The sequence below is a fragment of the Rissa tridactyla genome, chromosome 5, assembly GCF_028500815.1.
Source record: "Rissa tridactyla isolate bRisTri1 chromosome 5, bRisTri1.patW.cur.20221130, whole genome shotgun sequence".
NCBI classification, from domain to species: Eukaryota; Metazoa; Chordata; class Aves; order Charadriiformes; family Laridae; genus Rissa; species Rissa tridactyla.
This window is the reverse complement of record NC_071470.1, coordinates 78,418,114-78,562,292: the sequence shown is the minus strand read 5'-3', so window position 1 is coordinate 78,562,292 and position 144,179 is coordinate 78,418,114. Positions and strand designations below refer to the sequence as shown.

The window sequence follows — 144,179 nt, the reverse complement described above, 5'->3', positions numbered from 1 at the left end:
CCTGTATCCTGCTTTACAGCCTTTATTAGGAGAACAAACTTCTGTACTGCGCTCTTTCCTTCTCTCTCTGCCATATTTCCTTATTTACTCTGTATTTACTCTGCTGAATTACTGGAGTATTCCTCAAGTGATTTCTAAGAAAGATTTTTATTATTATTTTTTTCCCCCTCAACAGATGTAACGTGGCATCATAGTCTTTATTCAGTGGTTTCCACAGAGCCACCTTTGCTTCTGAAATAGAGTTGCGAGGCAGGGCCGGAAAGCACTTTGCACCGTTGAAATGGATTTCAGTAAACTGTCTTCTGTATTATTGATGACTGCTAGTTTGGGAGGTGCTGGCGATGACCCGAGATAGTAATTGCCACCATATTCTTACAATTAGTCACTTCTTCAAATGCAAGTGTGATGAGTAATTGGTTGGGTGAATGCAGATGGTAGCTATAGATATAGAGGCATGAAGTTGCAGGTCTTCTGGTGCTGCTCGTCTGCATAAATCCTTACAGAACCTTAAAGACAAGGCAATTGCAACTCGCGGAGGACCTCTAGAGAGCAGAAGTAGTATGGTGTCATTCGTCTAGAGAGAGGAAGTGAGTCATATCTTATTGTCCTGTGTTTGTGCAGTACATGGAGCAGTTAGTTAGAATGCACAGTAATATCATGATAAGAAATCCATAGGTGTTGAAGGGGTTTTTTGTATTTACACAAGAGCCGAGCCTCCTTGTCTAAACCTGACTCTTGCAGTTCATGCATTCACGCAAGTTTTCAAATTGTTTTCAAATTATTAAGGCGTCTGAGCGCAAAAATAACCTTTTTCCTTAACTTTGTATTGTGCTTGTCCAGGAGTTTGGATGCTAGATGATCTGCACTGGTGCTTGAAATTCACCTTTGTGTATGGCTAAAATTTGCGATCTCATAAGTAAATGCCTGAGGATTTCAGTGAAATTCCAACTTACATTAACCATTATCATCTAAGTGTAGCTGGCATTAAATAAGCTATCAGTCTGCATTGTTGTTGCAACCTCGGCATTTAGGAAGGATGCATCTTTGCAGAACACCTACTACTGCAAATCTACTGCATTCCATACGTGACCAAGAATGTTTATGTTTAAGTTCCGTCTTGTTCTTTAACATGCCTGCTTTGACTCCTTCAGTGTTTATTTTTTTAGTATGGTAAAGTGAATGATGTGCTGAACCTTTCAATTTGTATGTTCTGATAAAGTCCATGAAATAAAAATATAAAGCAATCAAAATGCTATACAAATGAACTTTGCAAACAGTTGCAGTTTACACTTGACTGTCTGAACTTCTTCTCAGCCTTAGGTAACACCAGTAGTCTTGCAATAAGTAGTCTGAATAATTAACTAAGAAATAGCATAACAGAGCTCTGAAACACTTGACTGTGTACAACTAACTCCAGATGTGCAAGCGTGTTGGTGTTTTGTTTTTTTTTCTTTTCCTCTTCTTGCAAATTAAAAAGTAGAAGCAAAACATTTGGAAAAAGGTGAGCGAGAACAAACGTACGGGCACTGGTTATATACGATGAGTGATTATGATGCAGTTTTCCCTTGAAAAATAAGCAGACTAGTCTTCACGCATTTTCTTTATGGTCATTTAGGTTTAGCGTGTGAAATTAGAACTTTCCTGGAACATTGAAGTCCGTAAATCGTGTGATTAGAAGGGAAGTGTTTCGTTCTGTTGTCAGCTCTAAATAGAAGCCTGTTGTCAGCAGCAAGCCTTTGGCCTGTCATGCGAGGTCTTACAGGGTGGTCTGAGCCTGTGGTTCACTGACCACCTACCTGACTCATCAAGAGAAATCACGTAGAATCATAGAAGGTTAGAGTTGGAAGGGACCTTAAAGCTCATCCAGTTCCAAGCCCCTGCCCTGGGCAGGACACCTCCCACTAGACCAGGTTGCTCCAAGCCCCGTCTGACCTGGCCTTGAACCCCTCCAGGGATGGGGCAGCTGCAGCTTCTCGGGGCAACCTGGGCCAGGGGCTCACCACTCTCACAGTCAAGAGTTTCTTCCTGAGATCTCATCTAAATTCACATACTTTCAGCTTAAAGCCGTTCCCCCTTGTCCTGTGGCTCCCCTCCCTGCTCGAGAGTCCCTCCCCAGCTTTCCTGGAGCCCCCTTTAGGTACTGGAAAGGGCTATAAAGCCTCCCCGGAGCCTTCTCTTCTCTAGGCTGCTTGATTCCTCAGCAGGGAGAAAACAATGCCTCTTAAAACTTTAAAGAGGTTTATTCACCCGAGTGCTGCTTGTTCAAGGAAGCCCCGTTGTGTCATTGCAGCTGCTGGTGGCACCGTACCGATGCTCTGCAAGGTGAGCTCCTCCACCAGGTGCACCTTGCCAGGCTGCCCAGCGCTGCCAGCTTGCACCCTCTGGTGGGAAGAGTCCATATTCGGCATCTTCTCGCTTTTTGATACTGTTTTGTCCCTTTTATTCCTCTTCTATCGTTCTTAATGAGGAGTCAAAACTACACTTTCCGTTGAACTGACTCTGGATAAGGAGAATGTTTAACAGAGTTCCTCACTAATAGTGTTCTGTTTAATCAAGATATGTGCAATATCTGTGTCCATATGGTCCTCTATGGGGTTTGGGGTAACTTTATTCAGGAAGATGAGCGCTTGCTTGTTGTGGATTAATAAAAATTGTTTGTGCTAATAGTTTCACTTACAGGTAAACAGATTAAATACTAAAATGCTTAAACTTATAAGGACTTTAAGGGCTCGTAAGGACTTGGAAGGGTTTTAATGTTGTAAGGTAACTTGTCTTGATTTTCTCAAATAGGTTAACTTTTCTTGAATCACCCATTACTGAGACGTCCAAGAACCATCATTTATTTGCTTTCCTATACAGTTATGGCCGTCAAATCCTGAATAAAATTCACCAAAAGTCCTTGTTATGAAAAATCTATTGTTTTCCCTAATAACGCCTGCCTGAAATGTCAGATAAGCTTCTGTGTACTGAGGACAAGGGTCTAAAGTTTCTATTAAAAGTTCCTTGGATATACTGAAATTAGTGCTACCGGACAGATACAGATTTGGAGATGAAAGATAAATTTTCCCCAAGTAGTCAAGGATTTCGGGGTTTATTCACGTTCTGCTGTAGTGAATAAAGACTAAATTAGTCCATATGGATTTTCTGCGACAGGAGTTAGGTATCTTTCAGCACGTCTTCTAGATGATGAGGAGGCAGCGTGAGTATTTCAGTATGATATTGCAGTTGGGCAGATCTGTGAAAAGTGGACAGTAGTTGAGAGGATGTGTGAATGAGGGGATAGTGATCTCTTCTGGCCTTGAACTCCACGGAAGGCTATGAAAGAAGAACAGGACCACAAAGCTGTATTTTAATTTCTTTGTCACAACTGTAAATCCAGAATTAGTCTGCTTACTTGACTGAAGTCCAATTAATCCAAATATTGAGAGTGCGCATGATTAAAAAGGCCTGCTGGAAACAAGTTAAGAAATTAAGAAATTAAAGGAAAACTATGCTTTTTTTTTCCCACTCGTTCCAAGAGTATAAGAGTATAAGTTGATTAGAAAAAGTTGGCTTTCCTGTAAAAAGTAAATCCGTTGGAAAACATTTTCATAAAGAACTGTTGATTTTACTGACGCTTTCTAGGATGTTTTGAGAAGAACCTCCATGTCTTTTTACAGCTATTTAAAAGATTACTCGAATCGCATATTGGAAAGGCTGCGGGCATTTTCCTATCTATGTTAACATTTTGAAAATGTATTTGCAGCTATACGTAATCCGTGCACAGAGAAAAGCAGCAAAGAAGAAATTCTGCAAAGGAATACTTCTCCTGTTTTGAGAATTATTTCTAAATTGAATGTTTTATATTCAGCCTATCCTATTATTTATGTACTTCGATAGCTTTTCCACCTGAAGGTGTCAGTATTTTACAGCTGTTGAACTAAACCCTAGTGAAATAGATGATATGTAAATGATTACAGCCCTGAAAATTATCCTTGTCAAAATAAATGCCTAATACTCTTTCATTTTAATATGCTCTTGAGAGAAATCTGCTGTTTAAGTGATTCTTCTTTGATTGCACTTAAAATATATTCTTTTTCTAGTTCTCTTATTTAATTTGCTGTAGAAGAACATTTGTGTGTTAAGCTTTAAAAAGCAGAAATGAGGATTATTTAGCACCAGCTAAAAATCTTTGATAATCTGAAATTATATAAAAGCTGAAGAACTTAAAGGGAGAGAAGCAAATCTGGAAGGCTGCTATCAAATATTTTATGAAAGTTCTCGGGTTCTAGAAGACAATCAGCTACCAAGCAGTGTGCCCCTTTGCTAAAACATCTCATGGTAAAATTGAGCAGGCATATTGATGTAGAAACCAGAGAGCAAAGACAAACTGGGTTTCCTTCATTTAATCCCTATTTCAAAGGAAGTTTATTTTCATCCAGTAATCTAAATCTTCTTATTTTTGATGCAGGGTACAAATAATGTAATTTCGGTTTTCTTGGACCAGCCGGTCTTTTGAGAGATGGAGCAATCGGTACGATTTGGCATGGTATGTAGACATCTTGGCTACTCAGATTCACAGGCAAGACAAAGGCAGAATAACCGTGGTCAAGCCCTCAGTCGGTCCCGCTAAACTAAAGGGAGAGGGTTCAGTTCTTCGGTTTGGTGTGCAGGCTCTCTGTTTTGCAAAAAGTGCGGTTTCCGAAGAGGTTGTGTCAATACATGGAGCAGCCAGTTGTTACCGAGTATGTCACCTGGTTTTCGTGTCCGCTTAGCTGCAGCGCGCTCATGAGGAGATCAAACGACAAAGTGCGCGTTATCGCTTTCCTTTTCATCAGAGTGAGAACTGAAGATTACAGTTGAAGTTACTGGTAGGAGTTGGCCCGAGAGGTCAGATTCCCCCCCTCTCCTTCAAAATTCAACAGTGGCCTTTTATCATCACAAAGATAAGAAAAGAAACTAGCAGAGATTCCCCCCCTGCCCCCAACTGACCCTGGCTTTTCAGTTTTTCCGAGTGTACCGGCAGCGTCCAGTAGGTGACACTCCAGCAACATGGATATAATCAAATCATAATGAAGTTGGTTTATGTTACCGTATTATAGAATTGCAGTGCTTTTACAATTGAAAAGGAATATTTTAATTGATAAAATATAGTTTTATATTTCACTTGCTATTCGCCAAACTACAGATTGTTCGTGCAAAAGTATTTTCTATTGAATATATCAATTTCTGTCATGATAAACGCTATAAAAAAAAATACTCTTCTTGCTGCTCACTTTACTAGCTGAGGGTTTAAAGGAAATACTAAACTTTGTGGAAGACCTTCAGCATATTTCTATTAGAAAATAATTATATTTGTTTACCAAAATAAGCTCTCATAGCAATTTTTAAGATGACAGAGGTTCATCAAATAGTTGAATCAATCATGCAAAAAAATCCTAAATGAGAAATGTAAGGTAGAAGAACCAACAGGGATCTTTCTGAGTTATGAAGTCAACATCATGTGCAACATAGTTGTTCACAGAAAGCGCTCTTGTCCCTTCTCAGCTTCGCTTTGGAAACCAACACCACCTGCAGCCTGTTTAGAGTTGCCTTTCTTTTAGTTTCCCATTTCAGGAAAAAGGCATGGCTTTGCTGCTGGAAGCGCTTGCAGAACCAGACCTAATGTATCGCTGACCCCAGAATGGCTCTATCGAGCACAAGAAATAAATTAAGGGTTGCAGCTTTATAACAGGAATAAAAATTGCAGGACTGAAAGTGAACGAAAATAAAAATGTCAAATAGAAGCTGGTTCCAAAATGTATCTGTGATAGGAAAAGATAGCATCCCATTCCTCATGGGAGGAATATGCAGAGGTTTTGGTCCCTATGATTGAAATAGCGTTTCCTAATTAATATCAGATATGTTGCGCTTGCTTCCAAAGACGTAGTTGCTTTAAATCTTGTACGTGCCACAGCTAACGGATCATCTGTGTCAGGAGTAAGACCTATTTGTTTTTCTACTTGATGTTTTACTACTAAATCTCATAAATGCATGTGATAGGACTATGAGAGTAAGGAGACTTTAGCCGCTGTTTTGATAAGCAGAAGAAATGCATTTCATAAATCTTCCCTGTTCTGCTCTCAGAGACCAGACTCCACTGCTGTTTTAACATTTGGGCGATTACTCTAGACCTACACCAATAAACTAGTGAACGAGGTGTTCTAGAATGTGCGTGTGCTGGTTTTGGAGTTGATGAAATAAAAAAAAATAAATGAGTTTGCTAACGTATATGTGCCTTGATGGTAAACTCTGTTTCAAGCACATTAAAAGAAATGTGACTTCATTTTTTCCCCATTCAGTTCAAAGGCTGAATATACTTGTTATTCAGCATCTTTTATTCTTCTTCAATGCACTTTAAGTAACTATAATGAGACACAGGGAGTAAGATTCATCCTTCAAGTGAGGAAAATTCGGAATAAATGCCAAGGAAGTTGAAGTGTCATGTAAAGCCCATGAGTTGGCTAAACCTGTTATCGCATTATTCTCTTCTCTTTGGTGAGTGTACATATCCCTGATTACCTACTTTTGCGTGCTTCGTGTGTGTTATTTTTCCAGACGATGGTTTGGGAGTAGAACACGTGTTTAGGAAAGGGCCGGGGGGGGGAAGACCTCGGTGGCAATTAAAATACCCGGCAGCTGCTTCCTGGTTTTAGATAGTGGTTTTGATTATTTTACCTCTTTGCGATAATTAGTTCCACATGGCCTTCTGCATATAGAGTTGACTGGAAAACCTGAATGCCTGGTACTGAACTGCTACAGTTTGAAAGAGAAGAAAATCCCAGATTATGATGAAAAGCCAAAAAGGATAGCGTTTCTGTAGCACTCAAATCCCTCGCAGTATTTTGCTTCACTTAATGAAACGCTTGGGAATCTCAGCAGTTCATCGGGCCGTACAGATTCAGTATCCAGGGATAGGTAGTGCTGTGGGATGAATTGTTTCTTAAACTAAGCTTGCAAAACAGAAGGTCAAAGGTTAATGTCCTCTTATGTAGAAGATATCAGCAGCTTTAATGAATATCACTGGGGGTGGTTGATTTTTTTGGGTTTTTTTCTTTTAAGCTTTATTATCCAGGCAGGAAAGCTTAGCTTTTATGTGCCGATGTAAGAAGAGAGGGGGGGGAAAAAAAATCAAACAAAACTAATGCTCATGATGTGCTTTGTAAGAGAAGAGGTTTACCTCGCTGTAGTTGCCTGAACTTCCCTCTCTTGGTGCACCAAACCCAGTTTGCACAAACTGTCTGGCAGCTTTCGCCCCAGTTCTCAGTCCATAATCAACAGCAAAATTGTACTCTCCGCAAGCCCTTGAGCTTCCTACGCGTTTCCCTCTGCTGTGTTTGCCACCTGGCAATATGTTTTTGCCCACTGTAGTTGCACTGTGTTTTAGGGGGAAAAAAAAAAATAAAATTCTGACATTAATTTTGTGGAGTGTAGTTTCACCCCCTCGCTTTGTTAGATTACTGTAAGTGACAGCCAAAATAACAGTGGGAAGCAAGAGATTTAGAAAGATAGCTCACTTCTGAATTCACTTCACATGAGGGAGGAATGTTCTGTCTTATTCCTAAAAGAAAGAGAGCCTTTATAGGCTATCTGTGGCTTCTCATCCTGAAAAACTGACAGCTTTAAAGTCTAGGCAAATATCAGAGGGGCTCACCACAGAAATAAATGTGTCTTTGTCTTTATCTCAGGTATGGAAAGCTCAAAATTGTAATCAGAGAAGACTCTGTGAATGTTATTTAAAGCTATAATTTATCTAGCACCCAAAAACGTGCCAGGTCTTTCTCAGAGTAAGGAAGAGGTCTGTGGCCATGTAGATTAGATATGATTATTCGTGTATGTGTGCCAGAATCTTACGTAAGCATAATGGTATCTCTAAAGAAAAAAAACCACATTATTTTATTTTTCTTTTGTATCAGGATTCAGTGTTTGGGATGCAGAGAGATCCGCTGGCACAATGAAAACTCATAACTGTCGCTGCATTATATGACACTACCAACATATTTCGCTGCTGTGGAATGGCCTTGATTTACCAGCCCCTTTGATCCTAACACACAGGATCTGCTTCTGAAAATTATTATTTTTCACACGAAGAATTTGTTTTCTCTCTGCTCCCCAGCTGGCCTGGATGCCGTTCCGTCCCCTTTGTTTTTCTGGCTTGGGAGTTGCTTTGTAAATGCCAGCGGCCCATACTGGAGCCTTTGATCTTCCCCCTGCTACCTCCATGCCTACCAAAGAAGCGTGAAGTCTGTAGGCAGCATCGCTTGTATGGTCAAACGCGTCTGGCAAAAGTCAGAGCGCGGCGAGGAAAGCTCATCAAGAATTTCTGTCTTGTCAAAGCCGAGGGATGAGGTTAGTCTCAGTTAGTCAGCAAAGACTCCGTGAAAATGCATCTTCCCGGAACATCCCCAAGCCTTAACGAGAGAAAGGATTCATTCTCAAACAAGTCAGGATGCTGTCAAGTTCAAGAAAAGTCAAATTGATCTCTTACTCTTTACTTCTCAGTTCCTGCTTTCAGCCTCTCCTTCGCCGCTGGTCACGGGTTCTATAACGCCTCATATGAAGTTTTACATTCTTACTTAAAAGTTACAAATACTGATTTTTTTCCATAAGGAGCAAACCTGTGTAAAATAGGTTCTGCTTAACCACAGGCTTAGGTGGCAAAGGCAAGTAGTTAACTGGGGAAGCTTTCTTTGTACAAGAGAGGACAGGAGATGGAAGTAGCCCAACTTCTCAATGGAGAGAGAAGATGATGATTTGCCAGAACAAAAATGCAACCAATTAACAGTGTGCGGTCCTGTGAACCTGGTTACATTGCTTTCTCAGTACTCAGCGTCTAGATAAAAAAAAAAGAAAGAAATAATTAAGAAAATGGTTTTTATGATAGAAAATGTTCAAAATTGGCTTGATTTTTAATTTTTTATATTTGATGTAACCCTCTTGGCAAAGCATTCTTCACGCAATAGAAGTCTGTATGGAGTAGGTCATATGTAAAAGTGTATACAGGGATGTACAAGTCATCTCCAAGACACATTTGGTTTATGAACAGCAGTAAATTGAAAACACTGATTGGAACATCTGGACACAATGCTTTTAAATGACTCTGCAGGAAGGCGCAAGCAAGAAATGTATACATTATGTTTTTAGGCCTGTTTGCAGACAGGAGCAAGATTGCCAAGAGTTGAAGACTCGCGAACGTTCTTGCCGCTATTTCCAGAGCTGAGGTAAACCAGCGGAATTGGACACTCTATTGTCAGTCAAAGCTAAGCTGGTCTATTCACCAGTCTGCTGAAATGGTCTGGTGTGTTGTTGGTTTTTTTTCCTTCACGGAGTTTGCTGGCAAACATTATACTTTTTTTTTTTTTAATAGAAACATTCTTCCTCTACAGCAGAGCTGTTTGAAATTCTCTTTCAGATGGTATGTGTTATTTCTTCCTTGTGATGGGTGAAATTGAGGAGGTCTTTTGAAGTACTCGGTATGAAGAGAAGTAACACAATAGAGGCTGAAACATAGAAAGATCTGTTTATTGGACAAAGGATGCGTGCAGCCAGGTATCCAACATGAGGGCTCACCTCTACGGAAGTCACACACGCTTTAATGATAGGAGAAGCAAGCCGGTTGAATTCAAACACTGTTGCATGCCCAGCGATTTGCTATATCTGCCTGAGGCGGAAAAGGTTCTTCACAGTCATAATAAAATAATTTCTTTAATTAGAGAGGCAGATTGACAATAGCATAAAATGTGCACAGTATGAAATAATGGCTGAGAGAAATCGGATGGTTTTAAATACTGTTTTATGAAAGGACTAGAGTTTAAACTATGTGCATGAGATTTTGGAATGGCTTTATTCTTTTTCTGCAAAGGCTTCAGACTCGGTACAAATGAGCTTTTTTGATGACCAGGTGCCACTCGCTAATGTGAAGTGAACGTGATCCAAAGCCGTTCATATACATAAAAGCCATAAAGAAATGCTGTCTCATAATAATGAAAGGCTATAAACTCTTGTCTCTCTTGCCTGCGAGATCTGTTCTAACAGGCACATAGTGACCGCTGAAAGACAAGGTGGTCACAAGGCTGTGGAGGTGAGATGAATCTCCATCCCTGCGTTGGCAGCAATTGGCCTTTTCCTTGACACGATGGCTTGCATGCTTGAAACGTGAGACGCTCACGTTTAACGCTCTGCTGTGCCTAAATTGCGACAGAGCTTTGTGTTCGGATACGCTTGAAGTATTTTAAGGAAGCCTCTTATCAAAGAGTAACACTTTGTACAAATAAGTAGTTACTGGGGGCAGGAAAGGAAGGAAAAACAGGACTCTGCAGTCATATACGAAAGGGCTTGACTTAGGTCCCTGCTTCTGTATGTTGTATTTTATGTAAGGTTGTATAGCTTTGCCGGCTTTTTCTAGTATGGTCTCTTTGCCTCCGGTGTGTGTACGTGTGCGTGTATATCTCTCTCTCTCTCTCCCTCAACTCACCTTCCAATCAAGCAGATCCTCCTGAGAACATTCAAAGTGGTCTGAAACAGGAGGGAGAGGTTTGAAGACTGCTAAAAAAGCAGTGACGCTGAAGAAGTGCCTAATTCCATGGGAGACTTAGAGACCAAATGTCTGTGTGGAGACAGGCGTTACTTGTTATCGCCGAATGAACTGCTTCATCAACTTTGGAGTGTTAGGCCTTGGCTACACCAGGTAGCACTAAGACTGCAAATACAATGTGTGTCTTGTTAACCAAATCCTGCTACCTCTTAATTCTTCTATGTAGTCCTACTCTTAATTTGTACAGATCAGGCATAATAATCTTGGGTTTGCTTGATTTTTTTTTTTAAGATTTTTTTGGTATTTTTTTTCTTCTTTTACGCCTTTGCAGTATATAGGAAAAAATTCCCTTTGAAAAGCTATTTTTCTAGTTCCTGGCCAATACCCAACTCAGTCTTCTGAAAGTCACCTGTGAGTGCTGAAGTTGTGTTTGAAAAACAACCTTTCTGCTTAAGAATCTCCGCAGTTCCTTTTTTCCAAAAAAGTAAGTATCTGTATGAAGAAGGCTATATTTATTAGTGATTGAGGAAAAAGGTGTTTGGCTACTAAAACTGTACGCATGGCTGAAAATGGCAGTAATTTTCAGTCCGGGAAAGACAAGCATTTCTGCGTTTGTGCTTTCTCTGTGTTCAGGGTCACCCGTGGATAATAGTGATGCCCTTTTGGCATCTGACTAGTTACTATGTATGTGTTTGGTCCTGAAGGATGACTTAACTATATGGACCTTTACTAGTGAAGCCAGTTCAGATTTTCTGAACGAAAAAAAAACCCAGGAAGTTCAGAAATTCCAAATTGCAAAGTTAATTGAAATCAACTGAAAACTAAGGTCTTTTAATTGCCGCTAGGACCATAGACCTCGCCTAGTTTTAGGTGGTGTTTTCTTTCCCCAGAGACTCTTTACAACGTCCCTCTTCCACAGCATCGCATTCCTGGCTATTTTGTTGACCCTGTCAAAACCGCATCCTTGACTCAGCTTTAAAAAAATGCCGTTTCTATACGAATGCCCAGGAAAGGGTTGAAGTTCCTCATGTTCTTTGTGTCACCGCCTCTCGGATCTCTACTTTACCCTGAATGTTTATTTAGGACTGGGGATTACTAGTGATTGTGTAGATGGTAAGGAGGAACTGCATATTTCTGTTTAGTTTAAAAAAAAAAAAAAAAAAAAAAAAAAAAACCAATAACTGCAGAGACCCTGCAAATGACTCGGAATCGTGAGCTATGTGGCAACTCAATATAGAAACGCAGGTTATAGGGAGTAATTAGACTTCTATTTTTCCTTTTTATTCAGTCCTGTTAATTGTTATTATCATATCTTGAGCTGTCAGTACTTAATCTCATCTTCTGCCGCCAAGGGATTTTGAATCTGACCCATGTGGAAAGAAGGGTGTGGAAAAAAAGCAACTTTTGACTTTAGTAAAATGTCATTTCCCAAGAATGTGGGTTTCCATTTTTTTTTTTTCCCCAGTTCTTCAGTGTAGACCTGACACTTGGAAACACATGGCTTCTCTTTCATTTTCTCAAGGAAATCTACTCAGAATACATTAGTAAACAGGAAGTTTAAAAGGACAGCTGAGGATGCTTGATCTGAGAAGAAGTGGCCTGAAATTGCTGTGAAAAAACACTGCGTGCCTAATGTTGACATAGATGCCTGTGCTCTATCTCTGAAGAACATGTATGTCTGCCTGAAGATTTCAACCTTAGCAAATTTATTTGCTGTAGTGCTCATAAGTAGGAGAAGCTACCCCAGATACTCCTTTACCTTAAGGATGGCGGAAAAGGAGTGAGAAACCACAAGAGAAAATATTTCAGGGTGAAGTAGGTGGATGCATACTACTGTGGTGTTTTTCTGCTTGCCAGCGGAGAAACAATTCTTGTTATGAACCTTTTACTGGGCGGCTACAATAAAGCGTATGGTCATCGTTTAAGTGATTATTTCCCATTGCTTGCTGATGAGCTTCCATACCCAGTTCAAGGTGTCCTATTCCCATTAGTCTAACGCACAGAGAATACCATTCAATAGAACGTATGCAGGATATTTAATTTGTGGTTTTGAAAGGATTGGTTAAACCTTTCACTTGCTGTTATGCAAATGGTAATTAATTTCAACTTAGTAAGACAGAAAACTGCAACGTGTGGAGAGAGGTGGGTGTTTTGTTTGGATTTGTCTCTACCTCTGTGTATATATGGCAATATCCCTCCACCATATGTAGAGAGAGCAGATATAAATCGGCAAATCTTTTATTTCAAGTTGAATTCCTATGTACAATAGCAGTGAACCAGCTCTATTTTCCACTGTAATGACTTCCGAGGGTTAGAGAAACACAAACTCGAAAATCAGCTGAATTTGAGGTTGTTAGGTGAAGCCCAAAGGTGACATCATTAAGTGATCTGTGAAGGCCGATTCTGCCGGTATATCTTGCCCAGATGGGCATCTTCTGCGCGTTGCGGAACGGGAGATTTACAATATATGTTTCAAAGCTCTTGTTTGTGTCTTTTGAAAAACTTCTGCTTGCTTATGGGTTCTTCAGCTGGTTTGTTCTTGTTTTTTCATGTCTCGTTCTGGTGGCACTGCAAGCCTTCATTTTGCATTCGATCGCTGCAGAGAAGGGAGGGCAGCTGGTATATCTAACTGGGGGGGGAAAAAAACAAGCCCAAAGAAGACTTAAGCATACTAGCTGTCTTTTGAACCTCTTACATATCAGGGGGCTGATAAAAAAAAAAAAAAAAAAAATCTGCTGGAGCTAATAGGACTGACTCTAGTAATCTTACTGGGTTTTGAACTTAGACTTCAGTATCTGCTCTTGTATTAGCCTGTAGAAAAAAAAAAAAGCTGCATTTTTTTAATGTGCTGCCAGCAGATGTCTCACACATTTTCTTACAAAAGCAGGATTAATGATTCAACTCACTTTGATTGCACGGTTCCAAGAAAGTGAAAGTTGATGAAATGTTTTTTGTTATGATACGGACAAATCTCCAGTAGCTTCAGCACCAGCTAGTTTGAGTCCTTTTCTCAGACGGGTTTACATAGTAATCAAAGCAGAACAAAATTTCTGGGGTTCTTTCAGTATTTTCATGCTCAATATGAAACTTAATGTGCCTAAAAAAGTCTTAACTCCTCGCATTAAAAATAATTTATATTTCAGGCTTTCTCATTTTTTATTTATTCTTATGCCCTTCACACTGCTCGCGCGAAGGGACTCTAAAATGGCCTTGGAAATGACGATTTACCACAAACGTAAGGAGTTTGGCAGAGTACTGTTGATGCAAATGCTGTTGGCTGTGTTCTTCTGTAATAACCGCTTGCATTAATTATTCCTTCTGCTATCAAAGGAATGCTCTGAATTACGCTGTATTTGACGCTGTTTGGCATTGTACAGAAACTGCTGCTAAAAGCCTCGGAGATCCTGTTCTGCTGTGCCACATCAGCCATTTTCACAGCCTTCGTGCTTATGCTGTGTGCCTGAAGACTGCAGTCTATTTAGCTTTTTAGCCATGGAGCCAGAGAATGATTAACAAAAATCCACGTACTCCCTGAAACATTCTTATTAGTCTGATTTCAGAGATGTAATGCAGCAGTAACGTGGACCAAAAAAAGTAAAAGTGTTTCACCTGTTCACGTGAGGTCCAAAAGCGATTATACGAAATTGAGAGGTCCTTCCATTTTCTATAGAAACAAGAAACAGAAAAGCTGTGAAGGTGCTTTGGGGCTTTAGTAGTTGCAGGAGAGGGGCAGGGGTTATTCTTCCGCCTTCAGAGCCAGTGAGCTGCTGTAGACCTGGGGAAAAACCCAACCTGCGTATCGTAGCCCAGCTGTCCTTATCCGTGAGAATGCTGGTGCCACGATAATAACGATTACTCTGCATGTATTTGCTTGCCCTTTTGTATATAGGGGGAAAATAACTGGGAGGATGCGTCCCCAACAGTCGGAGGCACAGCTTTTTAGATAGGCGGATAGAGAGATGCCTTTCAAGGCAGTTCACGACTGACTGATCATTTCAGTCGTCTTATTTTGTACATCCCAAATTGAGCCCAATGTTTCTGAAAATGGAAAAGCAAAGGCCTGGATCAGGGTCCAAAAAAAAAAAAAAAAAAAAAGAGGAGGGAAATAAAAGCATGTGCAATGAATAACATAAGAATGCAACTCTGCTGTTTTGCTTATATGTTATGTACCCTTCTGCCTGTCTTCTCGTGCGTTTACTCACACTGGAAATTCTGGATTGTGACCTTGGTAAGAAATACCAATTTGACCTGAAACAGGCATGTAGAAGGTGAAGGGAGTACAGGCCATCATTCTCCACTAAGCACGCTTGCTCTTCTAAAGCAAGAACAACCAAAAAAGATGACAAAAGCCAACCGGAGTAGTAAGGACATTGGTAATGATTCAGACAATGGGTCCTTTGTTCCTCAAGGGCAACAGAGAGCAGCGTAAACCTAAAGATGTAGTTCAGTCATCGCCTCTCAAAGAGCACAACAGAAATCCTGGGTGCTTGTCTTGTCCTTGTCTCATAAGCTTATTTTCTACATGTGCCACCAATATAATACATCTGTTGGGGATTAAGTTTTTAGGACCTGGGACTTTGACATTGAGCTTTAACATCTTAGTCTTCGGTAAATATCTGTTTCTGGATGGAAGTTGTGCTGAGCTGCCTCGAAATGCAAATGTGTGCAAGTGCAGCACCAGCAACAGTTTGGAAAATAATTGTCCTTGGCTTTTGAGGCAGGATGGAAACCTATGAAGACAGAGGAATGATATGCAACTTAGAGCCTTTCCTTCGTTCTACGCCAATATTTTTATTCAACTGGGAACGGTAGCTTTAAAACTCACTCAGGTCTATTTTACAAATCCTACAGAGGTCTCTTTCACCACTTTGGTAATTTTACAGCAGTGTTTAATGAGTAGTATATATATAATAGTTACTTGTGTCTTGTACTTCCCATATTCTTTCAGCACTCGTATCTACATTACGTCGATGAAGTCCTATCAACCAAAGAAATTCCTTTAAAATTTGTGATAAACATAGCCTGAGGTTTACAGGCATAACATCAAATATTTGCCCCTTATTTCCACGGCTGCTTTTTGTCCCCAAAAGTGGAGCTGGGTCTCCAGGCATGTGCTGCTGCTTATGGTGGCGCTTCCAGCTGTGCGTGATGCCTAAACTTTTGTTCTCGTGTAACTTGAATCACTAAAGTTCACTGGGATGCTCACTAACTTTTGAAAAACGTGCTGAAATCTCTGACTTTGAGAGGGATTATTAGAGCAACGAGCAGGACGTAGTGGCAGAATGATCCACAGGCACGGATGTTTCAGTCATGTCTCCAGGACCTCTGTGTGCCTGAGGAAGTGTTTGTCACTTCTTGGCTGACCGGAATATTTTTAGAAGTAATCAGGAAGCCAGATTTAGGGGGGGACAGTATTTGATCCTGTCGATAAATACCCGACCTCCCAGCCCCGGGGGGCTGAGCTGGGGCAGGCGGAGCAAAATCAGGGAGGCTCACAATAAACCTCGGAGACGGATGCAGTCTGTGTTGTAAATCAAAAGAAATTCAACCCTTCTGTCAAACAGGATTGCGCTTCTGCTGATGATACTTTATTATGTTTGGAAAAAGAGATGAGGATCGGATAGGGTCTAATTAAGGGGAAAAGGAAATATAATTTCTAATGCCTTCTTTGCTGTATCTCTGCACGGATGTTTTCCAGGGTGGTTTCCAGGTAACTACTGAAATCATAATATAACTGTTGAATACCGATTACGTCTATTCTTTAATTAGCCGTTGTTGATTTAGCACTGAGGGCTTACACTATGCTATACTATACAAATATGATTATACAATATGCAATGGGAAGAGATGAAGTCATATCCCTCACGAAAGATAAACAAGCTTAAAATCTGTCTTTAAAATGAGTATAGATTTTTGTCTTTACCTTTCATGTCTTTCCAGAGGCAGAACTTTGTTGTAAAAATGCAGTTCTCATTGAAGTACTCTGTATAAGGCCAGTTCAATAATGTGAGCTTCCTCGATATTACACATTCTTGCACTTTCTACTCCAGTTCAGCATCCCTTACTTCCCTTTGTTTGAAAATCCGTCATGGAAATTATTTGACTGAGTGAAGTGGAAAGAAAAGAATCTGAATAAAATAACATTCTTCATAAAAATGCGCTAAAGTTTTACGACAAGATCTTAAGAGGCACAAATACTGTTAGGTTGATAACACCGTTAATTTCGCATAGAATCATAAGCATCTGTCAGGCTTCTGTTTCTTCTGTAGGCTTTCTGTTACCTGAGGATGTTTTAAATTATCAGTTGTAACTTAAAGAAAACCCAACACTTCAATTGTGTTATTAAAAGACACGTTCCCTTCTCAGTCTTCTCAGACTCTTTGTTACTTAGATGACAATCTCCATAGAATTTCTCACTTAAAAAAATCCCATCAAAATATATCAATTAAAAAAAAAAAAGGAATTTTTTAGTAGAGACTTGCTCCAGTAGAAAAGCAGAAAATCATATCTTTGTTCAGTTCAGGAACCACAGATTTTTAAATAAAATTTTTTAAAAATCAAATTTGATACGTTATTGACTCGTGAGACACAAAGTCATGTATTTTTCTTTAAAGCAAATTAAAGAATCCATTTACAACTCAGAAGAAAAAGCTGGGAAAGAAAATGCTGGTGTAAGAAAATAGTTGAAATACCCTTTTGTAGTTCTTAGTGATTTAAGTATTGCGTAAATATTTAAATATTAAATGTTATAGCTATTGAAGCTCAGAAATTTCAGGTGGCATTTTAAGCTGACAAAATTTGCAAAATCAAAAAAGCAGGGAAGTGTGTTGAAGGATTGAATTCAATCGAAGGATTGAATTGAGTGTCTTCTCCGGCTGTTGTTTGATGAAGAATGTTGTCCTCTTTGCGTTCCTGTAGATCCAAAGGGGGGAATCCACCCTACAGCCCCCAAATGGGAGCCTTACGGTAGTTGTGGAATAACTACGAAATTGCTTCATGTTTCTTTCAAGTCATGGTAGCGTTTTATTTAAAAAATTAATCAACAAATTAAATTATTTTCAGTATCTGGAAGAAGCTATTCTGGAAATTCGGGGCTGGATATACTAAACTTGCTTTTTAGAAAAGCAGAATGACGTTACAAGCTGTATTGTGGGAGGGATTATGAAAAAAAGGATGTTTTCTTCATTAGCTGACCTTAAATCTAGACAACTGACATTCAGGAGAGTTTTGAAGCAATTGACTGCAGATCTGTCTGTGCTGTTACCACGTATTTGAATAGGTCTTGGAACACTTAGAATGTTTCAGAGCAATCTTTAGATAAGCAAATGAGCTCGCACAGGTATTTTCAGGCTGCTGGTCCTTTGTAAATAATAGAATTATCGATATTGACTTGCATAAAAGAGAAGATAAATAATAACGAATGGAGGAACCTGGGGAAGTAGTTCTTAGAAAACTAACTTGGTATCTTTACGCGTAACTAAAAGATTGATTTTAGTGATTTGATTTAGTGATTGTCCCTGAAACTGTATTGGAGGTATTTACGTAATTATGGAAGACCAGACTAGAAAATATACTTTGCATGTATATGTAAAAATTCTGACACAAAGCATTTCTTTAACGGAGCAAAAAGAATTTAAAAAGACGAAAAATCCTCAAACAAAAAACACGTTTGGGGAAAAATCAAGGTACTGTACTTAGAGATACTGCATAAAGAAGGATAAAAGAACCGATTTTTTTTTTTTTCCCCCCGTTTTTATCTATTTATAGAATTTATCTTTCAGCTCTAGATGCCGTAAGTCTGTACGGACGTGGTGGGGAGTGGGGAAGCTGTAGATGTGGTTGTCTTGTTCAGTTGCCTTTGGTTGGTAAATCTCCTGATTAAATCATCGCTTTGAGTCTGTCGTTTCAGTCTGCGTAGGAGATGTAACTACTGAAATATTTTCTGCCTATTTCCAATTCTCCTTGATTTCCCTTGTGTGTCATAATTAAAACCGACATTATTTTGAATGCGTTGGTGTGTCTGTAGGGCGCTTTTGAACTGCCTGCTCATGTTTTAAAATCCCTATATTGCTATGAAAATTAGCATGACCGTGTTCTGCTTCATTTCTATAATTAGGCAAACTCCAGATAGTAGCTAACGTTTATTGATTAAATACAGTTTTACTTCTAGTAACTATATTTTGCTCCGGTCTGAAACAGCAATCTTGACATCTGTGCCAAATATTAAGCAAATACTGGGGTTTTTTTGTTTTTTTGATATAACAAGTCACATAACAGCAGTAGATCTTTTCTGACCAGTTATTACCGGTATTCTCTTTCATTTTAAATTGTCTAAGGCAACAAAAATATGAGCCTGTATTTAAAACCATTTGGAAAAGTTAAAGGCAACTGAATTATAAAAACCTAGTTGCGTCGCCTAGAAGTGGGTGAAGTTATGACTGGTAAACAAAAAACACCTAAAATGGTTAAGATTTTAAATGTTGCAGGTTAAACCTTATTTACAGATTAAATACCTTTTTTTTTTTTTTTTTTTCCTTTTTAGTCCCTTTATGATTGTTAGGGGAAAAAGTTATTTCATTGAAAATGAATGAGAAAATTTTATCCCCAGTGATAGTAATGGTAAATTCTGGGGGGCGTTGGGCGAAGCAGAGTGTAGGCTCTTCTTTCCTTGTGATCATAAATTGGATTGACCGAATCACTACTTTGTTTAATCTGCAGGGTTGGCATGTGTGGCGGTTGCCTTAGCTGCCTTCTCCCTGCAGAAATACCTTCGTTTTCTTATTTCCACCATCCCCTCAGCTATAAGGATTGGTGTTTTCAAAGCGACGTTTGGTTTTGATTTTCGTTTCTCCTCTACGAAGGTGTGCAGGACCCCAGAAGCCCCTGTCTTAACTGGAAGCTTTGATTGCCTGAGATTTCTGAAAATGACGTCTTGTCTCCCGGAGAAGAAAAAACTAGAACCTCCTTCCCATAAAAACCTTTTCTGAATGTCTCGTTGATAATTACTAATAGGTATAACATTACTTTATAGGATATTAAAAGATTTCAAAGTTTAATATCCAGACTAACAAAGCTGAAAGTCATTTCTGCTGCATGTGGTGATAATTAGCTTTTCAAAGTGTAACAGTTAGGCGGAGACGCCTTTGCTGACGCTTATCAATAAATGCTAAAATATACGTATTTTTATAATTCCAAGGGTCATTAATTGAAGCCTGAGAAAGAAGAATAAAATTGAATCTTCAGGAAGTTTCAGAACAAAATCGAAGTTCAGGCTTCAGGGACATCCTACTTTTGGGTATGTGGACAGCGTGTGGTTGGAGACAGCCCTCTCAGGTGTTATCTTGCCAATAAATAAAATTAGCAGTTAGGAGGTACCTGCCAAGCAGTCCATACCCCAGGCAGCAGACAATGCTGCCGTTTATCTCTCCCTTGAAGTCCAGAGTCATCCTTTTTTTTATTTTTTTATTAGTCTCACATTTCAAGCTATGACAAGTTTAAAAACTGAAACCAATACGTTCAAAGCTTTTTGTGTAATAACCGAGGCCCACTAAATGGAATTAGCGTGGGGAGCGTTGGCACTTAAGCCAAATAAAAGTATTTGATCCATGTTGATTCACGCGCTTGTCATCAGCTAATACAGAAAACTGCAGCGACTGTAAATCATAGGGCGCTACGTTTAAATTGAATTTCACAACTAACTCCAGAATTGCCCCCCCTATCAAATTGTAAATGAGAGAGAAGAGAAAAGGAAATACAAAAAGCTAATTATGATAATGTATTTATGGTAGCACTAACATGAAATACTGCTGCTTTTCAGAAGTCATTAATGAAAATGGAGACATTTTTGATGGTACCCACATCACTGACACAGCTGTTGTAGCTAATGGAATGTCTTCTACATGCTCACGTAGACAGCGAAGGAAAAAGGCCGCTTAATTCTTGAGGGTTTCCAAAATCACTGGGCCAGCAATGGTCACATTCCCACCACGCGCAGGAGAAGGTTGAGTTTTCAACGTCTCGCTCTTCATGACTGTCTACATTCCAAGCAATCTTTCTCTCTCATAATCCTCAAACATGACATTTTCTGGCTATCGTCCTTTAAATTATAGCCGCAAAGGTATAAAAGCTATGTTTTTCGGGTGTAAAGCCATAAAAGGGAATTTAATGTCCATGTCCTATTGTCCGTTCCTTTACACCAGGCTTGCCGACTACTTTCTCAAGTGGTCTGCGTTATAAAATGCAAAAACTTTGTTTCAACCCCCCAATTAGGGTTGTTTTTCCCTGAAATTGGATACAGTGCAAAAAATTTGGGGGGGGGGGGAGGGCAGGAAAGAAGGGAAGAGTATCCATAGGAAGAAAGTTAGAAACAAAAATGCCTGCTGACCCACCCTGGACAGATAGTATTCTTGGAAGCATCCATTATTTGAAATTATCTGTAGAGTTTTCTAGAATCTTTCAGCAGACTAAATTCACATAAAATATTCTTTTTTTTTTTTTTTTTCTTTAAAAACTGATTTGAAAACTCATATGCTGCCAGCATGCTTGCTGCCTTTTCTCCAGTGAAAGGTTTTGCCAGTTTATGGCTCTTTACACCATTGTTTTGCAAGTGAAAAGTTTGTCAGCATTGTCTCTTAAGATGGTCACAGTATTTTATTTTTTTTTTTAGCCATGGGGTAAAGTGGGACAAATTCAACTGCGCTGGACTTAAAAGCACATAGGCAGCTTTCAGTTAATTGCTGCATCTTCGGTTCTTTGGGTCAGCTTTTTTGCCTAATCTGTTTTTGAGGCTTTTAATGAGGCTTTTTTTCTCCATTCCCTGGAGAATGGCAAGAATTCATATGGGATTTATTGGCATCAGCCAGCTGCTGCCCTCTGATGCTAATGCTGCGATCTGTCCATCGCAGGTAAAGGAATTTAACTAATTGTGTCACGCTTTGGGTGGACGATTTAGGGGCTGTCCATAACTGTAAAAAATCAAATCTCATGACTTCTTAATTGTTTGATTATTGGATTTCTTAGTAAGCGTATGAGATGCCTTCTTGAGAAGAGGCATAGTTCTCTAACCAGACTTGGTTTTATTTTCTGCGGCGAAAGAGGTATTAGTTCACACTAAGCATAGCCAGATGTACGGGTCGCTGCCAAGAGTGTTCCGACATTACATTCAGGAGTTTTCACAAACATCTTGCTAAAAATGTAAGCTATAACCTTGGCTGTATTTTTCCATATCAAACAACATAAAACATCTGGGTGAGAGAAATTCTCTGCTGTTACCGACAGAGCTAAATTTGTGCTGCATGTACTGAACTGAAAATTCAGACTTTAAAGTGGTTTCTGAAAATTCGTGAAGCGCTGCAGGACTCTTTTTGTGCTTAAGATGTAATATTCCACATTTAGTAGCACAGTATGTTTCAGTTAAGAAAAAATTGTCACAAGAACTATATGCATATATATATATACACACACAGTGTTAATGTTTTTTAATAAGGATGTGGTAGAACACTAAACTTGGTGTTTTGTTAGTTCTGTGTTGTTAATTTGATGTTAGTTCTGAGCACTAAGGTCTCTTCACAAATGAGTTTTACAGTCTTTCAACTTTTCTGAGCCACACAGCTCAATGAAAACCTGATCAATGTTTAGTGTCGTGGTCCCATGTACAATTTATGTTGTCAAACGACAGTTTTAAATTTTGAATTATTTGTCTGCTTAATAGAAAACTGACAGGAACTCTACAGAAGGATCTAAGTCACTTGCTTTGAAAGAAAAAAGTCCAGTGTTTCTTAGAGTATTTGGTCACTCCTACACTGGACGTACAATCAGGGCTACACAAAAAAAGAAAATCACAGAAGGTTTTTACATTCAAATTATAAGTAGCACTTTCTAATAAACTGAAAGGGTGTTTTTCACTAAAAACTAATAATATGCAGCTTTCTCAAGGCAAACAAAAACAGTCAGCCATTTACTGAGTCGTAGAAAACAATCCTTAATTGATTATTGTTGCCAAACTGACAATAAAGCCGGACGAATCCATTACACAGAAAGCTTCCTATCAAATTCTCAGTCCACATCCATTCAGAACTTGTAATATTTCAACCCGTGTCCGAAATCCACGTTCTGATCTCACCGACGGAAGTTCTGTTTTATCTCGATCTGAGGAGTAGATACGGAGCTGCAGTAAAGACCGGCTTAGAACTCTCTGGGCACATCCAGCTCCTGAGCAAAGTCCTTTCCCTGAATCGTCTCTTCGATTCCTTTTGCTGGACTGAGATTGGAATTGTTTGAATATCAGTTTCTCTGTCATATGTAAAAGCACGTAGAAGCGTGATGCAGGTGAAGGCTTGTCTTGTTGTAATGTTTAAAAGCTGACAATTAAAAATAAATAATATTTAAAAGAAAAAGGTAGCAGGATGGGAGTGTTCCCCGCTGGATCACACTTTTTAATAGAGTTTATAAGCCCGCACGTAGCTTCTCTGCGTATCTTGTTCTCCGCATACTGCTATTAAGGATAACTATACTTTCCCACTGCTTGTATTCTACAGATGAGCACATTAGTTGTGAGGTACAGAGGAAGGGAAACCAAGGGAAATTTTGAAGTTCTAGACCTAATGTCACTGACACCAGTGGTAATATTGCCGCTGACTTCAGCGGGAATAGCTAAAAGCATCTATTGTATGCCACCTCTCTGCAAGGGAATACTTCTGTGGAGCTCGAAACCAGTTTCGTGTTTAGCCTATAAAAAAAATACTTGGATTTTGCTTATAAGAGCTGGCCTTTAGATTATATGCTCCTTAGTTTCAGGGGCCATGGCACTTGTGTTTTATTCAACAGCAGCGCTTGATGCTGAAGTTTCCGCTAGCACTTCAAAATGTAGAAATGGCATCTGCGTTTTCTGCTAGACTTGAACTTTAATCTTTTGTGTTGTATTTGATTTGTATTGTTATAGACTACTTAACGTTTGTTAATCCTGTTGTTGAAATAAGCAATACGCTAAAAGAATATTTCACTAGGCTATGCGGTGAATTTTCTTATGAAGAAAATGCTGCAAATTCTCTCTTCTTACAAGTTAGTGCAAGTTAGGAGCAGCTTTGAGTATCAAAACTCATTCTGAGTCATTTAATCGCACTTTCTGTACAACTCTTTCTCCTCTATTGTCTCTTCGAGCAGAAAGTCCCAACTCCAAACTTATAAAATTAAACGATTTGTTAGAGGTTCCGCTTCCCCTATGTTTATGAGGTTATAGACAAAAGCTCATGTAAATCTGTAGTTCTGGACAGAGGATGAAGCAGTATGGAAGAAGAAAATGCATTTGTCATAGTGTGGTTTGCTGACGCATGTTTTGAACTGTTTCTCTTGGCTTTCAGCTTAATCTTTGCTCTCACAAATGTCAGTTCCATTAATCTCTCCTTAACAAGTGAACTAAGAGAAGGTTTTGTCGGCCACGGCCTGCCTATTGAAAGCAGTATGATCAGGTCAGTAAGAACTCGTCTACAATTTACAGGAGGCATCTGGCTATACGGAGAGCCAAAAAGTACTGTTTGTTGAGAAACACGCTTAAAAGTATATAAAGGCATGGCATTTTCAGTGGTGTAGATCTTATCTTCTTGTCAAGTATCGCGGAAAATACTCGACACGTTGACCCGTCAGTTTTAACAAGCCATCCAAACCAGTCTGGAGTAAGCCCTGTGTTCCTCCTGTCATTCGTGACTAATTATATACCGTAATTCAGCCCAAGTTACCAAGATTGGAAAGGGCAGTCGGGTTCAGTATTTGTTGCAGAGACATAACGCCACTCGGAAAATACACAAGAGTTACGCTAGCAAACACCATTCCCAAAGCTAGGACATCATCAGTGACGCTGTTGGATAAATAAGGCTTGCTTACCAATCTTTGAAAACATTTCCAAGAGACACCTCTCCAGAATAGGTCAAGTGATTTTTTCCATTTCTTTGTGGACTACTATATGTCCAGCTGGATTTATGGTTATTTTTAAATGCGTGCACTATGTTTCAAATGAGATAAAATTTGTAAGATCTTCTTGTTGTATGTGTAGGGTTGCTTTTTTTTCTTAAAATAATAGTAATAAATAAAAAAAAAAGACAAAGACCTGCAGTCCTTACTAACCTGAGCGTTTACTTTCATTGTTGCTTATACGTAGATATAGAAGCTTCACAGGTTTGGAAGCAAAAAGGAGTTGCCTCTGTAAAATCTAAGTTCAAAATTTTGCTGCCCAGTCTGTTATGCATGAAAGCAGAAACTTGCCTGAAAACAGTTTAAACGAGGTGGATAAAATCTGCCTTGGAAAGCATCACCCTAGATAATTTTCCAGCTTAGCCGTATATGTAATAGCTGCCATCTGAAAAAATTATTATTTATCGATTATAGTAGTATTTGGGAGAAGAACAATTTTCTGGCACATTCTTTGGAAAAAGAAGCCTGTGTCTCTGAAGCAATCGCTTTATTTGATCTTGTTGGTTTTAACACACTCTTCTAGTCTTTTTTTTCCATTTGCCTCAAATCCATCTCTCCAACTCTAGTGGTGTTCTGAACATCCTTTTCTCTTTCACCTGTATTTAAGTCCAGCTGCGCTGCTTGACACATCTAGTTCTAGATAAAATAATCGCGTTGGGTAGTATCTTTTCATAATATCTTTCTGGGGGAAAAAAAAAAACAAACCAAAACCAACAAAAAAACCCCAAAACTGCACGTGAGTGACCTTGCCGTGTGTGAGATTGCGTTGCAGCTGTAATTCCGCACGCATCGCCTGGGAATTGGTGGGTGACAATACCAGCAAACCTTAGCTTTAGCCAGAAACATGACGTTATCACACATTACGGTATCTCTTCTTTTCGGCTGAAGCTGAATCGTACCTAATGGACTGTCTGTAGCGTACAGAAGGCGTTTTCGTGTCTGCGTAACGCTTTTATACTGATCTGCACGTGCATTGTAATGTATTCTGAATAAGATTTAAAACAGAAAACATTAGAAAACTTCACAGATAATCAGAACAACAAAAGAAAAGCAGGACTGAAACGAACAAAAAAGTTCCTGGGACATTTGAAATGATTTTCTAGAAAGTTCATCTCTGTAAAATGCTGTCAGTCTAAATGCAGAAGTTTTTTGTTCCGGTCTGTAAGACGGGATAAATGTAATACTGGTGGAATTGATCTTTTGATACTATCGCAGACATCGCTACTAATTCTCTTTGTCTTGGCGTGCTAAAGTTAGGTCTTTGAGAAATACTAATTTTCAGTTGTAATGCAAGAGTTTACAGCTGTGATGTATATTTTTCAGTAAAGTCTGTCTTTAGCCTCGTCTCCTGCGTGAAGGAAATGCTACTCCCTGCAATTGCTGGTTGCCTGGTTTTGTATCCAAGACGCATTGCAAGGTTCCAGATTGGCACGATGACCAAAGTGAATATTCCGACACTTTTAAATATGAGCAATTTTGAAACCTGTGAGGGCTCAAGGCCAGTGGCATAACTCATTTGTTGATATAAATCGATAAAACTCAATTCAAACTGAATGATTCACGTTCAGTCGCACCAAAAATCATATGATCCAACGTAAATTGTACTTGTGCTAAAAAAAATCTAAATTTTAACTTCCAGATTATAATGACCTTTGAGGGAATTACATCCTTCTTATTCCCAGCTGGCGTTTATTGTATTTCTGATAAATTACTTTGCTCAAACGTGTGTGAGTGGTGATGTGTTTTGCATAGGCTACTATTTCATAAACTGTCAAAGTGACCACAGACCCTGTAGGAGGTGTAAGAGTAAGTAAACCAAGCTGTTGCTTCTGATACTGTCCCAAACTTCATTACGCTTTATGGGGCTTAGCTCCTGAACGCTTGCCACTGGTTTTCAGGTGTAAATATCATGACTCAGGCATTAACTTTATGTTTGCATGTGGCAGTTGTTATATGCAAAAGATGCTGAAATAACGTGAAGGATCTGTTAAACTGGCAGAACAAGGAAATCTATGGCAGGACGTTCATGCCCATGCCTCAAAACTAATTGCAAGATGAAAAGCAGTGTTACAGAATCTCTACGAAGTGCCGTATGGGTACAACTGTTTGATTTGGGGATGGTGGTGCAACAATTCCCTCGCATGTATGTGCTTAATTTAATTAGGACTGCAACATCCTTGGCTTTTCGATATGCACTTTGAGCAAAATGGGCGCAGACTTGGGTTCTCCCCAACACCTTTTAACTAGTAAACTGGACTGGCTAACAAAACACCCATAATTAATGTAATAATGTATTTAATTTGGTTACTGTTGACAGAGCTAGCATTTTGTCGTTATCAGTCCACCTTGCTTGAGGTTGTGGAACATATTTCAATTGATTTGTTTCATTTCAAGGCTTCATCAGAAACTTTTTGGATATGTTATGACTTGCTCAATGTTGATTAGAAAAAAAACATAATTAGCACTTTTGTTTGCTGATTTTTTTTTATATTTATTTTTTTATTGGAAAGAGTGGCTTGTCTCCTTTCCGCTATTAAGAAAACGTTTGAAGACTCTTTGAAATGGAATACGTGGTCTTGTTTTCAATATGGCTAAACATCTGTCTCCAGGTCTTCACTGTTGCTGTACCAAGTGCTTCATGTAGACGATAACGTGTGTGGAAACAGCACCACTGCCTCCAGTGATGCCGCAGGGCCTGCTTGTCTCCAGCACTTACAGTCTTAGCTTCGAACCGGCCAAGAATTTTCTAGCTATCTTTTGATACCAAATGGAAATTTGTTGAAAATAGAACTAAAGGAAAGGGAGTGGAAAGAAAAGGGAAATAGGCTTTTGTAATCAAACGATTTTGAATTTGTCAGAACACAGTGTTTGCCATCTCCAGGATGAAAGACAATGTGGGGTGGGTGTTTTTTCATTTGACTAAGTTCTTGTTTTGAAACGTTAGGTAATTTTAACAAAAACAGTGGTATGCTTTCAATGGTTGAGCTCAAACTGAAAACTTTCAAATTACTCAAAAAGCATGTGAGAGTTTAGCTTGCAGCGGTTTTTGAGACTTTCAACTTTCTATACACACGAAAAGTGGAAAAAACCAGTTTATCTCTTGCTCAGAGAGAATAAAATTCTTTTTCTTCCTACTCTAATGTGGTATCTAAACGCCAGGAATCATCTGCTTGGGGTCTGATCTCTCCATCAGATCTTGTTTATTACAATAAGATAAGCAATGGAGTCGACCTCTCTAACACTTCCAAAAATGTAGGCACGTATTTTTTAGAATGAGTTGCCTCCTGCGTACGTACCCGTTACTACGAGGTAGCGAACAAATAAAAGTGCACGTTGGAAACGAAAGGAGGCAAACAACAAAAGTGTAAGACGTGAAAGCGTTTGATGTTCCGTCCACAAAAAGTGTAACGTTTAAGAAGTAACTGAAAGCTTGCTGTACAAACAAATAATAACTGAGAAACAGCACTTGGGTTGATTTAGAATGTAGGAAAATTAGTCTGGAGGTTTGAATTTTGTTTGTGGCTGAACTGTTGGATTATAGGGAGTTGGATGATTTATTTGCATTTCAGCTTTGTTTCTGTTTCTTCTCTCACTGTTAGCCGTGTATATCCAGCCGCGTATATCACTGAGGAACAATTATTTCTTAATACGTGTTTTCCTGCAGAGCGTCTGGTACACGTGAGCCTTGAGCTCAGTGTGGGATTTCTAGGGACCCGAGAATCACTGAATGGTTTGGGTCGGAAGGGACCTTAAAGATCATCCAGTTCCAACCCCCTGCCCTGGGCGGGGACACCTCCCACTAGACCAGGTGACTCAAAACTGTCATACAATAGTAAGTATTCCCTTGATTTTATGTATCAGTTGCTGTATGTTGACAAATGTGAGCGTGACCCAGCAGCCGTTCTCAACCGTACAGTGATCTGCTCCCAAAGGCAGACAAAAATAACAGGTTTCATTCTGCCTGCGCGTCCGTTACCCGGGTTGTCACTGGCAAACGATTATTAACGCACGCTTTCAAGAGTATTCATTCATTTTGAGTTGATCAAATGGCTGTTTTGACCCTGGCGTGCAAAGACATATTAATAGCAGTATATTTATATGGATTATTGTTTATTAAGAATTCGGGGACCATCGGGTTCAAATTGTGACATGTTGCATGGCTATTTTATTAACGTGCTTAGTCCAGTAATTTTTACAATCCTGACCTCAGTGTGACTGTTCTCTTTTTGCTGTCAGTCAGTAAAATGGAAGTATTATTTAATTCCTAGAGAAGACTGAAGTGAAATTAGTATCTGTGGGGTTCTCCCCGCAAGATGCTGCTGTTGCAAACAGATCACAAAGGCCTGTATTTGCCAAGAAAAATCGTGGGCCGCAAACAACTGCATAGCTAGAATTTTATGGATTTGCTATTTTTTGGGGTATGGAGCAGGCCAGAGGCTCAGTTCTGTGAGGATTCTCAGGAGCTGGCAGTAAGGGTTCATTCTTAACTTTGTTCCCAGCTGCCTTCTCTGCCCATCGGAACGTCTCTCTAAATCCTAAGAGGAAGCTGGGGTGGGAAATCGGAGGTTTTGTTAGAGCTGCACATCTGTATTGCGCTAGCCCGCTGCAGTGCCATGGCTTCCTCCCCACGTCCTGCCAACTCCCGGGGAGAGGAACGTATAACACCACTGTCCTGGGCCTCCTCAAGGGCTGAATGATTTAGGAATTGTAATTAATAAGCCATTCAGTGGTGAGCGTTACAGGTTCAAACTTCACACGCGCACTCAGCTTGCAAAAATGAAGTGAAAAAAAGAGACCTTAACAAGGAGTGTTATACCTGTGAAAGGCAAAGGCTCTGTCTGGACGACATTTGTTCCTACTTTCCAGTCAAGGGAGATTTGCCTCTTGAAGTCTTCCTGAGATTCGGCAAGGCTTCTGATACTTGCCATCTCTTCCTTATCACGCTGTTCCTCTTTCCCTTTTACTCTCCTACCTCCTATTGTTGTATTCTTTCCATAATCCTTTTTCCTAGGCTTAAGTCACTCGTCATCTGCTCAAGGCTCTTCTCTTCTGCTTTGCAGTTCCTTGGGCATCACCGTTACTTCAGTTCATATGTAAGCTTGCCAGGTGAGTTTGGACAAAAACCTGAATAGAAGTAGCCCGGTTTACAGCACGTTTTCCGGTGTCGTCGTAAATCAGACATCCGAATATTTCATGACTAGGTTAGTTCCAGCCCAAGTACTTGATTTGCAGTTGCGGTTGCTTTTCTCAAATAACTGAAGATGTACTCGTGTACCCAGTCTAAAGTCTGGCTTCGTTCCTTTTCTTATTTTTTTTCTTTTCCGCAAGTAAAGCATGCTTCTGCTGGATGAGCTTGCACAAGGCATACCTAGGAAGGATTTAAGCGCAAACACTACCACGACTTAGAAAGAACACAACAAAATTTGAGCACAACTTAAAATGTAAATCTAACTGAAAAGATGCCGTAAAATGTGGAAGTGTGGATCTGTTTATACATATTGCGCGTATTCAAGTAAGTATAGAAACAAGTCTGCTGAGAAAGGCAATCTTTTGGAGTACTTAAAAGTAAATATTTATTTTTCTGCTTCCTGTTTTAAGTGCGTGCTATATGTATGAAATCACAATAGAAATAAGGCTTATTACTGCTTTATTATTCTATAACAATAGAAATAAAGCTTATTAATGCTTGAATAAAAGGAAGATCATGGGAGACAAAACCGAAACAAAAGAGTTTCGTTTGGCTGCGCAGAGCAAACCCATCTATTTTCAGTGTGGATTATATATGCCATATGTGTACTTGAGACTAGACGTAGATTACAGATGAGCTAATATGCATTCGGTAGGCTGCACAGGCATATAGCGTGATGTAATTATTACATGCTATTTATGAGATATTTAAGCAAGAGTATTTTTGGCCTCTATGAATATGGATGAACTTCTAAACATTGACATGTTTACATAGTGTCTGACCAAAAGTGCTGGAAGGGGCAAGCTGTCTGTTATGCCACAGAAAAAAAAAAAAAAAAAAACAAAAAAACAACAAACCAAAAAAAACCCCAAACAAACAAAAACCAACAAAAAACCCAGGACAAACTACTATGATTAAGATTTCCATTTCCGTGTCTCAGGTTTAAATGCTTTCTGAAGTTTCCCCTTTGATTCTCAAATATTCCACCCTGTCTCTTCCTGAAACTGTGACTGTATTTTTATTTTGCCTGGAAAGTCTTGAGTGAAGGCAATTCAGCTGGTCCTGAATCTGATGACACTGAGGGGTTAAAAAAAATAAAAATCTCTATATGAAAGTAAAATATATATGTATATAATTTATATGTATTTATATTTATAGAGAGAGTGACTTCTTTTTAAATGCATTTACAGCCAAAACCACTGGGAGTGGAAACTTGAAATATGGCTTGGAAATTGCTCTCACCAAGAAGAAAGGCTTTTGAGCTCTCTAGAGAAAATGGGTTTTCATTGGACTGAGTTATGAGCATTTCAAATTTAATATTGAGAATGTGCTGGGTTTTGAAGGAGCTTTTCAAATGGGCTCATAAATTGAGCAGATAAGGATGGGTTGTGCTAACAGTTGGTGCAAACAGCTCCTTAAAGGAACTCTTTACTCAGGAAAAGTTTCATTGCTCCAGCAAGTTCTGGTGCTAAGGTTACGTGGAGATGAACAGAGAGCATTTAATCTAGCTGTGGTCAAGCTTTACGGTGACAGCGACCAGCTAACTCATTCTTAAACATGAATTTTCCCCTCTGCTAAAGTTATTTAGAGTATATTTAGTAGAAAATGTTAACTAATGGGTTTTTCAGCTCGATTTACTACTTTAATCCAGCTAAATCCTTAAAACAACCATGGGATGTTGTAGATACGTGGGCAATGCCCTTGATCTGTCTGGTTTCTGTCTCTGTAGGGAAGTTTTAGGCTTTACGGCCTCTGGTCTTTTTTGCTGAAGGTCAGAAGTCTGTTATAGGAGCTAAAAGAGAAGTTTTTGCCTGTTCTGTAGGGGTGGTTGCCCCTGACCGCAGGAGACTGGCTTATGACTATGCAACCAACCCTAGAGAACAGGCAAAAACCTCTTCTCCGAGTCGTGTTGCAGACTTGAGGACTCCTTTCTAGTGCTCTGTCCCTAAAGGCTTTCCTTCACAAACATAGGGGTTGTCTTTCAAAGAGAAAAACGTCTAACTCTTCAGAATTCGAAGGAGGAGAGATTGGAAGCCAAGTACGCCCACAAGGACAGATCAGAAACTGCTACTCCTGAGGGCGTAGGGGGAGAAAAAAAAAAAAAAAAAAGAACCTTCTTCTCTGCTTCCTCTCCCCAGATATCCCCAGATAAATATGAATCAGAGCTTTTTCTACACTGAAACCTTTTTTTGCTTCCCACCACAGAAACCGATCTTTAATTATTTTATAAATGACAAGAAAAATTCATACTGACAGCTGTCACTTCTTTCCTGAACTACAGGCATCACAAATTTCTCTTTTTCTCCGCTACGTGGGCATAGCTGCTTTCATGCTATTTTGTCAATGCTTCAGCTTTAAATCCAGTATAAACATGCATCAGGATACAGGAAATACGACCCAGCTAGAATCAATTTTGCTCTGCGCATTTTTCTTTTCCTTGTTTTTAGACTTTGATTTAAAAACATTAAGTGAAATCCTGGTCCTAATACAATCACGGGTAAAATTCTCTAATGACATCAAGGGAATTAGTTATAGCTACCGTATTAGCCTTGTAAGACAGCATTTTTCAGGAGCCAGTAATGAAACAAGACAAATTAAATTTTCTCCTAAAATTAGAGTAGTACGGTTACTATTTGGTATAAATAATTGAGAAGTGTTGATTATTACCCACTATCGTTTCTTGACTTAAAGAGGGAAAACAGCGCTGTCTTAGAAGCATGAAAGGAAAAAATTCTGACCACAAGAGTAATAAAGGTTTTGATTGGTTTTGTTTTTGCCTTTTTCCCCCCTGAATTCTAAGGGCCCATGTAGGTGGAAAGAGATGATGTGTGGTTTCTAGACAACTAAGTATTCTGTTATTCTAGGAGGTTCACAGGAACAACAAACTCTAACAAGTACCACCTTGAATTTGACAAATCTTTCATGAAAGTAATTATGAGCTGCCAGTTTCTCTAGCAGGCGAATACACCCACCTTCAAGCTCCTTCTGTTCCACATGAACTTCTTCTGTCTGATGAAGGCAGAATACCTTCAATCAAAGTAGATGCTCAGATATTTTTTCCAAAGCAGAATGCAACTCGAAATAAAAACTAATATATTCTGATTTTTAATTCCTAAATAGTTTTATGGTTAAATTAACAAACAGAGAAGTTAGCTTAAACAGTGTAAAGCATCTCTTTAAGCTGCGCTGCGATAAATAGCGTTGAGAAGACAGAGGAGCCAGTAAAGCGTCTGCTGGAGCATTTAGAGGGTGTTCGCTAAATAAAAGTCACTAGAGTACTAGAGTGTTTGAATTATAAAAAGCATTATGGAATAGCAACATTCATGACACCTGTCAACCAAAGTTCAGTTCCTCTAAAGCAATAAAACTCTAGCAGAAAAGAGGGGGACATTATTTAAGTCGGAGACCTCAGCTGTGTTGTAACGCGACTCCAATTAAGACACGCAAAACTACCTCTTCCATGGTAACTATATTTGCGGGGTTTTATATCTTCTTATGTGTTTAAAACTTAAATGGTATGTCTAAACCATTGGGCAGGAGCGCTGCGCTGTTTTTACCCCGGGTTGTGCTTGCTTTATCCCTCACGCTGAGGATGCAGCTAGAGCGTACCACGGCTCTCTTCGGCCCTGGAGGCTCAGATTTCCTTCCTGTGGAGGAACACAGTAAATTGTGTGTTGATTAGCGAGAGGAGGAAACTGCCTGCTGAGCCTCGCTTCTCCACGGCGTTGGGGTGCAGACCAGGTGTGGATCCGCAGCTAGGTGTTGGGGAGGACACCCAAGTCTCACTTTTTTTTTTTTTTTTTAGACAAAGATGCTTCATTTTCATATTTCACAAAACAATCTTGTTCGGTTATTTGTTTGCTTCAAAAACGGCCTTCAATTTAAATACTTGGAAGCAAAATGTTTTAGATGACTCTACTGGCTTATAAAAAATGAACTTTTTAGGCTTTTGCTGAACTGAAGCATAAAGCCCCGTATTCCCTTGTATCTTCCCTTCCTGCAGCCAGACGCTGACCCTCACTTGGACTCGTGGGATTTCAGTCTGATAGTACAGTATCTTCAAATCCCAAAGTTCAAACGCAGAACCCGGTTACTTAAAATACAAAATTATGCAATTTCTTGTGGGGACTAGAATTGGGAAGCTCAGCTACTGCTCCATGCGTTTCTTTGCATTCCTATTTTGTTTATTTTGTGTGATTTGGTCATTTGGTAGTAACTTGTGTAAATACAACTCCTGGCGTAGATCCCTTCAACGGCAGCAAGGAATAGTGTCGCAATTAACACTAAGCTTGTAGTCAGACGTGCTGTTGAGATTTTTCACATCAACTGTGTTACTCTTGTGTTGTTTCAAATACTGCAACAATAAAGTTTAAAGACCGCTGGAATATCCAGGTGCTTTTTAGCAAGCAGAAGAGTTCAAGTGATCTTGCAAATTTTACTAAGCTCAAGCACTTTATTTCAGGTCTAACCTGAGCTCCCTTCTGCTTTTCCAAAGAGAAATGAAGTATACTGAGTTGCACAGGATGCCTGTGCATTGAAAGATCGTTCTTAAGGATACGGTGCCCCTCGTCAGTCCCAAATTCATTTCTCCAGCCCCAGACTCTAAAATTCTCTGGGGATTTTGGTCAGGAGGTGCTTCCCTTTTGTCCTTCTCACAGATCTCCGTTGTATGGCATAGTCGTAGAGGTGAAATCATTCCAGCTGCATTAAATACAGACCAAATATTCAGCTGTTGGCCTGAAACAGATGTAAAAAAGCAGCGCTCCCTCCGTTTTCAGGAGAAAAATCTGTCGTGATGATCAAAATAGATAATCACAGCAGAACTGAGCAGGCTTTGTGAAGGAACACCAGTTGGTAGTATGCCAAGAAATTACTTCGCAATAGCAGCAGGCGTTGGCACACTGATAGCATTGTGCTTCTGCCATTCGCCAGAGTTCGAAAAATGCGGAATTTGAGGTCCTATCAGATAAACGGTTTCAGAGAGCTCCTAGGGAATTCTGTACCAGATAGAGCATTCTTTTCGACCTCTATGAAAAAGAGCGTGCTCTGATAAATGTCACAGGACTATGGAATCTTAAATATAATTTCATTTATCTTATCTATATATTCTTTTTTATATATATGATATATATATGGAATGTTATATATAACTTTATTAATTTCATCCCTTGTACCATTCAAAAGTAATAGCTCTGCGTGTGTTACTGTTAGGAGAACTAGAAATTAGGGAATACTACCCGGGCACCATATTTCTCTTGAATTACTTCCGAGCAGCTTCCTTGATATGCACCTTCCATTCCTTATTTTCTCATGAATAGTTCGATATCAGTCTTGTTGGGTTGTTTGGTTTTTTTTTCTTTTTTGGGGGGGTTTTTACTCCTCCACCCTCCCAGCTATTCTTGTTCTTTAGCACAACGTGTTTATCAAAAATATGAAGCTGTTGCCTTGATACCAGAAACATCTGGTGAATAAACTGCAAACAAGAAATAGTTGTGCTATTAAAACTTCGTCTGCAAATTACGGGGGAAGTGTCATGTTTTGACTGCGGAGTTTTATTTGGAGTGAAATAGCAATGAAACCACAGGCCAAAAACTAGGGTTGCATTTTCCACAGGTATCAGCTGAACAAAAAAAATGATGCTGAATGCTACAAGCAACCTCGAGCGCAGGGTACGGGGAAATAGTGGAGGAATTGCAATGTCCCCTTTTCAATAAAGGTGAGTTCCTGGCCAGTCGTGGTCCCTGACAAAGCGAGTAGTTTCATGGTTGTTACTTAAAAGTTGGAGAACTATAAGAGACTCTGTCTACGTTGTTATCCTGTAGCTACGTTTTTCTCTCAGTCTTCAACAAATTACTAGGGTTCCTTGGGAGACTGATTTTTTCACCCACCAGTTCATAACTAGAAGCGCCAAAGGATTTTCAGGTGAACAAATGAGCTTTCTGAATAAGGCTGCCTTACAAGGAGTTTTTTCCGTTTTCTCCCTTTATCATCTGAAGAATCTGTCATTAGGAACCATTTACCAGCCAAAGTGCTCATAATAACGATGTTCTTCGTGCTTTCTTTTGCACCAGCATAGCAAAAAAACATACTCTTGGAAAAAAAGAAAAGATGAATTGTTTTTTTAAAAAAAAACCTGGAAGAGAGGGACAATGTTGATGGTGCGTCAAACCCTACCCCAGTGGCTCCTGGGCCAGGTGGCTGCTGTGCTCCTCCAGAACTCCCCTCTGTGCAGGTATGAGCAGAAGACGGGTCGTGACTTGTGAAATTGGGTTCCTCTTGCCTGTTCCTCTGTGTCATGAGAACAAAGATACTGAAACAGAAACTGGCGTGCTGAGACTAGAAAACTGGAGTGGAAAATCGTTCGGAACAGACCCGCGTTGCTGGAACGCCAGGTGTGTTTGTGCGCTCTGCAGATGCTTTTAAGCATGAGAGCTTCTGCCAAAGGCCTAAATGAAAAGACAGAAGTATTGACCTCGATTGCGTAATGTTTCAGGTGCTCTGTATTCAGCCACCCAGCTTCTATGAATTAGCAGACACTTGCAAATTTGTTTTATGTACTGCAGAGCAAACAAATTAGGTTTGTCCTTCATCTTCCTTCTGTAATCCCAAACCAAATCTGTGCATAGTTTTTTTTGCCTTTCTCCCCTAACAAAGGCTTTTATTGTGTTTGCTTTCTGATTTTATTACTGCTGTCATTGTTAATGTTGTCAGGTGGTTTTTTTTCCTGGAGCTATCAAAGAAAGAAAACGAGTCAACCATCCTCATCTTTTTATACTACCTGCCTTGGTTGTTTATTTGGCCTTCCATAAATCCAAAATTTACGTGTACTCTATGCTGCTTATGCTAAAGTCGTGTAGGACGCTCGCTGTAAAATCTACGATAGCTCTTATATATGATCTCAGTGACCGTCTTCTTGTAGCTACCCTGTCGCTTCTCATTACCTTCATTGAAACATTCTAGCTGTTGTTCTGGGGGTTTTTGTCATTGTGATACAACACAGCTTGCGTTTGAGGGTCAGTTGGTCTCTGCGTATTTTATAACTGCGTCTGCTGCTTTCAACTAGAAAGGCTCACTCTCAGGCCCTCTCTTTTTAAGGCCTAAAAAGCACTTTCGATACAAATGGCTCTGTGTGTGGAACCACATTTTTGGTCTGTAGCACAGAATGTTCTGGGTGGCAAAAAGAGAAAGGCTGACTGGTAGAATTCTTTCTATCTGACTCTTTCTTTTATTCATGGTCTGCCCTTCTTGTTGTTCTGCAGTTGTTATTTCTGTTACAGTCTAGACTAGCTGTAGTGTATCTCGCTGGAAGTAATCCTTTCTTTAGTCCAATAACAAACTTCACCAATTAGCTTTGAGACTACTCCTCTATGCATTTCTGGGATCTGCAAACACTCTCTTGCAAATAACGTAAAAGAACTTTCCTGCTATATTTTCTCTACTTTTTAGGTCCTTTGGGTATCTGCCCAGCTCTTCAGTGCATACCTTAAAATAAAAATACCCAAACCCACAAGACAGTATAACGCAACACCTTTGGCTCTCTGCACCAGCCATTAGAGGCATAAAGAACTGTGAGGGATGAATGATGCTTCTGGACATGTGTTTCTGTCAAAAAGAGAGTATGGTGTTTCAAGGTGGCTTGAAGTTTCGTGGAAGGCTACGGATAGTCTGCCCATATTGTATTGCCTTGGTCATGCCACCGATTTGGCTACGCTTTGGACACTTTGGCCTTTGTAAGTTCTGCAGCACCTAGAGCTGGTAGAAGAAACAGGTAGAAGGTTTTTCTGCTATAAAGTAGAAACTAGGATTTGAAAACAGCTGTTTGGTTATTTTGAGTAATTAACGATATCTTAATTTAAGGTACAAAGAAGTCTGAGTTTTTGTCATTGTGTTAAAACATTTTCCTAGGAAACACGTAGCGAGCTGCAGATTTTCTTTCTGATCCTTTGCCTTAATTTGTTGTTTTACGGCACCAAAAGTTAATCTGTGCTTATCTGTCCGTCTGAATTGTTGTGTGAGAGTGATTTTTAACAATGTTGGAAGGTCTCTTTCTGCAGCATGAATTTTCCTGAACCCGCCCTGTCTTGACATATTCTTCAGCGTAATAAAAAGACATATGCACTTCAAATCTTCTACTCTTTCTAAGGTTTCTTCAGTATCAGTCTGGTTGAAATCTTCTCCTGCTTCCAAGCTGCCATAGTACACTCTCACATGATTTTATTTTACGTAATTGCACAGAAATTATTTTAGGACATCTCCCGTTAGTGTTCTCTTTCTGCTTCTGGATTTGAGACGTGAATTTAGGCACGTGGTTTAGTGATGGTTTTGTCAGTGTGAGATTGATGGTTGGACTCGATCTGAAACCTTCCAACCTAGACAATTCTATGAATATAGGAATGGTTGACAAGGTTTGGGGATAGTTTTGTGATGTTAAGCTCTTTGTGGAGCACATGTTCACAAAGACCTTATGGATTAACTGTTTAATGAACTCATTATGATAGAAAAAAATCTTCTTCTCTTATGTAGGGTGTTACAACTAACTTCGTTGAATGACCATAGAAGTCAACTCGCGTGGTATCTATTATTCTTATTAACTTCAGAAACTATTCTTCCTTTATTATCTGACTTGCTCATCTGAACACAGCACTTTGTTCCCCAGCAAACATCACAGCCATCATACAAGCAGTCCAGGCCCAGCAGCGGTCTTCTGTCAAATGGCATCACTAATATTTCTTAGTAGTATATAGACTACTTGGAAAGATGCCACCTTCACCCATGGGAAAACACAACTCGAGCTTCATCTCATAAAAATACTCTGGAGGCTAGTTGTTAGGCAGGCTTATACTGTTGGTTTGGGCTTTTTTTCCCTGTATACTATGAAACTTCAAACTACCATGGTTATAATCGTCTTCCTTTTAACCGTCGGGTCTCGCAGGACATGGTGCCTTAGCTAGCGTTGTTAAAAGCGTGGAGTGTGAGCAGAAGATGGAGGGTTTAGACAGAGTTACAGATTTTAAGGGCAGAAGAGATCACTGGTATTCTAAATTGCTGCCTTGCTTAACTCAGCATGGAATTTTCCCCAGTGATTCCTGCCAGAAGTAATGCTTTCTGCTGGGTGAGAAAGCTAGCAGTTATCAGCAGTTTGATTTTTAAATACTTTTATGGTATCATTTTATATCTAGCACCTAACTTCCATTTGGTGTAGGGAAGAGAAAGTGTATTTCTTCAGGTGCAGATAAACGTAGGAAGTAGATGTTCTAAAAGTGGAAAAGCGTTAGATGCAGCTTCACGTATTTAACAGCATAACAGCAGGGAATTGTGCTGCAGGGTGAGCGAGATCTGCGCAAGCCAAGGATACTCACAGAGCCTGCTTCACAGACAAACTGTTAGAAGAATTTATCTTCGTGAAGGAAATAAAATCAAGTTTTAGTTCCGTTATGTTTCACTGATTATTTTTTTGTTGTTGTTGCTAACAGGGTAAAATGAATGGTAAAGTAATCATATAGCTACTATCTAGGGCCGTGTATACTAACAGAACAAACTAAATTCAGGAGTAACTTTAGAATTTGTAATAAATTGTCCTGTGCCTATATCCAAGTGACCGGACTGACCGCTAGATAGAGATGCATGTTTTGGCTGCATCCCAGCTTGGAGTACATCCTGGTGTCTTTCCTAAAGAACGTGACGTAGATTGTAAAAATTAGGCATGTATTAATATCCTCAGACCAATGTTCCATCCCTGTGGGGAAGCATTGTGCCTTCAGTTCTCTTACCTTTTTTTGGCGCTTACACTAATCTCCACTCCCTTGAAGCAAATATGCAAAAAAAAAGAAAAAAAAAGGACTTTGAAATGTAGATACTTAGAAACAGTTTAGTTAGGTACAAATTGCCTGTGGGAGCAACCGAGTAGGTTGTAAAAGTCTTCCATTAAGGGTAAAAAAAAAAGAAATTTTGAAGGAACAAAACATTACCAAAAGAACCGTGGCTTTTTTCTAAACTGTGGTGAATCAAATAATTCCTCCTCCACAAAGTTCGTCAGAATTTTCCTACAAATGAACAGAAATACTTCTATGCAAAATATTAAACCGGCCGTGTCGGCACGCAGTCAGTTATGATAAGTATGCGTTGCGGAGCGTGAATTCACCTAGACCAGTTCCTGGGGCGACTGTTTCTGAGAAGTGCCATTGCAGTTCATGTGGTACATTAGGTGACTCAGACACCGGTATGCGGCTTCTGAAGCACAATATTTAAAAGCCCTGATCTGACACGTTCAAATCAACGAGAAGCTTTCCATATGAAGCATATGAAATTACACCTGATTTATATCCAATGCGTATTTGATATGTTTTCTCGTTTTACCAGAAACCCCTTTCTAGGCGATGACAAGGCAGGAAAGCAGGTTCTGTAGAACATTCATTAAAGATGAAGGCGTCATGCAGAGACTCAACATCAGGCAAACGCGCTCAGACAGAATTCTGAATAAATCAGTGTGCTGAGCAAAGGGGACAGAAAAATTTCACACGCAGAGCTCCTGTACTGAGATATCAGCCGCTAGACATCCTTAATCTCTACACAAACCCTCAAAATTTTGGTTTAATGTGCCATTACTGCTTCCACACGTCGCTAAAACATATGCGTAGTCCAGTTGAGTCGAGTAAAGCTTTTGCCTCTGTTCGTTATCTCTGTGCGTCCTCAATATTGCGAGGATTATGTATAAAAGAAGCTGAGGGATTGAACTGATATTGAATTCTCTCACATGGTGGCACTATTATTAGAAACGGAAGTCAGTATATGCTGCAAGACTGGGCCAAGAAACAAGGCGGTCTTACGGTCTGTCTTGTCTCTACTCCGTTTATAGTTGCAGGACATAGACCGTCAAACACTTAAGGAAGCAGCAACCTAAATTTTGGAAGTTTGCGAAGACAGAGTTTCTCTTAGTGCAAGATTTAGAAATGTTGAAGTCTAGCTGTATTAGAGAAGGGAACAAAATGCTAGCGTTTCAAGCTTCTTCGTGAAGGAAAAATGTTTAGTATTTTAAACATAACAAAGTTTTGTTCTTACAGTGACATACGTTTCAGCTTCTTTTCTGCTTTCTCCTGAAACAAAAAGAAGATGAAATCCATGTGTTTTCGCAAAGTTTTGACTTCAGTAGATCTGCATGTTCAAATGAAACATGCTTCCAATGCTGTTTTTCCAACAAGCTGTATGAATTGAACTCTCTTTTTCAGATGGTTTAACCCAGCCCTACGATGATTACGTATTTTTCCTTTATGTATATCTAAATGTGAAATAACTTGTATATATCACAACATTTCCCTATTATAGACTCAGGGTGTAGGTTTCCTATGAGGAGGTCAAAGGCAGTTTTCGCTTGTGGAGGCCTGGCAAGCTCAGTTTTCTGCAGAGAGGTCAAAACCCCTCTGATGAAGGGCCTCATCCCCAGAGGGAGGTTGGCCATCCATCAGCGTGTAAAACCGAACGGCCACGAAGAAATTGCAGCGGTCTTTGGACCACATGCATAGAAGTATGACATCTGCGTCTACATTTCTTTACAGAATTCCAGGCCAGGTCTGGTCAGTCTTTGTGTGAATTCCACCCCAAGGCACCTAGAAGCAGAGGGGATGATTTGGCTCTCAGCTTTTTCCTTTTTCTGATTCTTGCACAGAGCAATGTGTATCTTTGGCTCTTGTCTCCATTCCCCTTAGACCAGGCATCAGCCAGCTGGAAGCACAAGTAGAAACTATAATAAACTCAACTAGCAGGATTTTTACGTTGTTATTAAACAGCTGTCCAAATACCATGTGAAGAGTTATTTAGAATTCTTTCAGTTTATAATGCAGATTTTCAAGCAGGTTCATAATTTCACATCTTTATTCAAGAGCCGATTTATTTTAAAATTATATTTAATTATTTATTCTTGAGAAGGATTTGGGTTCATCGTTGCATGGCTGTAAATGGGAAATGAATTTGGGTCATTGGGTGGCATGCGATGCTTTATTTGGTAGATATTGGCACAAATGTAAGAAGGATACTTCATATCGCTGCAAAATGTTGATCGTCCTTTATAATGATACAACAGTTTTTCTCTCTAAGGAAAGATACTTATCCAAGGAATATTCACTCAGGGAAATAGTGGAATAGTTTCTGCTAATTATATAGGTTTTCCCCGTTATTTAGTGCTGTGGTTTTAACCTCCAGGATTTCTTCCTGTTATTGTTAGCTAAGATGTCAGGGAGCACACTAGACAAGTAATGTAAGGAAGGGAAGAGAATGTTAAAAACAAAGCAACAACCAGCCCAAACCAACCAGCCAAAAAAATTCTCCCAAGTCAACTGCATGAAGACGAGGAAAAGCCTTACTGAGCAATTAATGGGTTTTGGGCTATCACTTTGCTGCTTCTCCTCTTTCTTTCTTACCTTCATTGAATTTCCCATGGTTCAAGGCTAGAATAGTAGCTCAAGTGCGTAAAAGTGCACTTTGCAAGTTAAAAACTTAAGACTGAAAATCATCCCACCTGCATCAAGTTGTCTATTTTAGAATTTGGAAAACTAAGGGATTTATAAATCGGGTGTGGAGAACCTGTAGATCAAAGGAATATGAGGAAAACAATGTCACGTGGAAGTGGTTTAATTTTAGAATCATAGGATCACAGGATAAATCAGATTGGAAGAGATCTCTGGAGGTCGTGTAGTCCAGTCTCCTGCTCAAAGCAGGGTCACCTGTGTGGTCAGACTAGGCTGCTCAGGACTTCATCCAGTCAGGTCTTGAAAACCTCTAAGGACAGAGACTGCACAGCCACTCTGGGCAGCCTCTTCAGTACTCGACTGTCCTCAGGGTGAAAATGTTTTCCCTTATGTGCAGTCTGAGCCTCTCTGATTTCATTCTATGCCCATTGTCCCTCACCCTTCCACGATGCATTCTGTGAAGAGTCTGGCTTTGTCTTCTTAATGACTCTTCATACAAAGTGGCAGGCTGCTATTAGGTGTCTCTAAACCCATCTCTTCTCCAAGCTGAACAAGTCCCATTCCCTCAACCTTTCCTCACGGGACAAGTGCTTCAGCCCCCAACCATTTTGGTGGCCCTCTGCTGAATTCTCTGCAGCTATCAGGGTTCTCCTCTGATCTTTGTGACGTTCCAAGGATGACAGAGAACAGTCTTGAAAGGACGTTGACCAGGTCTCTGAGCACCCCTGGAGACAGCTCATCTGATCCTGTGGACTTGTACGGGTGAAGACTGTTAGTCTTACTGGTGATGAGTCTTACTGGTGAAGACTGAGGCAGAGGTGGCACTTCAGCCTTATCTGTGTCCACAATCACTAAATCACCTGCCCTCTTCAGCACAGGTAACGTAGCAGTAGAATCTCTCTTTGCTACCCTTCTTGTCCCTTGCAAGTCTAAACTGCAGATGAGCTTTGGCTTTCTTAACAACAATCCTACATGCCCTAGGCAGTGTTTCTGGATTTCCAGTTCATCCTTGGTAGTGAAGAGCACATCCCTTGGTGCATCGTCCCTTGGTGGCCCATGCAGTACCTGTATCAAGAAGTTATTCCTGACACCTTCATTCGCCTCTTGACTGCTTGTGTTCTGCCATTCTTCCCTTCCAGGAGATCTCAGGGAAGCTCCCCCACAAGAACTATGGCCCTGCGATACAGAGACTTCCTCAATTCAACTTTCTCACCCTGATTAGATGGTATGTAACAAAGTCCCACTGCAGTGTCACCCTTACTGGCCTGTCCTGTGGTCGTGACCCACAAGCTCCTAACCAGATATTCCCCATTCCACAGGAGAGCTCCATGTGTTCAAGCCGCTTCTCCACACAGAGGGCCTGCCCATCCCAAGGAGCTTGTAGACCTCCATCACAGCGCTCCTATCGTGCCAATTGCCCCGCCGTGTCTCCATTACCTCAACAAGGTTAGTTTCGCGTCCACGTGCAGAGCTCCGCTGGTTTCCCAAGCTTGCCTGTGTCTGTGTACGTACAGTCTTCAGTCCTTTCTCTGCCTCATTGTGCCTGAGGTCTCTCTCGTTCCTGTCTTAATCTTCCTTTCTTATACATCTTATCTATAATTAATTGCAGTTCTGAAAGTTGCTGCTAATTGACATCAAAATTGGTAGCTTCAGACCTCTTTAGAGTGAGGTGTGAAATATCACAGGCTAGTTCTAGGGAATGAAAGCTTGTATGATTCTGGTTTTGTATTGCTGTGTTATTAAAAAAAAGTTTATGGTTTTGCGTTTGATAAAATACCACGTTTTATTAGAAAAATAAAAACCCTGCCTTTATTACAGCAACTTTTTAGCGAGTGTGAATGCTGTAGTAAAGAAGAGCCTGCCTCCCCACGAATTTTTTCGTGCCTGCACTGTGAATTCATTCCGATGTTTAATTTATTTAAAAATTCCCTAGCTACTGGCCCTCTTGGAAGACACAAAAAAAGAACAAAAGGTCAGACTCTAGTCACAGCTTGGGTGTATGAAGCATAATGTGTCTGCCTTACCTTTTAAAGTTCTCTCTAAAAAACGCTGAGGAAAATGATGGAGTTATGCCAAAAATAGAAGAGAAGAAAATTCATACCAGAACCAGGTTGGTTAATTGTATTTAAAGCAAACTGACAGCTGAGGTTGTTGCTAAATAAGTCGGAGAAAGTCCTAGGCGAATGAATGGTGTTTAGCGTTTTGCATGTATAGTTAGCTTTAAACGGGAAAGTGAATTTAGAAAAGACTAGGGATATGCCAAAACATCACCCACCAGTTATGCCTCTTGGTGAAGAAAGAAAAAAAAAAAAGTGGTTGCTGGAAAACATTCGAAGTTGAATCCTTTTAACAAAAATATGACGCTGGCTCTTAATTCTAATTGGAGTTGTCTGGTACGTGCGCCACATAGTGAGCCGGCGGCAGATGACAGAATTCTGAGCAGAAGGGAGCAGGACGAGGTTTCTGCGCGGCAAAGCTGGGGCTGGGTTCCCCCTCCGCACCTGGGCGGTACGGCAGCTCTGTCAGCTCTCGCAGCAGTTGTTGCCTCAGATGTTTCATAGGATCATAGAATGGTTCAGGTTGGAAGGGACCCGGAAGATCATCCAGTTCCAACCCCCAGGCTTTCTCTCGGAAACGCCGCGTCCTCTGAAGCTAAGGACATCGCTAACCTTTCTCCTGTGTATCAAAGCATTAGCCTCCTTTGCTTCATCCTCCTTTCAGTCGCTAAGAGAGTCATCTGTTCTAAGCTAAAGTTGCGGCATCTGGTTTGGGAAATGTCTAGAAACTTCTTGGCATGCCAAAGCGTTTTAAAAGAACATCTTACCCCTTCTACGGGGCCTCAGCGCGGCTCTGCATTAACGGTGGCTTCTCAGTTTGAACTTCAGCCCTTCCTCTGAATTATTTGACGTGGCCGGTTAGAGAAAATAGAAGAGATAATTGCTGTCTGTGGTGGTGGGGTTTATTTTAATTTTTTGCATTTCGTGCAACCTAGACATAGGTCTTTTTTCTCATTACGATAATTTATAACAGCGCAGTTCAAGAAGGGAGGAGGTCACAAAAACTGAGGAAAAAGCCAAAACGACCGCAAAAGGACATATAACCTGCCAATACGGGACGGGCAAGCGTAGCTGGGGTTACTGCGAGGGTGTCTACACTTTGCAGTGGAAAATACGCACGAAGTACTCACAAAGAGGTTCTTAACGGGAGCTGGCTAAGTTGGTTCCTCTCCAAAAGCTGAACCCAGTACGTATACGAGTATCAGAGCTGGTTTTCTTTCTCAGTACAGCTGAATACTGCCGGACGGGTTTCAGCTTGGCCACTGCTTTGAAAACAAAACAACAAATACCCCCCCATTAAGAATGGGCAGACTGGCACAAACGTTTGGCGTTGTGACGTGTGGGAGCCACTGAAATTAGCTGCACAGCTTGGGGAAAGTAGACCTCTAGAGCAAAATCTTTTTAAACTAAAAAGGAAACAAAATATGTAATTTTAGTAGTAAGAGAGGCCTTTTTTTGCAAGGTCTGCTCTTCCCCACCTTGCTGCTCCGTGTGTATGTGTTTTTGTGAAGTTTTTACGCTTTGGTGTTTGCCAGGAGTAGAAACATTAGCTGGATTCTCTGCTAGTCTAAATAATGTAGTCCTCTGAACTGCAGTCTTTTACACCCACTGAGAATACGGTCCGTTTGTTGAAGGTATATATGGGCATATTAAAGTGACTAATCTTTAAAGAATGTTCTGTTCAACCGTTGCCCACCCTTCCGCTTCTCGGCTGCAGATTTGCACTTCTGAGCCTTGTTTTCAGTTTATTTTGGAGTAATAAATAAACCGAATGAGCAAATCCAGCCTATCTTCCAGCTGCAAAGATTTCCCTTATTGCTTACCCCCTCCCCTTTTTGAGCTACGATTTAATTGTTGGGTTGGTTTGTTTGTTGTTTTTTTTTTTTTTAATTCATATCCCTTTTGCTATCCAGTTCCCAGCTGCAAATTCCCGACGTTATATTCAGCGTTTTCACCATATGTTTAAAATAAAGAGTCGTCCTTTCCCACCCCTTTGGAGAACAGATCGCTGCAACTCAACCAATAAGGACGTGGGGAAGGACTTGCTAAATATCGAAAGGCACGGACGGGAAAAGGCAGCGTTCACAAAGATTCTCCTGTTTCTTCTCTCGAGCAGTGCTTCCTCGTCGCAGCTGAGCATGGTAGGAAGTTATTCCCGTAGGGCTGTCCTTTCAACAGAGTCAAAATTTACATCATGCTAGCCCTTTTCCTTCCCCCGTGTGCACACATAAAGGAGAGGATTTCGTCTGTTGAATCTTGCCGTGTAGACGTTAGCAACTTGTCTGAACAAACACAGAGAGGACATTTCTCGGCATGCAACGCTTTTCCGTGTCAAAAAAAGTGAAAAATCACTGCATTTACTTACACCTTCCCTCTCCTTCTCAGCGTATGGACACTACTCAAAGAACGGGAAACCAAAAATCACATTTTTTGGAGGTACTGAGAAACCTCAGGGGTGGCTGATGTCATTGGGAGATGTGGTTAATGGCTGCCTTTTAAATGAAGACTCCCGTACCTAGGATGGCTGAACTGCTGGCTCTGCTAACGCTTTCATATCTCAGAGCTCCATCGGCTATGGGTTTTGTACTCCTGAGAGCCATCAGATGGAAGGAATCCAGGTCTCATGGATGACAGCAGCCCGCGGCAGCCAAACCTTTCTCTTGCAGAACGGTACAGGCTTGTCCAGGATGGTCAGCCAGACCACAAGCTATCCATGGGCCATGTAACTTCGGCAGTCTCTTTGGTTTATTTACTGCTGTTCCTAGGAATTTAGATTATCCAGTCAGCTCAGTGCTTGGATACTGCATTTTAGACTAGTCCCTTAGCAAAACAGCCCCACAGCGGCCACTGGCACATGCAGCAAACCTATGGTATGCTCCAGAGTGCTGGTTTTCCATGCCAAAATCACAAGATCTTTCCAGCCCACAAGCATCGCGACAGGCGCTTCAGGCTTTCAGGCGGTGTATGGTCGAGCCTAGTTCTAAGGGAACGGAGAGCGAGAGAAGAACAGCCTCTTCATCTTCAAGTGGGTGCTTTACCATTGTCAGGATCGCTGATCTATTGCCTTTGCTGCCATCCTTACGTTCACGTCTCTATTTCTGTATGAGATCCAGTTAAAGTTATTCCGAAGGATGTAGATCACCTCAGAAATGATTCTGCGGCAGCAGAGTGGTTTTTACCACATATGGAAAAATCTCGGTGTCAGCAGGTAGCAGCCCTCTTCAGTATTCCATCCGGCCTTTTCCATGCGGGAGTTCAGAGTTTGTAACATAGAATACACCAGTTAATGAACTCAAATAATATTTAAGGCCCAGAGACAGCTGTCCTAGAAGACTGGACACTGCCCCCCTCCCCACCACATCAGCAGTGGTGGAAACAATAAACTTAATACTTTTGCAGCCCTTGGTTAAATGACAAAATTATTTCTTATCGCACCTTTTAAAAAGATACATCCTGCTTTTTGTTCAGAATATATCTCGTTGTCTACTGACAAATTCCGGACGTAGCAGATCTGGTCCTCTATCAAACACAGATGCCCCAGCTGAATTGCTGTCAAGAGCCACCTGCAGCACTTGCTCTCTTGCCGTTTCTTGGACTCTTGGCAAACTTTGTCTGTCTTTTTTCCAGTTGCACCTGGGGCGATGGAAGAGAATCCCGCAGGTCCGTGCCGGAGTCGGGTAACTCTGGAGAAGAACCAACCATTACCCAGGGCTACAGACTAGCGATGCGTAGCACGAGCTGCTGTCACAGTTGGGATCCGCGGAGATGTTTCATTTAAAAATCGATTTAATAAGTTTAATACATTTAAAAGGCTCTCTTGGAAAGGGCCACACACCTTTGAAACTCACTTCCCCGCGTTGGGCGGCAGCCGGCCGGGTTCCTTAACCTTCCATCAGATTTATATTCCTAGTCTACAGGCTGTGAAGAGCAGAGGTTTTTTGAGATTCTGGGAATACTTTTAGCAGTACAGACGTTTCAAATATAGTTAGGGCAATACTGTAAGTGACTCACTGGCAGTGTCTGCGCAAGGCATATTTCCAAGAGATTGTCAAAGGTATCTAGAGGGGGGTACAGGCTTTATTTGCCGTTATAAAGAAATAAGGGAGTTATCAGCAGGGCACCGGTATATTTTCTTGGTAGCAAGTAATCTCCGCAAAAAGCTAGTCTTCGGACGCTATAAAGTAGAAAAGAGCTATAGCTTACTTATAATACAGTCATATTCTTCTGTGGAGCTAAAGTGAAATAGAAGTAATATTTCCTTGGCTTTGTGAAATGAGGACTTAAAAAAATATTTCAAAGATTAAAAATATTTCAGTCAGTCATTTTATAGCAGGAACAGTTCTTCCAAGTCTTTGTCCTTACATCAATGTGTTATTTGGACCAAGAATAACAGATTGGTATCTCATAAAATACTAATTAACAAGAAAAAGAGGGCAGATGTGGATGGCTGTGAGCAAAAATACCTTTTATATTTTTCTAGCCTTCCTCTGCAGTCTTAAATTATGAAAGAGCAAATTCAGCCTTAGTGTAAAATCAGTGATTTTCACGAGGTTGAATTAGGATTTGAAGTGCGGGGAATGGAAGTGATCGCTTAGTCTTTCTCAGCTAACAGAAACTGATAAATTACATTTGTATCAAAAGTATGGAAATAGTTCTCTGGGTTTTACGTGTGTTTACTTAGCAAATGTAATTACTAAAACTCTTCTTCCAAAGTACTGCCGTTAACTCCTTTGGGCGACTGTAGGCGAAAGTCTATCGTTTGAATCATTTACCCTGGCCCTCTCAGACAATTCCTGGGCTAGTGGGGTGACAGAAAACAGGCTGTCAAATAAGACCCATGCGAAAGCTACGGATTGTACGTTCCAAGACTGCGTTGAATTGTCCGGGTAACTCGTAGCTGTGGGTGGAATTTGACACAAAGGCGGACATGGCGAAGCCCCATAAAACACCCTCTGAGCTGGGCGGAATCAGAGCAGGGTAACCAGGAATAGAATTTGATCCGGTCTGATATTTATCTGGGGAATGGTATGTTATTCTTCATCTCCTCTTAAACAGGAGACGTCAGTTTGGGTCTACAGCTTAGTAAAATAGTGGAAAAATCAGTATTGGATGAGAATTTGGCCCAAAGTCTGCTGAAGAGATCTAAGGGCTACCACAGACAGCTGTGATACGACAGTTGTAACATGTTAGGTAGAAAAGTATAATTGCATCTTTACAGTCATGTATAAAGTCGCCTAAGTCAGTTAATTCCTCTGGAAGAGTTAACCACCCAGACACAGTTTCTGGTAAGAATACAGTTATTTTTAGCCATATAATTAGTAATCTGTTTGGGGGGTGGTTTTTTGTTGGTGGTGTTTCTTGGTTTGGTTTTGTTTTTTTTTTTTTTCCCTAAGCAATACAGCAGCAGAATGTGGTAAAAATAACGGAACATTACCTTCTGGTTTTCCCTACATCCTGAAAAATAATATATAAGTAAATCATTACCAATTGAAGGTTGTCTGAAATACGACACGTTGCCTTTGATTTTCATGTCTTTGGAGAAGAAATGCAGGAACTTTAGAATTTGGTCACTGTCATGCCAAAATCCTGGGCAGCAATTCTATCCCTCATTATTAGGCATGCGATTGCCAAAAATAACATTAAACAAAGAGCTGGTTGTCAGGAATGAGATTTGCTTTTTCTTAGTACTGCTTTTTTTTTTTTTTTTTTCTTCCTTGAAGGTCTAGAAAGGGGAACCAATTTCACTTTTATTGAAATAAGTGACAGTTCCCCGTTCATTTAATCATGCCTGAGATTATACTGTGTCTTGATAAGATCTGATGAAGCTTAATTCTTTTCATCTCCGTGCTCTGGGTGTGTTGTCTCAGCGAGTATAGTCTTGTAAAGGGTAGGGCCTTGCTTCGTAAGTCACCTGGTGATATAAGTGAGGGTATTGCGGAGGAGAGCACAATTCAACGTGCAAAAGAATGTCTTTTAAGGGAAACCATTAATCCTTCTCAAGGTGATGGTTATGTGTTATTAAAGGTCAGTGGGATGATGACCCCTGAATACCACAGAGGTCTTTTTGTGCGCTGTGAAGCGTTCAGTCTTCTTTGTAGACCTGTTCCCTTAACCTAGGGAATGAAAGTATGCTTTGCATTTCAGTGGAAGCAGAATTGAATTTATATCATGAAAAAGCGAGTACACCGTGTAAATTCGGAGTCACCAGAGGGTAGTTTGGTGAGTATGAGGGTACGCGTTAACCTCATGCAATAATTAGTTTGCAAACTTAAGTTTCTACTAAACGCACTCAAGCTTTCTGCCAGTGTCACTTACTCTATTTTTTTTTTTTATTGAAACAATCAGAGAATGATTCACTTTCTCATTTGCTAAAAACCCCGCTAAAGCAATACATTCCAGCATGCACAGTGAGTAAAAAGATTTGGGTTATTTTGAAAGCAGGACAAGAGAGTTTCAAAGCCAAGGAGAAGTCCCAAGAAAATAGCAGCCTTTTGACTCCTGCCAGGGACTCCATCCATCAACAGTGTCAAAATGGATAAAAATAGCGCATCTTTCCATTAAAGTTCTGTATGGGGGAAGATAAACCAAGGGAGTGGTAACCGTGTCACGGTTTAAAGCAGTTCTGGCCACTGGAGGGCTCCTGTATTTTTCTGGCTGGTTGGAGGCTGGACTGTGCTTTTCCCTGTGACAGCTCTCCAATACAGCTGGCAGTAACGGTGACGTTATCTCTTCTTATGTAAAAGAAGCAGCAAAAAAACCCAGAGGACTTCAGTTCGATCATGTTAACCCTTCCTCTAATCAAAACTTAGCTTTTAAAAAGATTCCTGGTCTCTTTTCTTCAACACTGACATCGTTCTACTGAACCCCTGCAGCGGAAAGATGTTCAAAGCACAGAAATACCTGCGTACCCCGGGGAAGCGGATCCAAGATAATGCCAGTGACCCGTTCTAGCTCCAGCCCTTCTCTCTTTACTGAGAACTTCAGCATCACCAGCACCCCTGCTCCCACGTTGCTTGGAGGATGGCTCGGCCTGCCCTGCAGCCAGCATGGGGAACGGCATCTGGTTTATGCAACCTTTGTCATCCTGTTGAAGAGTCAGCCCTGAATGCATTTTTCCATTCGTTACCAACCAAGATTAGAATTTTTTTCCTCGGCTCTAGGATGAATACCTCCATATGAAGGTATTAGCACAGTGACATATAAATTAAATTCAGCGTTTTTGCAAACGGGATATGGAGTAAAATGCTTGGAGCGGAGGGTTTTTCAAGAACTTTTGGCTGTGCTCCCCTTTCCAACTTGGGGCACTTTACATACTGAGTCCTTGTACGCCATACTGGCAGGAGCAGATCTGCGCGGACGCAGCAAAAGAACAGAGCTGTGCGGCAGGGATTCTTGGGGCTGCTTCTCCAGTGCCTCACGCAATGCCTAGGCAGCTGCAACGGTACTGATGTTTCTTTAGAAGTCCTTTGATACCAGGTCTTTTAAGGAAAAGGGTCAAGAGCCAAAGGGTAGTCCCTGAGCAAAGACATGGCAGGTATGCGGATAATGAGTTATTAGTTAAGCGACTGGATATAATTAAAAAGAAAAGCACCCACGGGATTATTATGAGTTTCTTAGAACAGCTTTAGTGATGGAAACTATTGAATATTGAGATAATACGCATTTCCTAAATCTGATTGAGACGCTTTTCTATAATTACAAATTTGCATTACTAGCCCCTAGGAGCTCTAGCTATAGGTCAGCCATCGGTTATGTTCCACAGCGTATAGACTTCAAAGAGAAAGACATTTCCAGAGAATTTTACTGTCCAGTTACGAGATAATTAAATATGAAGTTGAGTATGAAGAACCGGTAAGACAATACTGACTGCTCTGAGAAACAATTTGACACCGATGCATTAGAAACTCCCTTACCACAGGCTATCAAAACAAACCTGCACAGGTTTTCCACTTATTGCTGTCCGCTTTACTTACCTTTTTTTTTTTTCTTTTTAAAGTCCTTAGTGAATCCGATAGTTCTGAGATCTGAGCATTGACTAGATCTTTGTACGTAATTGGGATTTTCGGTTGAAGTCTTTATCTTCTTGTGGATTCTTTTGCTAACATTTTACTTGGGGCTTGTCATGCGAAATTTATCAGCATTTTCCCAAAAGGCTAAGGGAAGTAGGCGATGTGTTCTGCAATTTATGTCCTTTCTTGAACGTAATCGGGAAGATTATTTTAACAGCATCTTCCCCTGCTGAAGCTGTGCCGGTTAGAGGGTGACTGTACGTGTTCTCCATATTCTCTCATCCCTCGGGATGTTATTTTTTTTAATGTTATAAATATCAGGATAATGACTCAATGCTCTGTTAGGCTTTCTTAAATGTTCTAAAGCACAGCGTGGCCAGAAGCTTCTTTGAACTTACCACTTCACTGATTTTTAAAAATATACCAAAGCTGACATTCACTCTTAAATACATGAGAGAAGCTTCATAGATTTAGTTGATGAAAATCAGAAGATCTAAGCTTACACAGAGATCTCAATCTTTCTCCCTGGGGACAGCAAAATGACGGGCTCACAGAACCCCTCCTGATGGAGGAAACAGACAAACATCTTCATGGCTTCTCTCTCTGAGTTCATTTTCCAGAATAGGCACCGATTTCTCACTCCTCGTATGTTTATTTCATCTGGTTTCGACCTTACCCGATTTCTGACTTGAGAGGATCTTTGTGTGGAAACACAAAAGCGCCCGTTCCTGCAAGGAGACGGTTTGAGGGCAGATGTCACACCTGAGATCTGTCCAGTTCCCACTTAGGGCACTGAGTCCTAAAATACACTAAAATACTTCTGCTTTTCTGCTACGGAGCTCTAAAAGCACGCAAATCTTTAACTGACGTTTCCTACATTAACACTGCATTTCAAAACAGGTCTGTGAATGTCTCCATCTTGACAGCAAATTACCGGAGCTTCTGGGTCATCTGCATCTCTTGTCTGAATGGTTCAATCCAGTAGACGCAGGCTGCGTAAGGACGCCACCCTATTTTATATTAGGTTGCCTATTTAACATTAGGTAGGCATTGGAAGGACTGACACCCAAGTCTGTCCCCTACCAAGTGAAATCCTGACCTGTTATTCTGTAGTTTCAAAAATGGAGTTTCAACAGGAACTTACTGATGAGTTCTTAGCCTAGTTGAGGTAGGTGATAAAGGGTTTGTTGTAAAATTCAAGGGATCTTCCCCTCTGAGTAAAAGATCCGACAGCTGTGGAAGGAAAGAACTTGTGCAGAAAACCAGTAGTTCTAGCTCCTCATGAAGAGATGTTCTGCAGCGGGGGCGGTTAAAGGTTTCACCTTGAAAACTGACTCCAAAAAAAGAAGGAACAGGCTGAGATAAAGCGACCCAGGCAAATAAGCACGTGTGGCGTTTCAGTGAAAGGGAACGACACCTGCATAAAAAATGGCAAATGTAAAAGGATTTACATGCTAAAGATATTTTGAGAATCCCAGGGATAGGTTTAGTGAGGGCTGCTGCAGTAATAGCAGAGCCTGGGCGAAGAGCAGTTATGAGTAAGTGTTCCCATAGGCTCATTCTGTAACTCTGAAAAATCACTTACCTCTTCTTGGGGTTGGTTTTTTTTTTTTCTCTCGTCAGCGATCGGTGCGCGGGGAAAACGCAAAAGCATTTTGAGTCTTCATTCATAAGTATTGGTAAAGTGCTTTCCATTCCCTGAACTGCAGATGCTATAATTAAAAAAGATTGAGATTTAGAGGACTTCCTCTTTTTCCACGTGCGCTGTTCCACCGTTAAAAGAACTAAAGATTCAACGTACTTAAGATGTGGCAGAAATTATGCTGTGTACAAATGTTTCGAAATTCGGTCCTTAGGCGATCGAGGTTTTGAGAAACGGTTCTAATCGATGGGTTTTGGTTTGGGCCTGAGACTTGCACGGTGAAAAGAGGGAGCAGGAAGCATCTCGGAACGGAGGGGCAGAGCTGAACGCCAAGAACAGTTGGGAGAGCTGAACGTCGTGTTATTAATCATCTACAGGCTAGAAAGAAATGGTCGTAGCTATGGGGGAATCAGCAGCAGGTGGTGCCTTGCATTTAGAAAAGCGGTGTCACCTGTTAGGCTTGCAGCCACTGGGTTTCGGTAGATTTTTTATTTTTTGGGTTTCCATAAACACCCCCGCGATGTTGAAACTCCGCTTTTTGTTGCTGATGGATATAGTGAAATTTAATCTGAACTCTGCGACTTTACCCATTTGGCAGAGGGGCCGCTTTCACTCTGGAGGAAGTGTCGGGAGGAAATTGTGAAGTATTTATTTGAGTCCGTACTGTAAGAGCATTTCCTGAACCACAGCTGTAGGGTTTGCACCGGTGGGAGGGAAACGGAGTTCTCCTATTGGAAATAAATTAATTGAATGTCTATGAAACAGGAGAATTCCCCCTGTTATATGATGCCCATTCCAGTTCTCCTCTTGCTGTGGGTCATTTATTATTGCTGCCATGCTTTATTGAAAAGGCTATTTGATACAGGGAAAAGTTTAAATAAAAGCAAAAGCAGGTAGGAGAGTGCAATATTACAGTATTTATACCAAATATGAAGTGAAGGGACTATAATAAGCGTAAATAATAAAATAAAAGTATATAATTCCTGAGAGAATGGCTCTAAACAGTAAAAAGTTAAACGTGCAGCTCTTTGGTATAAAGGAAGGTACCATGAAATCGGAGAATCACAGGGCTGGAAACAACTTCAAGAGATAATTTAGTCCGTTCCCCTTTCCCCCCAAGGATGTACCAAATGTACTTGTTGTTCCTGACACAGTCATCTAGCTTTTTCTCGGTTTTCCAGCGGGGGTATTCCAAAACCTCCTGCACCGATCTTGCCATTGCAGGGCTTCTTATAATAGGAAGATTTTTATAAATCTTCCTTGATCCAATTAAAACCTTTTTTTTTTTCCTTGTCTTACCCAACATATATGTGAAGAAAGAGAATCGCCCTCTTCCATTTTACAGCACTTCCGTTTACTATTCCTTGTCAGCCATGTCTTCTAGACCTGTTACGATTCCCGCTGATTTCCTCTGAACTTTTTCCAGTCGTTCCAAGTTTGCACTGAAATGCAGAATCCAAACAGATCATAGTGCTATAGGGGAGGTCTAATCAGTGTTACCTTCAAAGATTTTTTTTTTATATATATATATATATATACCTCATGAATACTATGATACCTGTTTTTTAAATTCAAGCATAACTTGTGTTCTGTTCATAATCCCAGGTCTCTTTCATTTCTCCATCCTGTATTTTTAGGCTAAAAATTTGTCAGTAAGTAGTGTCTCTTGTACTGGTCCCTACTGAATCTCAGAGAAGAGGAGGGTAGGCTATTCCCTTAGGGAATTTTGTCCTCTCGACATGCTTCGGTCACCCCAGTTTGATGTCTTCTTCATAAACATATGCGCTATCCCGTCATACAAGTCATCGTTGGAAGTACTGAGTAGCACCAGAGCCCGTGTTGGTTCCTTTGGAGCTCACTTGATGCAAACCGCCCTTCTGGTAACGAACCATTGATAACAGGTCTATGGAAAATTTTCTAACAGCCTCTCCATCCACCCTCTGTTAGCTCTCTAGTTCAGTCTCTTTTTATTTTTTCACAACAATAACATTTCAAAAAAAACGTTGCAAGCTTTTGCAAATTTTTCTCTTTCCGCAGGACTTGTTACTTTGCTCTACAAGTAAATTGAATTGGCTTAGCATGATTTCCCCCTAACAAATTCATGCTGGCTTTTATTCATCTCTTTCTTTTGGCCGCAGTTCCCTGTTATCCATTCTGAGATTTGGGGTTCTTTTTCCCTAATAAAGTACGCCATTTATTTTTATTTGAAAGTTCTGTTTGTTTCTCCTCTTATTTATGCCTGTCTTAAATAGCACTGCTTTCTATTTGCATCGGTGTAGAGGAAAAAGAAAATGTAGACCTCTGTATGTACTCTGACAAAAGTGTTGGGTGGCCTTCCAAAGCTGTTAAACGTAAAGAGCTACAGCATTAAGAATAGAGTCTGACGTGATGTAGACTTTAAGGCTTTTTTAAAGGAGAAAAACACATCTTCTGTCCAGTGGGACTCTACAGCATCAGAAATAAGAGAAGACCAGAACCTCAAGTACAAGTTAGAGCCTTGTGGTCCACAGAACTGGCACATCAATGCTGCATAGAAGTTTCCCTCACCTTACCAATTTCTGAAGGACAACCGCCACATCCACATAGAAATCAGAGATGGTAGAGTTGAGATCTAACAACCCTTTAATAGAGTGTTCTTATGTGCTAGCAGAACCAGCTAAATACTTTTTTTCTTTTTTTTTTTGTTCCTCCTTTCTCTATTTTCTCTAAAAAACTTATTTTTATTGCTTTTTTTTATGTGGTCCTTGTGTTGTGTTTCCTTGTGCCTGGCAGAACCATTGTGGCATCATGATTTCCTTGAGCATGACTTTGTTGCTGCAGATCATGCTACCGTTGTCTGATCTGACTTCAGGCTTTAGGACAACGTGTGTTTTTTCGTCGTGGAAATGATACAATGAAATGTGCGTCATCGAATCTCTAAAATCTGTGCAGTTTGGTGTGTTATGCTCATAAAAAGAAGATTTGAAGATGTTCTTCAAATCCACCAGTTGGTTTATAAGGGTAACAGGCATATCACAAGTGCTTTGTTCCCTGAACTAGAAAGGAGAAACAAAAATCCAAATGGCTTTTCAGTCAGACGTTGTGTTGTGCTTGCGACATGAGCTTAGTTTTGCAAATATATAAAGATTTGGAGTTTGCTTATTTTATGGCCCCTGTAATCACATAGGAAACTGCTACTTGTTTAGGTAGGCAGTTTCTTCTCGATTCTAAATGAAAGAACATCTTGTTCTATCTCTTCCAGTGGCACAGCACCCACGTGCTCATTTGCATTACTAGATATTCATTATAATTTACAAAACAAAAAGAAATTTCTGTTTTGCATAGCTAGTTTTCATAAATATAAATAAAAAGAGCCAAAGCTGTCAAAATTCATCCTTTTGGTAAACTCCCACAGTTGTGCCAAAGGAAAAAGTAAGGATTGAAAACCCATCAAGGAGATAATAACAATGAGAAATCAGAACTTTTTGAAATCTTTATCATTCTGATGAGGAACCAGATACGAGATAACATAAGTTCGTATATTCTGAATAATTTCTCAGAGACTTCAATCAAAAAAGAGAAAGCAAAGGGTTGTAGCATAAATGTAATGATGATACGAACAATGGATTTGTATTAGTGAGCACACCGGCCCAGGTTGCCCAGAGAAGCTGCGGCTGACCCATCCCTGGAGGGGTTCAAGGCCAGGTTGGACGGGGCTTGGAGCAACCTGGGCTGGTGGGAGGTGTCCCTGGCCAGGGCAGGGGGTGGCACTGGATGGTCTTTGAGGTCCCTTCCAACCCAAACGATTCTATTCTGTATTTTCATCACGCTATGACATGAAGCGGACAGTGCTCCCCAGGATCGTTCTTAGCGCGCATTCGTGCTGTACGCACGCCATGCCGGCGTTGGGAATGCGTGCCACAGCTTGCTACCTGCTGTGCTATTTTCCTGGGAAGGTTAGAAGTCACTCTTCCCCAGGAGCGACATTTAGTTGAGAGGTTTTGCTCACAAAAGCTGATGAGCCATTTTCAGGGAGCGAGAACAAAGGTCACTACAGGAATTCCGGTGTTTTACCAAGGAATTTCAGAAATGAGTTTTGAACAGATAGTCGGTTCAAATGAGCAAAGGCAAAAGGCAAACATCCAGTTATAAAAATAGTTTTATTCACAGAAGTGGTCTTTCCAAACCAGATTTCTGACTTACAAGCCTGCTCCTTTCCTCTTAACATTTTTAATTAACTGTCTCGCTCAATTAACGGTATTTGAGCCTGAGAAACCTGCACCGGACCTGGTCACCCAGACTCCAAAAGCAAACAAGCGATCTCCACTAAGGTCCCCATTTTCAAAAAAATTTTCACACAGACCTCGCAGGAGCTGGCGGTCAGAGATGTCTGTGCCAGTTGCTCGGCACGGCTGCTTTTCCTCCACGCTTTAAGAATGGCAGAATATGACGGGAGAGGGAGATCCAATAGTCCTGAACTACTAAACGAAAAGCCTTATCTGGCCAATGCCTGCTTTCAGTAGCTCAGGATTTCTGCCGGTTCATGTGTGAAAATGTATGCGCTCAGCGTGACCCTAATACCATTTTCCACACGCATCAGTTAAGATCTTTGTATGTACTTTCCTGATCCCTGAGTAGTTACCCAAGCAGCGACAACATTTCCTTACATGTGGAGGGGAACAGAAGGTACATGCCTCTCTCTTCTCTAGCTACTGTCTGTCTCTGACCTCTCACTAAGCCTGTCATTTTGTAATACGTGACCTAGAGACTGGTGCTGGGCAGCACACGTAAAATATGCATGTCGAACTGTATCAGTTATAATGTGCATATTTATCTGGAATGGACCTCCTTTGTGGTCTGCGGACTCTACCGGGGTGGGTGTTGGCCTCTTCTCCCAGGTGAATAATGACAGGACCAGAGGAGATGGTCTGAAGTTGCGGCAGGGGAGGTTTAGATTAGATATTAGGAAGAATTACTTTACCGAAAGAGTGGTCAGGCACTGGAACAGCCTGCCCAGGGAGGGGGTTGAGTCGCCATCCCTGGAGGTGTTTAAGAAATGTCTAGATGTGGCGCTTCAGGGCATGCTCTAGTGGCAGAGATTGTAGGTTGGTTGGTTGTGGATTGGGGTTTGTTTTGGGTTTTTTTTGGTGTGCGTATGGTTGGACTCGATGATCTCAAAGGTCCTTTCCAACCATGAAGATTCTATGATTCTACTGAAATAATACGGAGCCTAAAACAAACTGCGTACAGAAGAGCAGAGTAGCTAAACAGTGATTTTATTTTTCCCCCTCAGTGAATCTTTCTTCCCTTTCTACGTAACTGCATGGTATCGAGGGCTGCCTCTACTCAGTCCAGAGGTTGCTGTATTTCAAGGAGAAGTGAGGTAATCTCTTTATATAATCTGTAAATTATTTGCTCGCGTTCCGCCAAACGCCATCTGGCAGAAGGCAGGACTTTTCTATCTTCGTGTTTTATGAACCTCTGCCGAAGCTGCTGAGGATACGGTGGTGTAACATAAATATTTACAAAACTATCAAGAATATTCCCTTTCTTTTCCCCGCCGTTTGTCTCAACCCTGCAAACGCTGTATTGCGTGGAGTGGCTGGCAACAATTCCACATATTGTTTACTCTCTTCACTCAAGTTTTGGTTTCAGTGCTGGCTTTTAATAAGGAAGGTTCTCCTAGCAGGTATCTTGTCTGTTACGACTACTAAACACAAACACTGGATAAAAACCCTAAGTTTGAAAGATAACTTTATTTTATTATTTGTTTGGCCTGTTGTTCTTCCTAGCACACGTCCTAACGTTTGTCACAATTGGATAACGTAAGGAGTGGAAGCGATTTGACCTGACAATTCTCAAAGGAAACACTCTTCTAATGTACCCCGTGGCCCCAAGCTCTCCCTTTCCCTGTAAAACCGTCCAGTTATCTCCCGGATAATGAGCTCTCACCCAACGCGCCAGTATGACACTGTAAAAGTGGCTTTATAGAGCAGAATTCTATAAAAGAAATCCAGCTGGGTAACAGAACTTGGTACGTTTATAGGCACTGAATCATTTTATCCCTTAGGGGTTATTTTCTTCATTGGATTTTATGGTTTGGGCAGCCTTTAAATCTGTTGATGCATTTTTCTGTCTTACAGAAATGCTAATGAAACCTGGTTCCAATAAACAAATACAATGACAAGAAAGAGCTTCCAAGTTAACTACTCAAGCAATGAAATTGTTTCAGTGCAGGATGCAAAGGGTGGGTTACGGGGAAGAGAGAGTCACCAGGCAAAGTGACGTTCTCAGCCACGATCTGGAAGCAAACACTGAGTCGTTGCTGATAAAATAGGCCAATGATGGAGACTCATGGAACGGGAAAAGATAGGGACAGGACAGTCGTACGGTGCAATCTGGAACTCTGTGCGAGTTCCTAATACCCCTCAGACACAATGTAATTCAAATGGTTACGTCCCAATTTTTTTGCTGGAAGACCTGAGCCTATAAGCTTGGGTCCTTACAGTAGACTGGTGTTAAAATCAAATCTACTTTTTACAGGTTTCATACGTAGGCACATAATAAGCAAATTTTTCACGTGTGTTGTTTATGCAGGGACATGGGGAATACGAGAAATACATTGTAAGTTGTTTAAGATCTGGCACTGAATCATTTATAGGACTTTTTAATGACTTTTTGTTCTATGTCAGGCAGTAATCAGTGGGTAGTATAGGACGCAGTCCTAATGAATTAGCAGATAAAATTAAGCTGTGACTATGTACTTAGAGTTAACTCAGTAAAAAAGAAATACCCTTTGTCTGGTATTCCGTGGTTTAGAGTTTAGTAATGAGATTATAAATTTTAAATCAATTTTCTGTAAGTTCTTATCTTAATCAGATGAAGTCACTAAAGAACAAAAATGTTTCCGGTAGTTTTCAGAAACGATCTAAATAGAACATAATATAAAATGTCTGATTCTATGTGGCATTCCTACTATCAAAAAGGATAAATACAACAGCTTGATGTAGCAGGTAGCATATTTTAATAGTACTGCCGTAAAAAAAAAAAAAAAAAAAAGAGGAGGAGCATAAGGATTGGGCTTCTCTGAGAGTTTGTTGTCACCAGGACCGAACCTGTGCCTTAGGTTCTCTGTCTCTAAAAATGGAATAACCCTGTCTATATTTTTAAGGTTCCCCATAAAGGATAAGAAGTTTAGAAAACAAATACGTGCAATGCGAACGATGTCCAGATTTATATTTCTCCTTCTTCAACATCAGGTACTCTTTCTGTCCTAAAGCTACGGTGTGGTATGGTGATATTTGATGTGGTGTCATGTGTGAGGTGATCCTGACGGCTTGCCTGATCCTTGATCCTTGCCTCTTCCCTGCGTAGAGGATTTGAAGGTAGAGAGAGTGCTGATCAGTACTCGGTGAACTCACTTGACGCTGACTTTCTGTGTGTTAGGATTAATGCCTTTGTATCAGGAGTACAGGAACACGCTAACACCCCGCGGTGGTCACAGACCGGGCACAGTTCAGCGAAGACATGGAAAGGCTAGGGAAGCGAACCCAAAAGCTCCACGGCATTTCAACCAACCGTGGGCAGCCACAACGATTAACTTCCTGCCAGTGGTTTGCCAATTCCCTTAATTCTGATGTGGGGAGACCAGCTTCCCCGGCAGCCTCAACCAGGGTCTCTCCTGCTTGCCAGTCCAGCAGCGTGACCGTGACCGTTTTTATCTAGCTGGAAATTATATACGTTAAGTTTTCCAATTCAGGAGATGAGACGTGTCTCTGCTAAACTCTGTAAATTGCTTCTGAGAGGAACTCTTGAGTATTGCTGATTGGAGCTAAAGTTTTTGTTTCTAATTCTTTTTCCCTGTACAATTTTGTTATCGAATACTTCCAATGACTTACTGTCTCCCAGCGTTTGGGGTTTTTTCCACGGTAAATACGTATCTGAATATGTGAGAAGCTAGCTCTGCTCTACACAGGTCCCTTCCGTCTTTATCCTAATTCTGATTCAGCTTCCACAAGCTGCACATTTTCATTTTAAAAAAAAAAGGGGGGGGAGCGCAAATGTTCATCTGGTTCTAGCAGCCACGGAGACATTGTTAGATTTCTACACGGTGTTCTTACCTGCGTTTCTGATGTAGAAATTCCCAGAACTGGCTCATTCCCAGAGCGCCTTTCTCTGTACCGTTTACCCGGCGGGACCACCTATTTGAGGCCATATTGGACTCAGATGGAACAGGTTTTGAGACCATTTTCTGACACTGAAAATTTCTCCTGATATCGCACATTCTGTCATCTAAAATTCAGGAAAGGTTACAGTCTAAAGCCATTCTCTTGTAAAGTCACTGGCCTTACAAGGTCTCACAAAACTTTTTCACCTCCCGTACGATGTTTTTCCTGCACTGTGTTTGCCCTGTACTCCTTCATTTTTCTTTCCCTGCTACCGTTCAACACACAAATGGTAATTTTTCTTCCTGCTTCCCCACAGTGCGTTCTGACACATAGAAGATACTGCCGCTTCTTGTCACTGGTAATAAAGAAAACGTTGGTTATCAGCGCGATAGAGATGTTTTTAACCGAATGCTGTCTCAGAAAGGAAAGTAAAAATTCCGTTGTGCAATGTCCCTTCTACAGAAATACCCAAGCTGGATTACGTCTCAAATGTCTGTCTTTTAAAAACAATTCAGCTGCTTGACTCACGAACTGGAAAATAGCGAGGGTTGTAAGAAACATGATTTCATCAAAGTTCCATGATCTGAACAGCAAACTCTTCTCGGTGAAAAACATCATCTTTAAAAATGTAACAAGGATATACTGTAAAGAACAGGGCAAATGCTTTGAGAAAGATTTCGTAAATATTCATTTCACTAAAGCCAGGAATTTATCTTGCATTGTTCATTGCTTCTACCAATGCCTTTCTCAAAATTGTTCACTTTTAGTTAAAATAAACGTCTGACTGCCAGATGTTTGTGGGCAATAGGTAGGCATATAAACAGTTCATTTTTGTTTGATGAAGTATTTGTTTAAGAATAAGTACATAACGGGGATGATTCGAAAGAAAAAAAAAAGGATACTTTTTTGAAAAATACATTTTTAATCTATTAATGTGTTTGACTTTCCAAATCTTTTTAAAAGTCTGAGTAACAGAACCAGAAACAATATTATTTGGCATAGATGCTTCAAGCAAATGCCATCTTTTGCTAATCTTCTGACATATTTCTACGTAGGACTATACTGTGCTCATGAACATATAGTTGGTGAAACAAATCTGGATATACGGAGCTGACATTTTTGTGCTTGAACGTACTTGCTTGTCAGAGCAGGAGAAACATGAAACTTGCCATATTTTCTAATGCAAATGATGCCGTTATGAGATTGTAGCAAAATGCTTCTACCTCATATGAATTCAGTATTTGAGCCAAGAACTACTTCCCTATGCTTCTGCTGTTGATTTTGAATCAAACGTATTATTTACTCTTTTGAAAATCTCCCAGTGGTTAGGCCCAATTGCTCCAAATCCCAGCAAATCCAATTTGCTATGACCAAGGAAAAAGCTTAATAACCTGCAAAAAGTGTGGTTTGTTTTTTGTTTTTGTTTTTTTGTTTTTTTTTTCTTGACTGTCTTGCCACTGTGAACATTCCGAAAATATCCCTGCCATGAAGTTCTCGCTCTCCCTTTTCCTGTTTCTGAAACCATTACTCAAAGCACATCCCATTCTCACCGCAGCAAGAATCGAAACGCCTGTGGGTTTACTGGGTGGCGAGAAAGCGCTATGTTAATGAAATGTTAAGCATTGCTTTTCAAATATAAAAAAGAATTAAACTTTTTGCATTCGACATAGCAGCAAGCCGTTCTGTCAAAATGGAAATTAGACACCGATTTCAGTTTTACGCTTGACAGTCTTGCCACGTATTTTGCCCTACAGACCTGACGGTATGCCTCGTGCTCCAATTACTCAGTAACAACCTGGGACAATGTATTTTGGGGGCACCGGAACCAGAATATGATTACAAAGGGAACAAATTGCTGTCAAAAAAAATCTGTCTGCCAAAGCAGGATGCCTTGTGGTTTATTGTTAAATATTTCAAAAGCTAGCTCCTTCCAAACATGCCGCGTCAAGGCCTTACTCGGAAGCCACCTAGGTACTTCATTTTTGGGTAGGAGCGCCGTATGCCGGGTGACGAGCCGTGGGCCCCTAGGGAAATGAGAGTAGCCCTAGATTCTTGAGGGAAGGACAATTTCAAAACAATTGTTCAATTACAAGCTAATCCAACATGTGGTGTCCCGGCTGAAGAAAGAGTCTGCTTTTTTGTGCTGGTATTGCAATATATTTACTGCGGTCAAAAGTTATTTTTGACTAGTGAAGTATCTGGTCTATTGGACTTTCCAAAAATTTTGGAGTAATGTAATTACCCTTGGAAATATTAATGAACGTGCGCTTGGAAAAAAGGTAACACCAACCATAACACGCTATTTTGTGTAAAGCCAGGTAAAAGGCAAAAATAAAAACTGTAAATAAGATAACGTGGGAGGTAGATTAAACATCATTGTTTATGCTTACCTCCTTACCTCTTACTGAATTGATGTTTCCTGGCCAAGAGCTAATATCTGACGTTTGCTTCCTATTCAGAATAACTGCATTTCCTGCTACTGAAATAAACCAAAATTCCTTTGAATAGGTAGAGATGTTCTGGACCTCCTATAGTAGCGAAAGGTACCGGTAAAGAGGTGTAGGACTGGGTCGTTCTCTCTCACAACACAGGTAGCTATTATAGATGAGTTGGACACCATTAAACTGGTTTGTGAGTCAGTTCACGTTTTTATGGGTGGTTTCTGTGCCTATATGTGGATCGGAGTCTTCTGTGTTTCTGAGGCAGGTTTTCTTCCGATTCCAGCTGTGCTTAACGCTTTCTTAAGATGCCTTTTCAGGAAACAGGAAAGGTCCCTAAGGCTCCTGGTCTGGATTCTCAGAGGCGGGTAGGCCTTTCTCTGAATGACTTCAACTAAGGCAGAACTTCAGTAGGTGGATGGTGAGCCCATCTCGCTGTTCATTGCTGCGGAGAGGGAAATTTTCCCCTCGCCGCTGCACACCCTTCCTCTTTGCCTTGCACGGGTCCCGTTTGTCCCAGCTGAGCGGGAGAGAACCAGCCTAGGAAAAGGTGGGATGGTGCGGCAGTGTGAAAGCCACCATCTGTGGTGGCAGAAGTCGTCGGGTTGCCTCAGCCATTTCAGAGACCTTCCCTAAATGGCTTGAAGTAGAACACCTAAACACTTCCAGCAACTTGGCTTCGTATCAATGGTATAAACCCGGCTCTTTTCTTCTATTTTAAATGGAGGGAATGGCTTGGCTGAGCTTTCTCTTCATTTCGCAGCTCTCCAAGCTTTGCCCTCAGCTTTGTACCACCCAGACAAATGACAAATCCCAAAGAAGTTACGCCCATTCTGTTTTCTTCCTCTCTTTTTGTCTTTTAACAAAAACTCTGCTGGATGCACGGCGGCAAAGCTCAGGTCTGAATAGAGAAGCCTCCACCCAGTCGATGCCACAAGGGAAGGGTGGGTTTTTTTGGTTTATTTGCAGGTTCACTGTAATTTTCAAAAGATTTCCTGGGGCTGACAAACTGCTTCAGCTCACAGCCGATACATACCGGCAGCGTTTTACGTCATTTTTCACCAGAGAATCAAGCTCATGGGAAGAGAGCTACCTAACTGATGTTAAGGTCAGTTGGACTTTGGTATCCAGGTTTTTTTTAGGAGCTCGCATCTTAGAACGAGAGGCTCTTTTACTGAGCAATTTGGTGTTGCCTTTAATAAGGATCACATCACATTGGTCCCTGTTATTTTTATTAGTTCATTAACCCAGTCATTTAATCACCGGGCTACTTCTGGAATCTTTCAGAACAATTAAAAGCTTCCCCAATAATTTGCAAGGTACTGTTTTTTAGCTTTTTTTTTTTTTTTGGAAGGGATGTACTTCTGCCGCTGAGGGGGTGCGTGTTGCTGGTCACCTGATGGAAATGGGTGACCCGCACAACGCGTAGAAACGGACTGGAGACACCGGGGGAGAAGGGAGGCACAAAACAGAGCACGGGGCGGTCTGGAATACAGAGAAAATGGAGTTTGATCAGAAGCATCTGGATAGACTTAGGAAAAAAAAAAAAAAAGCAGGAAAAGTTCAGGCCAGCTGTGAAAGTACTGCATATGTGAATAAATGTAAATGGAGAACGCATCCCAAATGGGATCAAGGAGACGGATGTGGCTGGTGACACTTGCGGATCCAAAAGTTGTCGTTCACAAGCGCAAGTGTCGTTCTTAACATAGATTTCTTACGAGAGGTTTCCCGTTGGGGTTAAAAAAAAAAAAAATGTCAGTAGCGATGAGCGTGCCAGTAACCATAAGGCTCTCGAACTCAGGTTGCGTTCTCGGTCGGAGCTGGTGACTGGAAGTTGAGCCCAGAGGAGTCAAAAATGTCAAACTCTAGAACCCCAGGAGATTTTTGCCACTCGCAAAGCACAGGCCACTGTCAGGACTGCTGTGAAAGGTTCACTCAGTTCCGCCTGTTTCTTGCTCCGGCCGCTGTTGTGAAATGATTCTGTTTTGCCCAGTGATATAGTTCCATGTACGTTACCCCGCGCAATCTGTACAGTAGCTGCCAGCCCTGGAGACTAAAAAGCTACCTTTATTCATAGAACAAAACGAATGTAATAACCACCGCGGTCCTTCGTATTTACTTGCTTTACTCTAGTCCTGATTCACAGGGAGTCCCTAATATTACTCCCAATTGCATTCCTTATTCAACGTCTATGCTTGGAATGACAAGGGTGACAATTATACTTTGTGGTGCGTGCTCCAGGAATTATATTTACATCTAGCAAATGATTTTACATATGCTGGAAGTAGTACTTGAAATAGTCTTACATATTACAGTCAACAGCCACAACCGGGTGTCATCTAAAAAGGCCGGTAAAACCATTTCAGGTTCGTTTAAATGCGTTTTATTATAAGACTTGCTTTAGGAAGTTAAAAAAAACCACAACTATTGCACGCAGAAATTATGTGAATTAAAAAGGGCTAATACTAAGAAGTAACATGAAAACCAATAATATTATGAGTTACATTTTTTTTTTTCAAATCAACATGCATTTTAAAAGATGCGTCATTTTTGTGTCTTAGTGGTACAAGTGAAACAGTATTTTCTGCTACTGTAAACACGAACGTCCTCATTCCTTATGAAGTCTTAAACATACTAATCCGTTTCCCGTAATGTTTTGTGTGCACAAGTTAACGAGCGTGGATGGACTTTATATAATATACATACCTATAGTTCTAATAGTACACAGGTTGTGACGTTCCTGGGGCTAATTGGGGCCCTATGTCATAACAAAGTAGACTGTATATAATCCTCTTGCGCTTCACCTGTTCCCTTAATATTGCATTTGAAAACTTTCTTTTGAGTGGAGCGGTCAGCGAAGCATTAAACCAAAAACCATGTCTGAAATCCAGCTTCTTAGCAACTGAAAACAAGGACAACAACATTGAGTCATTTGTTTTTCAGTATAAGATCATCTCAGCAAATTGATTACTTGTGTATTTTATAAGCTTGCTAAAGCGCACTTTGAAGGAGGAGCGAGATACTGAAACTTGAAAAAACATACATCTCGCGCATTTTTTTTTTTCAGGAAGACAAACACCTGCTATAGCTTTGTAGGACAATTCTGAAGGATTTCTGTGCCACTGTAAATAAAATTTAAAAAAAAACCAAAACAACACATAAAACCCCCCCAACGCCCAGAGTAAGTAATGGCCTTGGAGAATCCCCTTTAAAAGGATGTTTAAAAAATGATATCAAGTGAAGCGAGATCTGTGGGCTTGGTGGTTTCCCCAGAAAACTATGTATTTTGTACGCTGCTTTGCTTTTTCCCTCAGCTTGGCATTTTTTCAAGGGTATTTCTGTATGCAGGTGCTAATCCAGCCTACAGCAATAACACAGAAGAGAAAACTTGAGTTCGTTATGCTGTTCTTAAAAAATTAAGGAAATTGTACGTATATTAGAAAGCAGCATGAGATGTTTGGTCTTTAGAAAAATAAGCGTTGCTATGATTAATGAATGTCAGTTCTTGGAGAGGGATACGTAAGACTGATTTTTCTCAGAAACCTCAAATAACGAGCAAGAACGGATCATTTTGGTTATTAGCATTATTAACATAGATTCCTAAATTTGACTGCAGCCTCGTGCTGCTTTTGTGACTGTTAAATCACAGAAAGGGAACCGAGGAAATAGAAATTGCAAGAAATGAGCCCATGCGGAAAATCCCTCTGGATTCTGCTTAACCGGAAGGTGGCCCCGACTCTTCCGTAAAAGGAAGGGAAGTGCTTTAGGCTCATATTCTGCCTTGCACTGGAGGAATCTCCAAAGGCTTAGAGTTTTCACTTTCACTGGATAAAGAGGCAGATAGTCGCGTGCAGTGAAGTGTCTTTTGCACCTGCCAAAACGCACTGGAAATGCTGTGACAAGCGGGTTTTTTGGCAAAAGGCAATATTTTGCTTCCAGACATCACCAGACCTAAAAAGCGCGGAGGTGCAGGAAAATTTTAAAAAGCTGAGGAAAAAGGCAATACAGGTTATGATTCCGAAGGGAGGGGGGGGAAGCTTGTTGCTTTTTGTGATTGTTTAGATTTCACCTTGTACCTGTTTGAGGATTTTTTTTTTTTTTTTTTTTATTTGTAGTAAATTTGTCATGAAGCGGCCCACAAGTCGTATGCGTTCTTGTGGTGTTATTCCCAAGCAGCCTCCAAACAAGCAGAAAAGGCCTAACGTGAAAGGGACCTCTAGCCTGACATCAAAAAAGAAGAGAGAGGCTTGCGACAAAGAGCGTTTAAATCTGGTTCCTTGGAAAAATTCAGGCGTACAAATGCGCAGAATGCAGTTGCTGTAGAGTCAGGTTTTGGGGAGAAACAGGGGGAAAGCGTCCTCACCGGGAGGGTTTCTAAGAGTGTCAATCATATTAGGGCAAAATCAAGTGCACCTCCACTGATTTCCGTGAAGTTACATGGACTTACAGCAGCAGGATTTATCCCAGCTTTGATTTTTCAAGTTTGTCCAACCCGTTTTATTTCATTTTAGAATTATTTCACCTTCCCCTCAGTGACCTGTTAAATTCTGGGCAACTACGTCCAGAAGCCTTCTTTAAAGTACTGCGTTTACAAAATCACAAATTAGAATACGTTCATAAGAACCGTCCTTATAATCTTGGAAATGCATTTTTTTAACCGCTTTGGGTTTGTTCTTAAATTATTTCGTGGTAACCAAAGAGATTGGGGAATGGAACAAGAGGAGTTCTGGCCTTTGAAGCAAAGGTGTGCCTAGGTAGATTTTTTTTTTTTTTTTTTTTTTTTTTAGAACATTTCAGTTTAGCCGCGTGACCGATAAACTTACCGAATGTGCTGTGCTTGCGGTGGCTGTGTCATATAATCTTATCAGCGTAACACAGCCATGGTTTATACTGTTACTATTTGAAAGAATTAACTATGAGATAAGTCATACAGCGCTTGCGGTCACTTTCTGTTGTGGGCGTTGTTGTTTTAAGAGTATAAAAACGTTTGTGAATGCTCTTGTATATACAATTCCAGAGCCCGGATTACTGGAGTATTTGTCTGAGTTTATTTTGGCACCAGGCTAAATGTTCTGGTCTACAGCATTTGTTTATTTGCTTAACTCTTGTCCTAAACTTCCAAAAGAAACCCTCAATTTCCATTCAGTCACTCGGTTGCTTGTCTGAAAATCAACTCCATTGTGGATTCGGGGAATTGTGGTAACAATGCAAATCTCTGTGCATGGATTTCTTTTTATTCTTATTGTCACCCCAAGTCACTGTGACAAGTAAACCTCAGGGGCTGAGACTCTGAGTATCCAAAGTCAGCCAGAATTCTTGCGGTGGAACATCCTAGACTCTCAGCTGTAGTGAATCCCCTAAAAGGGAGCCGGAGGTGATTTTACGCTCCAAAAAGATTTATTAAAAATAAAGATAGAAGTGATTTTTAAATAGATCTTGACTATAAACTCAACGGAAACAAGAACAGTCTATGCATAAGTCTCTCCCTGCCCACCATGCCTTACTAGACAGGTCCTAGCTTGAAGATTTGATTTCAGCGGACTCAGGAACTTTCAAACTGACGTATTGCATCCCTCAGGAGCTTGTCTATCGCTTCTTTGCTTCCATTCGTATCTCATTTACCTTGTGGCTTCTTGGACCTTTTCCTCCCAAGCACGCTCAGGTAGCCCACCTGAGTAAGCAGCAGTGTCTTACAGAAGAAACAACCCGACCCAGTCATTTCCTTGAAGAACATAAGACAATCACGAACATAAAGGAACAATTTAAAAAAACAGTAGTGGGTTGGGTTGGTTTTTTTAAAAAAAAAAAAAGAACCAGTCCAAAATATTTGCCGCGCTGTGTTTCATAAGAAAATTAAGGTTTTGTAAGCACAGACTGAAAAAGGAAAGCTCAGACGTAATACCCAATTTTCCAGCAATATTGCAGAAATACAGCCGCTGAAGCGTTGCGGTGTTGCTGGTTTTGCAGGCAATTGCAGGGAAGCCGGGAGACGTTTGTTGAAATCCTGAGAGTAACGACCACGTTCCAGAATTTCCGGGGAATCGATTTCTGGTTGATATCCTGCAGCATCTTGCTCAAAAGATGACTGAAAGAGGACATTTCTGCTTTCCCTGGCATGACCATCACCAATTACTACTTCTCCTCAGGGTAGTTAGACTGCTTTCGAGTTAAATTTCCTTCACGGTGCATGTCCGAAGAAGCTCTGCCTCAGGGAAAAGCAAAATTCTTTCCTGCTATTTCCCATGATGCTGGTAAACATCTATTTTATGTGCTATTCCGTGTCCTGTTTTAGAATCTGACCTTCTCTGCCACTCAAATGTTTTTTTTTCTTCAAGAAGCATCTAAAGAGCTACTGATCATTTTTATCGTTTCTTTACCACAATTTAACTTAAAACCGTTCCTAGTTTCTGCAGCAAGAGAGGAAAATATGATGGTACGATGGGTTCTCATCACTGAAGTCAAGGTTGTGTCAGCCTTTCCGTTATATAAACCCTTATTTTGAAGAGTTTCAAATTCAGCTATAAAAATTCAGTGTAGGCTGGAAACCGGCAAATTAAGTCTTTGCATGCGATGTGTTTCTTTGAAGAAAAATATTAAAAGCCTGTATTTGGTTGCTTTTGTGTTTCTTAAGTCCTTGAAAGACCTGTCAAGCTACGCTTAGAATGCTCTTTATATGCTTGCAAGATCCATTTTCAGAGACGCTGAGTGTTTTCAGCTCTCAGTTTGATGCAGTTGCTCAGATTTAGATTTTCAATATTTGCCTGAAATACTTTGTTCTTCTGGTTTGTATTTTTACTGCGTTGATCCCGCTGCAACTTTAAAAATGCTTTCTTTCCTTTCAGTAGCGTATTTAGATTAAGATTGTCGATTAATTTCTCACTCGTTTCTATTCCTATGCTATTTTTACATAAAATAGTTCAAGGTTCTTTGTTACTGCTGCGGTTCCAGCTTTGACAGTTAATCGCCACAGAGAAGTGGGACGGGAATAATTTTAACTGACTCCTTTGTTTTCAGGGTCAAGAACTCTTACTGCAACCTAGGCTACTGCCAAATTTTACCCGGTAATTCCTTCACTAGAGTCAATGAGGTGGTTGTTCTGGGAGATCGAAAAATCAATTTAGGTCAGATGTTGAGGGAGGTCTTCTCTGTTCTCAGACAGAAAAATAACATTGGTGATTAATGGGGAAAGAAGTAGAAGAAAGGGGAAGGTGTAATTCTCAGCAAAACGGGATCATTGAGAATCCTCGTCTACAGAGTTACAGGGAAAAAATATATATATTCTTCTGCATCGGGCTTCTGCCTTGGTCAGGTGATGTCAAATTTGAAAAAGTGTTTGTTATTTTACTCTTTTTTTTTTTTTTTTTGCTTTTAATACCTGCTGTTGGTATATCTGTGTTAAGCGGAGAGGTATTTTACCACAGATAAACACTGAATCACTTGTAGACGAAGGAAACAAAGCGTGACGTTAACCCTGCAGAACAGGCGAAATGCCGAGGCGGGGCAGGTCGCAATTCAATAAGCACTTAAGCATATGCCTAAATTTATCCCTTTCCACCAAAGGACTTACACGGGCTTAACTTTAAGTATGTGCTTACATCCCATTGAAATCACATGATTAAGTGCCTTGGTGAATGCAAATTACGCAAAACTATAGTGGGACAACTCACGGAGACAGTATTTTGCGAGACCAGGAACCGAATGTTAATGGTAGATTGCAGGTATGTTCTCGCTGCCCCTGTAGAACTCCTCTTTTGTAGACGTACCTTTATACCATAGCTGGCTTTTAACGACAAAATCTTACATTCTTCACGGACCCGTCGATTTCAGGCCTTTCCTCATCTGCTGTGCCGTTTCGAAGCTGGACGTTTTGTTTGTTTCTTGTTTTAAAGAAAACTTTTCCTGAAACGCCGGCATTACTAGAGCGTTTGGGGAACGCACCCGTTTTTAATTGGGAATTCAGTTGTGGACTTTGGCTCTGAACTTTGGGTACTGAATTCCAGAACTTTTGGCCTGACGAAATAGCCAAAATAATTGGACTTAGATTCTTCACAGGGAAAAACCAACATTAACCTCTCTCTCTGTCCATATAGCCGTAGAGCTTTCATGTTGTTATAAGTATCAGCTGTTACGTGATAAAGCCTCACTTCTTAATTGAAAACTATTATTTTCAGTACAGTGCTTCTGCTATTTTTAGCCTCAAAGTTTTATATTCCTTTCTTCTGCTAATCCACATTTTCTCCCTGGCAATATCTCTGTGTTCTACTGTACTTCAAATAATTTGGCAACTAAATGAGTGTTTGAAGCTGATTTAATTACATTAGCATGAGATGCCAATTAGGTATTTGTAGAAAGATTTTGCTGAATGTTATTTCTTGAATAGCTGAACAAGACACACTGGCCCACAGTTATTCAATTCCAGCCAGACTAACGATAACGTAAACTGAATCTCTTTCTGCGTGTAGTCCCTCTACACAAAGCATAAACAGTGGGTGCACTTTAATTCAAATGGTCTCTTGTTTTAATCATTAAAGTAGATAAACTCCCAAGAAATGTCCTCATTTAGTTGCATTTTGCCTTTGTTTTTACATGAAGCCTTGGCAGACCGACCAGTTTCAGAGATGAAAATTGGATAACGTAGAGCAAAGGACTGGGTGCCAGCTTCCTTAAATTCTCTTCCAGCTAGCTTATTCACCCAGAAACAATACATCAAAACCCGTGTTTATTCAAGTTAGACAGAGATAATGAGCAAGCACAGCTCTCACGAAGGCCAAGATGACAGATTTCCTAGTTTGTTTCTAGTTTTTTATGCAAAGAGTTTCAAGCCTGAGTTTGAAAGTTAGGTCTAACATCCGTTCGGGCTGTCAAATGATAACGCTCTGATTCCAATAATGGCTCTTCTCCTGGTAATTCCCACTGAATCCCACTCTACAACCCTAAGGGCTACAGAGCGTTCAGCAGTTCAAGACATTCAACTCTTATTTAGGAGGCTGGTTATGAGTTTTGAAGCTTATCTGTAGGTGCGTATTTATGAAATCTTCTACCCCAAGCAATCATAACGATACCGTTATTAAAGTAAGTCGGGGCAGCCTCTCTATATACTTTCAATATACTGATATAGTTTAAGTTTAAATATTGATACGGCTTTTAAGGGGCTTGGAATCCTATTAAAATTAACAAATTAGAAAGCATTTTGGTAACCGGTATGAGACCCGTGAAAGTCGGAAGACTTTTCTGTACAGTATTAGGTGCCGTTGCTACTGTTATTCTTTGGTCATGGGAAGTTTGTCTCTGGAATTTTGCAGTGGAAGAACAAAGAGATTTGCACAAAGGTACGAACGAGAGCAAGGCACGGTTATATAAATAGGAACGGCTTCTGGGGGTCCTTTGCTCTCTTGCAGCCGTAGGGGTTGAAGTAAAGAGTTTCTCATCTAGGATCTTTTGGCAATATCCTGCAAAGAGCCGTGCCGTTGTATTGCACGGTCTGTTACTATGGCAACAAAAATATTTTTAGCCGTGCCTTTCAGCTGAAAATCTCAGTATTTCTAACGAACACGGACTGAGCCTCACGGCACCTGTGGGGCAGGTCAGAGCTCCACAAGTGGGAGTGATAAGACAGCGAGAGTTAAATGACTTCTCCAAATTCACAGCTAACGCTCCCCTTGGAGTGGAGCCCCTGTCTCTTGGCTTCATCCCTTGCTGTAACTGCCCTTCTGGAGCACCTTTTCCCCATGAATGTGAGCTAATGTGCAATTCGGTAGAAGATGTCACGAGCTAAAAAGATGAGCTGGGTTTAAGTAATAACGCTTTTTATTGCTAATCACTTGATTATTGGTTATTTTTTTTTTTAATTAAGAGTAAGAATAAAAGTTAAGCGTTTGGGGTTTTTTTGACTACTCACTTTGTTCACAGAAACGTGAAAGCAGAGGATGTCTTCCAATGAGAGAAAAGAAATCACTTAAGGTATGTTACTAGTGGATTGGTCTACTATCCTTTTTTCTTAATCGGAATAACTTCATCTTTGTCAGTAGTCTCTTTTTGCTTGCCAAGCCTAGTTCTAGTCCAATCTATGTAATTAGCGCTTGCACAAAAACCGGTTTCCTATGGCTCTTTGTTCCCTGTCAGCAGTGCCTGGTGTATTTTGGTACAGCTAGGATTCATCGCGAAACGTAGGCCGGTATAATCACAGGCGAGGGGATTTCATCACCGGTTGCTGTAGATCACATAGACCGACCTATCTTCTTATTTGAGAACAGCCTACCCAAAGCAAGGCAATGGCTGAGAAACCTGTGTTGATGCTATCTTTTTTTTTCTTTTTTTATTGTTGGGGGGTACCCTTAATTTTTAAACCGATTTCCTGCAGTACTACCTTAATTCTTTCCAAAAAGAGCTGCCGCGACTTTCTCAAAACTAGGAATCGCTACTACAGAAGTAATTTTATACTCTTATAAAAACGACTCCTGAAAACGCCCCCAAAACTCCAACTACACGTTGGCAGCTCAAGGGGTGAAATGAATCCAAAACGTAGCAAAAAGGAGTTACAAAACAGCGTCTTGGCTAGAATCCAAGAAATGTGTTAGCTATTCTGCAGTGATATGGCTATCCTCCCGGCGCTGACTTAAAAAAAGAAAATTGAGAAGATACTAAGGACTTGGGAAAGTGATAATTTTATCTGGAATGTCATGGCCAAATTCTGAGGACAGCGCGTAAATGTCTGGAGAGAGAGAGAGAAAAAAGACCTCACTTCAAAATGACCTCATCTAGAAGGAATCCGACTGCCATATGTTCGTTTGGCCTGCGTTCGATACCATAAAAGATACATGCAGGGAGGAGAAAGAGGGTGGTTTCTCTTTTTTTTTTAGAGGAAGAAGCGTACAGTGAAGTAGCCGCAAATCCGCTCCTTGATTTGTTCACGCTAGTTTTTAATCTGCTCCAGAGGCTTGCTGAGATGTAAAACACAAAAATTGTACCCAGAAAAATGGACGTATCCTGTAGCAACAGTTTATTGTTCTCCCTCTGCCAACTGGAGACCATCTTATACGTAGCAAGCAAAGACCAAGGCGCGTTTGCCCTTCTATAAACCTGGAAAGCAGAGGCAAAACCGGTCAATGATCCCACAATATTGGGAGATTCGGTAATAATTTTTTCCACTGATTTTGTGATCACCCTTAATGTGAGTTATAGGAATGTAATTTGTGATGTAATCTTTTTTTTTTTCTCCTTTGCGTTTAAATCCAACTACTATGAAAACAAGGATTAAGTGGAATGTAAATGCAGTTCCAAAATATTTCTCTAATGTGGGAGAGGCGTCCGTTCCCATACCCTTTTTAAAAATGAAACGGCTTGTTCAGAAGCAGTGCTGCTGAGGGCCTTCCACCCAAAACACATCGATGCGTAACGAAATTAGGGCACCGTCTGAGCAAAGAGGGGCAGCAATTTCCCTGCTCAAAAGCTGAATTTGCACGCGCTGATTTTTACGGTGCCCAGAGCCTGGCGGCAACTGGACCTCATGGCACCGTGCCCTCGGCGCGCTGTAGCTCACTACTCCTGACTTGTGCCAACACAGTCTCATTTGTCTGCAGGGTCTTCTTGTGATATAGACGGGCTGATGCGACTTAAAAAAAAATAAAAAAATCTGTATTTTCTTTCCTCAAAAACTCCTCTAAGACGATTCGCAGCGCAACCTTTCGAACTGTCACAGGAAAGGCGCCCTGGGACCTGAAGTCACAAACAAGTGCCAGGAGGAAGGATGGGGATTGTCACCAAACCCTTCTGTAAGGTGAAAATGCAGCCTGGGGCTACGTATGCTGGTTTGCTCTGGACCATGGGGTTGCGCTCGAAGGTGCCTGCCAGGTCACCGGGGGAGTTTTTATACCGTGTTCTATCATTGAACTTAGCTGTCATTGTTCCTTTAAAAAAAGCCAAAAAACCCACAAACCCAACCCCCAATAAAACCACCGTTCTCTGCTTTATCTTAGGATGTGCCAAGGCTTGTCTTAAGGCACTAACTGAATTTTTTCTTTGAATTTACTGCTTCATTTCCATTGCTCCTTGTTGGTAGATGCTAGAATGATGACAAAACGTGGGGTTTTTTTCCCCAAAGATTTTAGGTTGGGGCGGGGCGGTTGTAAGTGGAGATGAAATAATTCGAATTTTTCAACTTCATGTGACCAAAGGTAACTTGCAAACGAAATGCAGAAATGTGTCTAGACTTCTGGGCAGGTGATGTTGGGCAGTATCGTCTAATACCGTAACTCCTGCACGGAAGCTAGTTTGGACCCCAGCGAAATTTAGGGTAGTATCAGATCCCATCAGAGTTCCTCCTGACTGAAACAGCCTTCGCAGGATGCTGCAATAGCCAGGGGCTTTCACGATATGAAAGGCAATAAGGAGAGCCGGTAGTTCTGTTGTACCAGGTTTCTGCCATCCTAGCTGGGGGGGAGCTTCAGAGTCTGCTAATAAATCATATTTTCACACCTTACTTTTTGTGAAGCGGAACAGGGCAGTAAGAGGACAAATTATCGCCTCACGTCCATAGTGATCGTTTTTAAAAAGGGATTACGCAAGTGTTTGGGAAGGTACTAAAAGGTTCTCTCCTATCAAGTGGAAGAGATGTCAGTATATTTGCTAGAGAGACTGCAAAGGACTGGTGGAAAAAAGAACATACGCACCTCTGTTGTGGTAGTCTTCATAGACTCACAGAATGGTTTGGGTGGGAAGGGACCTTAAAGACCATCTAGTTCCAACCCCCTGCCCTGGGCAGGGACACCTCCCACCAGCCCAGGTTGCTCCAAGCCCCATCCAGCCTGGCCTTGAACACCTCCAGGGATGGGGCAGCCACAGCTTCTCTGGGCAACCTGGGCCAGGGGCTCATCTCCCTCACAGCCAAGAATTTCCTCTTAATATCTCATCTACGTCTCCCCTCTTGCAGTTTAAAAGTATTACCTCTTGTCCTATCGCTCCACTCCCTGAAACGAGTCCCTCCCCAGCTTTCCTTTAGGATTTCTACGTTCATTCTTTTTCTCCTCGGAGACTAGAAAATATTCAAAATTCTTGGAAGCTGTTGTATTTTTTTGCATAAAAGATTCCTCTAGGACACTCTGTCGATTTGGATATACAACCAGATCTGCCGTGTGGGTTCTCTTCTTGCTGTCGATTCTCTTCTCAGTCCTATTAACAAAAAAGAAAAAAAAAAAAATATTACCATCACGTTTCCTTAGCAGTTGCAAATCACATTAATTGCAGATCATGTTGAAGCGGTGTAGTAATACAGCATCTGCGTATGTGTTTGCACTCCTGCGCGGTCTCGCCCACGCTTCCCAGGCGCTCTGGAATGAAAGAAATCCAGGGAGGAACTCCTCAAAGGCCGCGTTGCAAAGTGAGTAAGACCCTTCACGTAGTCAGCCTAATATGCTTTTGCATAACAGAACACATTTGCGAGTGTCGCATATTTAGTAGTTTCTCTCCCTCCCGAATTTTCATCTCTTCACGTATCGACAGGTAGAGGCCCAAGCTTACTGACTGTTCACAGGGAAATTAAATGTACTGACATTAAATGGCTGCTGTAAAGAGAAAAATGATCCAAGACTCAGTACCCCGGTAAGCACGGAGCTCTCGGGAGCGAGGGGAGCTTTGTGATTTATCTCCTCCAGAGAAACACGGGTTGCTAACGTTACACAGAAGCAGAGAGGGTTTTGACAGCTTGGTGATGGAGTCGTTACGTACGAGGGCCTGCGCGGAGCGAAGTGAGTAAGAAGGAAATTTGAAGTCTATGGGAAGAAATGATGTCAGGAGGGCTAACCCCACAAACGACATGGGACTTGCTGCCGTTGAAAAGGAGAATTTGCTGTTTCTGGATGGTGCCCAATGAACCTTCCAGTTTCTCTCTCGGCTTGTTTCCGGAGATCTCACCGTTCCTGTTCTCACTGAGACTCCCTTTCCAGCACTTGCCTCCATTTCCTTCCATACGCATGCTTTGAAATTTTAATTTGAGACCTGTGATAGTTTGAAATGCATAGAATGCAACTGGCGGAACCACCTTCTCTTTGTCTTCCCCCCCCCCCCGCCAAAAAAAAAAAAAGTGATCAGTAGTAAGTTTGTTAAAAGGGCAGTTGGGTCCTAAGTGCCCAAGACCCCTTTTCCCAAATGGAAGATTGGGTTCAGCAAACGCGGCTCGGGAAGTACCTTGTCGATTCAGGATGATGTTGGGATTCTATGATTGTTCCAGGGTACTACGGCAACTCTAATAAAAAAAATAAAAAAACCCGATCCTTCTTCGAAAAATCTCCTCTAGATCAGCGATCCTCATGCTGTTGCCCACCCGTGACAAATTGCATGTGCATAAGGCTTGCTGTAACCCGCTGGGTCTCACACAGCGTATTAAATAGACGTTAAAAGCGTGACGCGCTGGAGGTAATGCTTGACGTCTATGAATTCAGTCTGTTCCGCTTTTCTTTTGTTTACCCTTGAAAATGGAAAGCCGTTCCTTGTGTTTCTAGCAGAATCCCCCAAACGGTTTTTAAGAAATGGCAGTACCAGCCAGCACCACTAATTCTTCTCCAGGGGCCTGGAAAACTCTGCAATTCTATATTCATTTACTAATTCATTTGGCAAACTAAAAAGCTCTCGTTGTTTCCAGAAATTGAACTGTGTCAACTCAGAACTTCCTTTCCTTTATAATCGATCTGCTGCTTCTCCTTCTGTAGTCATTAAGCCTGGGGTTTGGGTTTTTTTATATCTTTGCCACAATACTTTCTTAGCATCTCAACGTTCTCATGGCTCTTTTCTCTCATTAGGCACGTATTTTCCATGAATTTTGTCTGGTTGCCAAATTATTCTTTTAGTCCCTTAGTATAACTTCTTCCTCCCTTGCGTTTGGTTTGCACGCCTGTTGGCCTTCTATCACATTTGAGCATCAGAATGTGTGCCAAGTTTGCTCTTTCTTGTTACGCGGTGCTGCTAATTACTTCCAATCGTTATTTCATTCTTCAAATATTTTAAAACCGGGAAATACCTAAGATTTCTTCCACCTGTTGGGGGGGGGGGGGGGGGGGTTTAACAGTATCTGTGCGAACAAAGTGATTCGCGTGGCGACGCTTACCAGCTTGTAATAGTGTAACATGTTCTTAGGCTGATGGATGGACTCGATGATCTTAAAGGTCCTTTCCAACCTAGACGATTCTATGATTCTAATATATTCTATAACATTCTAATATTATATATTCTATAATATTCTAATAATGGCTCACCTTCATACAAGAAATCGGTACCAGAGCTCAGAAGCGAACCCCTAAACCCCAGCCCAGTTTTTCAGCCTTTCTTTCCCCGTAGCATGGGCCGGAGAAACTGTGAAAGGGGAAATGAAAGGGGGAGGAACACGACTGCTTTGTAAAGTAAACCGCTCCCTTCGCCCCCTTTTTTTTTTTTCACTTTTTTTTTACATTCCTTTCTTTCTCACTTTTGCCAAATACGGTCTCCGAGCCCATGATTGCGTTTGGAAAAGCAGAAAGAGACAATGCTGAAATGATTTGGGTCTGCCCAAAAAGAGAATTAAGGATAAGGGCAATGATGATCCAGTATTTGCTTCTGCATTTACTTTGCATCCATAAAGCAGCAGAGGAAAGTGCGACCTGATCATCGGTTTTAATTACGCGGTGCTGGATGGATCTTTTCTCCTGTTACTTGCTTTCCTTTTCATTAAACCTTTTTCCTGGGAGATCTCGATGGCGTAGTGAGGGCACTGCGGCTGGTGTTAATTTTTGTGATTGGGATATAGATTCTGCAATTTGTCGTTACCTCATGTTCTTCTGTACTGTAAAACGTCAAAGGGCCCGACCCGTTTCTAACCCATCGGCAATTAGCCGGTAACCCTAAGGAGCCGTGATTTCTACTTCTGCTGCAAAATTGCAGGCGGGTTTTCCTTGCCTCGCGCGAGTAGCGGGGCCTTGTTTCTGATCGAAACGTCGAGCGAGCGCGTACGTAAGCGTGTGCAGGGTCAGGGTATGGTAAAGGAGGTGGCGCAGAACGCAGATGCCGTTTCGTTACGCTCCCAGGTGCTGTTGGGAGCCGGCAGGGAGAAGGTGTTTCCGAACGCCTCGAGGCAGCACTCAGACGTTGTCAAAATCCTCGTTATGCTGACAGGCTTACCCTAGGGTTACATGCGCGCTGAATTACACGAACCCGCTCCCGTTTCTGCGCGTCAGAAACGTGTTCTCTGATGGTATCAGTGTTTCTGCCTCCCTCTGTGTAGATGGTACACCGAAGAGGTTCTATTTGCGTATTATATTCTATATAAGCTGTAATGGGTTTCTGCCGTGCCTGTAAGAATTTCTACAGAGTGGCACATGTAGCGTTTACAACATACGTTAACGACGACTATAAAGTTGCTTGTCTTCGTGGAATTCGACGCAATTGTAATACATTTGCCAGCCCAAATATGCGGAGGAGATAAAGCAAATTCTGCTCGCGTTACTCACCGCGGTAATTCCCAAATAATTAGTTTGTCACGCCAGGTAATGGATCTGTGATGCGTCTCAATCCAGAAGCCACATAACGCGTGGTACGGACCTAAAACACTGCTGCTGCTGCTTGGGAAATGCAAAATCAGAGATCAAATTGCTCAAGTTCAGTAAGGAGCCAGCTTCAGACTTACCTGTTTTCCTATCCTCCTCTTGAGCTTTTTCTCCCGCTTCTAGTGTAAGGAAAAGCTGGTTCTTTTCTTAAACCTTCTGCTGGGTACGCAAGGAGAACCCTCTCTTGGGCATCCCCACCACAGGACGTTGCGCGGTTCAGTTAAAAATGTGTTAGCAAAATCACGCCTTTTTTATATATGACTCTACTTATCATACAGTTTTTGCCCCTCGGGAGAGAGCGTCAAAAACTCCCTGGCTGTTGTTAGCTGTCTTGTTCCGCAAGCAGATTTCTCCTAGACCGTACTTCAGCGGATTGCCCGGGTTTTCACTCCAAATTGCTTTTTTGATACTAATAAGCAGTTATTTATACGCGTGCTTGTTTTATTTTCCCCCTCTCTACAAAGAGGAGCATCGGCGCTTAAAAGCGGGAATGCGGGTGGGTTGTTTTTTCCCTCCCCGCCTCCCCCCGCCCAAATGTTACCTTTTGGCTGGCTTGCTTCTATCCTGGCACCAAAAAAAAACTTCCCAGGGTGTAGTTCAGCCTGGGAGGCGTTGTACCTAGTGCTCACGCTGTTTAGGGGATGTTACACGCGTAGGAAAATTTACCGTTGGAAGATAAATCATCCTGAATTGATTCCAAAAGCATTCACCAAGTGCGTGTGCGTGCACGCGCGCGCTTCGTTTTTGCCTCCAGAAACTGGTGCTCCATTACCATAGAAACGGCGATATTCCTACGTGTGCTAAAATCAGTTCAGAACGTGATGTTACAGCAATCCGCATCGGTGCGCGCTCAGTTACGTTTTCTTCCTGAAGAATTCCTAAAACAAATAAAGGCGTCCTGAAGCAAATCTCTACGATGCGGGCAATAACGAAAAGGAGGAGACAGATTGCTGGAGGCACAATGTGTCGTGCAGTAACTTCCAAAGGGATAATCGTATTAACAGAGAAAATACCGGTGCCAGTTTTACTTTAACTAGTTAAATTTTATGGAGTGCTACTGTCCCTAGCTGCTGCCCTTAACTTTGTATGATTACAAAACCATCTACGGTTTGAAACTGGTTTTATAGTTCACCCTTCTTATAGGCGAACAGCTGGCAAAAAAAATCATTAAATAACGACGCTTAAAATGCAAAATGTGGAAAAAAGATCATAAATATAAAAAACGTAGTTGGTTTTCTTAAGTCTGTGGTAATGACCTCACTGGGTTCTCCAAAATGCAAAATAATCTGGATCTGGGGGGCTGCTCCGAGTGTTGCGAAAGTCATGGAATAACCTCAGTCACGGTGAAATCCCACTGGGAAAGTCATCTTTCGAGCTGATGCTGTCCTAGAGCCGATGATAAATTGGGGCGGGGGTGGTGGTGTGTCCCCCGAAATTCGCATTCTCGCTGCTTTTTCTGGGCGTTGGGACGGAGCCGTTCATACGGCACAACGGGCTGCGACCCAGGTAAGCAACGCGGGAGAAAACATTGTGGCGTCTCGGTGTTGGGCCGGTGTCAGACAAAACCTTTCAAGGTCCCTTCCAACCCAAAACCTTTGTCAGAGCAAGCGCCCCGTGTCCCTAGCACGCAGCTTTCCCTAGCGTAGCTTTTTTGAATTTGTATTTCTTAATTGTGTTAGACAAATTACAGGGGGGCGGGGGCCTAATTGGTGACTAGCGGCTCTTTACAAGGTATAGAAATGACTCGAAGAGAACTTGTGGCGGAAAAATATTTGGAGTCCCATTGCTTCTAATTAAAAGAAGCTACCTATAATTGTTTTCTTGCTAAACTAGCGCAACTCGCCAAGTCAGCACAATCTATTGGAATGATGTTAACTGACTACGTCGGATGTCGGTATGCATCTAAACAGTCTTGGCGCAATCTAAATCAAATTAAGGTCATTTTAACTCTGACTACAAGTGACCTCATGGGGAGTTTAATCCATTTTAACGCTCCCAGCTGCAGCTAACAATTTTCTTGCGTATCCCCAAGCAGACAGCTCTCTGTGCGTTGACGTATCGGAGTTCTGTGGTTCAACAGTCTGTGGAAACCATTGGCCACCTACAGGTGAAGAGAAAGTCCTGTAGTTTGGAAATCACAGGAGGTTGACACGCAAACCTTCAGCGACTATACGCTAAGGGATATAAGAGTCTCTGCTGACAGTGTATTACTTGTTACTATGAGTTAGATCCAACCTTGCGCCCTTAAATCTTTTTACCCACAAAATTTTACCCGAGGGACTCTTTTTCTGAGTATTATGCTGTTCATTGGAAACAGCAGACTTGGATCAAGGCTCCCGATCGAAGTCTGATCAGCACAAGACCTTCCACTTGAGAGTCAATGTGTCCACGGTATTAGTCATAAAATACGGAAAGCAACCAAGCTTCCTGTTTCATGCCAGCAGGCATATTCAGGTTGCTGTATCCGTGGGATTAGGGCCTGCAGCCACGGGATATTTGTTTGGAATGAGCCGTCTAAGAACAGAAGTGAGGATTTGCTCTGTAGTGTTAGTTGTGAGAGGTCTAGTTTACTGGGAACCAAGCAATTGAAACAAACATCTTCATCGGAACGGTTAAAACTAGACAAGAGAGAAAGGAGCTGGTCGCAACCAAGGCTGTTCTGGAAGAGACCTCCTCGTTTTTTGCCTCCTGGTTTCTGACATGACAGGCAATTGCGTTTTCAAGTCGCACGTACAAGGTTGCCAAGTCAATCTTTAATCAGCGGCGGTTCGTATATGAAGCAAACGCAGGGCGCTCTGCTTTTCCGGTAAGCAGCTTGTGCGGTTTGCCTGTATACAGACCACGATTTTTACAGATGAGTTTGGGCATCCAGATCATAATTTGAAGAACTAGTTTTAATCTGTGCATTCTGCTAGTACAATCAAAATACGTTCGGGGGCAAACATGCGTTCAATTAATCAGCGTTTCTGGTTTACCTCAGTCACAGGTCACCCAGCAAATTACACAGCATTTCTTCTTCCTTGTTTGCTCGAAACCTAACATTTTGCTTCTGTGTAAAATAGGTGTCTATTTTTATCATTAACGCTGGCTGTCGTCTTTGGCTTTTGCCTCTGATAAGTATTTCTATCAACAAAAGTCCCCAGAGAGGAACGCAAACAGAAGGTGAAACACAGCTGAATGCTGGACTGCTGGCTTTTACAATTTTGTCACCATCGGAAAATTTACGTATGGGCTCAAGCCTGAGTGCGAGAGAAGAAAGAAACGTGACGTGAGGTTATTCGTGGTAAAAATAGGAGGGGGTGGATGGGTGTTTTACCTTTTTTTTTTTTTTTCTCCTTAAAAAATAAAAAGTTGAAAACGCAGTGCATTAAAAACTCTAATTCAGAAGATGTATAGGAGCCAAACTGTATTAAGCAAACATATTTTTTTTAAAATCCCGTGAAAACTAGATGCCTGACCCACGACCAGAAGGCATAGAGCTTTGGCAATATTATAAATGTTCATGAATACATTTATAATTGCTGACCTTAGAGACAATATTAGAAGGAATTTTCCGTGGTGATAGAGAGACAGCTTGTATCTTACTTTCTCTTTTCCCAAAACCAAAAGAGGAATACAGCTTTAACGGACTTATAAGTATACGTTTCTACGCGTCAGGAAACAAAGGCGTAGACATTCCTTCTCGATTCTTGTCTTTCACACGCTTTTATTGCACAAAATACAATTTATTTTTTTAATTTATGACAATTGTAGGGGTGGAAGTTTAGACCACGCGTGCTATTACTGTGGCCAGATTTCTGCGGTGTTATGGCAGCAGGAGTTATTGGCCTTATAGTGTGGATGAAAGAACCTGTGGAATAGAGAGCGCCAAAAATCAAGAGAAACAACGATTTTTATTTTTTTTTTACCCATGTGTTTTTTATATATAGAGAGATATAAACATGTATGTGTGGAGAGAACGTGTGTGTACATACATTTACGCACACACAAACGTTAACCTACCAGCAACTGCAAATTATCTAAGATTTAGGAACGGAGTTTACCAAATACATATAGTTAAAGTCTATTGCCAGGGTAGAAATGTAGCTTGTAGATCAAATAACTCAAAACTTTTGTAGGTTGATACCAAAACTGCTGACGTTCGGCCGAGTAAATGACAGTTTCTCGCGGCTTTTTCCTCCCTTGCTTGTGGTGATAGTTTCTATTTCACACCATTTCTAAGACCTGTCACTGGGGAATGGGGAAAACAAAGTCGTAAAATTCCCTCTAAGCCGTGGCAATTATTCTAACAAGTGCAGAATCATCACGCTACAGCGGCTTGTGTCATTCCAAGGGCTTCATCCATAGCTCACCCGAGAGAGGACCCTTTTCCGCAGCCTTCAACGGATTTCACTGCAGGCTTTTTCTGGACTAGACTAATTGACCATTCCTTACTCAAAATACGCTCCTCCTGTCTGTGGGCACTGCGCAATAGCATCTCTTCTGTTGCAAAGGAAATGATTTTATTATTATTTTTTTTTCCCCAAGACTGCATTTGGAACTCGGATATTTATTGCGAGCTCCGAGGAAACTGCAAAGAAATAGGAGATGCCTGTTCTATCTTGTGAGCGCTCCTAAAAGAAAAGGAAATGGTTCCTCTGTAGAAACACACGCGGACTTTTGACAATGTGTGTGCTTTGAAGGCTCTGCCCGTTACTTTTTCCGCACGGGGTAGGCATTTGCTTCCCTACGTAACGTGCAACACCGCAAAACTCATGAGGTAGCATTAAAAGTATTACTGTTTGGTGTCTTAGCAAGATTTGTCCCTGGTGGAGCTAAGCTTAATGATACCGTCAGTAGTGCAGGGCTGGGGATGAATATCTGCCTGGGTAATTCATCCCAAACGGGAAAGCGCGGAGACATGAGGTTTTCATTTCAATTACTCCCTATCCGAGGCGGAGGAAACGCTAACCCACCTGGGAGAGCAACGGGATTTTATTGCAGGACGGTGTCTGTCTGAAGTCCTCTCCCCGGAGCGGGGCAGCGTATAAATGAGTCTCGTACAATGCCGCTTGCCTGGAAAGAGGACGAAGGAAGCAGCAATTAATGGGAATAGATAAGAACCGATCTGCACCGAGGTTAGAGGGCGAGATAACAAACCCTGCTGATGAAGCTCCAGTTTGTTTTTGTAGGAAAGGAAAGCTTTCTTTCGGTGGTCTTCCTGAAACAGGGTTTAAGTTTCCTTTTTCCCCACAGCGTTTGGTTTCTCGCGGAGATGTTTCAAAAGGCTGGCGTGTAATTGAAAAGGCAGCCTGATGCGAGCCATTAAACATGCTTGGCAGGAATTTGGAGAGGGGGCTGGCGCTCTTTGGAAGAGAGAATCGGTGGGGCTTCATCCGTGAGCCCGGGACGATGCTGGGGTTGCAGTTAATTAATCCAAGCAGCGATATGTGTGCTATAACCAAAGCAGAACCGCTATAAAGGGGGCTCAGCAAATTCTTAATTTATTACGCTTTCGGTTTGGGGAAGCAGGGGGCTGGTGCGTTTGCAGAAATTCTGGCAATCGTCCGGGCCCAGCTGAAATCCTGTCTCGCGGATGGAAGCTGTTGCTGACTTTCAGAATGTTTGCGAGTTCCCAGGGGAGGCGACAGAAACCCCCCACCTGCAGAACTGGAGCTCATTGTTATTACTTACACTTGCAATAATGCCCTGAGGCTCTAATTTGCATGACACGCTCTTACCCAGCGTTTCAGCTGGAACTTATTGCCCTCTGCAGAATCCAAGAGGTCACGTTTTATGCTTTTTAATTACTAATGGAACTTAATCAGCAATTTTCGCTTGTCCTGGTGTTCAGAACACCCTGCCGCCTACAGATTTTACGTTTCTGCGTGATGCAGCCTTACACTGAATTTCTTTCTGGCCAACTTTTGCGGTATAATTTGATGAATGCGTTCTTTTTCTTCATTACCTTTTGGTTCCTAAGCCACGCTTATTGTCTGCCAAATTAGCTATCCTTTTACCTGATGCTCTACGACACAAAACATACAGTCGTTCTGCTGGATGCTGTAAGTGGCTTTAGTGGTGCAAGGGTGTTTTCGTTTCTTTGGGTTTTTTTTAAGAAGGTTTCCAGGCTTGGATCTGAATCAATGTAAAAATGCCACCTATATGCGTAGCTGCTGTATTAATTTTGGAGAATTGGTGATTTCAGCCTAGATCCTGGGGAAAAAAAAAACAAACAAACAAAAACCACAACCCATTGTTCATAACAAGCACTAGACGTAGCAACACAAGGCAAGGTGAGAGCTGAACAAAACAGTAATTTGTGTCCACCGAGGAGTCTTTTTCCAGTGGGCTATAAACTGGTGGCTCACAAAGCTCTATCTACGCAGCAACTTTAGTGACGTTTACGTGTAGCACGTGTATCTCCAGTTACAGCATGTATCTGTGCCCTACAGGGTCAGCGTGTAGTTAGAAGACAGATAGGTGGTGGAGCCAATCCCGTGGAAGGATTGGCCAAAAAAGCCGAGCAAATGCTGTTCCGTAGACCAGTTCAAATGCTGAACCAGGTCAGGCAAGCGTGCTGGGAAGAAGTTATAAGGAGCAAGAGTTGTAGGTTTGGCACAGACTGGGTCTTGAAGGCGTTCCCTCCGGTTCAGGTCTGGAACACGTTGCTTCAACGCGGTGGCCTTGCCGCTATCCCAGCGACAGCGTTTCCGTGGGTAGACGAAGAGCTCGTTTCTACTAAAGACCTTTCTACGGAGCAATAGAACTTGATTCTTAAAAATGGGAATAACAAACCGAGGAAATTCGCACCACAAAACAGCATAGGTTTTCATATTCGTAATGCGTAACGTATCTTTTGGAATATGCTGTGTTCACATACGCTTAGATAATTTACTAAGTTTTCAGGAAGCGCTATTTTATTTAAATATCAAAAAGAGATTTATAGCACACTTCTGAAAAGCCTCGTGGGGTTTTTTCCCCCCTTTTCTATCACGTTCTGTCTCTTAATGTGTGTTTTGTTTACGGGTGTAAGCAGAGATCTTATGAATGGGTGAGCAAGACAAGTAGTTGCCTCGTGGACTGGACAGTCTCAAATTCAGACTAGAAATAAAATAGAGAAGTTTGAGCGATACTGATCAACAACTGCAGTAGCGCGTCGGGTCTACGATGGATACTCTATAACTTTTAAATTAAGTCTGGGTTTATTTCTAAAATGTGCGCTCAGGCGTTCATAAGAGCGTACATTCAGGGAAGTTCTGTCATCTCTGTTACGTGAGCTGCTGCGGAAACGATCACGGTGGGCACTTTCAGCTTCAAAATCTATAAATAAAGCTAAACCTTACCGTCTTCACTAAGTGCAGCTGTGAGGGCTCTGAAGACCTCGCTATTAAACTCACTCCCAGGAAACAAAGCCAAGGAAAGTTCTTACAGTATGTACTTACACAACGCAAAATAGTATCGCTGGAAGGTACTAGTTCTCTTGTGCTATCAAATAAACAGCAATTAATGATATACGTACAAATTAGCCCTATAACAAGGGGATATGTGTCCTGAAAAGGAACGTTTTAATTTTTTTTTTATTAATACGCTTTTTAACAACACTTTCTGGATGAGGAGAAGCTAAATAAACTTGAACTCTTCGGTAGCCTTCTCTTAAAGACTGGAAGGACATCATGGTCACTCATAAAGTCCTGAATCCTGGGGGGAATTTTTCAGTATGAGGGTGGTGAGTCCCTGGCCCAGGTTGCCCAGAGAAGCTGTGGCTGCCCCATCCCTGGAGGGGTTCAAGGCCAGGTTGGACGGGGCTTGGGGCAACCTGGTCTAGTTGAAGATGTCCCTGCCCAGGGCAGGGGGGTGGAACGGGATGGACTTTAAGGTGCCTTCCAACCCAACCCGTTCTGTAGATACTGAACGGTTATTCATCCTGTCGTGCAATCCAAGAAAAAGGGATGCAGAGCAATCCAGCGGGCAGCGGTTTTAAAATAAATAGAAGGTGGCGCTTCTCACAGCGCGTTAGCCAAATGGTGAGACTCGCACCAAAGGTGGCTGCAAGATCAAAGATACGGACAGGTTTAATATAAAACTATATCATTTCCTTTTCAATTATTGATTGTGACACAACTTCTAACTCAGGGAAATCCCCAAACTGCTGGTTGCTGAAGGAGCCCACTCCTTACACCAGAGGTGTTTGTTAGCGGCTCTAGGGAGAGAAGGATGCGCCATGTCAGGCTTCGTTGCTTTTTTCCGGAGCCTGCAGAAGCCGTGCAGTTAGCATTTTTGCGATTTGACTGGTTAGTTCTGCTTCTGAGTTTAGCCCTATTGTTTGGTTTGTGAATAGCTCCAATTCCTGAAATACGTAGATGACATTTATGATAGATTAACCTAACGCTTTTCTACAGTAATGACATTCCAGCAGTTAACAACTCCGAGCAAGAAACCAGCTGAACTAAAGGACCCGGGTGAATTTGAGTGAGGTGTTGGGGTGGGTTTGGGTGTTTGGCAGTTTTTGTTGTTGTTTGTTCTTTTTTTTTTTTTTAAGGATATTAGCAACCCAAGAGCATTTTCCTGTACAACCTATGACCTCTTTGCGTTTTCTTTATTGACTTTCCTCCCTAAATGTATAGTTAGTGACGTCAACAGTTCGGTCCTCAAATAAGCAAACAAAATCTCAGAAAAGCAACAGCAATTGTTCTGTTCAATACATCTGTCGTAATTTCATTCAGCGGCTTAATGTCGTTGTCCCCCCCCCGCCCCCAGCCCCACTGACAGACACCTCCTTTGGCAGGAGAGCGGCGAGGTGATTGTTCCACCTACCCTTGAAGTGGCAAAAAATTCAAGCATTTCGCACGACTCCTTTGCACCGTTCGCTCTCAGCTTAGAGAAAAAAAAAAGTCAGAAAAATCTCACTGAGAAATTTACTGTTGTTTTTAACTTTCTACCTTCGTACGCTTAACCAGGGGTCAAAACGCAGACGTCGTCGTTACACAAATCGTCACGGCCCGTAATCCATCTTGTGCGTTCAAAAGATAATATTCTGAAGGGCTGCAAGATTTTAGTTGAGTTTGAATAGTACTTTCCTGCTAATCTATAGGAATCCTAGCCTAAGACACTGCTGCCCAGAGCAAAAAAGGTGGGTTTTTTCCCTCCACTTGCAATAAAAGAATTGAGAAGTGGATGAAAGGATGCACTTGATCCAGTATTGTTCATGTGAGTTATACGTTCTGGGAGCGAGAGCCCAGTTAACTATTCCGTTATGGTTTTTTAGCATGTTCTGTTATGCTTTTTTAGCATACTCTCTGAGATTTTTTGTGCTTAATCTTCCACGTCGATAAAATAAAAATTCATCCATACCATGGTTCAGCAGACACTTGCCCGTATCGTATACGCTCCCTCCCTCATCAGTATGGAAGCAGGTGCGCTAATTTAAAAAAAAAAGAAAAAGTTCTTTCTTACATCAAATTGACTCAGGACCTTTTAGAGATTTTCGTAGGAAACAACGACCCACGCTGGCGTTCCGCTGAGCAACTTGCCAGGCTGAAAAACAACACCCATACGCAAGAGAAACTGTACGATGGGTGTTACGACGTAGGAAGGCAGGGGGTTTCAGACCGGCGTGAAGAATGATGGCTGTGAGAGCACAAGTTTAAAGGAGAGAGGAGTTATTATTGCTTTAAGCTTTTGAAAATGGCATACTTTAAATTCCAGGCAGGTATTTCTGGTCGCCGCTGTATTCTTTTAGCACAAATTGAATGTAAACATCCGCAAACGCTTATGCTTCAGTCTGCTGCTTAGTATTTTCCAGTATTAGCCTAGAACCCACGCAAATCAACACAACTACCGTGTTTTAAAGAGTCTCTATGTAGTTGAGTCTAGAGTAAAGAGTGGCATAGTAGTCTAGAGTCCGGAGTAAAGAGTCTATACGTACTATATATAGTACAAAATGAGGGCCGGCACAACTCTGATAATTCCAACTGGGTATTTAAAATGTCATTTTCCACATTTGTTTTTTTCCCAGCCAGAGGAACCAATAGCATAAAAAAAAAAAAAAAAGTTAAACTGATGAGATAACAGAATTTCCAGTCGACCTATATTTAATAACAATCTTAAATCTGCAGGCCTGTTGTCAGACCTTGTCAAGCCACTAGATACGGCTTTGCCATACGCTAAGGCTCGGCCATCTCTGTTAACGACTACTGTCTTTTTACATACCCGTGACCACTTAGTGCACGTTACCTTTCCGGGGGCATTTTTCTTGGTATAACACTGCATTCTGCAACCGCTGCCAAGTAAGCAGTGACTATTTCCCGAAATATTTCTCTGCAAATCTTGAATCTCCTCAGTCGTGCGTAGCTTTTTTCTTTGTCTGATTAGTTTTCAAGCATCCTCACGTCCTCGGTGACACTGAAATACTTTTCTAACAGCATATTTTTCAGTTCAGGCACGATTGTTTTCATTTTTCACCAAATAAAATGTCAGCGCTGGACAATTTGTCCTGCACTGGGGCTTTTGTGTGTACGGCACTGTTATATTCAATCACATCTTTGTTAGAAACGCTCTTTGGGGGGGCGGCAGGGCATGAGAAGGATAGTGCTGTAGGGATAGTGGGAGTGGTAAAGGCGTAAGAGAAATCAAACTTAAATGTGTTCATCTTTAGCTCTAAGTCAACTTGTCCAATAGGCGACCGGTAACAGATGTCCAAGAGTTTTCTATATTTATAAATTTGTTTATGAGCTTTACTTGAATATTAGGACTCGACCAAGCAATCCTGTCGTACTGCATCATTTACGAAACTTTAAAAGCCACATCTGTGAAATACCGTTTCCACGGCCGTTGCCCTGCTCTAGTTGGGCTAAATTGTTGCAGCGGCTGATTTGTCCCATTCTGGGATGAATTCTCATTCACCTTCCCAGGCTGCAGCCACGCAAACCAAATTGTGTTTCTCCTCTTTAGCGAATGTACGAGGAACCATTAAAATTCCATTTGTGCGTGCCCCTCCTGGAACTTTTCTGACTGGTGAGTCGTTTTGAATTACGTGTGAAAGAGGGAAATAATGTCGTCGATTTATAGCAGCAGCCAGGTAGAGGAAAGAAGGGAGGGAAGTGGGTAGAGCGGGTGGGACAAGCCCTGCTTCCAGGCTCACCACCATAAACGCCATCTCCTGTTCAGTGGGTCTAGCAAGGACGGTAGAGGTGAAGCTGGAGAAGGGAAGAAGAGAAACAAACGGCACGAGGTTCCGTTAGCGCTGTGCAAACGAAACGATTCAGGGAGTCTGCCTGGTAGAAAACAGCAACGGAAGAAAAGGCGTTGCACTAGTGTGCGCCTAGAACGTCAGGAACGGCAGCGAATTGCACGTCGAGGGATGTGGTTTAGTGGTGACTTGGCAGCGTTAGGCTAACAGTTGATCTTAAAGGCCTCTTCCGACCTTCTGTGACCTTCGGCTCATTGCAATTCGTGGCCGTTCCTCGCAGAAAAGGGAAATTTCCAGAGGGTCTGAAGCCAGTATCTTCTTTAACAGGAGTTCTAACAGTTGCATAGCCTGAAAAGTTTGTAGATTCCTAAGAGGCCAGCAACCGCTAAAATGTTTTAGGGATGGACAAAACTATAAATATCAAAGTAGATGCGGGTGGTGCCAGAATATTTGTCGCCATTTTTAAACACATCTGAAAGGACGCAACCGGTATTGGCTCTATATCCAAAAGAACTAAGGAAAACCGCTGGCAGAAGTGTAACATTGAGACTATTGAAATGAAGAATGACGAGTGTCTCTCATCTGTGGAAATTCTTCCCCGTTGCCCTCCAGGTGAGGACGGTAACTATAGGAAGCACTTAGTGCATGCGAACGTATTTGTATGTGTTATAATTACGTTGTAACCTCCCTTTTGGTCAGGCACAGCTGGTTGAACCATGCGGCCTTCTGAAAATTTATTTAGATTTAATTGCCAATCGTTATGAGCTATAATTAACGCTTATTACCAAAGTAATCTCTGACATCACAAAGTTCTGCATGCATGACCTGGAAGCCTGCATTTGGTATAGCAGTGAGTCATCCAAATGCCGTTTCTAGTATTTAACAGCTATTTCAAACATCCTGAGCCTTACAAGCGCTTCTTTAGCGTTCTTCCTTCTGAAGACCTCATAGAGTTCCAAGTTAAAAGCATCCCTCCCCCTTAAAGCTCGCATTAGGAAGGGACAGCTTTGTTGCAGCTGTGCACCCTTCACCTTGACCCCAAATACTTCGCGATACTTGGAATTATATTTCTCTACGGTTGTACCCTTTTGACCAGTCTGTATTTTCAGCTTTACCGTTGTCTGGAAATGACAGGCAGTTGGTAAAACACTTACAGCAGGCTGCGGTATTATCCCTCGTAAACTTAGAAAAGATTTTTTTTTTTTTTGCTTTACAAAGATTTCTCTTGCGCTGTAAAACTTCAGTTATTCTGAAAAGATCCATCCCGTTTAAATTTTCTAGATTTATGTTGCATTATAAGGTCATGCCTTGCCCCAGTTCTCTTGCTCTGGCCTTTTGAACTTGCACTGATATTAAGACAAGTTTTAAACAAGACAGGTGACCTCGTGTGTAAAAACCCCGTGATCTAGGAACAAATGAGACTGTTCCTTCTGTAGTGTTTGTGGCAAGGAAACCGCGTTGGAGATTACAGCTGCTCTCTGAGAAAGCGATTTTAACAATAGCGTGCCAAATCTTCAAAGCAGGAACATGCCGATGGCTATGGCAGCCTCCAAATGCGCGCTGTAACCTACTCCGATTTATTTGGCTTTTCGCAAAACTCCATAAAGCCAGAAAAATGTCCACGCCCCTGACTCACAACATCCAGACCGTAGCGTTAAAAAAAAAATTGTAAAAGGAGATTTTGTGTCTACATTTGTATCTGAGGTTAAGGGCGGCCTTAACTGAGAACTCGCGCTGTTACGGCAGAAACCCACCAACAGCGGGTTCATTAGTGGTGAGCCAAAGAGTCTCTCTGCCCAAGGATGCTTCTTGTGGATTTATGCGTATCGGTGCCGTATCAGGGATGTGGGTCCGTGGCCAAGCGTGGCTGTGACAGGCCACCAAGCGGGGGGCTATAAAGCCTGATCGCTTCCTGGTCTTGAGCGGTGCCTGGGATGATGTGCAGAAACTCATGTGAGGGAGCTGCTCCGTTGGCCGTGCAAAATAAATTATTCTATCCTCATCCTTGGGACAGCCAAATTCTCTTTTGCCGTTACAACTGAGAAGCCCTAGCTGCGAATAGATGGTGTAAATGCAGCAAATGCAGCTCCTTGGCTTCATAATCGGTCGGTAAATCTAATTACCATGCGGTGGCACAGCCACTTCGCGTTACGAGGGCTTCTATCATCTCAGATGTCACTGAGAACCGTGTGCCCCTTTGTTCAGGAAGGACTTTGCCTGGCATCTGCTACTAAAATGTCCCCTTTTCCTCGGGAAGCATCTCATCCAGCTGCTGTTTCCAGAAGCCGTTGTTTCAGTAGGACTACACAAATTTAAAGACTTGGTTCTGTTTCATTTGGGATCACGAACCTCCCGTAGCTGGGAAATGAGAGGGTCCGCCGGGAAGGCAACCACCAGCTCTGAAGTTGCGTTGTTTCAGTCATTACAGGGACTGAGATGAGAGGTATATGTGAGGGCAAATCCTGAATTTCCAGAATGGCTTTATCGGCACCAGTTGAGCGACTGCACATTTACATCACCGCAGGCAGCTGAGGTCAGAATCTGGAGCTTTGCCTAGGAACACGGCAGGGAACTGAGGAAAATCTGCGTTAAATATAGAATAAGTTAACAGCAAAGTTCTGGTTATGTCATCACAAAGCAGGGAGTGAGCCATGGGTGGAATCTGATAATTCACAAGTAGCACATCTGTAAACTAATTACCAGGGTCCACCAATGAAGGCGAAGGGAATGAGGTAAGTCCCGTGACTCACCGGGTTTTCATTCGTGTTTCTCAGAGGCTGTTTCCAGCGATGAGTGCCTGGCGAAAGCACGGCATCCACCTGGGAAGCAGCACGCAGGGAAGTCCTGCCTTTTCCCCTTCCCCACCGGGAAGGTACGCTGAGGACAGGGGCGTGCAAAAAATCAGCCGGGGTAAAAAGAAAATGCCTAGTTACGTCTCCTGCTCTTGGAGATGTGAAGAATATTGACCGCGTGTAGGCCAAAGCCCGCTTTGCGCTTACTACAGTTGTAGCTATTAAGCTAAAAATAGCCGTTCAAAAAGCCGTTCTTGAAGCAGATGAAGTTTTCTGGCCTCAGGCATGCACTGGAATGCACATCCTGAATTACAGCCTTGCTTGTTCCTGAAGGTACGAAGAAACGTGTAGCGTCCAACGAGTAAGAATCACCTTTCTAAGACTGAACTAAGTGTTAGAAGAAAAGTTATAATCTTATCACAGGAGGTTTAGCACTTGAATCTATTTTTTTTTCTATAAACTGTCTTCTCAAGACCTCATTTACAATTATGGTTCCTGCTTCTCTTGTTTAAAACAGCTTTCCCCCCCCCCCCCCAAAAAAAAAAATCCCTCTAGATTCCCTGTTCCTTGAACCTGACCCAGTCCAGCAGCAAGCGGCTTGGCAGCGTGAAGGGAATCCTATTCTCATGGCTTGGAGACATCCCTCGGAGTCACATCTCCCGGGACCGTTCCTCAGAGCCCGGGCTTGGGACAGAAACCCCTTCAACCAGGCTCATTCTTTGCTGCCTGTGCTAGTGTTGACTACGTCGTGATTGGCTTGGATGGAACCGTCTCCTTTAATTTATTTTTTTTTTAAAGGAACAGTCTCCTTTCACTTTTTATTTTTGTTTGTTGAAGGCGCCATCTCCTTTAATTTTTCAGCTGCACTTAACTTTTTATGAAGCTGCTATCTTCTTGGGCTTATATTTGCGTGTCAAATATGTCTCAGAAAGGTCAGCCTGACCTGAAACAAGTAGAAAGGGGCATGTTCTACAGCCCCTACCTTGGCCAAAGAGAACTGCGGATGAGCCTTCAACTAAAGTCATCCTCTCCGCACGTGTTTAACGGAGTTAATTTTATGGTCTCGATACACGCGGATACACAATACACATAACAAGTACTGAATACGCCTAGCAAGTACTAAAAATATATCATTTCCTAGTGATATAATAAATTCAATTTTAACTACTGTATATTTGAATTCATATATTCACTGCACTCAACTTTAAATACCTACGAAGGCTCTGTATTTTTTTTTGTTTTTCCCCAAGGGAAGAGCCCTTCCTCCAGCTTTCACAACTTTTCTGTTCCTTCTTTCACCGAGCATCCTGAACGGGCTGTATACACCGGGAGCGTCTGCAAATATTCTCTGAAGTGGAATATTAATAGCACGTTATCTTCCAAGGCCTCTTTTACTTGAAAGGTCAGCAGAGTATTTTGCTGACGTTAAGCGTCCTTTTGTTTTTACAAAAACGTGAAGAGAAAAAAAAAAAAAAAAAAAAGGGGAATGAAACGACGACTGAAATAAATAGGACGATGACTAGCAGGGATTGGTATGGTTAACGGGGCGCTGCCAGAAAGGCAGCACTGGAAAAATCAAATCTCCTGCTCTCCGCTAATGGCTGTGCTCTGTAGGGAGGGAAACTCTGTTGCATCTGCGTAATGATGGATTTTTATATTTTTTTTTTTTCTACTATTCAAACAATCTTAATTCCAAACTCGCTTTCAGCCGAGTCTGTAGTTCTGCTCACCGACGTTGGTCACCTCCTCGGGAACGGTCCCCTGTAGGCAGCCTCCTGCCAATCTCAGTGTTTTGGATGTGTTTTTATTTTTATTGTAAAAGCAAATTCCTATCTAGCGAGTTACAGAAAACAATATGCGGGTACCATAATGCACGGCTTGTATCGTAAGTGTACCGTGACAGGTGCTGGTTGGTATCGTTAAAACAAACAAAAGTATTAATGAAAAATACATTCAACCACTAGAAAACGTGTATAAATTTGATCAGATATTTAGCGTGATGCTCTACTGTTGGCCTGAGCCTGTGGCGCTATTACAGCTTATATTAAAAGGACGTCATATTTTTGCTTGCCGTTCTTGCTGTACATGGGTTAACGGCAAAACAGCATTACTAATCCAATTTGCGTTTTACCATTTATAGTTTTTAGGTTTCTATATGCATTCTTCTGGTCTTGTAAGCGCGGGGGGAAAAAGCAGGAGTAAAAAAATTTGAATAGAGAATTCTTTTAAAGGGAATGTCATTTCAATAGAGGAAAATTTTAAGGCTTTCTTCAGTTTAAGGTTTTGGAAGGTCGTGGGTTTTTTGGCTTTTTTTTTTTTTTTTTTTTTTGAAAAGAGCTTGCGTGAAGCGAGCTGTGAAGTTCCTCTGCTTTCAGAAGATGACGTTCTGCCTCAGGAGTTAAACTTTGTAGGTTTTACAACGCAGATGTAATTTTATCAGTATCGCTTTCCAGTGTGGGCAAGCCCTGAGGTAGCGCGTTAAAATCACTAAATCCGCTTCTTACTTCCACGTTCTCCCTACTGCAGCCTTATAAACTGCAACGCAACGCTCCGTTATTTCTGAATAGCTCTTTTTCAGGGGCAGTTTTAGAGGGGGGACGTTTCTGTTCGCATTAGGTTGCGCAACATCAGTTAGATTCGACCCAAACTAAGGTTTCCTCAAGACGGTGTGACTTTGTATTTTTCTCCCTAGAAGGACACCACCAAGTGCTGTTGCGAACGGAATTACGTTTGTGCAGACATCTAGGCAGGCAAAATCCAGATGCTTGCGTTAGACGATGTTATTGAAGGTAATTAAAGTGCGTAAACCAACTTGTTATCTAATACGCACACTATGGATACGGGTTAAGGAGCCGCTCCGTGTCCATTTAGTGTGTGGAAACGTCTTTGAAGGAGCAGGAAGGTGTACCTGGGAGAAAAATATTAACTCTAGGAACCGTTAAATTGACTGTCGTCCCGTGCCGTCTCTTCTGGCAGGATAATAAAGTTAGGAACTTTTAATTAGAGAAGCTGCTCCAGTGGTTGTGCTCCCTGCTCCCTCCCCATCCAAAAAAATTCTTGTGTTCTACAGAAAGCTCTTTCGAGGCGGTATTACTCAGAGCCAGGGGGAGCAGAGGGAACTTTTTAAGAGTACTAAGACTTTACTTTTAAGAGCAGTACTAAACTTTCAGTACTAGAATCCATCAGATTTTAGGAAAGGGAGATGGAAGCGTTCCTGCGGGGAGGGATAATGGCCGGGCCTGTCTCTTCTCAGGGCCCAGCCGGAGCCCTGAATACAGGATTTCATCCCGGTGGCTGTTTAAGAGTTAATGCTTTATAAAAGCTAGTTTGTCTAAAAGTTGTTGCTGTCGCGATGACTCGCGTTAGACAGGTCAAACCTGCACCTTTACTGCAGTTCATCGCGCATGAATGCGGAGTTCCTGCGTGCTGCGGCGTCTTTCGGGACTTGGGGTGAAGTCGCCTTTTGCAACGGCAGCACATTGCGCTACTTTAACCCAAATTTTCAAAAAAACCGATAGGACTTCGAAAAGGCGCGTTCCTCCCATTTGCCACAGCCTGACCAGAATTGGGAGGGTTCGGGCTTTCGGGACCGGTTTGTGGCTGAAAACAAATCCCGGTACGTTCATACCTTCCAGATGTTTGCGGCGATTTCAGAAAACACTTAAAAACAATCAATATTTCGGGGTGGGGGGAAGGGAAGGGAAGGGAAGGAGGGCAAAACGACCACCTAGCTTCGGGAAGGAGAGGTGGGACTCGCCGGCGGGGCTGCCCTTTGGAGCCTGAGGCGGCGGGGGGGGGGGTCGCCTCCGAAATACGGGGAGGGGAGGGATGGGAAGAAGAAGAAGAAGAAAGCAAGGAAGAAGTTGCCGGGGAAAAACGAGAGGGGGGGAAAGGAGATGGGTTTGCAGAGGGGGAGCCGGAGGGGAGGGGCGGGGATGGGGCCGGGGCGGGAGCGGCCCGGCAGCGCCGGAGGGGGCGGGCGGAGCGGGCGGCGGGGCCGAGGCGGGAGAGGGGGGGGGGGGGGGGGGGGGCGGTGGAGGCGGCCCGGCCCGGTCCGGGTCGCCTCTGGACTCGCCCCGCCATGGGCACCCACCCCGGGGATGCTGTGAGCCCCGGAGGGGCCCTGCTCGCCTATCCGGTACCGCCACCAGCCCCGGGCCTCCGTCGCCGGAGTTGTTGGAAGTTGGCGGTGGCTACCGTGAGCCGGGCTGCTCGCCACCTCCCCGCCCGGCGGGATCCCTGACGGCGCCCCCCCCCCCGGAGACTCTCTCGGTTTGTTAGGGTTTTTTTGTTTTGTTTTGTTTTTTTTTTAAGTTTTTGCGTGTGTGAGTTTTTATTATTCTTTTTCCCCTTCCGTCCCGCCCCTGCCGCAGCCGAGGCGGATGGCCGGCGGTGGGCGCAGCTGGCCCCGCCGCCTCGGCCCCGGGAAGATGCTGGCCCTGGGGCTGCTGGCCGGCCTCTCGGTCCTCAGCCTCCTGACTTACGGCTACCTGTCCTGGGACAGCCTCCGGCTCGGCCCCGGGGAGACGGAGGCGATGAGGAAAGGGCCGGGAGAGGGGCCGGGGGCCGGCGACCCCGGCTCGCAGCCTCACATCGTCTTCATCCTGGCCGACGATCAGGGATTCCGAGACGTTGGGTACCACGGCTCGGAGATCAGGACGCCCACTCTGGACAAGCTAGCTGCTGAAGGGGTTAAACTGGAGAACTATTATGTTCAGCCTATGTGCACGCCATCCAGAAGCCAATTTATCACTGGAAAGTAAGTTTACTGCTACTTCATCGTTCCCGTCACCGGCTTAAACGCCGTTGAAAAGAGCACGAGCCTGGCTACGTACGCCTCTGTCGTAGCCTGTAGGTTTTCTGATTCACTTAAAAACCGTGGCATTAAACAGACTTGCTAATATGTTTGAAATAGCGAAATAAAAACTGGCGCCGGGCGAGCCAATAAGGATTGAGCACCGCGAGCTACCCCTGCGAGGGCTATAGTGCGTTTCCATCTACTGCGGTACTAACGTACGTGCTAGTTGTCAAGTAACGCCGCTGTCACTGAGAAGAGATCTGCTTAGATTTTCTGTGCGCTTTCAGAATGATTTCCAGGAGGAATCGGTGTTGGGGAGCCAAAAACGTTGCGTTTTCTCCGGTGCGTTCATTGCAGCCGGCACGTTGGGTCACCGGTCTCACCGAACCTTGCACTTAACGCGACTTCTCGCTGAGGGTTATATTGAATTTCGGAGGTGATGCCCCGGTGTGTCACGTGGGGATGAGCGCGGGGAAGCCAGGCTCTCGTTCGGGATCCTCTGAGCTGTGGTATCGCTCTTGGCATGACGCGGTTGCGGCTTTGCAAACGATTGGAAACTTTTAAGCTGGTAAAATAGGTGCCTTACCAAGACTGTGCGAGCAGTGGGTTGGTATCGTGTGCTTTGCCATCTCTGGTAAATTGGGGTTTAGTGTGGTCTATTAAGTAATTAACCAATTACCCAACCTAAGGGCTTTCTTACATGTGAAAGTTAATAAGGATTAAGGCTGGGGATGTGTTTGTGTGTGTGTGTGTGTGTTGCATTTTAACTGTAGGAACGGTTCCCAAGCGTGGACACATTTACTCTGGAACAAAACCACCTTGTTTCTGTTTAGCGTAACTCGCTTTGACAGGAACAGAGAACCCTTAAGAGAGCAAAACAACATGAGAGGAAGAAAAGTTACTCGGTTTATTTTCTCCTTTCCTTCAGTATAAACAGGAACAAGACAATGTTAATATTGCTGGTAAAAGAAACACATGTTTAACTAAAACAAGCAACTGGCCTGGTGTTTTGCATCTCCATATGGTAGAGCTGGAGATAATTCCTGGTCTCGGCCTAGTTCCCAGACTACTGGCTGGACCAGGGAGATTTGTATGGAGCGCTGACACGTTATCTACAGCAAGACTTCCGCACACATTGGTTTTCTTTTTCTTTTTTTCTTATGTGGAGCGTGCCTTAAAAGTTACTTGGAGGCACCTATGCGCTCATGGACAAGAACAGAGTTGCCCTGCGGCAACTTCAGTAACGGCTTGGGAGGGAAACGTGCATCAGGGTAGGGTTTAATGCGTCTCGGTTGTCTTTAAAGCCGTGCGGCAGTGGGAAGGAAGGACCTGGGCCAGCAGCGTGTAGCCAGCCAGCTTTCTGAGGACGGTGGTTTGGGAACCGACGCTTTGCGGAGGGAATGTCCCGCTGCACGGCAGTGACTCACCCGGCAGCCGGAGGAACGGGACAACGGGATTCCAGGGGAACCGGGGTGCTGCGTCGGCTCTCGGAGGCTGCAGAGGTTGTCTGAACACGGGAAAGAGTAAGAGTAAAGCAAGGAGTAACAGTAATTCTATTTAACTGTTTTAATCCTTCCTTAAATACGGGGCAGTTTGCATGTGAATATATACTAACAGTAGAAGGTAGGCATGTTCTGCGGAGCCCTGCTCTTTTCATCATCTCTCCAGGCGGAAATGGTTCTGCAACTCTGCCTACTTTGGTTTTGGAACCTTTTATAGGAAAAAAGAAATTTGCTTACACTTCGTTTTTATTTTCTTAGTCGGCTGGTCTAAAACCCCTAGGATGTTTTTTTTTCACGTTGTTCTACTTTGGGGAAAAGGAGCAGCGGAGAGAAAGAACTGCCTCGCGTGGCTGAGAAATAAGGGAGGCAACAGTGAGGGGTTAATAGGCTTAGGTAGAATATTAACGAGGCAGGTTCAGAGGATACTATTTTCCACGCTGGCTGAAGATAAAGGCTAGTGATAACTACTTTTAGTGCTTTCTTAGTGGAGGCACCTTAATTAAAATGCCGGTACTCAGAAGCCTTTGATCCAGGAGAAGCGCTGGTATTTCTTGGATCCCAAAATGAGTTAGTTCAAGGCCAAAAGCCCGTTCATCCACTGAAGGGTCACCTGGATGCTCCGTGCCTAACGCGCTCCAAGCCTGACCCGATTGATCTACGAAAAACAGGGGGAGTTGTGTAAACCAGACTCATTGGGGAGCAATGACTCACATTGCCAAGGGGAAGTTAGACTTCGGGCAGGGAGACTTGGAATGCTCCAAATTCTTCCTAAGTCTCCAGGCAGTCCTTCTAAAGCTCGTGCTGGTGAAGAGACCCTTCGTTTGGTAGACGTCCTATGCCAGTGAACGAGCGTGGGGAAGGCGGTTGGAGGTGATACGTTAAAAGGAAGAGGTAGAATTAGCTCTTTTTTTCCCCTTCATGCCGTACCACGGCGTAGCAGCTGGTGAGCCCATCCTTCTGACCGCTTCTACTTCCCGCTCTTTGCTTTCTCACGCCCGGTGCTTGAGGCTTTGGCCTGATTTAATTTCTCGTTTCTCACCGGCATTACCTCTTTCCCCGTTCATCCCATCCAAAGCTATTGCTTTCAGGCGAATTAGTAAGGCTGGCTTCCACAGCTTTTTTTGACTTTGGGCTTCATTTCTGGGCGTGGGGAGGGGGCTGCAGCTGAGCTGAATCTTGGGAACGGGGAAGGAAGAGCGTCAGCCAGTGGGCTGAGTGCCACGTGTGATGTCCTCTGCTGGCCAGGAGGTAAGAGATGGGGCTCTGGGGACACAGCTCAGCCTGTGCTCCTACAGCTGGACTGCAGATTTGTTAATCGGCGGGTTTTGGAGACTCATCCCTAGTGTTGCTTTGCGCTGGATTGAGCAGGGCAGTGGCCTGCGTGTACTCAAGAGGTTATTGACCTGCTGATAAGTTGTGGAAAGACTGTGGGGATGTTTGGCTTTGGGCTTGTGGTTTTTTTGTCTTCTAAAGGATGTGAATAAGCCTAAGTTGTCCTCCAGACCAATTGTATTGCATGATACAGTGTTTCTGTTGTTTTCTCCGTGAAAGTAATAGGCTGAATTTATTCTGAAATAATATGCTGAAATAATTTTAGCAGACTAGCTCGGGATACCTAGCTTTAAGCTACTGCTGAGGCAAAACCTGCCTTACACAGGCAGTGAGTTAGGTGAGAAGAAATTCGCCTGTGTGCATACGTTAGCTGTGCTGGAGCATCCTTAAGATAGAGAGGCGTGAATGTGGTGCAGAACACAGCTCATCTAAAAGACTAGTTTTTAACTCATCCCTGAAAGAAACGAAAAATAATCACTTTCTGTTGTTTATGTTATGGTAATTTACATAGGAGAAGATAAAAAAGAAATAGTGGCTCGGTCTTCAAGTTATTCCCCTTAGGAAACGGGCTAAAAACACACAGGGATGCTCAGCCAGCGCCCAGCAGCCGGCTGGCCAAGCACTTATCGAGTTATCTGTTGCATCTGGGCGCTTAATAGCCTTGATGATTTTTCATTGCATCAGTAATCTTGTAGACCGGTTGGGTAGTAACGTTTGAGAAGATCTTGATTTATGGAACGGTATAGGTCCGCGTCACGTACTAAGAAAACCTGAGATTATTTGTGTGGGGAGTTTTCTGCGTGTGCGAGAGTGGATTGAGTGCGAGATTGATTTGTTATGGTCACGTGTGGTGTTGCTTATTTAGATAATTTGTTATGTTACATTATCATGAAGAGTCATCTCCTTTTTAAATGAAGATTTATTGAAGTCTAGTCAGTGCGTGGACAGTTTCCCAGAGTTTTTTTAAGAAATTTTGAAAAGTTACGACCAAAAGGAGGAGTGTTCCTTTGAGCTGGTGAGACAGAAAGATTGTAAGCTTAGATGAACATCTGTTGGGGTAGCTGACCCAATTCTATAGAGGGTATTACGCAATGTAGTTGCATTTGCTGGAGCAATACTTAATTTAGCAAAGGAATCTGAGAAATAAGACTGACTGATTAGAAAAGAAGGAATCTAGAAATAATACGCCATAAATGTTGTGGTGTTATGTAGGCAGCGGACGCCTGCTTCCTCTTCTAGGCTCCCGTTTTTCAGCTGACCATCAGACTTAGATGCAATGGAATCCCTTTGGGCCACAGGAAGGTTCCCGACCTACACGGGAGTGGGGATCTCTGTTGGTAGAAACCGATGCACAGCCAGGGTTACAGATCGCTCAGGAATCTGAACTCCCTTGCACAGCGAACGCTTATGACTCATGGAAGCCCAGCGCTAATCTCAAGAATGAGCTTTGCATGATGGCTGGAATGTGGAGATGGAAGATGTTGAGAGATGTTGAAGGTCTGGGGAAATAAATCCTTCCCCCCCCCCCGATAAAATGAAATATTGAGAATTTGCTCATCCAAAGCAAACAGAAATAGACTGTATAATCAGTAAGCATAATTAAAGTGTTATTTTAATGTAAATAATTCTATCTTTTATCTAATTCTATAAATACTACACATGTATAAATATATGCAGCTCTATCTAGCTAGTTAGCATGTATTCTCTTCTAGGCGTCCCGGTGTAGCAATACATAGTTCACCATTAAAAATCACAATATCTCAGCAAATTGAGAGTCATTTCGGCAAACAGAAGTAGACGAGAGGCAAGTTAAAGTACTTTGAATTGAAAGCAGTGCAGCTAACTTGCAAGCGAACAGAAATACTGCATTCTGGGCGGTCAGACTTCTTGCTAAGCCTCCTCTTTCCCCGCCTCCGGGGTGCATAGTGCTCCAAACTGGAGCATTATTTCAGCAGTTGGGTTGCTCTGAGAAGGATCCAGGTCAGTGGTGTGTGACTGGGAAGATCTTCCGCGCTCTGAGTTGAAACGAAGGGTCTCAGAGACTTGATGGGAATACTGGGAAATGTATCTAACGCTCCGTTAGATATATATTCCCTATTTTGTAGTTAACAAAATATGAAGGACTGTGGAATATCAGCCCCAGTATCAAGGGACGGTCTTGATACTTGATCTGCTCTGAAGTAAAGAGTCTTGGCAGTCATCCGTCCCGAGTTTAATTGTGATCAGCATTTCCATTAAGAACCTGGATGATGAAATAAAGTGTTCTGATTAAATACGCCACTAAAGTAGGAGGGACTGCCAGCATTAAGGGACTGTATCGGTATTGAAAATCATCCTGACAAATTACAGAAATAATCCGGAAAAAAAAAAAAAAAGGCAGAATTAAAGTCAGCAGTGATGAATAGAAGGTACTATGCTGGAGCAAGAATAACTTTACAAGCAGAGGATGGCGAGCCAATGCTTAGACAGCGTTTCTTTAGAAAAGTAGCTGGAATTATAGTGAGCTGTGCACTGAATATAAAGTCGGCAGTGTCATGCTGTTACCAAAAAGGCAAACGCCGTACCAGTTTGTATAAAGAGGGGGGAGCCTAGTAGATACAAGAAGCAGCCCTTCTGCTCTCCAGCTGGAGCACTTGTGCCCAAACTTGGGCATCGCTCTCCAAGAGCAACGTGCATAATTGGGTAGCGTCCAGCTAAGGGCCATCCGATAGCTCAGAAAGATAAGTGCGGAGGAAAGGTCAGAAGAAATGGAGTTGTTTAGTCTAAAGAAGAGAAAAACGAGAAGGGACGTGACAAGTCTTCAGTGTTTTAAAAGCAATGCAAAGAGAAAGGGCATAATGTCTTTTCAGGGCCGTGAGGGATGGTACGAGAAACGAGGGGCTTTCTTGAGTAGAGAAAGAACTTCAGGTTAGATGATAGGGGAAACTTTCAAACGCTAAGGGCTGTGAAACACTAGAATAGCCGGCTTTGGGAAATCACTGAGTTTCTTCATTGGCAGTCATTAAGAACAGACAAGACAAATATGTCAGGAATGACTTAATGTAGTTGAATCTGTCTTGGGGAAAAGGGTTGAACTGGATGGCTTCTCGTCCAGCTCGTAGTCATCTGTGGCTCATTTGAAGTACATATTAACTACAGAAGGCGTGCTGAAGGAGAGCGTTCATAAAATATTTTTAAATGCTAGAAATGATTTCGGCGTTCATTCTGAGAGCAAATAATCTGCGTGAAAGTGTCATTTCAGTTTTCTCCTAGAAATTCCTGTTTTCCATATCCTTGTTTTCTCTGAAAATTTTCAAGATTCTTTTCCCCCTAGGCCTGCATAACTCTTGCGGGGTGTAATTATTTATTTCTGCTGGCTTCTTTCAGGACAATTTGTGGGACTGCTGCCAAAGATGTTGAGGTATCTTTTTTCCATGTTCTTGTTACGTCTTTCACTTAGGATGACATTGTCCATATATATATATATATGTACACACACACAGAGCGTACACAGAGAACGAATAAATAATTAAATGCAAGGACTTCCTTTTCTTGTTTTGTTCTGCCTCTGTGCTTTCCTCTGTTCGTTCTGCGGAAAATTAGATCCAGGTCCTGCCCTGCGCTGTGGTCTCAAGCTAGAAGTCTGTCCGTATCACCGTAATTACTAAGGCACTGAACAAAAGAGGAAAGTGTTGGAAAGGAAACTACACGCAAACAGGAGAGATTAAAAAAAAAAAAAAAAAAAACAAAACGTGGAGGAAGTCGCAAAGCGTAGCGCAGGTTGTGATAACTTGCATCACCTTCTGGTAACGTTTAAGAATATTGTTTGATAGTTTTAGGCCTGCTGCTTCTAAGACAAACATAGCGTTATTTGACATATATAATTAACTGGATAGTGGAAATGGATTAACTTGTTTGTTCATTGTGTAATTTATAAGAAGTGCAGTAAGTTAAAGACAACACAGTTGGAAATAAATTTGCAGAATCTGCGATCGTAAATTATCGGTACTCTGAGGAGTTTAAGTTCTAGACTTTCAGCCTGTGGTTGGTTGGTTTTTGGGTTTGTTTTGTGCTTCTTTTTTTTTTTTTTTGAACTGGAAAAGAGAAATTCTATTCCATGGAAAAGTTAGGCTTAAAATAATTAAGGCATTTTGCTCATTCGGCGTTGTTCCGGATACGTTTGCTTTGCAATCGATGATGCGTATCGCTGCCTATAACAGTAACTTGAGTGAGTGGTAGTGGCGGACTCCTATTATAACAACTCTTACTTTTCAATGTTCTGTGAATCAATTTGCAATGTCGACGGACGTTACCCTTTAAGCGAATTGAAATGGGGAAGCTGAGATGGGTGTCTGGAAATAAAACTTGTGCGGTAAAAAGATGGGATTTCCTTTCATGCCAAAGGATTTAGACCAAGGCGATCAAGTTAGGCGGGACTTAAAATTTGGACAAATTAAATTGATGTTTTCATTAAAGTACTTCACATTTCATGGAAAGATTGGCCAGATTTATGAGCTAAAGGTCAGAAGAAGAGGAAGAGCTGTCTATTTTTTTTTTGCTTTTGTGACACTTAGTGATAATATCAGGCCCAGGGGTTCGTTTTTACCGTGATTGTGTGTATCTCAGTTCTGGGTTTGAGGTTTTTTGCGCTTTTGGTTTTAAATACATTTTTTTTATTTGTTTAGTTGAAATCAGGGCCTCTGCACGTGTTCATACAATATTGCTTTAAGGTAATGGAGGTCTTAAAACTCATTAAATATTTGATGTTTCTTGAATCCCTTTCAGATGTACGGTATTCTTATCGTAATATTTCATACCCTTAGAGTAATATTTCATTAATATGTGCACAGGCAAATAAAAATCAGAATAAAATACGACAAGTGAAAAGTACGAGCATTTATTTTGTATTACCACATGTCAAGAAAGAGGAGTGGATGAAAACTAAGCCATTAGATTTATGGAACGTGCAGATTTCTTTCGATTTTTATTTTTTTTTTTCTTTTTGACAAACTAATACAATATTTCAAACTTGGGGAAGTTAGATTTATTTTTTTTTTTTTTTTCTTGTGTTGTGCCGATCGGTGTGAATTAACTTTTGCATGAAAAGTTTATCATTTCACGCGGAACCTGGTAATTTCCGTGAAATCTGAAATATTAATGTTCAGTGAATGGGTACCATTTGACACCTGTGAACGATTGCCTCTTCCGTGCGTGACGTTTCACGCTGCGTGTTCTACTCCAGACGAGTAGGGTTTCTTACAGCGGGAGGAGCTAGCGCTTTCTCATTAATTCCTAGCTGTAAATCTTCGAGATTTCCTATTTCCCCTGTGGTTTTTGCCTTGTGTCGTATTCATAGTATTCATAGATTCATAGTCAAGATTCTTTCTCCTGAGCTGAATTTGCTTCGTTTTAGGATGTCTGCTTCAGAACGAATGAGGTAATTTCACCAGCCTTGATTAGATTAACATAAATAGCACAAGGTAAACAAAGTTTGCGCCTCTGCGAGCGATCCTGTGTAGGATGTGTTTGCCTTCCTTGTATCGAAAGTCTTTTTGTGGATAGCTGCCCAATTTATTAGTGTTCTTGCTTAAACGCCAGTAGGTCTGGCTGGTGGCCTCGGCTTGTCTCTGTAAATGTAAATTGTTAGGCTGAAATGCCATATAAAGAGTTGAGATAGAAATCAAGATAACAGTAATGGGCAACAATTTTTAAATATTAATATCACAGATGCTTTTAAGCATTGAGGTTTGACTAAAACAGCTTTTGACTTTTTGTGGTCTGTGATGAAATGGAAGCATTTTAAATAGGGAGCTTTTATTGTACCTGCTGGCTCATAATAAGAAATAAGTTAAAGATGTTTCACGATTCTAGTTCAACTGCGATTGTAATACGCGAACTAACCGTGTCAGCGATCGCCTGCTTATTAATTCAGGCTGTCATCACCATATTATCAAGCTCTAGGTGGGGAGGGAGTTAGAAAACAAATCTGGAATCATGAAATACTTTTTAATATGCTTCAAATAGGAAATTGTCTTCCCAAAGGCGTGTACGAAGAGACCGTGTTAGATAATAAGCATTAAAGTAGACGTTATTGTAAGTATGCTGTGGCCGTAGAGCCTTTATTTTCCTCAGGGCATAAAATCAATAGATAGGAACAAACCCCATACTTTATTTTTGTTGCACCGAAACACCTGAAGGCGTTTGTGGCATGGCACCTTTCTCGTGGCACGGCACGTAGTATCCGCAGAGGGGCCGCCTTGTGGCACGTGGGCAGGGGGAAGGATGCTCAAGCCCTGGCACCGGCGAGGGAGGGAGGAACGCGAGACAGAGCGTGGGGCTCATCGGGGTTTACCTCTGAGGCACCAAGCGTACGTTCCCATCCCACGTGGTGGAGGAAAAAGACAGTCCAATGCCTCCTTTAAAAGGCATAAAAGAAGGCGTAGGAATGTATTTGGTTGTTAAGATTTATAAGCAGAAGGATGGAAGTGTTTATTCCAGTATTTGGAAGCTCTAAACAATATTTAGGGGGGAAAAAAAAAAAAGTACAAAAGAAGGACCCACGAATCTTAACCGGCGCTTGCTCTGGCTTTTATTTTGCTTTTATTTTTACTTTTTGAAAAAAAAAAAAAATTTGAAATATTAATTCAGCTTTTTGGAGCACCTTTTAATGCCCATACGTCCGTTTATCCGAATATTAGCTGGTTTCTAGGTAGATCTCTTGCGCTCGTTTTCGGGTTCAGTCCGTCTTTCTTTTCATTTACGCATTTTAAAGAGTTTCTTCCCTGATAGAGGGTATTGTACCATTACGAGATAAGATGATGTGATTTTTCGTAACGTTTATAGAACATAAGTGGGTACCGAGGTACTACTGTAGAGGCGATCTCTGGGATAAGAGGTTCCCATAAGAAATTAGTCCCCTTTTGTTTTGAAGAAGGAGAAAATTACAAGTTTGAAGAAACATTGCAATCTGAGGATAACGGGGAGCTGGAGAGCGTGGAGAAAATTTAGTCTCGGGGTAGGGGGAAGCAATGTAGTATCTTTAGACTAAATCTACTCTAATAGATATAGTTACCTCACAAATTGCGCCTCTCTGAATTTAATAAACTTTCTAAAAGCAATACTTACCATCACATTTTATATACTTAGTTTTAGTTGTCAGGTATTATAGTTCATAGAATCGTAGAAAACTGGGTTTGAGGGGACCTCTGGAGGTTGTCTCATTAGGCCTCCTGCCAACTTATATGACAGCAGGGACACGCAGACTTTATAAGCTCTCTTTTATTGTTTGTTTCCTCCTGGAAATAAGAAAATATTGCAAAGCGTACAGGAAATTGGAATCTAGACTGTTGTTAGGGAATTCCTTAGCTTTACCACGTTATCAATTTTAGTAAACTTAAGAAAACTGTTTTGTGAACTTCTCCGTATTTCCATTCATCCCTTTAAAATAAGGGTGTGTTTTTTTCTTTTTGAGGGCCAACTGATGAAATTAGTTTGGTGAATTTGTTAATGACCACAGCATGATGGCAGCTCCTTCCTGAACTGTTCCATGGCCCTGTTTTCGAGAGGGACTTCTTATCAGGGAGTGGAGCGATAGGATGAGGAATAACGGTTTTACACTGAAAGAGGAGAGATTGAGATGAGATCTCGGGAAGAAATTCTTTATTCTGAGGGTGGTGAGCCCCTGGCCCAGGTTGCCCAGAGAAGCTGTGGCTGCCCCATCCCTGGAGGGGTTCAAGGCCAGGTCAGATGGGGCTTGGAGCGACCTGGGCTGGTGGGAAGTGTCCCTGCCCAGGGCAGGGGAGGTGGAATGGGATGGTCTTTGAGGTCCCTTCCAACCCAAACCATTCTATGATTCTGTGAAAGCTCTTCTGGTATGTTTGCCGATTTCTCTTAAAGCAGAGTGTTTTGACTTTTGTACTTCCTTCACTACCGTAATTGCAGATTCATTCTGATTTGCAGTCTGCCTCTAGAATTTCTAGTCTCGCAGGATCTTACGTCCTCTCCTACAGGAGGCGTTTCTTCAGTTTTCTCCCCGCCTGGTAGAGGGTTTGTGACTGTGCAGAAGGCAAGGCTGAGGGGAAGCTCATCCCTCTCTTCGGCTGCCTCCAGGCAAGAACAGAGAAGGCAGGAGCAGGTTCTTCAAGAGGTGCGCAGGGAAAGGCAGAAAGGCGATGGGCACTGGTCGCATCAAGGCTAGGTCAGGCTGCTCAGAGAAGTTGTACCATCTACGTTCTCGGAGAAATTTGAAGTCAACTGGAGAGTGCCCTGGGCAACCCGGTTTAGCTTGGAATTAGCCCTGCTTTTGTTGGGGGTTGGACCAGAAGACCTCCACAAGTCTCTTCCAACTTGAATTATTTTATGGCTCTCATCTGTCACAATAAAATCCCTGCTGGAGGGGAGGAAGGAGCAACTTCCGTGTTGTTTCTCCCCCTGTAGAAATACTCTAGGCCAAAAAATAAAAGTATTTGGAGTGTTTGCCTGCTTGGTTTACGGCCCTCAACCAGTCTGAACACGCGCCCTCCTGAGTCATCGTAATTACAGCCCTAGTAAAGTCTTGCTTCTTTAAGAACGCAGCATACTGGTTAAGAATATAACACCGCTAAATTTAGCATTGTCTCTTGAATTTTGAACAGTCGCCTGTACTGCTACCAGATCTATGCAGGAAATATGAACGTTAGTAAAGGTTGAGAGACTTAGGTGCGTCAGGTATGTCCTTCACTGAAGTGGTCGTACGACTTGTGAGATTTATTGCTGTCTTCTTTCTTCTTAGCTTTGCTGTTGCTGCTCTTACGATACGGAATTCATTTTAATAGGAAGATGAGAATTCGACCTTGTGCGCAGTGCGGAAGGAAGATAACATTTCCTTGGTTCTTAATTTTGTTACTCGACAACTTCGGCCCTCTTACATCGTGAAACCTTTAAGGCTCCGTTTAATCTTAAAAAGAATGGGCCTCTGTGATAAACTGAGGAATTTTTGGCCATCTTGGTAACGCTGCGCATGTACGCTGTAAGTGATGCAGTCTTGTGTAATGATTAAGAGCTTAGGTAATACTCTTTGGCACTGTTAGAGCCCTGTTGAGTCTTTACTCTGTCACAGATTTCATTTTATCACCTTTGGCAGTAATGTGCTTCCCACGGTGAAACTGCATCTAGCTTCTCTCGGAGTTTTAAGGTTCTCTGTTGATTTTTTTCAACGTCTTGTATCTTTTTGCCACCTGAGACAATGACGCGGTTTATATATTGGCTTTCCGTGGTCGCCGCCTTCCGTTTTCCTGTTCCTTGCCCCAGTTTGAAATGTGGGGACTGCTTTCTCTGGTGGGGATGTGGCTTTGCAGAGTGCATCTGGCCAGGGTTGAGCTGATGGTGGGACGGAGCCCGGCAGCAGCAGGCTTCCACGTGCAGGAGTCGAATATTTTCGGAGACGTTTTCGGTAGGAACGCTTCTGCGTGCTTTGAGCTCAGAGCTTTCTCTAGACTACATTATATTCCTGCCACGCGAAACATTGGCTGTTTTCCACTGGGGAAGCGTAGCTCGAGTGGCGTGTTAATGTCTTCTGTGCTAATGTCTTCTATGCTAACCTCCAGGCTCTCATCTGTGTTGCTACTAGAAGCCAAGTGGCTTTCTTCAGCGTCCGTTTGGTACTCTGCCCGCTGATACTAAACGTGACCTTGAAGAGCGCTGGAGTTTAATAGCCTGAATTCTCTCCGTTCTCTCCTACGCTCCATTGGTTAACCGGGCACGATCTTTACCCCTAAGCTGATTTAACGGCTTTGCGGAGATGTAGCTTTTCTGTGCAAGTCCTTACGAGTGCTTTGGATTCTGAAAAACTGTCACGTCAAGGTGGCACTTCATTATTCAACGCACTTCCTCGATGTAACTGAGTCATACCTGCTCACTTCAGTAACAAAAACCTATGTTTTGCTACCATTAACCATGGTGAGTCAGCTTAGGTAAGGCAAAATTAAGTTTGTGGGCTACTTTGTTTTGTTTTTCTTAATAAACAAGTCACAGTCTGAGACGTCTTCAACAACAACAACAACAACAAAATCAGAGTAATGCATTTCTGTGTGAAATGATTTTATGTCATATTTGGGTTTTGGGGAGTGCTTGGGGAGCATTTCTGCTCCTTAGAAAACGATTACTCTTCATAATAAATCCCTCCCATTAGTCAGGATGGCTCTTTGACCTTTTCCGCAGTATTCCCAAAAAAAAAAAAACCATTTGAACCTTTTGCGTTGTTCCAGAATCAGTTTCAAACCTTTGCAGCCTCCCAGACATCTTCCAGGCTTTCCTGGGTACCAGCCCACCAGGTTGTGCTTTTGGAATCTTCTCTCTGCTTCCAAGGCCAATCAATTCGGCTGCCCGGACTTAAATCCGTTTTCTTCGTTTCCCTCCTTATCCTGTCTCTGGCACCAAGCGAAAGGGGACCCGAACCAAGTCTTCTCCACAAGAAAGAATCGTATCACCCCGTCTTTTAGTTCTCTAATTCTTCAGGTATTTTTGGGCTGAATAGCGAGCTTGGCGTGTCTTTCAGACACGATCAGAATTCACGTTAATCAGTTACTGGCACGCATGTGTGCGGCTTTTGCATCGGTAAGGTAAGAACACTTATACTTGCCTTTTCAGAGGATTTTAAGGCTGGATTACCTGGAGTCGATCACAGTAGTAAATACACTTTAAGGAGTCACAGGTAATAATCCTTGCATAGTTCTGAAAATACTTAAAACTGGTTTAAAAGCCTGCTGCCAAAGGAGATTTTCTAACAAAAACTTGATTTTTATCCCCGTAGCTTGCTATCAGCGTAGCATTTAAAAAACCGGGAGAGAAAAGGTGATACTAACAGGGAAGAGAAGGAACTTTACAAGAGTTACGCTGATCCTAAGAATGTTCGAAAAGAAAACAAACCTAAGGCACTTGGAAACAGTTCAGGGGTTTCTAATTAGATATGACATGATATGATATGCGATGTGATATGATAGATAGGCAAGATTATTCACCTTTTTAAGTTCACCCTTCTTTATTCAAACCCAACCACGCTTCACTGATTTACTGCAAGCCCTGGAATTTCGTTCTCTGCTCCCGCCAGCTTGCCTTAGCGACGGAGGGGAGGTTGGTTAACGCTTCGGTTTGCGATCTGGTAGGAGAACAAGGTGTTTTCAGAAAAGCAGATGTCCTTTTCACAGCATCATCCCGGGTTCAGCCCCTCTCCGGGATGGCTGGCTTGGCTGGACCCGGCTCCCGCCGGACCTGCCGGCGTTCCGGCAGCGGGGAGGAACTCCTCATCTTTGTTGCTCAAGGAAGAAATTAAAGGCTGCGCTGCTCGCACTGGGTTTTCTCAGCTGCGCTCTGTGGATCTCATGGCCTTTTGCTGCACGAAAGCGGTCTCTGTTCAATAGAATCTCAGCTGGCCTGAGTGGCTGCCGCACGGCTAGTGCTCTCCAGATGTTCTTCCTCGCGGCTCCTGAACTTTGCCGGCTGGCTTCTGGCCAGTTCGGAGTGGAGCGAACAGACTGGCATTTGCTGCTTTGTATCCATAGAGATGGCTCTGGAAAACAGGGCGTTTAAGAAATCTTACCTTACGCCATCCTACTTCAGGAAATTGTGACAAAAACGTTATCAAAATATGTGGGAATAACTTCTGCCCAAAAGCCTTCAGCAAAGACTTCCACGCTTTCCCCAGGCAATCTTAGCTGTAACTGCAGTTATATAGCTTTTAAATTGTCTAACTTCCATCTTTCTTGCTGCAGTTTAAGCCTGCGATCCCTTGACAATTCCCAACTTACTTTGCTACAAAAAGGCGATAAATCTCCTATACATCTGAAGTCTATTATCACGTCTCTCCCCTTCTCTAGCCTGAGTGAAATCAGCTCTCTCCATCTTTCCACGTAGATCTTGGTTTATATATACCTCTGATGACCTTTCACGTTCTCCTCTGGACTTTTTGTATTTGGGCCTATTTTTCAGGAGAAATGACGCCCCGAACAGGACACGGTGTCCTGGTTGAAGCTTGACCAGTACTACCTCAATATTTTGTTCTAAATCCCAAAGTTTCTAAAATATTTTCACTGTTGAGTAATTGGAAGGCGGTACATCAGCTCCTTTACTGGCGTGAATTTACCTCGGCAGAAAATCTGGCCAAAGCATCCGCGTTATCAATGAGCGTACGACTCTTTTTTTTCCACTGCTGATGGGTAGGAAATGTCACAAGAACAACAGATCTCCTACTATTTTTACCAGTAAAGCTGCGATCTCCAAATTAAAACAAGATGGTTATCCTTACGGGTTTGTTGCCGTTCGAACACCCGCGTTCTAGCACAGCGCAGGTCAAAGCGCGCTTGAGCCACCCCAGACCGTAGGAAGATAACAGCCAAGTTGGAGATATGTCCCCTCGCTGGTCTCTGAATGTTTAGATACGAAGCAAATGCGTTTCCTTTTCCTCTGACGGGCCTGAAAAACCTTTGTCAGCTGTTCTATTGCTTTACTTTAAACAAGGGCGTCATGCGTTTTACTTCGCCGATCGCTTTTATACATCCCAATAAGACGATGTTTTTTTCCTGCAACACCGAGTCGCTGACGACTCAGCCTCAGGTTGGGTGACCAGTAAGCTCTAGAGCTTACTGGTCCCAGAGCCCCAGGTCCGTAGAATTAGATGTCTGTTGGCCTCTTGTTTAGTTCAGGCTATTCCTCTAATTCAAGCTTGTTTGGAATTTCAGCTCTCCTCCCCAGAAGGCAATGCAGCAGTTCTACTAGCGCACGTTCGCTGTCTGCGCAGGTAATGACGTTTGTTATGTACAAATTTCACTGTAAAATGTATCCATAACCTACATGAAAATAATCACTGTAAATGTAATTAACACAGTCACTTTTATTTATTCCTCGCAGATGTATTTAAGAATGAAAAAGCCCCTAGCTTAAATATATTTATTCCAAATTCTTCATCTTAGAACTCGAAACTGAATTTGCGGAATACGTTTCCAGGATTAGTTAAGGAATCATATGGGCGTTTCGTGATGTCTTTTTCAGCCTTGGGCTTTTGGAATCTTTTCGTGTTTGTTTCGGTTTGGTTTGAAGGCGTTTCTGCTCTCCCTTCTCCGTGTTTCTGGTTCGTCAAACGAAATAATCACCTCGGGTTTTGGCATTGCAATGTCAAATGAGCCATGCCGTTGTCAATGCATCCTGCTATGCCAGAATATTACTGGATGTCCTCTGCGGGTATTAAATGAAGATAGGAATAGGTTGATTGACCGATCTTAATTAATTTCTGTGTTTTTCTGAAGAAATGAGGTGAAGAATTACCCAAATGAGCGGACAGAACCTTTTCTGTAGCCATCTTCTTGTGCGGTCACTGGCAGAACAAGGCTGCTACAAGCCGGGAAACCAGGCTGTCCTGGTTGGAATCCCAGTCGTGTGCTTCCGATAGCGAGCAAGGAATGATTTGTCTTTTGGGCTGAGCCCTGTGGGGCTCGTAGAACTTCGAGATAAAGTTGGTTGAGTGTATTTCTTCACAAAAAACGGTCTGTGTTGCAGATCAAGGTGGTCATAAATCACATTCAGCTAATACACAGGTACAGCTCTGTATTCAATAATACAAGGACGCTTGTACTCTTTAATGTTCTCATTACTTGGTTTCTCTGCTGAGGAAAAACCAATTCCGTGAATTAACGGACATTGACGTATGAAGGCATTTGCTTAAAAGACCGTTTGAAGCTTTCAGGTCTTTTGAAGTAGACATACGGCGTTTAACAGCAAGGCCATTTTCTACAAAATTACAGTTGGGGCCTCATCAGGTTTTAAAGATTAGAGATGACCAATCGAGTACGCTCCAGGTATTGCCTCTACTCTGGCCGATACCTGTTTTTATTAGAAATACGACCTTTATTTTCTTTCCAGTCATGTCCGGCAAAATGGAATTGTCACTTACTATCAGCGAATGGGATTTTGGTTTCAGGAATAAACCATGCGTGTTCTTAACTGCGCGTAAGAGTTTCTTCCAAAGAACGTGGATGACGATGAAGAAGGTAGGAAAAATAATCCCTTGCTAGATTGCAACCACCAAGATTGTATCACAAAAAATGGAAATTGTCAGTTTCTTCATTTAAAGTGGCATTACTGGAGAGGGCATTGTCTGTCGCTCAGCCAGGGATCCCTGGTTTTTGTATGTTGGCAGGTTTTGTTGCCTTTTTTCCCTTAATATTAGCAAAACATCTTTGTGAATTGGCCAGATTCTGTGCTCGGTACTGTAGTTTAGGAAAACTCAGTGTTACTCCTAATTTTCAGAAGAGCGTGCTGAAGATTTTAAACCTTCTCTATTCAAAAGAATAAGCGCTACAGAAGCACACAGCCTTTTAGAAAGGCTTCCTAGAAGAAAAACTTCCATGCTCAAGAATACGTTACTCCTGAAAAGAAATGCCGTCATTTCCCCGCGGTGAGGGTAGCACGGCCCGTAGAATAGATGTCTCTCGGCCGCCTGAACGTATTGCCTGACCTGATTTTTGTCAAGCGCAACTACTGTATTAGGAATCACCATCCAAATGAGAACGATGGCAGAAGAGTTCTGCTTTTAGAATGATATATACCAAATGATGGCGTACATAATTCTGAGGAGGTTTTAAAAGAACTGTCTTGCGTCCAATTTGAAAAGGGGAAGTAGCGGAACGCTGCATGCCGAGTAAAATTTTTGGTATCTAGAAAAAGATGAGCAAGGGAGCCGTGAAAGTTTTCATTTTCTCTGCCACCATTCTTCTATGGAAAATAAATTTGCTGTCTCACTTGAGCTTTCAGTCTGCTGGCAACAAATGTACATGGCCGTAGTAGTTAGCTTTAAAAAAAAAAAAGCGTACAAAAAAAAAACCCCTCATCCTTGTCTAGCCTAATTCCCTTGGCTTGCATGTGGGAAATTCTGAATTTAGCAAATGGAACAAGCGTGGTCTGAACCTGCTCTGTTTGATAGCAGTTGATAAGTCGTGTCAAAACAGCCCTGCGTACTTGGAATTAACTCTGCACGTTTCTGAAGGAAACACTTGCAAATATTACCACGCCGCGAAAGCGCGTCGGAAACAGTTGGTGCTGGTACAACACTGGCCAGGAAGGGATGGCATTAAAATATTTCCCCTCCGCCGTCTGCTTTAGGCTTATCAGCTGCTAATGCCGTACAGAAACCGGGTCTGTCTATAGTTCGCCCATCTGAACTAAAAATATTTTCCTGCATAAACAGTTTTCTTTTCAAAGAAACCTTTCAGCAGTTTGGGCTTTAACTGCCATGCTTTAAATTGCAGTCAGTTTGTCTCGCCCCGAAACCTCCAACGCATCAAAATTGGCTACCCTTCGCAATTAATAACTTACCGTCAGTTGCATCGGCACGAATGGAAATACTCCGGGTTTACGGTGGCCCAGTGCGGACTCATTAGTGACTTCATATTGGAAAGTATTCAAATTCTCGGTCTAAATGGAGTAGACGCAGAGCATAAATTTAACCTCGTATCCTTTAAAAGTATACGAAAATATTTTATGCAAATGGCCCAAACACCGCAGACTCCATATAATAAATTTCAGTCGTTTCTATGAGGAAACCCCAGCGAAGGAAAGAGATCGCGTGGAAACGAACTCTAGAAAAGTTTACTGTAAATGTAAGTCAGTATCAAAAAAGACTTATTTCAGTGGGTCTTGCAGTTCGAAATTGTAATTTTTAAAATTTATTTTATGGGGGTTTTTTTGTTGTTTTTTTTTGTTTTTTTTTTTAATTTCATTCATTTTACCAAAGACAGCCAGGGACTGTACTTCGCCTCTCACCCCTGTGCCGGACGTGTGGGTCACGCCGAGTGTGTAACTCTTGTGGGAAGGCGGCGGTTCGTGTTTTCCTCCACGTTCCACGGAGCAAGCGATGCTCAGTCAGCCTCAGGCGCCGGGAACGCAACGCGCTCAGCCCACCCCACCTCCTGTCCTGGCAATCTCCTCTCCATGCCTACACGAAGAAGGGCCGGGGAGGCGGGGAGAGAGGGGGAAAGGCGATATACAACCATATAGAAGACATTTACATTTTCTGCATTCATCAGGACCCTTCAGATGCCCGGGGCAGCGTGAGAAAGTTGTCACGAGCCAGAGATACAGTGCGATATGGCGATAATGTCAGGTATGTGCGTCCATCTCCTGCCTGGCACACACAGGAAACAAAGCAAGCCTTAGCCAGAGATAAATCTTCGTCCGTCTCCAGAGACGAAGTCCTGATTAGGTGGTTTACTAATTTTCTTAACTGGTAATGACCTCCCTCTTCCTAGTATTTGGTATTTCGGAAGCATCTTTTTTCCATTCGTGTATTTTTTTACATTAGTTATGTCTTTGTTAGCTAGACGAACCTAAATTTAAGACCCAGTGAAGCAGTTATTTACAAGATTTTATTTAATGCGCACACACGGTTTTGCCGCGGTTAATGAAAAAGATACGACTTATTAAAACAGAAATAATTTGTTGAACATAAAATGTCGTTCCCTTAAAGCTGTAATTTGATACAGCGCCTAGAAAGAGCAGTGTGGATTTTCTTAAATCAGTTTAGTTAATGGACTGTCTGGGCTTATTTAGATTTATTTTAAGTAAGTGGTAGGCACGTGAAGACAGGTAATACATTAAAAAAAACAGAGAAATGTGCACACGCAAGCACAGAAAAAACGGAATGCAGCTTAACTGTATGTCCCCTCCCGTTTTCTGCTGGGACTGAGGATTGTGGCAAAAAAACCCCTGGGTGTTCTGAGTTCTTGTGGTACAACTGGAGGTTGGCGCGCCGGAAAACATGTCGGGGGGAGAACAGATTGCTTCCCTTCGCTGAAATAGATAATTTAACCTATTTACTATGTATGGCACACAGTCGTTCGTCTGGAAGGCAAAAACTGTTCCCAGGCGGCGTGTGTTTCCTGATATCACTTGCTTCTAAATTTGCACCTCATCAGTTCGTTATTTAAGGAAGCGAGGAAGGAAAGAAGCCTTGTCTTAATTTGTGTAGGTGGATGATAACGCAAGGGCCGGCAGAGCAAGAGGGACAACCTGGGGTTGAGCCAAGAGCCGAACTTTTTCTAGGAGGGAGAAGGTTGCCCGGAGAAGCTGTGGCTGCCCCATCCCTGGAGGGGTTCAAGGCCAGGTCGGACGGGGCTTGGAGCAACCTGGGCTGGTGGGGGAGTGGTCTTTGAGGTCCCTTCCAACCCAAACCATTCTATGACTCTAAGGTGCTGCCTGGAGCACCAGTGCGCTGGGTGGTGATATGGGGGTAAACGGCAAAAGGGAAGAAATAGGAAAAGATGGGCCCGACGTCCCCCGCTTTCTGCCCTCCTTCGTTGTAACCCACCCTCCCGCCCTGGATTCACGCTAGGAATTTCTGAAAGCTGTTTTCGGAGGGATAAAGGGTGAGAAATCCCGTATCTGTAATTGTCATCACAGACGTCTGAGAAAGTCACTGAACCGTGGAAACTGCAGCTACTTCGGTCTTAAAGCTTTGGCCCTCCATAGCTGCTTCCGTCAAAGGATTTCACGCGGCTTTAGCGACATGGATAAGGTTGGCCTCACAATCCTCCGGGGGAGGAGGAGAACTGAATTACCATTCTGGTTTGCTGAAATGAAGAGCTGTGATGGGCAAATTCCTTTTGGCTCAGCTGTGTGGCGTAAGACACTGATACTCTTGCCTTGCTCAAATCTATCCCTTTTCCGAACGTGTCGTGTCCCCAGGTGCCAGAAGGAGCGAAAAAGGAACGTAATTTTGGCATTGCCAGCTTGGTATTAGCTTAAGCTATCGTTGAAGCTAGGTTTCTGCTAGGGCCAAAGCACATTTTCTCTGTGGTGGGCAACCTCCGAGAGATGTAGAGAGAGTGAGATCTCAAGAGGATGTCACTATTTAGTAGAGTTGGAGTCCTAAGTGCTTCGTCCTACGTCTCAAGGGAAGTTTGAGACAAATTAATAGAGAAATTCCACTTTTCCTGAATCTGTGTTTTGTTTCTTTAGCTGCCGGTTTACTTTAGGATGGAAAAGTGCAACGTGCAGGCCCAGTGTTTCTTTTTTTGTTGTTGGGTTTTTTTTGGTTTCTTTTCTAGAAAATAGACTATCTGCAGGTAATAAAAGGCCACCAAACGCTTTTTAAACAAGCAGCTGAAAACATGGCCATAATTGGGAAGGATTTTGAAGTAGGAGTTATTGAGTCAGGAGAAGCGGAATTTTGTGAGCACATTCCTGAGGGAGTGAGTGGGAGAAATTATTCTTTCTGGTGAGAGCATGCAGTAGCGAATATGTGTTTTGAGGTTTTATTAAAAGGTATAGTACGCTTCGCGTGATTCCACTTGTTCAGCAAGCTAATGTAAATCTGTCTTTTCTATCGATAGGCTAATCAAGAGCTCCGTAAGAGTCACGCGCTTGAAATTTTTAGCATTGTGAGATTGTTGTGTTGTTTCAATTTTCCTGTCTCAGTAATGCACCTTGGAAACTGCAGATTCAAGGAGAGAATGAGAATTATTATTTTTTTTTTTCATACCGAGAGAAGACAGCAAAAAAGAAAAATATTTTTTTCCAGCTAGAAAAGTTAAAAGAAAAACACGTGGATGAGCAAAATACAGCGCTTTTTACTTTGTTGGCTCCAGGATTCTGTTTCGTACCACCAGAATATCTGCAGCTGTATTAGGGGTTGTATAAATGCCTGAACTGTATCTGCCTCGACCGGACTCCGGTTGTGCCTTTTCTGTTTACGTCCTTCTGTCGTAGTAGAGCTAGAGGTAGTTTTCTCATTTTTCTTCTGCTGAGATTTGAAAAGTGCCCCACCTTGTACTGATGCGTGAGACCAAGAGGAAAGCAAGGGTTTCAAGGTGGTGGTGGGCTTTCGTAGAATCATGGGATGCTTTGGGTTGGAAGGGACCTTGAAGATCATCTGGTTCCGGCCCCCCTGTCATGGGCTCTCTTTTTTTTATTATTATTTATTTATTTATTTATTTATTATTTCCTGAAGAAGACATAACAAACTCTTAACTTCTGATGTTAAAGAGCATGGTTTTGAGACTGGGATTGGAATCGGGAACCTAAATGCGGGAACTTGAACCGTGTCTGTCCCGATATCCCTCATAAGTCCCGTAGCTGTCAGAAAAAGGCGTCTTTTTTTTTTTTTTTTCACCGTTAAATCTGCTTCGCTATTCTAGGTCTCAGAGACTGCGTCTGCGGAGCAATAGTTTGAGCTCTAACCTGCAGCGTAGCTCGAGACGCCGGTCAGTGAACGTGTTTAAAAAGAACAACTGATAGAGATGTGGGCTTCTTCCCGTCTCAGGCCACAGTGCTAATGGTAAAGGCTGACGTGTCTGTCTCTCCTAGGACATTTTCCGATTTAAACTTTTGTAGTATTGTTTCCACTAAAAGGTTGGGTTTCATTGGATTGTCTAATGAATTTTTATTTTATTTTATTTTTTTTTTAATGGAAGTGTTACTTCACCAGAAAGCTCGCCAGATTTAATTACTCTGACTTTTCAAAAGTGCTTGTAGTGTGCTGGAGAAGTCTAACGTGCAGTGGGAAAAGATGGCAACGTGAATATCCATCCGGACTGTCTACTGATAGGCTCTTTGTAATATGGGAAACTTGTAGAAGATGCATGGAATTCCTGAAGCCTTGTAGAGAGCTAAATAGGTGCACTCGGGCAAAGCAGTGACGTTCATGACGAAGAAAACCATATAAACCAGAGCAGAAGGCAAAATCCGAACTTCTTGTGGGTGAATCTGTGAAGCTCATATTACTTTGGTCCCAGTGACCCTGCGAGGCTTTTATTCCAGTGCATAAAATCCTTAAATGTCGCTGATGCAAAGGAAATGTATATGCTCAGAAGGAATACTGATGAGAGATTTTTCCGGAGCAATGGAAGTAAAAAGGAGGCTTGTTCATAAGCAAGCGCTCTAAATCATAGCGAAGCTAACGTCTTAATTTGGAGTTCAGTTCAGAGTTGGAACAGATATTTCAGATCTTGTACAGGGAATGCGGGTAATCTCAGAAGGAAAGTAGATATTTCCTTCTCAAACCAATCAGACGAGCTTAGATTCTAGGATTGCAATTTGACTGTAATTTCAAGCCTGGGTTTGTTGTTTTTTTTTCCCTTTATCCCTCAGGAATGAGAATGAAGACAGATGGGAAAAAAGTGTGTGTGTGGGGCCGGGGGGAGAAGGCACTTTTGAACTGGAAAAGTTTGGAGGGTTCTCGAAAGTGTGGTTAACGCGGTCCTATTTAGCTATGTTGGATTGAGATACTTCCACGGGCTGTACGAAGTGCCTTGCGTTAGGTATTTATTTTTCCGCAATACTACAGAACCTTGTGTACTTTACGAAGCACCAGACGTTTGCCTGGAATAGCCTCGGAACAGCCCATGTGCCACGGTCCATAATTCCAGATATGCAATAAGGTACGTAGACATATACAGCCGTGGTTTGATTTTTCTGGTGGCAATCAGGATTGACGTTAATCCACAGCGAGAATACAGAAGGTGTTCTTCCCTTATTCCTTTTTTTTTAATTGTATCTTTGGGAGTGGCTAACTTCAGGTGTATAAAAAATGAATTAAAAGCTGTGTGAACTTTACTGCTTCTAATATATCGGACTACAGTTGTCTCCACGCAACCTTGATATCAAGTGGGAATTTATCGTCCTTCGGGTTGACGTGTAGCAATGGCAACAAACAGGATCACGGTTGCGGTTTTCCTGTTGGGTTTTGGTTTTTTGTTGGGTTTTTTTTTTTTTTTTTTGACAGACAAGGACGATGAATTTCTCATAGCGTATGAGACACAATTTCAAAGAGACAAAGGAGAATCGGTCGATGGGTCAGGGAAACCCGGTTCGAAGACCCGTAGCTCATAAAAATATTTATGTACTGTTCGGAAAATAAAGGGGAAAGGGAGCTCATGTAACGTACCAGAGAACTGAAGAGCCAGCAACAAAACACTCGTTCGCATCCCACAGCTGAACCGAACTTAACATATTTCAAGAGAAAGTGTGTCCAGCCATGGCTTTTCTGCAGCTGTCCCAGGCTGTACGCCATTTCCAAATATCATAATTCGGTCCTTTGCTATTCTGTTGTTCCTCGGCTGCTGCGTCGTTTCCAAGCTATGCTCGTTGTGACTGAGTGCAGAAAACTAGCTTGCCACAAGATTTATTTTTTTTTAATTATTATTATTTTTTCCTGCGTAATAAAGCAAACTGCAAATGAAAAAGGGGCAGGAGGGAAGCAACATGAGAAAGTTTACTGGAAGGTTTAAACTCCAATGACATTCCAAAGGGGGGAAAAAAACCCAAACAAACCCAGATCCCACCACCGCCACCCCAAAGCAGAAAAGAAATCTTAACTTCCAGGCAATAAAAGCCGAGAATGAATTCCGTTGTCTGTTAGCTAGCTCGTGGTGTCCTTTCCACTGTTATGACGTATCGTCATGTCTAGATTACATGTTTTTCAAATTTCTTTTGATTTTTAGATAAGTAGCTGTGTGGTTTTTTTAAAATACTGCGCTTATATAACAAATACCACTGGCTTTAGGTCTAAAGTACTATTTACTGAAAGTTGTAAAGGACAGCGCACAAAAAGTAATGAAAGGCTTAATTTAAAGTTTCAGGTTAATGTTAATAACTGGATCGAGCCCTAATGAAATCACAACGGTCCACTCCGATTCTAATGTGGTTCCTGTGGATTTTTCACCTTTCCCTTCTTTCTTTTCTTCCTAACACGGCGCAGCTGTCGCCGTTCTTACCGGGGGAGATTGATACGGTTTCCCCAAATGACCGTCAGTGCCGCTTCCCCGTCAGTTAAATAGATTCTATCAGGAAAGACAGAAGAAACTTCATTTTCCCAAGCCAGAGCCAAACTGTGTGTTTCGCCCAGAGTCTCCGCTCGCCAAAGAATGTGAACTTAGGTTTTACAGATCTTTCGCTGCTCTGCCGTTTTGTTGCCGCTGACTCTTTAGCCACCTCTCTCTCGCGCGCGTTTTTGATTTGGAACGCACATACGCGAGCCTGGTTTTGAAAAGCAGATGTTTGACTTTAATGCAAGTAAAAGCTAAGAAGTCGGTCCCGCAATTTATAGCGCGCTGCTCGGGAAAAGCTGGGCATAAAATGAACTATTGAGGAATTTGACAGTCCCGCAGCCAGATTACTAGAATTTGAAATATATTACGTGCTGAATATTGAACAAGTCAACTGGGACGGTTAAGTGAAGAACTGGTGCGTTTAGGCGGCGTGGTTAAGTTGCAGGGGCACGTTCGCAGCAGAGGTTGAAAATGTGTTTCATAGCGTGCACCCGCTCTTGTGAGAAGCCTGGTTAATTGATGCTCGAGAAGCCCATTGCGCTCAGACGGTCTTTGCAAAGTTGGCACTGACTTATGAAGCTCGTTGTAGGCGGTAAGGAAACGCAGTACAGGAAGTTTCGGGTTCGGTTAATGTAGGTGGATTAAAAAAAAAACCGTAGAGAAAATTGTCAAGACGCAAACTTGATCTAGTTTGTGACTGAAAGTCAGTGAGGGCCATGCGTCTGCCTATGGTCTTGCTTTTCGAACCTTCCCTGGTGCCAGGCTGCCTTTTCAAGAGCTCTCTTGTTTTCCATCTCTGGGGCGCCGACCCAAATCATGGACTTTCCTTGTGCCATTGCGGAGCCCCAGGCTCAGACGGGGAAGACGAGGGCTCTTTCTACAGTGACGCCTTGGGTGCTGCGTAACTTGGCGTGAGATGCTTTATTTTTCCCTATCTCAGAGTGCCGGTATTTAAAATAGGGATGTTGATGTATCTGTTTTGTGGGCCGCTTTGAGACTGTGGAAAGGAAAAGCTGCGTAAGAGAGTTATATATTGTTGCTGCTAATAGGAAAATACAGATTAAGAATTTTGTCACCGAGTTAGCTGACAGGCTCCCCGAAGGGTTTACAGCTTCTGGGCTGCTTCCCTCCTATGTGACCCATTAGAGCCGCGCCGGGAAGACAGATTTGTTTAGTGAATGGAAGAGTCTCATACAAACAGAACGGAGCAGATGTGATGTTCCGATATTCGGCAGTTTTATTAACGTCTTCCCGTTCTCCCAAACGAGGATGGCTCTGTGGTATTGTCACAACTCATCAGCTCTGCCTGGTGATGTACGGTCGTAATGCAGACAATACTAGACAATGACAGCAAATTACTGTGCCTGCGTTCGGTTGTGCCGATTTTCTCCTCCTTCAACTCTCTTAGCTCCCCAAGAGGAAAGAAATACTTTGTCTTCTCGTTCATGACAGATACGAAGCATGCCTGGTTCTTCTTTCTTCTCCTTCCCTCTTTTCCCTTTTCAATCCCCACGACTCCCGTATTCTTCTCCCCAGGCAGAGATGAATGTTGAAAAGAACAAGAACAGACTCTAAATGATGATGCTTCATTTGTTTGGCATTATAGCATTTTGTTAATTTTGCCACGATTATTAACCACTGAAATCCCTAATTTCACAGCCTTGGAAGGACATAAGTGATTAGTGAGCCACAAGTTATTTGACACTGATTGAGCGTTGTTCAACGTAGTTAATTGCTCTTGAAAAGGAGTGATGGGGTATGGTCTTACTGTCGTCTTTGTCAGCAAATGCGTGGCTTTTACAAGAAACCCGAAGGTCGAAGATCAAATGTGTAGGTGCTGCTTTTCTTTGATGATGATAATTTTGGTTTGGAACCGCGGAGAAAACCACGCATGCCCTTTTAATTTCCCTTTTGCAAAAGGGGGGAAAAAAAATGGGGAAGGACTACATCATTGATGTATTTACTTTTACGATATACAGCTCTATTGGGGCAAGAGGATTGCAAGTCAAAGTAGAGAAGAGCGTACTGATCTCCTTTGTCAAAAAGAAGCGTTTTCGACAGTGTACGTATTTTGTCCTAGTAAAAAAGCTGCCACGCTACTCTGAGGACCTAGATGTCATTTTAGACCTCCCCGTGCCCACACAAGCGTACGTAAGTTTGTACCCACCTTAACAAATCCAGTTGCCCTGGCTGGAGTGCCAGGCTTACAGAAAAATATTGAAGGACCAGTTTGGTTTTTTTTTTTAAAGGACGCTTAATAATGCAGATTGGGAATTTTTTTATTTTTTTTTTTAGTTGCTGTAACTTGTATTGATTTCATGGAGATTTAGGGACATGTTTTTGAGAATCCCGTTAGGCACCTATTTGTGTCTTTAGCCGTCAAAACATTTATAGACGGGTTTCTGAAACTCTTGTGATGTTGCAAAGACTGGAAGTGCCCGTAAGCATCAGTTGAAGAACAGGCAGTTCTTTAAATCCGTCCTGTTCAAGAGAGCTCTTCGATCTCCACGGAATTCAAGCAGGTGTGGAAGGTTTGTCCGTACAAAGGGATCTTCCCGAGTCAGACCTCTGTAGCTATTTAACGAAGCAAACACTTTGATAAACACTAAACGTGTTTCCCTCTCACCTTAACAACTAACGTTTCCCAAAGAGATGCTACTTCTACCTTTTCTTTTTCATTTTTAAAAGGGTTTTATTCCTCACAGCTCCAAAAGAAATCTTTGAAAAAGTAAATGCCTCGCATTCTGAAAGATCACAATTTAAATTACTCCGGTTTTTCTTAATTGTTTTTAATTTACAGTATTATGTCGATTTTTGTCTTTCTACTGTTGAAGTTAGTGATGGAAATGCATGGGCTATGACAACGTATGCAATCAATTAGTAACACAACACCATAATTCATGCTCACTCTTTCTGTGTAATACACGTGGGTGGGATGCAGGGAACTCGAGAAAAAGAACAGCATAGAGCTGAACGAAAGAAACATAAATATAGGAGCATCTTTTGGTGTGACTGTAGAACAAAGAGGGTTACTATCAGGGGTCCATCTGGTAGTGACCCCTTTGAGTGCCTTAGAGTGTGGAAAGGGCAGCTCGGTCCAAAGTACCAAAATAAGAGATCCGAATAAGGGCCCTGTGAAGTCAGTGGAAACGTCATAGACTCATAGAATGGTTTGGGTTGGAAGGGACCTCAAAGACCATCCAGTGCCACCCCCTGCCCTGGGCAGGGACACCTCCCACCAGCCCAGGTTGCTCCAAGCCCCGTCCGACCTGGCCTTGAACCCCTCCAGGGATGGGGCAGCCACAGCTTCTCTGGGCAACCTGGGCCAGGGGCTCACCACCCTCACAGCAAGGAATTTCTTCCTGGTATCTCATCTCAATCTCCCCTCTTTCAGTTTAAAACTGTCACCCCTCGTCCCGTGGCTCCCCTCCCTGCTCCAGAGTCCCTCCCCAGCTTTCCTGGAGCCCCTTGCGGGACTGGAAGGGGCTGGAAGGTCTCCGCGGAGCCTTCTCTTCTCCAGGCCGAACCCCCCCAGCTCTCTCAGCCTGTCCTCACAGCAGAGGGGCTCCAGCTCTCCCACCATCTCCGTGGCCTCCTCTGGCCCCATTCCAACAGCTCCGTGTCCTTCTGGTGCTGAAGACTCCTTAACTTTGATGTCTGAATCAGGCTAATAATCCCATCCACCTCTGCCAGTTTACTCCTTGCCTTGATGTTCTTTTATAGGATAGCATAGAATATAGAATAGTATAGGATAGTGCAGAATTTTATAGGATAGTATAGAATATATAGGGTAGTATAGAATATATATACATATAGAATAGAATATCTCCCTCAATATGTGTGATACTCTCTTGAAAATTTGTATCTGTCCTTAAATTGCTTACTACAGGGTACGTGATGCTATCATTACTCTATTAAACAAATATTTTCAGGTTGGGGGGGAAAAAGCCCTGCAGAAGGCAGGCGTACAGCGTTGATGGCACCAATATGTAGGCTCCGTGAATGTGCCGGGATTTAATTGTTTAATAGATTGAATGCACACTGCCGAAACCTTGTGTGTGTCCGATTCACACCTCGCTTACGTTTATTCAGCTCGCTCCGCTGCATGAGTCGTTCTTGTGGTATTTTCGTCTGGGATCAAAATCACCTGCTAACGTCTTAAATAAGGCACGGTTTCGTTAATACATTAACATTTTATAGCAAATATTTCACGTGTGCTTTGTCTGGTTTTAGACGTAATTGCTATACATGTAAGAGACGCGGTTTCTAGATTTTTGTTGGACTAGCAATGATTAGGCACCTGTTTCCATTCACCCACTGTCTTACGCTCTGTTTTATTTCCCGGCCTATTGCGCTGCGGCCTCAGTTTCTGTTAGGCTTTTGGGCACTCGGAACGGTGTAAATGAGAAATGACCCATCGTTAGAAAGGATTAGAGAGCGCGGCGGCGACATCCAAAGTAGCGCTACTTGTTTGGCTAAGCCGGATTTAGGAGGGAAGTAAAGACGCGTTTATCCAAATCGCTTCATTATTCGGTCGTGGGGAGGTCTGGAAACAGCCGTGCTGTTAACCCCCGGCCCTTATTAACTTGGGTTTCGTCTCTTCCGTGGTGCAGGAGACCGAAGGGAAAGGGCAAGCGTAGGAGGATGGTGGGAGGGAGTTTCCCAGTGCCCCGTGCCCTGGCATCGTGCGACCATCAGACCTGTGGGCTGCCGTCGGTCACCGAAACGGAGAGCTTTCTGATTTTTGCAGCCTTAATGTTTTTTCCTAGCTTTTGCCTAAGTTGGACAGAGCGCAGAGATAGCGACTCGCGCCCCTTGGGTGGAGAAGCAGCAAAGGGCCCTAGGAAGCAGCGTCCTCTAGGACGGGAGGCAGCCGTGGGAGCTGGATCTCGGGGAATTTCAGTATTTGCTCCTGTTGGAAGGGCTGGGCTGCGGTGAGCTGGGCACGGTACCTGCCGAAGCTCTTTTGGTGCTTTTGAGTTCCAACATACGGAGCTTTTAAGAGAGAAAGAAACTGATGACCGCAGCGTTTAGAGATACATGGGAAAAGAGTTCAGTTTGTCTTCATGCTTTTATTGCTCTACAGAAATGTAAAAATCCCTAAAGAAAGGCATCGCGCTCTGAATAGAGCCGTTTTCCTTTCTTTTTTATGCCGCATTATACCGTGTGTAATATCCCTGATGTGTTAGTTAAAAGTTGTCACGTTAGATGACTGACGGCCCTGAAACCCCGCTGCCCACTCCTCCCTCCCTCTGCTGCGGGGAACGGCAGCGAAAGCATTGCACTTCCATGTTGAATCTCCCCGGCGAATAAACAAAGATGTTTCATTTCCCCACGTTGTCAATCAGGAGCCTCGCATCGGGTTAATAAAATACTTCCTCACCTTAATCCGTTACCGCTTTGGGAGCGCCTTCAACCCCGGACGTTGTCTTAACCAAAAATGGCCTTGCATGTTCGGAAACACGGGTTTTAATACCGTATTTCTCAAGTGAATCGGGAAGTAGGAAAGAAAATCCAGCAGCACTAAGGACAGTCCGAATTTAATGAGGGAGCAGGATCCAGCTCCGTAGCCAGCAGTACGTGACAGAATTCCTACGTAACTGCCGGGAATCGTGGTAAATAAGTAGATGCTTCTAAGTGCTCTGTTTTAACAAATCCAGCTGCAAACTGGTTTTTAGCATCAGTGTGAGGCTCCTTTGCCGGTGTTTTTTATCAGAAGATTAAAAAGCCCGTTCTGAGCGTTAGCTGCGTTGCAGAGCGGGCACGGTGCCATGCCTGGGGATGGGGATGGGAAACACAAAAGCCTGAAGAAACTAATATGAAGGTGTCAGAAGGACGAAAGAATTAGAGGTCGGTTGCAGTGCTCGGGCTAAAAACTACGCAAGACCCAGAAGACAGCGTGTCTCTTGGCTCCCAGCCCTCTCTTTTCAAGTCAAGGTTATTCCTTTTGCTAATGATTCAGTGCCGCTGCTGCTGCCAGTAAATGTCAGCCCAGAAAGGACTCCCCGCGTTGTTGAAAAGTCAAAATGCGTGTTTTTTCTTCAATCCAGATAAAGATGTTCTTCATATTCTCAGGGCCGTAGCTTCCCTTGGAGGATTACCTCAGTTCTAGCAGAAGCTCTGCTGGATTTCTGGCTTGTGTCTGTCCCAGGATACCCGTAGAGACAGCGGCGAAGGGAAGGGCATCCTTATCTCGCTGGTAAGGGCATCCTTATCTCGCTGGTGTCACATGTCTTCAACAGGAGGTCTCTGGGTGGACATTGCAGTCCTGGGAAACCTAAAGTTACGTTGCTGAAGTGGATTGAGTGGATTGCGCGCTCTCGCTTTTTCAGTTTTGAATAACCGCTTATCACTTAACATGCAACTGGTGTGTCAGCAGTATCAATTACGAGCGTCCGGAAATGCGTAATTAAGTTTTAAACATCCACGTTCCGCTGAGTCGCGTTGCTCTCGGTGGATATCCTGCTGTGCTGAACCGCTGCGTGAGATATGGGAGACGAAGGCGGAGATAGTAATTTCCTTTTGATGCAAATGTAAGTGTTTTAACAGTACTGCTCTACGATAGACCGCATTAAGCAGAACAAATAGAATAGCAAAGCTGAGATGAAACAGAAATAATCATCCAAGAACCTAGAAGAGGGGTTTCATGCATTAATTCAGGGATTCGTTTTGATATTTCGATGACGCCGAGCAAAAATTTGTCTAAAAGAGTATTCAGTTGAAATTGAGGGAATCGATCCTTCTATTTAAGGAGGTACATATTGATGAAGGGGGCTAGAATCTGTTCTCTCGTTCCCGTAATAGGTGCTTTGAGACAGTCGAGCTTGAGACATATCGTAGAGCAGGATAACAGGAATATTACAAATACTAAAGAGAGATCGTGGCCATTACCACTTGATTAGCGTACTCTCAATAATAATTTATCTCTAATTTTAAAAATTAGAGATAGTCTTAAAGACTAGGCTAAGGTTTCAGTAGAAACTTAGTGGCTTACGATATACTCTAAGCTCAATAAAGCGATGAAACTATGACATTCCCCAATGTCATGCTCAGAAATAATACGTTTATGTAGTTGTTCCACGGTTAATAGAAAATTAGAACTTTCACAAAGTTTGGATGTTGTGTGAAGGCATCTGAAACACTTGAGATGTTTCTGAAGCTCCAGACAATCCTGGTTTTCTTCAATGCCATAACGTTCTTTAATTACAAAGCAATTATCTCTCTCAAATGATATAATATAAAACAGCTATCATATAAAAAAATGGTAGTTGTTAACCTATATTTTACATCCTATCATTTTGTTACCTCAGTCATCTTTGCTGTCAATTCAAGGTCACTTTACAGCATTTACGTTGATATAGACTCTTAAGTACTGCATATATGAATAATACATAAGGGCAACATTAATTCAAAAATAGTAATAAATGGTCAAAAGGGCTATTTTAATTAACGTGTAAGGTAAGAAAATAACTGTTTGGCTGCTACCTAAAGGACTGCTTTCAAGTATGTCATGTTTATGAAAGATGTCTTCTTATGAAAGCCAACCACATAGTGAATGTCTTTGCCGTCCCTTAGGTGCATTCACTGAACAAATTCTTCTAACGAACTGATTTTCCTACGAGTTTCGGCCTTGAGAATTTTCGCTGAAAAATATTTCACGTGTGTACATGGCAATTTTTTTAAAATTTTTTTTTTTTCTGATGTTGTGAAAACGCCTGCGTTATTACCCATTAATGTAGTCTGTTAGGCAGAATGCTTCAAGGAGACGCGTTGACATTTACTCTGTCCGTAAGAATGACTAGTCCAGGGTACCAATAGTATCTGAGATGGTGTTTTCTCCAGCACGGCAGCGAGCACGCAGGTTAAAATGAAGGCCGCTTTTACACGCTTGCAGCGCTCAGGGGTTACGTGCTGTATCATAGAATCAATCATAGAACCATAGGGTTGGCAGGGACCTCTGGAGATCATCTAGTCCAACCCCCCTGCCAGAGCAGGGTCACCCAGAGCGGGTTGCACAGGAACGCGTCCAGGCGGGTTTGGAATGTCTCCAGAGACAAGAGACTCCACCACCTCTCTGGGCAGCCTGTGCCAGTGCTCTGCCACCCTCACAGGAAAGAAGTTCCTCCTCATGTTTAGGTGGAACTTCCAATGCTCAAGTTTGTGCCTGTTCCCTCTTGTCCTGTGGCTGGGCCCCACTGAAAAGAGCCTGACCCCATCCTCCTGACACCCACCCTTTCAGTATTTATAAGTGCTGATAAGGTCCCCCCTCAGCCGTCTTTTTTCCAGACTGAAGAGACCCAAATCCCTCAACCTTTCTTCATAAGAGAGGTGCTCCAGTCCCCTCATCATCTCGGTAGCCCTTTGCTGCACCCTCTCCAGCAGTTCCCTGTCCCTCTTGAACCGGGGAGCCCAGAACTGGACACAGTACTCCAGGTGTGGCCTCACCAAGGCAGAGCAGAGGGGGAGGATGACCTCCCTCGACCTGCTGGCCACACTCTTCTTGATGCTCCCCAGGATGCCATTGGCCTTCTTGGCCACAAGGGCACATTGCTGGCTCATGGTCACCCTGTTGTCCACCAGGACTCCCAGGTCTCTTTCCACAGAGCTGCTCTCCAGCAGGTCGGCCCCAACCTGTGCTGGTGCGGGGGGTTATTCCGCCCCGTAGCAGAAGAGAAGAACCTTTTGCAAAGCGGTCTGGGCCGTGTCCCTCTTCTGGCGTGCTGGTCTCGCTCCCGCTTCATGCAGTGCTCGCAGCAGGGTCCGCAGACCACTTCCCGAAGTTCCCAAGGGGGCAACTCTTCTGCCTGACAACTTATGGCATTTAGACTCCATTTATCTCATTTGCTCCTGGTTTTCCTCCTGTAAAAGTCGCTGAGGCAGGACTAAAGAACTCATCCCTTATGAACGAATTGGTTTTCCTTTGTCGTTTGCCCGCCTTAACTTCAGAGAAATACGCAGGGACGGCCAGTTTGTGTGAACGTCTCTTCTTGCCAGGGTAGCTCCGGTATACTGAGCTCCCAGCGCCGCATTTCTTTTCCTTGCAACGCATTGATTAGGTGTAATATCCGATGGGATCTATTTTTGCCGAGAGCCCAGAATTTGGTGGCAACGTCTGGATTTGTGGTTGACATGCGAAGGATTGAGTCAAATTGTTTTCTTTTCACGTCGCTTAACGTGTAGACATGAAACCGAGAGCGCTGATGATGCAATTGCACATTTTTTCTTTTTTTTTTTTTTTTTGCCTCCCTCTTTTTTTTCCTAAACGAATAAAGTTGGAAGCGTTCTGCTCTGTTTCCACAGCTGCGGCGAACTGGGAGCAAAGAAAACAATAGCTGCATACGCACATCTGCATTCCAGCTGCTGCCGACTCCCACGTTCTCCTTTATCCTCTCCGTCCTCCCATCTGAGCAGATAAATTGCCTCAATGACAGGAGAGGTTAGTGGCGGATGTGCTGCCAGTTTAATAACGTTTTTGTAAAAAACAGGGGATTAGTGTCCGAAAATACTAATTACAGCTTAATTTGCGGGGGTGATTTAAAGCGGAAACCTCCGCTTGAGTTTCATTCGGTGATTTTTGCTTTTTCCCTGCCCTCGCGGCCGGGGAGAGTAACCCCGAGGAAAGGCAGATAGAGGTTGCCGGGGTGTTTTTTTTTTTTTTTTTTTCTCTCCCAGCTTGGTTCCACAGTCGGTTCTTTTCTTTTTAAAGCTGGCAATTCCAGAGACGACAGTTTCTTTCCCGCTGTTCGCCAAGCTCTGCCTCGCCCCTGGGGCGCCGGTTGGGTCAGCGGGAGTTGGGGAGATGAAAGAGAGTCGAGCTGGTGCCTATCCCCGAGATGCAAAATTGATGGAAATGGAGAGCCAGCAAAACCCGACGTTTTCTGGCTTGGTTCTCCAGCTTTCCAGCAGGGGCTGCCGGGGCTTCTGAACCACCGCCAAGTGGTTCTTGCTGGTGTGATAAACGTTGATTTTTTCTTCCCGTAACTCCAGGTGGCGTTTCTAGGTGCCGGGTGATAAAAATACGTTTGCAGAATAAGCGATGTAGCGGTGTAAGGACGCTATTCGTATGACCAAACATCAGGGCTTGTGTGAGATCAGAGTTTCCGAAAGACTTGGAGGTTGAGTTAGTGCACCAAGATCCAAATGGCGTTTGGGTCAACAAGGATACCTCAACTCCTCGCAAAAAGGTAATGGGAACAGAACTGATGTTATTAGTCCACAAATTAATCGCTGCTTTTTTTTTTTTTCTATTCTTTTCCTGTGTTTGCTGGAAGAGTCTTAGCTGATGTAAAAACACAAAAAAACCACCCCCGCTCCCCAAAACCTTGAAAGTAGGGCAAGATTCAGAATCTTTCAAGTGAAATGTTTGCAGTAGCGCTGCCAGGGTGGTAAAACGGTAAATAATCGGAGTTAGAGTTTTTATGTAAACGCTTGGTTTAGGAGCGGGTATTTTCCTGCCCTGATTTATAAGCACGTTAAAATTCGCGGGATACGGCGGAGGATGAAATGAGCGTGTGTATGGCTGCGTGTGAAAACTCCGGTTTGGTGTTACGTTGGCCGGCACAGGGAAAGTCTGCAAAGGTTCCGAGCTCGCGTTTCGTCTTTAATGTTGCATTTGCTTCCCCGATCCGTCTGCATTCGTAACCCACCTCCCCCCCCCCGCCCCAGAAAAAAAAAAAAAATAATCTTAAAGCTACAAACTAGGAGATAAAAATGGTTAAATGATGATATAGAATGGTTTGGGTTGGAAGGGACCTCAAAGCCCATCCCGTTCCACCCCCCTGCCCTGGGCAGGGACACCTCCCACCGGCCCAGGTCGCTCCAAGCCCCATCCGACCTGGCCTTGAACCCCTTCAGGGATGGGGCAGCCGCAACGTGATAGATTCATAGAGGTTTTTTTCGCCAGGAACCAGGACTATCAGTGCCTACTTCAGAAAATGGACAGTCTTTGCCAGGAACCAGGACTATCAGTGCCTGCTTCAGAAAACGGACAGTCTTTGCCTCCCTCAAATTTCTTTAAATAAATAAATAAATAAATAAAAATTAATTAAGCGGAGTTGGTCAGGCTGTGGGACAGTATTGTGTACGCCACTTGCTGCAGCAGAGCTCATCCGAACCCTCCAGCCGTAACTCCCATCCCAGTGAGGAACTGCCTCCATACCCTGGTCATAAATTTTGCTCCTCTTTTTTTTTTTTTTTTTTTTCCTCCCCCTACGAGGAGATTTGCTTCCGTAATTCCTGCACCCACCATCTCAGAGGAGTAAATCCCTAGCTGGAGTACCATTTGCACGTATCGTATCATATCGTATTCATATCTTAATTCAAATCACTGGGATGATATTCTAGCTATGCAAAATATCTTACCCCCAGTCTTAAGCAGGTAGAAGAACAGGCCCCGTAAACCAATGCATCCTTTCTACCCTTAATTCATATTGTTCAGCAAAAGGGTACTTTTTGTGACAGATCGTGTTCTAATGTCGAAGGCATTTCCTTCACTCCTCGGTGGTGTCCAGAATTTTAACCAGGACAAAATGCGGCACGGCTGGCTGGAGAGTTATTTCCATACCTCTAGCATCGCTCATGTTCGTGGCACAAACTTTGATTGCTTACTTTGGTCCCGTTTCAGCCAACTACCTGGCTGAAATCACATTCTTATTTAAACTGTATGTCGAACTGAAGCCTTGGCTGTAACTTTACTTTGGAACCAAGTATCCGGAGCTTAGGGCAGGAAAAAACCCCACTTTTCTCCCGTGCTGCTGCACAGCTGCTATTTTTGAAAAACAAACTGTAACTTTTATATAGTATAGGCTCAAGGCTCCTTGAGATTGTTTCTGAGAAGCATGAAAATACATGAAATAATTCATATATTGCATGAAAACCAAAACTTTCATGCTAGCGTTTAGTCCCGCGGACTAGCACGCGGTTCCCGTAGACCATCGGCACTGAAGAACTGTGATTGACGGAGTGTAGCAAAAACCTGGTTTGTCTAGAACAGATAGTCAAAACTTGCTACCGTAATAAATGCTGAGATGCCAGCTGCCTGCTTTTGCTCTCGTGGAAGCAGGGTAAGTGGGAGTTAGCAAAGGCAAGACTGGGCGCCCGTCTCTTAAGTTAGGAGAAGACTGGAAATAAGACGTGAAAATTGAGAAAGCATCAGTACGTTTACGAAATGCAAAACGAGAAAGAAGCACCGTGGCTACGGGCTGTGGCTGGAAAGCAGTATCGCGAGTTCAGACTCAGGATGGAGGATTTATTTGTTTATTTATTTGTTTTCCGAAACCTCTGGAATATTTCTCCCAGCATCCCAGCGGCCAAGGGCCTGCGAAGTCACCGAGATACTCCCTCTGGGAGTCCCTTGCTTTAAAGTTTCCGCTACAAACGAGTAAACAAAGCGGTGCAACAGTCAACTAGCGTGAAACAGCTGCCTGGGCTGGAACGGCCATCGCAGCGCTCTTACGGGAAACATCTGACCGACTTCCCTGCTAGTGAAATAGAAATAAGAGTAGAAGAAGCGCTAAGAGCCATCCCCGAGAAATTAATTTTCAATTATTAGCTGGACGTTTCGCTTGGGTTTTTCCACTTTACTCAGTTCCTTGCTCTGCCCATTTCAAATTTCAGGTGTCTTAAGCGGAGACAAACATGGTCTAGAAACTCGGAGGGGTCCGGAGAAAGAAAGCACAGTACATGCGTATCAAGTATTCACAAGTCCTGAATATATATATATATATTCCTTATATACGTATATATTTATGCACTTTACATACCTACGTTATATGAATATACGTATACTTTATACAGAATATTAGCAGTTTATTACCTTTATGTAAAGACTGTCCATAAAGGTCAAAGTCTAAAAAAAAAACTATGAAACGAGATTCGGCGGCTTGTCAGCATTTGCTTGTATTTAACTGTTTACTAGTGTTGTAATTATCTTAACGAATTCCAGGCTGTTCACGATCGTAACTTGCTTTCTGCACTGGGGGTTAAACTCTCCCAATTTATTCTAAAGAACTAGCTAGTCTTGTGGTGGGAAGCGATGAAATCTATAGCGTGTATTTCACAGAGGTTTCATGGCAGTTTTTGGCCTCGTTGAGTTTATCTTCTAGAGAACTCCCCCTAAATCGGCATCTGCCTCTTATTTCCTTTATGTTTCGCCTTGTTCAGTTTTTTTTTCTTCTCTTGCACGGTATAAATAGAGTTTCAAAACAGTAATGTTGTTGAGACGCTCTTCCTATTGCTATTAACGCCGTTTACTTCCACGTAATAACTGTCTTTTGCTCAGATTACTTTGTTTTCCCCTGAACGGTCCGCAAGTCCTTTGAAAAAGCAAAATACTTTCACTGAAAAAGTAATGTTGGCACATACTGGATCAATTAGGAAGGCAGGCGGCGCAGAAGAGTGAAACAAATCTTCACCGTTTTTGTCACGGTAAAGAATATTCTGGTAACGAGAGGTTGATCCGTCTTTGAAACGTCTCTGCCGTTGAAGTACTTAAAATGGATTATTTTGCAGGTGCCTTTTTTTACGTACGTGAATATAAAGATGCCCGTGGATTTGGATGTGTGCGTAGATGTATATGGAGGAGCAGAGCTGCGCCGTAAATAGCGCAGACGGGAAACGCACGGCAGGCGCGCGGGAAAAAGGCAGCGGCGGAGGGTTGAAGCAGGGCCGCTGTCGGTGCGGTGCAGCCGGCGTGTTGAATAACTTGCTGAGGGGACTGCCGAAAATATAAAAGACGTTGCTGTATGCCGGATATTTTCCGAAGCAGAATACGTATAACTGAGGCTAATTCTCGATATTTTTTCGGTTCGGCCTTTGTCAGATTAACAGCGTAGGAATTTCACGCTTGGGCGTATAATTGAACGACCCGAGCTGGGGAGGCCACGTGGTGGTTATGAATTCTTCATGATAATTACCTTTGTATGAATATTGGACTTTCAGTGTAGGCTTTGTCAAGAGGCACGTCGGTGTGCAATGTGTCGCAAATTCTGTTGCCTGTTCTCCCCAGGAGAAGGGTGGAAGGATCTCTATTGCAACAACATGGCTCTTTTTAGAGAAAATTCTGACTTTCAGCAAAATGAGCTTATCAGGACAGGAGAAACTGTCCGGCTGGGACCGGGGGTTGATCTCACGATAGAGGAGGCTGTCAAGGTTTACGAAAGCAGAAGCCATTTACTAAAATTGCAGGGTGCGGGCAAGGACTTTTTTGGTTGGATCGTAGAATCATGGAATGGTTTGTGTTGGAAGGGACCTCAAAGCCCACCCAGTGCCACCCCCTGCCCTGGGCAGGGACACCTCCCACCAGCCCAGGTTGCTCCAAGCCCCGTCCAACCTGGCCTTGAACCCCTCCAGGGATGGGGCCTATATAATATTCCCTCAAATAAGGGGAATTTACTGCAAGAGTTTAACAAGGCAGAGGAAGGAGAAGAGGAAGGGAATGAAACGTCTTGTGAACGAGTCCCTGAGGGCTCTCAAAGACGGAGTGAACTGAAGTATGGGGCACTGCCGTTAAGTCAGCCCCGTCTCCTTATTGTAGTGTACCTGTTCTAAAAGGAGAAGAATATTACACTTGAATCACGGGAAAGAGGTGGGTATTTGTGTGTGCGGGATGTTCCTTTTACAAAAGCAAAGTGTAGGTCCCGGAAACCCCGAATTTTGAGCGTACACTTTAACTCCTGCAGTATCTCCTGGGCCAGCACCAGCTCGCGAGCGCGGGGACGATTGGATGGCGGGGCTCCAGGTCCCCAGGCTGGTGACGGGAACGATGCTCCCAGACGGTGCCAGAGAGACAAAGGAAAGCAGCAGCGTTACAGCGTGTGCTGGGCGCGGGCTAGCTTCAAGCAGAGGAGGCGCAACACCCGGAGCTTCTGCAATAAATTAGTTAGGCTGGAGCTTCTGGTTCTGTGGCAATAAGTTGAAGAATGAAACGGGAGTTCCACAATTATTACAGATTGGCAGGCGTTAAAGACATCTACGGTGCCTTCTAAGATCTTGGCCAGGAAGACATCATATAAAAGCAGACGTTAAGTTATTTATGGACAGGCAGGGCCTAATGTTTTTAATTTTCTAGATAGCTCAGGAGGCCCGTCGGATTGGCGATACTAGCAGAATGTGTCAGGACGTTCCAACTCCTACCACCACAAATTAATAAAAAAAAAAAAAGTGGGTGTGGGGAAAGATTCGCAGTATTGGTGGACCTCGCTGTTGTATTCGTGACTGCGAATTTAATCAGTTCTCACACGCTTTGGTTTACAACGCGCTGTCATGTTTTATTTTCTAGTGTCAAACTGATATAAATGGATTTGTTCTTGATTTTTGAGACGTACTACTGCCCATGCTGAATTCATTTTCTGATCATCTGGAGGCCATATGTATTCTTTACACATAGACTGTACGGCACTGCAGAATTTATTATCCTATCCTTTAAATATACTGCTGTTACACGCTCAAAGTCCAGCATATTTATATGCTGGAGATACGTATTTTGACTAGCTCAGCTCAGGGAGGGAAACATTTGATGGAACGGTTGGGCAAGGACAGAAAACGACTGCCAAACACGAGAAACAGCGATGGAATTATCGCTTCCTTTCGAGTGATCGCTCGTAAACCTCTTTCACTGGAACCGCGGATGCGTCTTTGAGTTTTGGCCGGGATATTTGCTTTTCACGCGTACTTATGCCTCTTGCTCAGGAGATAAATGCCGGAGCGCGGGACTGTAGGTGTTCCACTATGCACGTGCTGATGACTGGCTCCGTTGCTCTAATATTAGTAATATTTCTGCTAAGTCATAGCCCGTGTGCCTATCGCGTGATGGATGAACGTAATACAGAAGGGATGCCGGAAAGCTCTGTGAGTTTGACTGCTGGCTTTAAAACAGTCGTGCCCAAAATAATGGTTCACGGGCAGCGCGTTGCCTCTGAGGTCCTTTGGGGTTGCTCACAGCTACAAGGAAGTTAAAGCATTTCCGATGAGGCCAGCGGGGAGGGAAGCGTGTGATGCTGCTGTGTCATGTTTCTCGTTCGGTATTGTCGCCCGCTGGCCAAAGGATGGCGGGGAGGGGGGAAACCGCTCTTAAACACTTGCGAAGCGAAACAGATGCCGTTCTCCTGTTTCAGCAGATTTAATAGTATGACCTCGTTAGTTTTGGACGTAGGCACTTCCAGATACTTCCAGAGAAAATTGCTGCGTGCACAGGAATATTTTCCATCAGAGCGGGTGTCCGTGTGTAAGGGGCTGAGCGTTTCTTTCCCCCCCGCCCCACCTGATGCCTGTCTCCTCCTTGCCCCCAGGTACCAGATACACACCGGCCTCCAGCACTCCATCATACGGCCAACCCAGCCCAACTGCTTACCTCTGGACAACGTCACGCTACCTCAGAAGCTGAAGGAGGTTGGTTACTCCACGCACATGGTTGGCAAGTGGCACTTGGGGTTCTACCGCAGAGAATGCATGCCCACGCAGAGAGGGTTCGACACTTTCTTCGGCTCGCTCTTAGGCAGCGGCGACTATTACACTCACTTCAAATGCGACAGCCCCGGGATATGTGGCTATGACCTGTACGAGAACGACAACGCGGCTTGGGATCATGACAACGGCATCTACTCAACGCAGATGTACACACAAAAAGTACAACAGATCTTAGCTTCTCATAACCCCAGGAAACCTCTATTCTTATATATTGCTTACCAAGCCGTCCATTCGCCTCTTCAGGCCCCAGGCAAGTATTTTGAACATTATCGGTCGATCAATAACATCAACAGGCGAAGATACGCCGCGATGCTCGCTTGCTTGGATGAAGCCATAAACAACGTGACCCTTGCTTTAAAGAAGTATGGTTACTATGAGAATAGCATTATCATATATTCTTCAGATAATGGTGGGCAGCCAATGGCCGGAGGAAGTAACTGGCCTCTCCGAGGAAGCAAAGGGACCTATTGGGAAGGAGGTATCCGTGCTGTTGGGTTTGTCCATAGCCCCCTTCTGAAAAACAAAGGGTCTGTGTGTAAGGAGCTTGTGCACATCACAGACTGGTTCCCCACTTTGATCACACTGGCAGAAGGGCAGATCGATGAAGATATCCAGCTGGATGGCTATGATATATGGGAGACCATTAGCGAAGGCAGACGTTCTCCACGGGTGGACATCTTACACAACATTGACCCGATTTACACCAAAGCCAAAAACGGGTCCTGGGCAGCTGGCTACGGGATCTGGAACACCGCCATTCAGTCCGCCATCAGAGTGAATCATTGGAAACTACTGACGGGAAATCCGGGGTACAGCGACTGGGTACCTCCGCAGGCTTTCAGTAACGCGGGCCCCAACCGCTGGCACAACGAACGCGTTTCTTGGTCAGCTGGCAAAACGGTGTGGCTTTTCAACATCACCGCTGACCCGTATGAACGAGTGGACCTCTCTGCAAGGTACCCAGATGTAGTGAAGCAGTTGTTGCGGAGGCTTTCACAGTTCAATAAGACTGCGGTTCCCGTTCGATACCCGCCTAAAGACCCTCGGAGCAACCCAAAGCTGAACGGAGGAGTCTGGGGTCCGTGGTTTAAGGAGGACGAAAAGAAAAAGAAATCAGATAAAAGTAAAGGGGCGAATAAGCAGAAGAAGAACAAGAACAAGAAAAAAGCAAACCGGAAAAAAGGGCAGTCGTTACATTGCCGTTCACGTCTTGCTGGTGGATAGACCCTAAGCGCGCTCTTCTGCCAAGCCAGCTCGGCCCAACTTTCTTGAACTTCTGACAGCACATACTAGAAACGCTAGCTCTGCACTATGGATGAAAGTTGTCGTCTTTTAATTTTTTTCTCTGATTTCACCAGCGCTCTGATTTTCACTCGGCACTCTGCCTTGAGCGTACGTAAATGTCCACGTGACACGCGTTCTCCTCTACAGGATGAATGGCGCTCACCCGTCGCAGCTACGTTCCAGATAACAACGGCGATGATACCTAATTTCAGTGAACTTATTTGCGATAGACCAATGGCGATTCCTTGCCTAAATTAGTTGGAATGTTTGGCGAGTATGGAGATGTTAATGCCGGATGTTCGCAAACTGGCAGATGATTCAGAGAGAGAAAGGAAAAACAAAACTTGAGAACCCCCGTGGGTCAGAGAGTGTCAGTCACCGACCCATGACAGTTTTTGATACAACACGGCAAAGACGCGAAGCCGTCAGAGTAACTTCTTAGAGGTGCTGGGAAGGGAGGGGGTGATAGCAGGAAAGCTGCTTTGAATTAGATTTTGTCCGTCTTGCCCAAATCTGAAATGTTTTTAAACTTGCCTAGGTGTTCTAAGCTCCCCCCATTTGCAGGAGAACGCGGCGCCGGTTGTTATTCAACACACGCGAACAGCTGGCACGCGCCATGCGTAATTTATTACAGGCATAGACAAAAATCACATCACCAAAGTGAATGTAATATTTAAAACACTTTAAGATAACTCTACAACAATATATAAAAGACATAATTTATTTCACAGCACAGTACTTCTTTCTCTTCCCTTAAAACTTTTTAATTACTGGGTGATGCAAGGTACCCCTTTGGGTGCTGGGGTTGTTTTGGGGTGTTTTTTTTCCTTTGATTTGTTAATTTTATTGCCATTCTATCATTCAGAGTTTTATTTAACAGATCCATATCCTCAGAGTACTGTAAAACAAGAAAATACTGTATTACACTGCTAGGATGAGAAAGGAGAATGATTCAGGTGCATCATTTCATTATGCATTTGCCTCCAATTATTTTGAATGTAACAAAGCGATTATTTAATTTAGTAGTCACGTGACTATTGTTTGGTTTCTGTACAGAAGCTAGGCCATCTTTATGTTTGGGGGGAAAAAAAAATTCTACTTTAAACCTTTTATTTATGTATCTATTAAAATAGTTTATTTTTCTGGCATTCATAAAAGTAGTCTGCCTCTTTTTTGCATCAAAGATAGCCGTTCTGTCCTTGTTTATTTTAAACGAACTCAGTAAGCTGTTTTTTTATTGCTTTTTGCTTTTGGTGCAGGTGTGACTTTACGGCACGTCGCTTCTGACACAGAACTTCTCCTTCCCCTATGTCTGTAATTTGGGACCTGGTTCAAACTTTGCCCTTGTCCAAGGCGTCTGCATGAGTGATTAACGGATGTACTGACGGCACGCTCTTAGTGATCTGTGATAATTGATACAATACCCGTGCGCGTATAAGTTTCAAGATGAATCGATGATTCGTTTGTTGAATAGCTATAACTTTTTTCTTTTTTTTTTTTCTTAATTTAAAATAAGGACGCTTTTCAACTGCGTCTCGCTTGACTCAGAAACCACCTTTTATATAAATGGATTACAGTTGAAAATTTTAAGCATTCGTAAAATCAAGTGCACGCTAAAATCCGAATCATTTCCAACTCTCCAACACCCCCTGACCTTTTTGGAAAAGAAACTAACTGCAGACGTATACTGCCAAAAACCCAGTAAATTGCATATTTGTAGCTATAAAGCAGAATAAAGCCGTCATTAATGAACGCTTAGAAACAAGCGAGTCATATTTTAGACTTACTTTTGTGATGAATATACTGGGGAGAAGTCAGAAATGGACTTCCTGGATTGTTACCGATAAGTCATAATTATAAAAGGTTGACGTGTATCTGCATAAGCGTTTGATATCGTCACTGTCGTTTTTCATATTGTGTGGTCCTTGAGAGGACTAATTAATTTTCTTAGAAATCTGTCTAGCTTTACTTAAGATCCAGACTATTCAATGAGTAATCAGGAACTCAAATGTTCTCTAATTTCTCACTTTTTCTTTTTTT

The 144,179-nt window shown here is 42.5% G+C and overlaps 1 protein-coding gene across 2 annotated transcripts; it reads left to right on the top strand.

Annotated features, from left to right (window-relative positions):
- Positions 1-99,323: 99,323 nt before the first annotated feature.
- ARSJ (arylsulfatase family member J) lies at positions 99,324-143,522 on the top strand. Of its 2 annotated transcripts, none has more exons than XM_054203916.1 (2): positions 99,324-99,748; positions 140,678-143,522. In XM_054203916.1, exons 1-2 carry the CDS (start codon positions 99,372-99,374, stop codon positions 142,077-142,079), a joined length of 1,779 nt encoding a protein of 592 aa, XP_054059891.1. In that variant the 5' UTR covers positions 99,324-99,371; the 3' UTR covers positions 142,080-143,522. The 2 variants fall into 2 exon arrangements, with proteins under 2 accessions (XP_054059891.1, XP_054059892.1); XM_054203917.1 differs by lacking the exon at positions 99,324-99,748 and adding an exon at positions 130,911-130,924.
- The last annotated feature ends 657 nt before the right edge of the window (positions 143,523-144,179 follow it).

What these genes read in the sequence shown, in the direction of transcription:
- ARSJ (XM_054203916.1), top strand. Translation starts at nt 99,372, where the DNA reads ATGGCCGGCGGTGGGCGCAGCTGGCCCCGCCGCCTCGGCCCCGGGAAG. An exon ending in AGCCAATTTATCACTGGAAA is followed by an intron (nt 99,749 to 140,677) that starts GTAAGTTTACTG and finishes CCTTGCCCCCAG; the next exon opens with GTACCAGATACACACCGGCC.